The 143,402-nt window shown below is 48.6% G+C and overlaps 3 protein-coding genes and 1 long non-coding RNA gene across 4 annotated transcripts; all 4 read right to left on the bottom strand.

The window, feature by feature from the left end:
• Positions 1-9,318: 9,318 nt before the first annotated feature.
• On the bottom strand, positions 9,319-10,525 carry LOC132317675 (uncharacterized). The gene is made up of 3 exons (XR_009484152.1): positions 10,497-10,525; positions 9,850-9,949; positions 9,319-9,357 (listed from the first exon to the last, which is right to left on the bottom strand). It is a non-coding gene; the product is annotated as an uncharacterized LOC132317675 (long non-coding RNA).
• A 29,073-nt stretch (positions 10,526-39,598) lies between these two features.
• Positions 39,599-84,296, bottom strand: LOC132317674 (hydrocephalus-inducing protein homolog). Its single transcript, XM_059822344.1, has 18 exons — positions 84,193-84,296; positions 82,920-83,045; positions 80,897-81,016; positions 77,347-77,481; positions 70,238-70,437; positions 67,461-67,585; positions 63,788-63,989; positions 61,791-61,974; positions 60,276-60,375; positions 58,262-58,380; positions 56,474-56,697; positions 52,531-52,598; positions 50,298-50,533; positions 49,359-49,459; positions 47,959-48,094; positions 47,316-47,480; positions 45,661-45,813; positions 39,599-39,841 (listed from the first exon to the last, which is right to left on the bottom strand). The coding sequence occupies exons 1-18, from the start codon at positions 84,283-84,285 to the stop codon at positions 39,599-39,601; spliced, it is 2,730 nt and encodes a 909-aa protein (XP_059678327.1). The 5' UTR covers positions 84,286-84,296.
• A 27,213-nt stretch (positions 84,297-111,509) lies between these two features.
• On the bottom strand, positions 111,510-115,129 carry LOC132317756 (exocyst complex component 7-like). Its single transcript, XM_059822922.1, has 5 exons — positions 115,035-115,129; positions 114,145-114,210; positions 112,891-113,075; positions 112,114-112,219; positions 111,510-111,616 (listed from the first exon to the last, which is right to left on the bottom strand). The coding sequence occupies exons 1-5, from the start codon at positions 115,092-115,094 to the stop codon at positions 111,521-111,523; spliced, it is 513 nt and encodes a 170-aa protein (XP_059678905.1). The 5' UTR covers positions 115,095-115,129; the 3' UTR covers positions 111,510-111,520.
• A 4,681-nt stretch (positions 115,130-119,810) lies between these two features.
• On the bottom strand, positions 119,811-123,554 carry LOC132317714 (forkhead box protein J1-like). Its single transcript, XM_059822804.1, has 2 exons — positions 123,051-123,554; positions 119,811-120,608 (listed from the first exon to the last, which is right to left on the bottom strand). Exons 1-2 carry the CDS (start codon positions 123,552-123,554, stop codon positions 119,811-119,813), a joined length of 1,302 nt encoding a protein of 433 aa, XP_059678787.1.
• Between the last annotated feature and the right edge of the window lie 19,848 nt (positions 123,555-143,402).

Genomic DNA, 143,402 nt, shown 5'->3' with positions numbered 1-143,402 from the left:
GGTGAAATAGAATAAGAAAATAATGAAACCATGGAATAATGACATAATGTAACGCTGTAACGCTATAATGAAATAATGAAATGAAATCATGATACAATGAAATACAATACTTTAATTTCATTATAATGAATTCTTTCTTTTAATTTAATTTAATTCAATTAACTTCATTCCATTCCATTCCATTTTGCCATTTCAGGATTTCACGTAATGTTTTCACTTCATGATTTCAGCTCATTTCATTTCATTTCATTTCATTTCATTTCATTTCATTTCATTTCATTTTTTCATTTCATGTGATTTCATGTCATTTCATTCTTTCATTTCATTTCATTTCATTTCATTCTTTAATTTAATGTTTAATTTAATTCGTTCCTTTCATTGCATTTTTCCGTTTAAATTCTTGTAATTCTTTGATATTGTTTTATGTCACTTCATTCCATTCTTTCATTTAATTTCATTTTACATTTCAATCTTTCATCTCATTTAATTGTTTCATTTTTCATGTCTCCATTTCATTGCATTATCTCATTTTAAATTTCATTTTATTATTTCATTTTTTCATTTCATTCTTTCATTTCTTAAATTAATTTCATGTCATTTCATTTAAGAATTTCATTTAATTTCAATTAAATATATAATTTTAATTTGATGTTATTTCATTTCATTCTTTCATTTTGCTTTGTCTAATTTCTTTTGATTTCACTTAATTTCATTTCTTTTCATTTCATATTTTAATTTCATGATTTATTTTCATATTTTCATTTCATGTCTTCATTTCATTATTTCATGTTATTGTTTAATTTAATTTCTTTTCACTCATTCATTTTATCCTTTAATTGAATTTCATTTCATTTTGTGATTTCATTTCATTCTTCAATTCACACTTTCATTTCATTTTTTCATGGGTTCATTGTTTCATTTTTTCATTGTTTCATGTCAGTATTTTTTTTATTTTCATTTTTTCATGGCATTATTTCTTTTCATTCTTTCATTCCTTCATTCTTTTTTTTTACTTTATCACTTCAGTATTACCAATGAAATAAAATAAAAAGACATTAAATGAAATGAAAGAATGAAATTAAGAGAATGAAATAAAAAATTACATGAAAGAGTGACATAAAATGAAATGAAATAAAATTAAATGAAAGACAGACATAAAGTGAAATAATGTAATGAAATGAAATGAAATGGAACCTAAGAATGTATTAGTGACATGAAAAAATGAACTACTGGCAAAACAAAAGAATGAACGACTGACAAAACAAAATAATTAAATAGAATAATACAATAATGAAACCATGAAATAATGACATCATATAATGATATAATGAAATAATGAAATAATTAAATGAAATAATGATACAACGAAAGGAAATAAATTTTTTCAATTCATTCTTTCATTTCATTTCGTTTTGCCTTATTTAATGTCATTTCATATTGTCATTTCATGATTTCACTTCATGATTTCATCTCATTGCATTAAATGCAGTGAATGAAATGAAATTAAATGAAAAGGCGAATGGAAATGAAATTGAATGGAAAAAATAAACTAAATGATATTACATTAAATGAAGGGTGAAATTAAATTAAATTAAATTAAATTAAATTAAATTAAATTAGGAAATGAAAACTCAAATGAAAGAATGAAATGAAATTAAATGACATGAAATTAAATTTTTTTTTAAATGAAAGGCAATGAATAAAAGGAAAATCTGAAAGGAAAGTAATGAGTGTATTAAGTGGAAGGCTAAAAGGAAAGAATGTAATAAAAGAATGAAATTAAATGAAATCATGACATGAAATGTAAGAATTAAAGTATGAAAAGAGATTAAATAAAATGAAAGAAAATTAAATGAAATGAAAAATGAAGTGATTAAATAATGAAAAGAAATCGAATGAAATGATGAAGAGAAGTGAAAGGATGAAATGGAATGAACTGAACTGAACTGAAATTAAAGGAAATTAAAGGAAATAATGCAATGAAATTCAATGAAACAATGAGATGAAATGGTGAAATGAAATGAAATAATGAACTGAAAGGAAATAATGCAGTAAGATTAAGTGAACTAAAATGAAATGAAAGAACAAACAGAAATGAAAGAAATTTAAATGACAGAATAAATAACATTAATAAGATTTAAAAAGAAAGTGAAATTAAAGAATTAAATAAAATAATGTACTATCATGCAGTAAACGAATCAAGGGAAATAAAAAATGAAATGAAATGAAATGAAATGAAATGAAATGAAATGAAAGAATGAAAAGTAAGAATGAAATAATCAAGTCAAATAATAAATGAAGGAATGAAATGCAATGCAATTAAATTATATGAAATAATGAAAAAAACCCAAAAAAATTAATTGAAAGAATGAAAAGAAATTAAATAAAATCATCAAACGAAACTAAATGAAATAATGAATTCATTAAAAAAGGAAATCATGAACTGAAATGAAAAAATGAGTTAATGAAATAAAATGAAATGAAAGGAAAGAATAAAATAAAAAATAAAAAATAAAATAAAATAAAATAAAATAAAATTAGATTACATGGAATGAAATTAAATGAGAAAAAAGAATGAAATCAGATGAAGAAATGAAGGAATTTTTTAAAAATATTGACATTAAACAGAAGACTAAACAAATCAAAGATTGAAATTAAATGGAAGAATAAAAACAATTGAAAGAATGAAACTAAAAAAAGCAATGAAATTAAATGATGAAATGAAATGTAAGATTGAAATGAAATGAAGCAATTAATGGAAATCAAACAAAAGAGTGAAATGCAAGAAAATAATGAAATGACATGAAAGAAAATTAAATGAAATTAATGACAATGAAATGTAAGAATGAAATCAAATTGAAAGACTGACATGAAGTGAAGGCATGAAATGAAATAAAATAAAATTAAATGAAATGAGAGAATCTATTTAAAGATTGAAATAATTAAATGGCATGAGAGAATGGAAGAAAATTATAAAATGAATTTAAATGACTATCATGAAATGAGTAAGTGAAATGAAAGGAAATGAAGGAATTAGTTTAAATGTAATGAAATGTAATGTAATGTAACCGAATTTAATGAAATGAAATGAAATTATTAAAAAAGGGAAATTAAATGAAAGAGGGGAAATTAAAGGAAAGAACGAATTTAAATAAAAGGCATGAAAATAAATGAAAGAATGAAAGAATAAAATGAAAGAATGACTTGAAAAATGACATGAGAGAACAAAATGAAATTAAATGAAAAATGAAAAATTAAATGAAAAATGAAATTGAAGAATGCAATGAAATGAAATGACATTCAATGAAATAAAATTAAATATTTAAATGAAATTGAATGGAAGAATGAAATGAAATCAAATGCAATGAAATTAAATTAAATTAAGGAATGAAAGGCAATGAAATAAAATTAAAAAGCAAAAGAAAGTAATAAGCGTAGTAAATGAAAGACAAAAATGAAAGAATGATAGAATGAAATGAAAGAATGAATTCATGAAATGAAATCATGCACTGAAATGAAATGGAAATATGCACTGAAAGAAAATAATGAAATAATGCACTGAACTGAACTGAAATTAAACACTAAATTAAAGTAAACCAAACCAAAATGAAATTAAATGAAAGAATGATATTGAAGAATGAAGTGAAAGAATGTAGGAATGAAATTGAACAAAATTAAATGTAATTAAATGTATTGTAATGTAATGTAATGAAATACTGAAATGAAATAATTAAAAACTTGAAATGAAGGAATGAAATTGAAAAATGAATACAGATTAAATGAAAAAATCAAATGAAATTGTATTAAATTAAGGATGAAATGAAATGAAATTAAATGACATGAAATGACATTAAATGAAAGGAAAGAAGGTAATGAAAGAATGAAATTAAATAAAAAGACATTAAAATAAATGAAAGAATGAAAATGAAATGTGAAATTACCAGAAATTAAATGAATTTAAATGAAATGTAATTAAATTAAATTAAGTTAAATTAAACATTGAAATTAAATGAAATGATGTTATGAAATGAAATTATGAAATGAGATGAAATCATAAAGTGGAATCATGAAATGACAATATGAAATGAAATGAAATGAAGTGGAATTAAATGAAATGAAAGAATGAATTGAAATGAAAATATTTTATTTCTTTATAGCATTATTTAATTGAGTTATTTAATTATTTCATTATATCTTTACAGTATGTCTTTATTTCATTGTTTCCTTATTTTATTATTCTTTTCATTATTTCTTTTTGTTAGTTATTCATTTTCTCATGTCACTATTTCATTCTTAAGTTTCATTCCATTTCATGCCATGTCATTTCATGTCATTCCTTCATTTAATTTTTCATTTCTTTCATTCATTTGGTTTCTTTCATTTTTTCTTTCACTCTCTCTTTTCATTTTCCATTTTCTTTCATTTTTCATCTCCTTCTTTCATTTCCTTTCTTTTCATTGAATTTCATTTTAATCTTTCATGTAATTTGTCGTTTCATTCTTTAACCAGGGGTTTTACGGCGTCATAGGGGAAGACAGGGAGTCGGACATACGCTACCCCTTCGGCGATTTAGACCGTGCAAGAGAAAAGCACCTTGGAGATGACCAGGAGGCGGCCCTGAGGCCCCTTATAAAGACAGAAATAAATGTCGGGGTGTGGAATTTGGATAAGGAGGTGGGATTCCTGTGCACAAAGAACCGTTAAGACTGACCTTGGCATCTCTTGGCATCTCTTGTGCGACCCGGGGGAGCGGAGACTCGCCTGCAGATAAGGAGGGGGCCCCGTGGAGGCAGGACAGCTCTGCTTGTGGTCAGCAAAGACAGCGAGATAACAGGAACCTGAATGGGTCTTTGTTTCTTCCAAAGGCTTCGTGTCCCATCACTGACCTTTGCCTCATTACCAGTGAAATGCATATTCCAACTAACACCCTGCATATGCTAATGAAGACTACAGAGATCATGCTAAACATGTATGACTATAGCACTCGTCTCTCCACTCAAATCATGCTACATGTCACATATGGGGGGGACCTCGTAGTTTTTGGGGATGAAAGACAGAGAAAATGATTGTTAAAGTGGGAGAGAAGAACCTGACACCTGACGGAGCAGTCGAGGGGCTGCGTTCTCTTCCCCCACCCCAGGCAGGGACGCCTCTCTGGGTACGCGCTGCGCCTCCCACCCTCCGGGTGACAGTTATCCCCGGGTTCGTGTATTACTGTCAAGTTTGCTAGCAAGATTAACCTTAATTAGTAGCACTATTGTAGTTAGTGAATTTATCAACGGCAATCTCGAATCTGGTTCTGTCGCTTTCAATAAAATAACTGATTTCGATTTTTGTGCACCTGCTCAGTGCAAGTCCTTTCTCTGGGGCTCTGATAAACGAATCAGTGAAAGTCCCGGGACTCTGACAGACAAATTTTGAAACCACATTCCTTTTAACGCAACATGAGGCTGATGAGGAACCGGAAATAACAACCCACACCGTTCCTTATTCCCCCACCGATATAGCAAAAATTCAGGAGAAATACTCAAGAGAATCAGGAGAAACAGAGACAGAATATGTGTGGACAGTCTCGCTTATGGGTGAGGATACTATAATGTTGTCCGAGGAGGTGCCCAGAAGTCACTCAATTATGGACAGAGAATGGGGTTTATGAACACAGGAGGGACTAAGTCTCAGGGAAACCTCCGAAGGATAGCGGGACAAGGGGAACGGAAACAGCAGGATCCCACAGCCCCCTGTTCCCAAACCCATCAAAGAAGGATGCCGAACGCTCGGTCGGGATCGTAGGAGATAAGCTCTGTGCGCTGAAGGTATTGCAAAAAGGATTCCGAGGGAGGTCATGGACAAATTGCCCACGCCTAACCTGGAGGCATTAATCAGGACATGGAAAGGACTCCAGGAAAGCCAATGGCTCCCTCCTATCCTGAGAAAGGCCGGAGCCAAACGCCCTCTCCAACCCACCGCATAGGGACTTGATTGATTTAAGGGGCCCTGGTTTGGGAAGCTCCCCTTGACCTGTATGCCTGCACAGCCACCGATGCCCATAGAGGGGAGCATAAAATTGACACTCGGTGCATTATCCCTTCCTTTTAAAACCGGTGCTCGTTGGACTGGGGTTTCTGGGTTTTTTTCTGTTCTCTTTTAGGAGGAAATATCACAGGTGGTTAGAGAAGACCTACAGTCAAGCCTATAATGAACAGTGATTGTGAGCATTTGCAGCCGGCGTAGATCGACAGGCTAGTAACTGCACAAACCATCGCTGCTGGCTCGCTGATCTTTGCAGAATGTATCTATTGGCACCATGAACGTTGGTTTGGGGGATCCTTTTCCTCTCCCTTGCTGACACCAGCAGCTGGGGAGATGAGGCCCCAAACCTTGCCTGGGAAATGATAAAGGGCTTTATGAGAATATGGGGGCAACAGGATCAAGGAGGATATATTACTTTACCCCGAGCAGCTGAAGAGGGGCTGAGATTTTTCATGATGCCGGTGAATTTGAGGTTTATTTTGAACACGACTAATGCCACCTCTCTTACATTTTTGGCAAAGAAGTGGACGACTGTAAACCCTGATAGCCAGGTACGATGGAAGGGTAAGCCACTGATGGGAGGTGACATCTGTGAAACATGGAAGGAGCCTCCTGATTTGTCGAGGAATGCCACGTTAATGAATCTGCTCTGTAATGTTACCAGGCCTTTGTTTAATGTAACGGACCTGTCTCCAATAGAAGGATCAAACCCTTTGTTACGATGTGGCAATTTGTCTAGCGGTAATATTAATTTTGAAAACAGTAATTGTCAGTATCCATGTAGACCTTATCCGTGGGATCCGATGCTCCATCCTCTCCGGAAGCCTGATCCCTTTGAAGCCAACTATACCACAAAGTGGGAACCAAGTTGCCGCATCCAACTCCCCAAGAGAACATAAAGGTCTCCAAAAGACGGAACTAATCTGATCTGGGCCTGGTCTGGATCTACTACAACGCAACCGCCCCAAGACCCTCAATTCAAACCACCCATTGGGGGGGCACCCAGTCCTCTTTTTAACTGTACCAAGGTGATGACATGTGACACTGGACCTGGAGAGCCTCCTGAAACATGGTTGATTAGTAGGCTCAGGACCCTGATCAGAGATACGTGCACCTGTTGGGGATATGCATCAAAAGGGTGGCAAAATCAAGATTCACCTTGTAACACCACCAATACCTCCTACATTCCCTCAGGCGGCATGCCACATACGCATTGTCCTATAAAGGGAACCCCCCGGAGACAGAGCCGCAAATAACTGTCGTAAGGTTTGCTGACCATTATAATTGCAAGGCAGCTGTATACACGGCTCCTCTGGAATTGGCTTGGGGATGTTCCGATGGAAAGTTTTATTCATATTTAACATTGGAACAACGTGCGGGATTGAAGTGTGGTGTTGGAATCCCCTCTTTGTGCCCCTCTAGAGTATTTAGTTTCACATCCCACCGCCACAGAACACACACAGAACACAGTAATAACCCCACAGCACGGCCTGGGTGGGTGATACACAGAGTTGAGATACCTGACTGTTATACCCCAGGGATGGTAATTTCTTTAATGTTGGAAAACATGTTTATCCCGTATCACAGAATCACTAAGGTTGGAAAAGACCTGTAAGATCATCAAGTCCAACCATCAACTAACACCACCACCAGTAAACCATGTCTCGCAGTGCTACGTCCACAAGTTCCTTGAACGCTTCCAGCAATGGTGACTCCACCACCTCCCTGGGCAGCTTATTCCAGTGTCTCACCACTTTCTCAGTATAGAAGTTTTTCCTAATATCCAGCCTAAACCTCCCCTGGCGCAACTTGAGGCCATTTCCTCTTGTCCTGTCACTAGTCACTTGGGAGAAGAGACCAACACCCACCTCACCACAACCCCCTTTCAGGTAGTTGGAGAGAGTGATGAGGTCTCCCCTCAGCCTCCTCTTCTCCAGACTGAACAACCCCAGCTCCCTCAGCCGCTCCTCATCAGACTTGTGCTCCAGACCCCTCACCAGCTCCGTCGCCCTTCTCTGGACACGCTCCAGCACCTCAAGGTCCTTCTTGGAGTGAGGGGCCCAAAACTGAACACAGCATTCGAGGTGCGGCCTCACCAGCGCCAAGTACAGGGGCACAATCACCTCCCCACTCCCGCTGGCCACACCATTTCTGATATAGGCCAGGATGCCTTCTTGGCCACCTGGGCACGTTGCCGGCTCACATTCAGCTGGCTGTCAATCAACACCCAGGGGTCCTCTTCTGCGGGGGAGCTTTCCAGCCACTCGTCCCCAAGCCTGGAGCGTTGCATGGGGTTGTTGTGACCCAAGTGCAGGACCCGGCACTTGGCCTTGTTGAACCTCATACAATTGGCCTGGGCCCATCGATCCAGCCTGTCCAGATCCCTCTGCAGAGCCTTCCGACCCTCCTGCCCAACTTGGTGTGGTGTGCAAACTTGCTGAGGGAGCACTCACCTTACTCTTCCTTCTTCACACTTACTCTTCCTTCTTTATGCTGACTCTTCCTTCTTTTTCCTTTTACCCCTTGTTTGAGAATTATGTAACTATACAGGGAGTTAGGGATATTCTATCACTTTTGTCTGCAACTAATAAAGGATTTCTATTGACTCTCCCGGTCACTTGGTGTTAAGCTCGCCTTTATTTCTCTGCAGGGGATCACAAAACCAAAACAGAACTTGTCCTTTAACCCAGGGCTTTAGGACTCGGCTTGCCATAGAAGGTGCAGGTTTTCCTCTTGCCGTTCATCATGGCACTGAAGTTGATGAGCGAGGCAGGGTAAGTGCTGGACTTGCTAAACAGGGCTTTCGCTGTCACCCTTACTGGGATGATGGCAATGGTCTCACCTCCTTCACAGATGCTGGGCTCAATCACCTGCAACCAGAGGAGGGGCTGGTAAATGCAGCAGAGGACAGCCTCTATCTCTGTCCCCTGATGCCACCCCATCTCTGTCCCCATCAGCTCACCCTCCCTGGTTAAATGCCTCCTCCAGAGCCAGAGCTTCAGCTCTGCTTAGGAAGCATCACAAATGGTTTCTGAAAGACTTTATTGCATATGGATGAGAGAGGATTCCCCAACTAAAGCCTTCCTTCCCGAAGACACAGGTCCTGCTTACACTCCCAAGACACGGTGTGCTAACACCGCCTGGCCCAGGCAGCTCACCTGGCACTGCAGGATGGGTTTGTCCTCAATGTTCATTTCCATCTTGGGGTGGAAGAGCAGCTGGACCTGCACGGGGTGCCCGGAGGCAGTCAGCATGCCCTTCTGCAGCTGGAGAGTGAAATGGGATGCCAAGTCGCGTATGTCGGTATCCATGGTTTCCAGCTTGAAACTGGGGTGAAAGGGAAGGAACAGACCTCTGCAGTTAAAAATACCGGTGCCACCAGCACAGCCGGGACTTTGCATAGGACCATAAAAAGTAATACAAGGTAAAGGGTAGAGCTCTGCTCGGGGAATCCCAGATCTTGACACAGACAGCAGACAATCAGCACTGCTGTAAGCTGACACCAAAGTTCTTCATTCCCTCCTTTCAAGAGTCTCATAAAGAGAAATGAGCTGACCCTCAAAGGCGGCAATGAATCTCAGCAGTGAGGGGCTTACATTTCAGGGTCTCTCCTTCTGGTTCCTGCTGAGCTGTGAAGAACTGCTGGTGCGTGGCTGGATGCTCTATTAAAGTATTTGAGATTAGAGAGCCCAGGTTTTGTATTTACTTGCACCATGAGGTAGCCAGCATGGGAACAGGTTCTAACCATGGACAGAAGGAGAATGCAGGCCTGGGCAGGTGGTGGCACCATGCACTCATGGACCCCGCAGCTGGACCCACCTGCACGCAATCTCGTACTTCCCTTGGTTCTTCAGAGTCAGCACTTGCTTTGCATCATCCAGGACCTTAAGCATCCCAAAATCCACGCTGCCACCTGCACCTGCAGAAAACCTGCAGAGAGAGGTAAGAAATGGTGAGTATTTGTGAGCTGCTGCAGACTACACCAGGTGACAAGATACAGATTTGGAGTTCTCAGGTGGCACAAAACCCTTCTCGGCAAGTTTCCCTTCTGGGAAGTTTTCTCTAGCTACTTTGCTGCCCCTTCCCTTACTCAGAGAATATCTGTAGGGTTTAGCAGCTAAGGAGCTCGCTTTCCATCTCCTTGCTTCCAAGCACAGATCCAACCACTCTATGTGCCATGCCGAGCCTTCAGAAGTTGCCAACTGCTTGTTCACATCACTGTTGTTTCAAAGCCCCCAAATCCATCTGCACATGAAGTTGCACACTTCAAAGCTTGGAGGTGGGAGACTCAAGGCTCTCTCTGTGCCCTGACAGTGCTTCACTCCACGCAGCTTGCAGGATACGTGTGTTACGTATCCGTGCCACGCTTGCATGGTACCCCATCCCGTCCCAAGTGCTTTGGTTGCCCACCTGCCAAGGCAATGCCATGCACCCGGACTACTTGGCTTCGGGGGGCATCCACTCACCTTTAGACATGCTGATGCTCAGAGCAACATCATAGGCCTCCGCAAGGATTTGGATATTTTCAATCTGAACGATCCCCAGCATGTTTTCTGCACCTGAAACCTGAGATGGCATGAAACAAACACTGCTTAGACCATTCTCCTCAATTCTTTTGCTAGACAACATACGAAGAGGCCTTGCCTCTTCCGGCTGCTTCCACCCTGGCCTCCCCTGCTTGACAAGCATCTGTGGACTCCCAAGCTTTCCTAACCTGTTCATCTCATGGGCTGACCCAGCGAGATTCTGACGCAGTAAGAAACCCTGTCAGCCCACCTCGGCACTCCTCTAGCAGCAGTGTTGCTGCTAAAGTGCCCTGGGAAGCAAGGCGATGTTAGAGCAACCACAAGAAGTGTGAGGTGTCCCAGAGCATTGACGACCAACCCTCTCCTCTTCAACCACCCAGCACCCTCACTGAAACACAGCCCCTGAACCATGGGGAACAAAATCCCAGGCTGAGAGTTTGTTGCTCTATGTTAAGAGCCCCAGATGGACTCCAGGATGGCTGCAGGGAGCACGCCCAAGTCTGGACAACCAAACGACAGCATTCAACCATGCACAGCAGCAAATTTATGCACGGGCTCAGGATGAAGCCTTGTAACCCAGACGTAAGCCATGCAGAGGCAGCACCTCTTCCTGAGGTGCTGTACAGCAGTACATCTCTTCCAGACTCCACAGAGTACTTGCCCCATGAAGCTCAGCTACAAGAGCACCCTAGGAGTCACCTAGTTTCCAAAGTGTTATCCTTCAGTGAGAGTCCCTTGCTGCTAAGGGCCTGGCCCTCAGCAATGCAGGTAGAAAGGAATCTCAAGAAGGCTCATCCTTTTGCCCTCTAGGCAGGGTACCCTTCAAGCACAGTCTCCCTCCCTAGGAGCACAGCGATCACTCTGCCCTGCTCTGCCAGGGAGGGCACAGTCCCCCTCACCTCTAGTCGGATCATCTTCTTAATGCTTAGAGCCTTCGTGGCCTTGAAATAGAGATGCACGCCAAACTCCATGCGGGGAGCAACGATGCCCTCATCTTGTGACGCGGAGAATTCCTCGCCGAGGTTTTCCAGCCCACTGACCCGCCAGGCCACGGGCAGTGGGGCGCTGTTTTGCAGCACCAGGGTCTTGCTGTCCCTCCTGTAGAGACAAGAAGACACTCAGCACCGGTTGCTCAATGGTCGTGCTAGCCTTGCAACTGAATGCAACTTGGAGTAGCCCTAGCCATGCGTATGAAACCATATTTTAATGGTTTCTCTATGTCACAAGTCTGAGAGGTGAGGTCCTTGGGGGGCAGCTTGGTGTTACAACTGTATCCAACAGAAGGGACATAAGGAGGAACAACTGGACTGCTCGGCAACCAGCAGACAAGATACAAATGCATCGAGATGCCCATGGCACAGCATTGCTGGGGGGCTATGGAGCTCGTGGCTGTTACAGGATATCGAAGCCAGCGAGGAATGCTTGAGCGAGAGACTGGGAATTGCTGGGAGAAAAAGGGATGCTAGCCCAGCCAGCTGGGCAAAACCTCCCTGGCCTCTCCCTTGTCCCTGCCCCTCCCTTGTCCCTGCCTCTCCCTTGTCCCTGCCCCAGACGCTTCTCAGGATCCTACAGACTTCATATGCAAGAGTGGATTCAGGGCCCACAGGAGCGAAGATGGCACCAGGCTGCAGTGAAGTGATGGAGGTGACACTGAAGTCCTCCTCCTGTTGCCACAACAGACATAAAATAGGTGAAGGGCTTTGCGTTATTACCTGTTCCACGTCTTTCTTCAGCGCCTTCCTCCTCCTCCTCCTCCTCTCCACATTCAACTTTAGAGTCCACCTTGCTGGACTGGCTTTCCTCAAAAATGGAGGAGGGAATGACTGAGTTATGGGATGACATGGTGTGAACAATCCCAGCAGAGTGCTTTCCTCCTTGGTCTGACACAGACTGGACATCTTCAAAGTTTGCTGAGGAGGAAGGACATGGGGAGGGAAGAAGAGGGTGAACATGGCCAAGCAACCTGCTCTTTGCCATTCGCCACTTTGCATGGCCACATGCAAAAGACAGAAAATTTTCCCAAAAAGCAAACTCCCAAGGCAGAGTTTCCCTGCCCAGGGAAGCCTGCCCAGGCTGTCTCTGCCCTCAGGAGAATTTTGAGCTTGTGCTTTTGTTGCCGGGAAGGAGCAAACACAAAAGAGCTAGTGATATTAGACCTGGGTCTACCGGCTGAAGAACTCATCCAGTCCTACTCCTTGTGGATGAGGGACACAAGGGGATAACCTGATTATTTCCCCAGTCCATGCTAGGCAGATACGAGCTTGCTTAGACTGCACTCAGGGCTGGCAGAGAATGCGCTTTCCAAGCCACAGACTTTCACCTGGGAATTCCTCCACCAAGCTGGGCAACAGGTGGCTGCTAAAAGCATGGGCTTTCCATGGAGAACGAGGTCATGGAGAGCTCAGGGGAGGTGGGCTGGACTCCCTGCTGTGTCCACACTCAGGACAGCCAATGCCAAACCCTCACCGTTGTCCTGGCCTGCTGGTTCCCCAGTCTTGTGCTTTGCCTGCTCATCCTGCAGTCTTTTCTGGTCCTGATAGTACTCCAGCACCTCTGGGGGCAGCTTCTCACCCGGGGCATGCGGAGGCAGCAAGAAGGCGTTGTGGCAATCATAGTCCTTGAGCATCCGCAGGATCTGTGTGCGTAGGGAAGAGAAACCATAGATGGGATGTGTTTCTTGACCTGCATCCCATGAACAGACTCCCCAGCCAACCTGTCTTCTCCCTCATTCCTTCCTCCCAACAGCACGGACTATCCAAGCCCCTCCACAGCCTGCCAGCCCAGCTGGCTAACCCTGAAATGCCACCAGGCTTTGCCCTGGGGACTGCCTCCATCTCCCCGGCACAAGCCTGGGAACGCTGGAGCCCTGTGGAGCTACGGGAACATGCACATGCAGACCAGACCTTCCCTCTCACCTGCTCCTCAGCAAGGTACTGCTGGTCGAACTCCAGTGAGTAAAAGTCGATGGGGAACTCGCATGGGTTCTTCACCACCACCGTCCCCTCCGCCCCACAGCTGTACGGCAGCACCGCTCCCAGCTCGAGCACTGCGGGGCTCAACTCCAGCTGTGGCTCCAGCCCCTGCCCTGAGACCTGCAGCTGGAGGGGCTGGGTGCGCTGGCAAATGTTAACCTTCAGCTTGCTTCTGTAGGACTTCTGAAAAGAGAGAAGTGCAGAGAGCTCCTCCATGAAGTCCCAGGTGACAGGGCCTCAAATTCAACCCTTGCCCCAAGGTCAGGGATATTACCAGTACCTCTAAGGTGAATGGAAAACAGATAGTAACTTATAGCAGGGGCTACGGCACCTGCATGCTGGCTCTGAGTAATTGGGATGCATCCTGCTGTGAAGTGGAACTGCATATTTGGGGATCAGATGGATCTAAAACAGACTACCACATGTTTCCACCTAGTCACGAGGGAGCACAATGCTCATAAGAAAGGTCCTCATGGGTGGACTCAGCTCCCACAGGACTCAGGGGCTGCTTCACCTCCTTCTTCAGGGTTATGTTGCCCAGACACAGTCCTGGCAATGCTGCATCAGGGAAACGTCAGCTACATGAAGGAGGCAGAGGAGCTCTCACTGGCTAGAAATAAGGGTCTTCCTCTATGCTCAGGGCTTGGCTCTGGTTAAAGCCAGAGACAAGATGGTTACAGCCTGCAAGCACGCCCATCCAAGGAGGAAGATGAGGGGAAACAGGCAGATTTCCCCCCATGTGCTGAGAGAGAGCCACACCGCAGTGCCCTGATGCTCTCTGTGCCAGCTCCCCATTGGCATTTCAAAGCCCCTCTCAGAAGAGTGCGCTGCAGGGGAAACTGAGGCACCGTGGGTACGGGGCTTGCAGAAAGCTCCATGTGCAGGCAGACCTCATCTCCTCCTCCCTGTGCTGGGCTCTTGTTACCACACTGCCCTGCCACACCTCCTGGGGGTGACAACTGCCGATCTCACCTCTTCTGGGGGTGAAAGCCTGACTTGCACGTTGCAGTGCTGTCCTGGGGCCAGGGCTCCAGCCAAGGGCAGCACCTTGAAAACACAGGGCTTGGCCTTCGACTCCTGCAGCAGCTTCTGATGCACCCTCGCTGGCAAAGGTTTGTCCACCTGAGCACAAAAAACAATTGTGGGAGGTCTCCCTGGTCTGCGAGAACAGACCCTCAGGTCCTGCAGTGCTCCGAGATACTGTCACGGTGCTGAGAGCATCCACATTCAAACCAGCCGCGGCCACCACTGGTCTAGAACTGGAGGGAAGACACATAGGCAGGGCAGGCAGATGGGGAGGCACTGTCCTTGGAGGAGGAATGGGGGAAGATGGCAGACAAGTGAAGCACCAGCTAGTGAACAGGTCCAGGCGAACCCGATTTGCTCGGTACTCTCCAAAGCTTCCTCAACGAGCTGTAGCCCAAGTGCTCAAGCAGCCACAGGGGCAGAAAAGGCAAGAGAGGCAAAGAAAACCCAACCAAGAAGTTAGGCGCTACACATTGTCTGTGCTTTACCTTCTTAACAGGCTCATTCATGGTGATGAACCATTTACAGGGGACCTGGAGCTGATTGTGGAGCTGGGCGGTTTCTTCCTGGCACTGCCCACACTGGACAGCGGAGAACTCCAGTCTGTCCCTGGAGAGGCAGAGGGACGGCACAGTCACGTTGGCACGGAGGTGGACGTGAAACGTGGGGCCTCTTGCTGCCTAGTGAAGGACAGAGCATCCAGCTGAGAGCCCAAGTGACATCTACTGCTGTCCCCAACCTGCTGCCTGCCCCAAAAGGTGGTGCGGGCACAGGGAGGCAAGGGACCGTGAGGTACCTTGATGGGCAGGAGCACGTCCACGGCTCCCAGTGGCAGATTGGCACTTGGTGGGTTGAAGCACACTTCAAATGTCTTGGTCTTGCAGCAGGGCAGGTGCTTCACACGGTCCAGGTCTACGCTGAAACCTTGAACAGATGAAAATAAAGCAGCTGAGACACTCAAGCGACAGGAAATGTGTCACAAGCACGTTAAGGCCATACGGGTGTCCTGGCTGGTAGCTCTGTGAAGAAGAGGGCAGCTCTTTGCCTCTCTGGAGAAGCCTGCCACTCTTTCTCCCTTGCCACCGCTCAAGGAGAAAGGCTTTTCACAGCCAGAATCCAAGGTTCGCATGGTCAAAAGGAAACATAATAGCTGACGAGCACCAGTAATTCCTTTATCAGGCATCCCAGGGAAGGATGCGCAGACCTCTCCAAAGGAGAACTTCCAACTACGATTCCCACAGGCTGTGGTGCTCCCTGGAAAACAACTTAGAGGAGACACCTGACCATCCTTCAGACACAGCTAGTCACTGTCTGATGGCACTGCAGCCTTACCTCAAGGCCTCTTTCGCAAGCCTATTTTAATACACCAGAGGACCTCACAGGCTGTTTGCTCAATAAAGGCTGAACAGAAGTGCTGTGACATTATGAACTCTAAACCAAAGCACTTCCAAACCACCAAGGGGCCATCTGTTTGCAACGCAAACCCACTGCGTGCACAAAAACTCAGATGATGCTCACGGTAGCCAAGAGCAGAAGATGCTCAGAGGTGACCACAGTGATCAGCACATCCAGCCCCTGCAATCACGTGTTAGGGCAGCCACAGGCAGGCCAGGTCTCTGGGCACTGCTGGCCAGGAGAACTCAGGCTCCAAAGCACCAAGCAGGGGGTACTAAGGAGGACAAAGCTATACAAACAAGCACTCAGAAAAACTCCCCATGTCCAGTGGCTTAAGTTAATCTGCCAGAGACAGCTCCTTCAAGCCCACGTGAAGTCTCCCCAGCACTGGTTACCTGTGTCACACAGGACATGTCCGTCGGTGTGAAAGGACACAGGGAACTGCTCGGTGTTGGTGATCTTCACGATGTGTGTGTGGATGTTCCTGAGAATGACATAGCCAAAGTCCAGGACATACTCCTCGGGCAGCTCAGCTCTGAAAGGAGGAGTAAGGAGCGCCCTTAAACCACAGCCTGGCTACGTTTCCAAGTGGATGGAAGATGCAAATAAAGTGGGTATTTCTATATTTACTGCTGTAAAAACTCAACTCTAGCCAGTGAAACCCGAGCCTGACCACCTGGTAATAAGTCTCTGGTAAGTCACGGGGAGTGTAGGTCCAAGGCTTTTTCCGCTACCAGTGGGACCTTAACAAAAAATTCGTTTGTACTGCTCTGCAACCAGATCTGCCCCCAGAGGAGCACCGGTAAATGCAGTAATCCACACCTACAAGATTCATGGGAAGGTCCTTTGCCAGAGTAATCCCACTCACAAAAACACCTAAACAATCTGTTTTGCAGAGCCTCTTCCTCCTGAACTGGAGCCTACGGTGCCCATCCCTCCTCATGAAGGAGAAAAGGAAGGACAAGTTACTTAGGTAAGGCCTGCAGTCCCACCAGCACCCAAGCCACCTGATGTAGGGCTTGTCAAGGCTTTGTCAACCTGTGCCGTTGCCTGCTCTTTTTGCTTAGTGGGATCTGTTAGTTGGAACAAAGACGCCAGCTTTGAGCTGCCTCTTTCAGAGCTGGTCAGCAGGGATGCTGTCTGTGCTGTTTGGATGGGCTTGACGGTCAGCACTGGACCCCCTCAGCTCCAAGAACAGAACCCATCATCGGTGGGGAGCTGAGTCCCCAGCTATTCCCAGCTCTGCAGGCACAAGGAGCTCTCAGGAGCAGGGGTGTGCCAACGGGTGTTACCCTTGGGGTGCCTGGACATAGGGTACGGGAGCCCCCACTAACTTGAGAAGCCTCCGACGAGCACGCTGGTCAAAGGCAGTGTCCTCAGAGGGACCGGAAGCGAGAACTTTCTGCTGCTCCAGGGCGTGTTCCTCCATCAGCATCTGCTCCATTTGCATCTGCAGCCAGGTGTCGAACTGAGGAAAGCAAAGACGGTGGCTGGTTAGCAAAGGCCCTTCCCAAGGGAGAGGCTTGTCTATGAAAGAGGATCCCACCCTGCTTTGTTGAGAGGGGCGATGGGGTCCTCCTGTCTCCCTGCTCAGTCTCTCTGACACCTCCTGCTCTCTTAGACAGGACCTTATCTGGGGGGAAATGAACTCCAGCATCTTTGCCTGTCCGGTCACTGTTATAAAAGCTGATCTGGCCAGACAAACAGACAGACAAGCCAGGAACCTTCCAGCACTCCAAGTATTTGCCTACCCCCAGCCACTGCCAAAGCAGCTTGGACAAAAGCTCTCTCCAAAACGGAACCACGACAAAGCTGGTGCCTCTTGGAGACAAACACTGACAGCACGGTCCCAGGGTGCAGTCAGGCTGCTGCTATGAAGCTCTGTAAACCTGTCAGGGCTTGGCGTGTGAGTCACAAACACCCCAGCGATGACCTGCATCTCCATTCACAGAGTACCATAAATTCAATCACATGAGCATGGTCTTCAGGATCTCTCCCTGGGGTAGTCCGGAAGCTGGTGCATCTACAGGAGGGACAACTGCCAGAGGTGGGCAGCCCCCGGGGCAACGCTGAGCTGATGCGTGATCATGGCCAGATGCGGGCAGGGAGGTCCCAAGTGCCAGCAGGGCCCCGGGAAGCCTGCTGCAGGGTGCAAGGGGCCCAAGTGACACGGCGGGAGGGTGGCACGTGACAAACGGGGCAGCAGCCTTTCTCACCACGGTGCCCGAGTCGTTCGTGGGTGGCTCCACGGCCACAGCCTCCCCCAGAACCACTGCTTCGACCCTCTGGCTGTCTTCTTCCATCTTTGCTTTTGCCTCTGAGGATCCTCTCATACTGTTTGTTTCCTGAAGGAAGAAAACATCCACAAATAGAAGTGTGGGTGCAGCACCATGCCCACTTAAGCTGGGAAGTCCCACTCCCCCCATACTGGCCTCTCCCAGAAACAAACTCCTCGAGCAATCTATGCAAAATGGATGCTGCTACTCCTCTCTGAATCCTGATGTTCACTCCCACCCATCTTCCGCCCCACAGAGGAGCATCTCATCCCCTGCAATGCGATGCAAAGCCAACCCTGACAAAATCCCTGCCAGCCCGCATTGCAGCTTTCCCAAGCTTTTCTGTCTAAGCATCATCTTTGCAGGCCACCAACAGATACGCTGGCAAGCTCTGCAGGATGGTTCCCGAGGCAAAGCCCACATGGGCTCGTCTGCTAGACACTCAGGAAGCAACCAGAGGGTTGAGTGTTGGTCTGACAGCCCTGAAACCTCCAGGCTTGCGGGAGATGGGTGGGAGCTGCCCTATGGCCATATGATACGACATGGGGGAAAAAGCCGGGGACCTACCTGGGGAGCAGACAGGCAGTGCTCACCTTTGGTGTTCCTGGGCAGGTCCAAGTAGGTCCTGGGAAAGATCCCCTCTCCTTTGAGGGAGATTTCTTTCGGCTCCAGGTGACCCACTTGGACCTGGAAAGTCCTGCAAAAGACTCCCGGCACTCCTGGCAGGTAGTAGACCTTCAGCACTTGCTCCTTGCCTGGTCCAATGTAACCCTGCAGGGCATGAGAGAAGAGGGAGGAAATGTAAACCAAAGAGGGTTTGGTGGAGGGATGGCTCAGACGATAGACACGCTGAGAAGAGAAGGCAGGTTCTCAAAGAGAAGAAAGCATCAGACAACATCGCCTTCTAGCTCTCTTCTACCCAAAAGCTCAAGTCTCCTACACCAGGATGCACTGTATCCTTCAGAGGGCCTGTAGGGATGCATTCTCACAGCACAGACTGCCCTGCACTCAGCATGAGCACACCTCTGCTAGCAAGAGCCAGACCAAATAAATAAAAGCTCTTTTACCAGCCGCTGTGGAAGATGAGTGAACTGCCTGCACTCTCAGCAGACCCAGCAGCTCCTCTCACAGCATGTCAGTGGTTCCCAGGCTGCTGTCGAAGGGCCTCACCCCTTATTAACGACCCCAACCAAACATCTCCTGCCTGTGCGGTTACACCGAGGGTGCACGAGCCTATCTGGACTCACAATGACCTGCAAACATACATCTCTGGAAACGCAGGAGCAGAGACTAGGATGAGATCTAGGGAAGAAGGTGTTGCCAGGAAGGTCACCTCCTCTCCAGGCTTCCAGAAGGACTGTCCGATCCCCGGGCTGGGCTCACGCCAGCCAGGTCGAGAGCAAACTCAAGCAGATGGCAACATGGCTCGGGGTGACAGGACACAGCCGCAGCTTTCCTTGGCTCGCCCTCTGCACGCGGGGCTGAACCCTCGGCTCCCCGCTCCCCTCCACGCTGCAGGGACAAGCTCCTGAGCGGGACACATCCTGCCACTTGGTCCCCCGAGCCCTTATCCAGCGCACAACACAGCTGCAGCGAAAGCGAGCCCTGTCAAGCTGCCAGGGCCGACAATGCTGCTTACGGCAACAACTGCGCAGGTCTGAGCAGAGCTGTGTGTTGGGAAGCTCGCAGGAAGAGGGCATCTACAACCCTCTCCTAGGCAGCCTGACAAAGGGCCAGGGTTAATCGCTTGTGCTACCTCCGTACTCACCGTGCTGGGCACGACCAGGGGCACGCCGGGCAGAGGGCTGTTGGCAGTGGCCGCGCTGGGGCTGAGCACCGCGAAGGTGAATCCCACCTTGCCGCTGTTCTGCAGGGTGACCTCTGCTTCGATGACTTTGTTAAACAGCTGAAGAGAGGACAGAGGAGCGGGAAGTTACAGACACAGGCCTGATGCTGGGAATCTCCTTCCTCTTTCATTGGCTTGAAAGGAAATGAACACAGCACAGCAGCAGGGACCGCAGAGGACATATGGGCACTTGACTCTCCCGGGTTAACCTGGGGAGCCCACAGCCACAGAGTATCTCTTAGCCCTACACAGGAACAGATATTTACGGCAGCACGCAGAGGTGCAATAACAACCATGTAAAGACCAGTAACAAAGAAACCAGGGGATACAAGCCCTCTGCCCTTTAAGGTGTCATCCAACATCTAGCTGAAACAAAGAAGGAGGCATCGAGGCATTTCAGAGGAAAAGCCACCTGCATACAAGTACTTGCAAGCAAAACACCAGCAAAAAGGGAGACAGACGGTGCAACACATGCAGGGCCAACAGCTGGAAATATCTGTGGGGTTTTTAACCAAAAAGAAGTAAAGTGGGGATTATTCTGGGACATTCTCTCCAGCTTCAGTGACAGGAAGCCCAAGTTAGCTCCCTCCCTGGTTTATTTTGTTGATTAATCGAGAGCACTGAAAAAGAGCATCTCCTTGCACCTCAGGCTTTAGGAGCGGATCAGTGGATGGATGTCTCAAGGCACGTCCCTCTGGAGATCACTGCTGGGATCCTGCCTGCCCCAGGAGGCAGCGTTAGGAACCTTGAAGAGGAGCAATTCCCAGCTTTGGGGGGGGATGGAGATGGCCATTAAAAACCACCTTGGATGCAGGACCTATCACTCAAAGGTTGTACAGCTGACAAAGTAGCTGGGAAGGGGAGAGACCCCTAGACCAAGGTCAGCAGCAACCCGCCGGTGATGGTTTTAAAGACCGCTGCCAAGAGAAGCGCATGGTACCTTCAGCCCGCAGTCGATCTCCGTGGTGTCTAGGACGTAGTCAATGAGCGAAGCCTCCCCACTCAGCGCGATCTCATAGGTCGGGCCTCCCTCCACCTTGCACAGTGCCGTGACGCTGGCCACGATGTTTGCGTGGCCAAAGAAGGTGAATGTGACCCGCTGGCTCTCGCCCGGCTGCAGCACACCGTACAGCGGCAGGATGTCAAAAACCTGGAGGGAGGGGAGGAGAGATCAAGATGTCAAGCATCCAAATTGATGCAGAAGAAGAGCCATGGCTTGAAGCAAAGGACAGACATGACTGGAGGGGCCTGTTCCTCAAACACAGGCAAAATCATCCTAATGTCATCCTGCATCCATTACGCTTTCCAGTGGAGAAACCATGGGAAAAATCTCCCATACTCACCAACTAATACATTCATTAATACAGTACATCAAAGTAACTTGGGACGTCTCCTCTCTCTCTCTCTGATTTGCATGCTGCTCTCTCAAGATGCTGCAGCAAAATCTACTGCAAAAATTTCCTATCGACCACTTGATTAGTAAGAGCAGGACGAATAATGCCCTCCATAGGTGCCACACAGGTAACGTCCTTGGCCAACCCTACGACATGTCCTGCACGGCCTCTCCAATGACCGGTTGATTCAGCAGTGCTGTGCGACGTGCTGGGAGGGCTGTGACGCCACTCTGCGAGCAGCGCCGAGGGCCACCAGTGGGAGCAGGGGCTACATAAGCAAGTCAGATTCCCACTTACCTCCTCCACTCCCAAGGTGAGGGGCTCTGCCTCCGTGAACGGCATCAACTCCTTGATCTTCACCTGGCTCTGAGTCTCCGCAGCACCCTCCATCTCTGCAGCACCTTCCAGCTCCGCAGCAGTGGATGACAGCAACTGGAAAACAAGCACCATGAGCTGCAGAAAGCAGCTGCCTGGTCTGGGTGAGACCACTCTGCTGCAGGCTCCACCACCTCACCAAGCCAGGAGCAGCTGAGATGGGACCTGGGCACAAATCAAGCAGGGGTATGTCTATCGCATCAGTTGAGCGTGGGTCCGAGCCCACCCACAGATGAGACACGGGCTCCATCTGCACTTCCTACACGCAAGCTTGCACGAGGAAGCTGCGTGCGCCCAGCACTGAGTCCTGGCAGAGACCTCAAGGGTACTTTGCACCCTCGTGCCAGCCTGGCTTTGCTCACTCCTGCCCAAGGAACACACCGAGAACCCCATGCCTTGACAGGTTAGGTTTTCTGTGACAAAAAGAGGAACACAGCTGCAAGTGAGATGTATTAAAAACAGGAAAATAAGGACTTAGAAAGTGCTCAGCACAACTATCCCGTTTCAGATGGTGCTTAGGCTTCATCTCATGCACTCATAGGTGCTGGAGAGCTGAGGATCTCTGCTCGGTCATTCTTCTCCAACAGCACCTTCCTGAAGAAGGCAGCTGAGATGTTTTTCTGTCTTGCAGCAGCCAAGAGCTGGTATTGAACCTCAAAGGCACCATGTCTCAAGAGGAAACTCATCCCTGGACTTCTGACCCCTATTTATAAAAGAGGGCTTTGCGACTGCTCTTGACATTTAAGAACACCCCCTTGTTCACTAATGTCAAGAAGTGCTTTGTGCTGTGGCCGTGACTTCAGCAGAATCTGCAAGAATATTTACAGGACATCCTTAGACCTAATCAGAGGCTCCATCTCCCCAGTAGATAAAGCACTGGGGAGGGAAGAGTTTTCTCTCATCTCAATGCTCTTTCTGTTGTCTCTACGTTTTCAAGCTTAGCAAAGCTTTGTCAAGTGTATATTCCCAAAGATGCTAACCCACATCTTTCCTAGGCCTGTGGTCTCCCACCTCCCCAGGGAGGTTATATGGCGATTGCCTTGAGAGAGTGACACAAGCAGAAGACCAAACTGCAATCTAGAAGCATCCTTTGAATCCAGAAGAATCCTTTGAAGCAATTTTGGATCCTACTTAGCCACGTCCACTTGTATTTCCCTGGTTTACTTCCCATGCATACATGTCAACAGAGCACGAAATAAAGATCTTTTCATGCTTCTATCCAAAAAACATTCAGCCACACTATTCTTTACGTCTACAGGGTATCATTTCTCCTGATTCAGAAAAAATGTGCAGTTACAACATTAAAACTGCTGATATTTGGATGTAAGCACGTGCAGGTCCCCTCCTTGAACTTAATGTCAACGCTGGCACTTTCAGAGCCTCTCGGGCTCTCTTACATCCTTTTCTATGGCCCTAGGAGCAGCCTCTGTCCCACACGATGCACAACAAGGTGCCAGCTCCCACTAGTACCAAGGTCAAGCTCCAAAGCAGCGAGGTTCACCAGGAAGGTCAGCAGATCAAAGGCAACTTTGTCTGCAAAGCCTTCTTTTATAAAAAGTCATCTCTGTGGCCATCACTGCAACACAGGCTCTTGGGGGAAGGCAGAAGCGTGAAAGCGGGTGGCTCCAGCTGGGCTTGAGAAGGTGCTACATGCAGATCAGTACTTGGCACAGCTTGAGACAGAAAGGAAACTGGAAGCCCTCACATCATGATGCAGATACAAGCCTCCTTTGATGTTGTAAACAAAAAAAACCCAAAACCAAACAAAAACAAAAACAAACAAAAAAAAAAACCCAAACCCAACGTGAGTCAGGAGAATCTGAGTGGCCTTCTCCAAGCAAAACTGTCCTATTTCTCCCTCCCCAGAAGCCCCGCGTCCAGCCGCTGGCCCTGCTGCCCAGCCCGCTCTCAGGGCATGTGGCAGCAGGGCAGCAAAAAGGGAGGTTGGCACGAGCACGGCTTTTCAGTGAAAAGCTGGGGGAGGCAACACAGGTGGTAGGCAGAGAAGAAAATCTACCTTTGCTTCCAGGGAGTCATCTGCAACTGCTGGCTCTTGGGCAGGATCCCCCACTGCTGCCAGGGCTTTGGCCGGCTCCTCCGCACCCCCGTCCCTGGAGCTGCTCTCTGCAGATGCTGAGCACGCCGACCGGCCTCCCTCCTTCTTAGGTGGTTGGGCTTTGATGAAAAATTTAGGTGCTGGAGGGCTGAACCTGGAAAAGAACGTAACCTTGGTCACGGACCTGCAGTGGGAGGGAGGGGAGCCTGCACGAGCAGCCCCTTGGCAGGATGCGGCCCCTGGCTGGGCACTGGTGGTGTGAGCTCAGTGATGGGTCTGACCCAGCAGCTCCGAAACCAGGATGGAGCAGGACAACGCTTGGGGCTGCCCAGGGACGATGCTGCTATAGCAGCTGTGCAGGCAGCTGGCAACTGGCTGCAAGGAGAAATGGAAGAGGACAGAGGGGAATGGCTTGTAGGGAAGTAAAAAGCGCAGCAGGAAAGGAAGAGACACAAACTGTGCAAAAAGGTGAGGCTGAGATGCAAAGAGGCAGATCCAGCCAGCGATGAGCCAGTACAGACCCACTGGTGCCCTCTTGAAAGCACCCACCACCACGGACCATGCCTTCCTCACCCAGAGGGCCAAAGCAAGACATTTTGCAGCTCTACTACACCTTCATCCTGAATATTTCCCCTGATAATTACCCGCAGCCGTAGGTCACTACGAGCAAGCAGGGATGCTGGTGGCTTTCTCAAAGCGCCATCAAGCAGGAGCAGGGGTGGAGCCCGCAGCCTGCTGTGCCCTGACCGGACAGAGCCCAGCACCGCTCAGGGCACCCACGGAGCCCAGCGTGGGACACCCTCGCACGCGCAAGGCAACACGGAAAGACACGTCAAACAATTCCAAGCAGAGGCTCGCAATTAAACAGCCCATTGATCCCTGATGAGTGCCAAAGCAGCAGCGATTAGTGCTTTGGGGAAGGAAGCTCTGGCCATTTTTAATCAATATACAGCAAACGACAATGACATCATTCAGCTCCCTGCTGTGCCACAGGTATTCCCCGATCCCAGAACAACGGCTCCAACAGCACCTCGCGCTAAAAGGGCAGCAGCTCTGCTGAAAGAAGGTTGGAACCGACGTGGCATTTACCGATGGCGTGGTTACCTCCCCAGCAGTTTCTAAACGCAAACCGGTTGAGGACCAATTTGGCAAATGATTCACAAAGCAGTTCTACGGCTCGTTTTACAAACAGAGCTGAGTTTATGGTTTGACCAACATCTCTCAGGAAAAAGTACATGGTATAACTTTTTCAAATGTTCCCAGGTGACTCAGATTATGTTCCCTGTTTCAAATCGCACAGTAACTCTGCTCCTATTTCAAATGCCACGCACTCGAACCATGCCTGCCTGTCACCGTGCCTATTTGCAAGTGTTCCCCATAGGCAAACAAGGCAGATTTTTTTACAGCAGCCTGGGTGCTTCATTCCCAGCTGGGAATTTGGTGCCTTTAATGACACGCTCCCAAATGAATATTTCTCCTTAGCTTTGTAGCTTGTTATTTAAGGCTGGTTTTCTTTTCTGGATTAGAGGCTCTGCTCTTCACAACCCCCAGGAGGTCTCACCTGACTTGGCCTTCCTGCAACCACATGCAAGAACAAGGCTTGGCCCAGGCAAGCTTCCCCAAGCAGGGACCGATGAGCAGCGGTGCTATCACCCCTCCCCAGCCCTCCCTCTGCCTCCTGCTGGGACCCCATGGGGGACCCCAAAGACAACCGCGGCACTGTCTGCGTGGAAGAACAAACCAGGACTGGAGGGGACGAAGGCGTTCGCTTGCCCCTGCAGAACATCACCCATCTCCAAGCCCATCTGCACAACCTTCACTCCTCTCATCCGAGGCACCTTAATATGTGTTGGGGTGCACCGATGGGCGACCAAACTGCTCAACACCTCCAGCAGCCACGATCTTGGGCATCTACATAAGGATGAAATAAATTGAGCTCAGCTGCAACAGCAGTGCCTCTGGGCAGCCTGCAACTGAACACTACTTCTCCTGGGTGGTAAGGGAGATGCCTGCAGCATGGGAGTACAAATATCCAGGGCCAGGAGCACCTTGAAGCCCTCCAGCTACGCACCAGGCCACGCACCAGTTCGGCGCATGAGCCTGGCCATCATCACAGTGGCTGTCCCAAAACTGCTACCTGTGATCCACCCTAGCAAGGAAATGAAACTGCGGCTCTTAGAGCGCTTCTGATGAATACTGTGGGTTAATATCAACTCCTGAGAGTTGTTAATAACAACTCCAGCTCCTTTGCAGAGCCCCATGAAATCTCCCTGTGAGCTGAAGTCCTCCCCAAGCTGCTCTGCTGTAGAGAGCTGAAGGATTCCCCTCTCTTTGCCCCTGCCTGCCTCCCTCTCCGAGTCAGGAGATGTAGATTTATGGTGATACCTCCTCAACATCCCAAAGTCCTCACCCGAGCTGTTTGAATACAGGGGCCATACTCTCTTAACACAATTGCTACTTGTTTTTTGAGTGGGCAAAGACAGTCCACCTGCTTCTGCGAGCAGCACGGCAATCTGTCAGAGTTCAAGGATCGTCTGGGCAATGTTCTTAGGCATATGGTTTAGTTTTAGGTAGTCCTGCGAGGAGCAGGGAGTTGGACTCAATGGTCCTTACAGGTCCCTTCCAACTTGAGATATTCTATGATTCTGTGAATCAATGCTCCTGTGCAGCTACGAGGGCAGAAGGAATGGCAGTTCTTCACACTGTGGCTATTTTCAGGGATAAAGAGATGGGCCAGCTGGATGAGAGATTATTTTTTTTTTTTTCACAGGGACCTTTAACAGAGTCTATCGCAGCACAGAGTGGCTCCTCACCTACAGCACATGGAGCTGGTGGCTGTGGCCAAAGAAATCATTGGCAAAGAAACCACTGAGGACCAAAACACCGGCTTTGGCCACCTGACTTTGAGAGGAACAGCACGCATTGCTGCTACTCCACGCTGGGACAACCTCCTGCCTCCTCAGTGATACAACAGGAAAACAGAGCACTGGCACATGCCAGACAGATCCCGCCCTTTCTGAAAAAGAAATGTGTGATGACGTCTTGGGAAACGATCTCCCTGACTGGTACTCTCCTCATCTGCCTTAAAAAAATAAATTAAAAAAAAAAAATCAACATTTTGTTTCATAAACAGTAAAGCTCTGCGGAGACGGGGCCTTGAGCAGCAGCCCAGGGGCAATTAAAGCATGAGCCATCCCGGCAGCACAGGCGTAATGGCATTTATAGGGAGAGGGATGCCGTTTGCAGTGCAAACGTACCTTGGGTTCCCACTGTGAGCCTTGGGTAATGAAGACGTTCAGAAAGCAAAGAGAGAAGTTGGCTGCTCCCCAGGTTCCCTAGCTGAACATTGCTGGCACAGCAAGAAGTCACCTTCCAACCAGTGTTTGCTGGCCAGCTGTAAAACCAGAAGGCAACCCCCGTCCAACCGCAGCCCACTCAGGGCGTGGATGACACATGGACATCTCCCACGTTTTGTCCTGATGGCACAGGACAAAGCCAAGGAGAGAGTCAAATACTTGACAGCACCTCGGGGGGGACGTGCAGCACTTTTCACCCAAACAACGGTTTCTCCTTCGCCTCCCCTGCCTTAAATCCACTCCTCCAACTCCCTGGGGCTGCTCCCCAGTCTGCCGGGGCAAAGGAAAGCTCTCGGGGTCTGTCACCCTCATGCAAAGGAGGAGGCTGAGCCTCAGAAAACACAAGCATAATACTTGAAGTGATTCCCACGCAGCCGTTCTGGGCTCCAACCTCCATCGCGATGGCCCAGGTAAAAGTCCTCCAGGTGTGCAACAGTGAAACCGTTGGTCAGAAGCCCCGGGGCAGCAGAAGCTGTCTCAAACCTGCAGCATCCCAGCAAATGAGCTGGGAAAAAGCAGTGTCGTGCTGGAAGGCACAGAGCTGGAGGGTACGTGGTGAGGGTCACCATGCTGAAGGTGAACGCAGAGAAGCAGCAAGTTTACAGACACATTTCAAATAGGAAATCATCACCCTCCAACCTTTGTTCTGATAAAGCATCACTGTACACACCTAGTATATGGGTTTATGTCTCTAATACAGACTTGGTAACAACATATGCTCACTTACTCCTGGCTCCAAACCCCTCCTTGGCACTCACTGTATTTACTTTTTATCCTTTCTGGAGGGGAACAGGTCGCAAATTTCCCCAAGTCTCCCTTGCTTCAGCTCCCCAGTGCCTCTGTCCATGAGTACAGAGCCTCTCCGTAAGCTGCTCACGGCAGCCGGACTGCCACCCCAGAAGTGAAGCCTGCGCGGCATCCAGCCCTTGCTCCAAGAGACTTCGTCTCCAAGAAAGAAGAGGCCACTTCTCTGTTACACTGAGCAAACCGCTTCTCGGCTGCTGCCAAACCACACGCAGCTGAAGGACTCCTTCAGCAGCACGCTTCCATCACGACTCAGTCCTCCTTTTCTGAGTTACCCATGAGACTGAAGCAGGAGAAAGACCACCAATAGGGCTACCAAAGCCCAAAATGTACTGCCCCAAGGAGCTGATAGCATTGGGGGGTGAGAAGGGGGTATGCTCTACTGTCACTCATCCCAGACTCCCCAGCAGCAGGGGCACGGTGGATGTATGCATTTTGGATGTATATTCTTGCTGCTCATGTTGCTACCTCTCCCCTCTGGTTACTGACAGAGCACTGCTCTCAGATTTTTGCCTTGCCCGGTTTCTCACTCTCTACATTTTCCATCTTCCTTGTTATAGAAACATCAGCAAAGCAAAAAACTCATCAAATATAACACAGACTTGGGGTTGTGGGGTTTTTTTGTCACTACCAAGGCTGGGATCTGGCTCGCAGGGTCCCTGCAGGGCAACCTGCCAAGGGACATGCACAGAGATGGCAGCGACATGAGGAATTCCTAATGCTATAGGAAGATCCACTTGGGAGGAGAAAGGCTGCTGGTTTGTTCAAAACAAATTGGCTGAAAAAATCCTGGATGGAAAGGGAAGAGTCATCTTCTACATGTTTAGCCCAACAATCCCTTTCCCCAAAGAATCTACTGGCAATTCATTACGCTGGATTTGTAGCCAAGACACTCCCACTCTCCAGAGACGTCGGATCAACACACGGAGGGGACCTGACAGGTGCCACGGAGGTGCACAGCTCCTGCTGATCCACCCTGGCACATGGACCGCATGGCGTGTGTTAGCTCTATCCCAGGGAGGGAACATGTCTCGCGTGAAGGGGATGAAGAGGTGATGCAGGAACAGCAATGCTCAAAGGAAATGACAAGGCATGGATCCTTAATGAAGGATGGAAACTCCAGAGAACAGCTAAGTTTGGGGAGGAGCCTTTGGCAGCCTTTGTCACAGGTCTCTAAGAAAAGCCTTGTATAGCCCTTGGATTTAATGTCTTCCTTTTGATGGGAATCCCAAATAAAGCTGAGGAGCTGGGTACTGCCCTTAGAAAGGGGAACAAATCTGCATTTCAGGAAGAAACCTTTAAGATAAGAAAGATGATGGAATGTTTGAAATTGACTCCAGATCTATTATCTCCTGCTGGGCCATTCTAGAGGTCCTTTCCAACACTGCAGAAAACATCTTGGTGCAAAGGCTTAACTTGGCTTTGAGCTAGCAAAGGTCCAAGAGGTAAGGAGAGCCTATTCCTACTCTGTCTCTAACCACATAGAAGAAGAGTAACCAGGAGAGAGTTATGGCTCAGCCGTGTCAGAGAAGGGGCATGGGTTGGCATGAGTTCGGCAAGTCCAACCACACAGCAACGGTTGGACTGTGTTGCTTCTATGATTGCTCTGCTCAAAGTAGCAGCAGTGACTGAAGAGTAAGGAGGAAAAAATGGGTTGAACAATTAGAAGAAAAAAAAAAAAGATCTAAGCACACAGCATCCCTTCCAGGCAGAGAAACAACACTCTTCTCTCCTGGACAAAATAAACATGTGTGTCTGATTGATGCTGCTGGGAGTCTCTGATGATTGGCTCCAGCAAGGTTAGATGTATGGACGGTTAAATTCCATTGATCTCACCTTCGTGAGACCTGATGTTTGATTCCCTCAGTGTCAGACTGAGTGACCTTGATCTGACAATCTAGAATACCAACAGTGCTTAATGTGGACCAGAAATACTATCTGACATGTTGCCCTTCTGCAGGGCTCTTCATGAGCAATTTGAGGTGTGAATAGCTTGGAGACAGTCTTCATTTCCAGCTCTGCCACAGAGGATCACATGGCGTCTGCTGAGGGACCCGGAGAGAGTACATTACTGCATAACCAACATGCAGAACAGAAAAGGGAGCTGTCGTAACGTCCACAGCGCTAATGAGCCAGCAAAGGGGCTATGCCCAACACTGTGGAGCCAAGGCTGCTATCCTGCCAGATGCTTTGGACCCTCAACTGCTACCAACTCAGCAGAGCTGGGTGACTCTGCATCCACTGGAAGAACGAGCACCTGCAGGCTCAGGTCCAGCAAAGCCCATTTAGGTGGAGACCGGGGTTATCAAAAGCTGAAAACTGAGTCAGCATTCACATTTCCAAAAACCTAAACTGGTTCTAAAAAAAGAAGAGGCAAGATAAACAGGCAATCGGCCAACAAGTGGCCCTAGAGGAAATTAATTCCACACAGCTTCACTCTGTTTGTTTCTCTTATTATAAAACACATGCATTGTTCTATCATCAAAATTAGATTTCCCCTTTAGCTGGTAATTAAACCCTAATCTAATTTACCAGGGGATGACAGGGGCCTCCAAGCTGAGCTTACAGCCCTGCTCCTCTTCCCCTGCCCATCTCCCTCCACCTGCTTTTGCAGACTTTCCTCTGCATTTTAGGGTCTGTTCTTGAAGGTGCCGTGCATCAAGAAGGGCCACACTAAAGACTTCTTGTTGTTGCTTGGCAAGAGCCAGCTGTGAATGGGCTACCCCAATGCCCAGGTCTTCTCCCCCAAGCCCTCCTCATAGCCATAGCTAATTTCCACTTCCCAATAGGTCGTCTCCTCTGAGACAGATCCCAATGCCCTAAACAAAACTGTTTATTGATGATCTCTAGTATTTCTAATAGCAGCACTTCAATGCACAATGGCTGACTTTGCTCGGTTTCCTAGGGCATTATGGAAAAACCATTTGCTACTGTAATCAAAACTGCCCAGACTAGACTTTTGTACTATGCAGAGAGGCCACAGCAGGAGGAACTGCTAGAAACGTGTTTATAGACGTGCTCCGGCATGACTGCCAGATTGGCTTGGAAACCACAGACCAGCGCTGGGTGGCCCTGCTCCCAGGGGATGTTCAGACAAGTCCTCCCACCAACACCTACAGCTGTACCCAAAGCTGCAGCAGAACCTGCCATTTCGCTGTAAAACACTGAAGAGCTGTTTGGCGAATGTAACGTGCCATTGAACAGATGGAAACTCACTTCACCAAGGTGGTAATTGCCTCAGGCCACGAAGGTCTGAGAAAGCAGCTTTCCACACCAGCTTTCCTGGAGAATGCTGCCTCTTTCCCAGCATCAAACTGGTGGAGATCACCTATTCCCTGTGCATCTAGCCTGACCACAGCTGGTAGGTGTTCTTTCCGCAAGGGAAAGTTGAAAGCAATTTGTCGGATGCCAGGCAAACAGCTTGGTCTTTGCAAAGTACAAACAGGACACCGGGAAGAAGAGCTTCAAGGAGAGGGTGGAGGCGCACATACCTCATCTGGTTCACGTGGCTGTCCATCAGGAAGGACCAGTGGTACCGGACAGGAAGTGGGCTGCAGTTTGTCATCCTGACATAACGCACAGCTTCGGTGTCATTCAAGAGGCACCCAAAGTCCACGGCCATGGTCGGGAAATGGAGGTTGGGGAAGTAGACTTCTCCCCGAACGGTGACCTGCTCCTCCTGAGGGTGCTCGAGAAAGCGTATCTTCAGAGCCTTCTCTGCCACCCAGGTATTCAAACCCTCTTCATAAGCAGGGTTAAAGCTGATGGAGAGATGAAGTTCCTCTCCTATCTCCAGCTTCATGGGCTGCAAGGAGATGAAGAGTATTAACCGCCAGTGTGATGAAGTCCCAAGGTCTTACGGCATGAAAATGTAAATATTCAACATGTGACCCCAACGTGGCCACCTCAGTTCATCCTTCCTTTTCTTTATAGTGTGCGCCTGCCCGCAAGCACCACAACACTCTGGTCTGAGACTATCTCACACTCATGCCTCTGGGCTCTGCATCCATACAAGAGGGAAAGAAATATTGTCCTCCTGAATTCTGGACCCACAGAAGCTATATGCTAAATACATAACCAAACCAGCACTCTGGCAAGCCAGGGCCTTTTGCCCTGACTCCAGAGGAACATCTTTTTCCTCACAGCACAAGCGCAATGGCATTGCAGCCTCACCCTTGCAGGTGCTAGTCACTGGCACGGCACAGAAATGGTGGCCGTGCCTACTACAACACGTTTAGCAGAGTCCATACCCAACACCTTCCACCAACAACGGGGCAGGTGCCAGGGAGCAGCTGGAGGAGCATCCTCAGCCTTCCTGAAAGCAGGGCTGCCCTTGAAGGGAGCAAGCTGCTCTTGAGGTTATCCAAGGATGGCTGCTGGAGAGCTAGGATGGTTTCCAGGAGACACCTTTACTACATGGCGTGCCCAGACCTAGTTGCACGCTCCCCTCTCCTCATGGCTTAAAGCCAGGACGCATTTCCCCAATTCAGATGATATTTCGTTTCCTTCAGCAACTCGTTTCAAATCTAATTTAGTTCAGGCCAGTCTACTGCTGATTCTAAAGAATAAACCTCTCTATCAGAGGACCTCCCAACAGAAATGCACCACCACACTCCTCCCTCTTCAAACCCCACCAGCACCAAGGTCCACGGCTGCTCACCTGAACATCTGCGGGGAGGGGCTGCCGGTCCGCATCGCAGATCACGAAGGGTTGCTCCAAGGCCAGGACAACGCTGAGTGGCAGGGAGGACATGTTTTTTAATGAAAGAGGCTGGTACTGAAGAGTTAGGACATCACTGGGTTGCTACAGAAACAGGAGACAAGGAAAAAAAACAACCTGAAGCGGCCACAGACCTCCTTCCCTTTTCTGATGCATTTCAAGGTTTTCAACCCCAGAAGAGCATACATCTCTATTTACTATTTTTATTCACTTCTACCCTTCTAGAAAGGTTTCCTTGAAGTAGATCAGATGCTTTTCATCTTTAGAAACTACAGCATCCCCCGGGGGACAGGGAAACAGTCTCACGTACAGATGGGGGGATAGGACCCCGAGAGGAGGCAGCTGCTTGAACAAGATCAAAAGAGAACGTGAAGCCAGAGCTTTTGTCTCTGCGTGGTTTATAGAAACTAGACAGGGTTTGGGAAACTACTTCTGGGTGTATTGACATCAATCAGCTGCAGCTTCGTAGTACTCAATAAATCAGAGCGTGTGGCATCAAGCAGACCACAGGCAGACATCAGGCAGAGCTGAAAAGCTTCTAATTAAATCTGAACTCCCTGCTCACAGGATTTTGTGCTTCTCTGGAAGCCTGGGAACCAGAGGAGAGACCTGAAAACACAGAAACTAAATAATGAAGTATCTTCTCTTTTTCAGACACCTCACGGGAGAGAGAAAGATGATGCAGGAGTCAGGATCCAGAGACTAGAGGGCTCCTGCTTTGTGTTGATATTACCATCACTGCAGCTGAAGGACATCTGCGGGTCCTTTGAAGAAAGTGAGGCTTGGGGAAATGCAAAGAGCATACCAAGAGCAGAGAAGGCAAAGAGAGACAAGAGATGACAGTTTTCCCTCATCAGCCTGAGGAGCTGACAGCTTTCTCAGTTTTTCTCAGCTCCCCTACAGGATCAGTGTTCAGACTTCACTGTGCCTTGAAGGAGGATCCTCAAAAACCTCCCTTTATACTGAGTACAGAAACTGGTGTCTCTCTAGAAGTGGCCACGATCCCCCTCAGCAGAGCAGCTGTAATCTCAGTTTTACTTCGGTGAAGTTAAAAACCAGTCCATCCCTAGAAACATCCTCACTTACTTTACAAAGCACCTCAGGAGGGGTGAGGAGCAGGTTTAGCATCGCTCAGCTGCAGCTCTCTGCTCTCCCACCTGCAGCCCCAGCACACGAGGGGGCTGCGCAAAGCCCACGCTGTTCTCGTGGGTCCCACACATCTCACCCTGTGCCCTTGGCTCAGCAGCTCAATTCTGTATCCACATCAAGAAAGGCCGAATACGGCTGGTGAGACTGTCCCCAAGCCCAGAGGAGCGAAATAATGATCTTGGTGTTAATGGCAAAAACTTGGTCCTGCTCAAATCAATAGTCAAAGCCCTGAGGACTCGGACAAGATATTTAACTTCCCCCTTTGAACACAAGCACACACACCCCACGGGCTCTCAGTCATCAGCCAAGCTATTCAATGCCAGCATGCAATCTGCAGACTTACCTTCTCCACCCGGAAAGTGATTTCTCTGGAGGATATTTGCAGAATGGGAGCAACAAACTCACAGGTGACGTCCACTTGCATGATCTGTGCCTTCCCTGCCTTGCTCCCCACCATGGCGTGACACAGCAGCCGCTCCTTCACTACCTGCATGCAAGAGTCACACGTCACCCGGCGGGTGCTAGCAGGGTGTCCAGAAAACACCCCGCATTTGCTAGCCACCCGACTGTGGACATAAAGGATTTTGATAGCCTGGATAAAAACTGTGCCATGGGATCTTGGCCATCAACCATCAACAGGTATTACTGCCCTAAAGTGACAGTCACTCGTCTCCTCAACAGCCCTCTCTCTTTCTATGCTACACCCTATTTATGCTGCACTCAAACATCCATACCGCTACACCCCAACATCCACAAAAGGCACTTGAGTCACGTGCTGTCTACAATCGTAATAATCCCTGCCCCAAATGATGCTTGTTTTGATGTACCCCATCGCTAAGCATAATGCTTACAGAAAGCTGTAGGAACTGATTAAAAAAATATATAACTATACTAAGGGAAACAAGTGGTAGAAGGGCCAACGCCAGCAAACCCTCCCTTGGAAGCTTAGTAGAAAGGATACATGGCAAAAACCCAAATAGCCAGCCTGCCTTCAGGTAAAGAGGGGATCACTCATTCCTAGGATGTACTGTGCCCTCCTAGAGCTGCTTTGAAAAGAAATCTCCCTAGGAAAGAGATGTCTTGCACTCCACATGAAAACCCTCTGCTGAAGCTGGATGCTCTTATGTTCAAGACTTTTTCCTGATTTCTCATGGTTTCACTTTCCCAAATTCCTCCCGTCATTTCTCATTCTTCCCTCTGGTACAACACCACAACCCAACAACTCCTCGGAGTCTACAGCCTCCAAAATCATCTGTGCTGCACGTGCAGTGCAGGCAGTTGGGCTTCTGGCCAACCTGAAGAGAATTAAGTTCCCAAGACCCCAAGTAAGGTGGAAAACCCACTCCCAGGGTCTGGGCTTTGACTGCATGAACCAGGCAGCCACAGCTGAGCTCACAGATCCCCTTTGGCCTTTCCGGGCAAGACACCCTCACCAATACCCTGATCATTTTCCTTCCTTTCTAGTACCTTTTTCCCTCTTCAGCAAAACCTTTGGGCTCAGAACTGCACAGGGACAATCCCATCACAGTCAACTGAGTGAGTAATCAAGTCTTCCTCAAGCTGCCACTCAGGCAACCCTTTAAAAAACCTTTCAAAGCACTGGTATCAGCAGGAGCTTAATGCAGATTTAGTCCATAGTTGCTTAAACATCTGTGCCCAGTGGTCCTGGAGCCAGGGAATGCACACCAGGGTTAGCTGGCAGTTTCTCTGCAGAGTTGGATTTCCCCTGGAAAGAAGGGTCCAGGGAGAACACCCAGTGACCCTGCTGAAATCCCTCCCCTCTCAGCTGCCATCCAAGGGTGCTGCAAGACCTGGCTGCCCTTGGGACACCGGGGCTGGCTGAGAGACTGGGGCGAGCTGTTCTGGAAATATTGACAAAAGTCAAGCTGTCAATTATAATGATCCCTGGGAAGAGACTCCCACATGGGGAATGATCATTAGAGCTGACACACCCTGTTCGTTTTTTCTCCTCCAGGACTCAGTGCTAGACAAGCCCTCTGCTTACATTTGTCTACAGAGGAAAAATGATGCTGCTCCCAGACACTCCCGCCCTTCACAGGTGGTTTGTTTTGCTCACTGCTTCCCCCAGACAGATGACCTTGCATTTTTTAATCTACTTTCTGCCTGTGCCCCTAGTGTAAGTAGAACTTATTTGCCCTGCCCTTCCTTTCTGCCTCAGCACATGACACCTTATAACCTGCCCTTGGCCCCTGAAGTAGCAATACTTCCTTCAGCCCACATTTTGGTGTCAGCAAGTTGGGTTTATGGTAGCTCTAGAAACACAAAAAAAAGCCTTAGCAACTGATGGTGGCCAGCAAGAAAAGCAACTGGTGCTCCCATCGTAACTTGTGGCATTAAAACAGTTTCTGGAAAGTTCTTGCTCATTTTCGCAGGCAAATGTCAAGGGGCTGCAAAAGAACTCCCAGTGGACGTGATCCGATGGGAAAGGCTCAGCCCTCATGGGGGACCTCACCTGTGGAGTGCTGGAGAAGCCTTCCAGGGTCATCTCCACAGTCTTGCCCGGCATCAGCTCCATCCTCAGAGGCTGAAGCTTAAACACGGGGCAGGCAGGTTTGGGGTTCTGGGCGGAATCTTTGCCCTTGGTGGTACCAATGGCAGGGAGACGATGATGCCGGTGAAATGGGCTGAAACCTTCTGTTGTCCAATACAGGTACTGGGTGCGTCGCCCTTTATTCGTCATCTTGAAGTGGTAGCAGCAGGGGTCCAGGCTAGAAGAGAAGCAGAGATGGAAAATGTCACAGGAGCTGCCATTTCCCAGCGATCACCCAGCTTCAGCACCCTGAAGGCATTATCCAACTGCACACTCAGCAATAAAGGCACCTCCAAAAAGGCTGACCTAGCTCAAAGCTACAGCAAGAGCCAGACCTTGCCTGCCCCGAAGTTTATCACCATCCAGCAGCTGCTCTGGTTGTGCACAGCAAGGAAAAGCTTCGTGAAGAACATTGTGGTGGGTTGACCTCGGCTGGATGCCGGGTGCCCACCAAGCCACTCAATCACTCCCCTCCTCAGCAGGACAGGGCGGGGAGAAAATAAGATGGAAAAAAACTCGTGGGTCACGAGAAAGGCAGTTTAATACGGCAAAAGCAAAGGCCGCGCACAGAAGCAAAGGAAAAGAAAAGATTTATTCTCTACTTCCCATCAGCAGGTGATGTCTAGCCACTTCCCGGGAAGAAGAGCTTCAGTACGCTTAGCGGTTGCTCCACAAGACAAATGTTGTAATAACAAATGCCCCCCCTTCCTCATTCTTCTCTTAGCTTTTATTGCTGAGCAGGCGTCGTATGGGATGGAACATCCCTTTGGGCAGTTTGGGTCAGCTGTCCTGGCTATGACCCCTCCCAAGATCTTGCCCACCCCCAGCCTAGCGGTGAGGGGGGAATGTTGGAGAGACAGCCCTGGTGCTGTGCGAGCACTGCTCAGCAGTACCCAAAACACCGGTGCCTTATCAGCACCCTTCTAGCTACCAATACAAAGCACAGCACTATGAGGGCTGCTATGGGGAAAATGAACTCCATCTCAGCCAGACCCAACACAAACATCATCTCAGTTGCTGCAGACAGAGCATCACCAGCCTTTGGGGCTTAATAATCAGAGTATTTTTCCAAGGGGCTTCCTGCAGGTCTCGCTGCATCAGACACTGAGCTGGCCTGGCCTGGCTGCAAGTGGAGGGAGGAACAGCTTCGCTGCCATTTCACCTTCCCCTTGGGAGCTGCTGCCTCAGGTGGCTTCCTCCAAAGATGCTACTGGGGAGGCTGCAGGGTATATAGACTCATCTGGTGATCCGGGCACCACCTGCCTCACTGGTGGGATCCCCCTCATCCCCCCATCCCTTAGGGAGCAGCCAACCCTCATCGCCCCCAACATATCGCCCTTTGCCTCAACAGTGCAGCTGGGTTTGTGTTTTAGGGAGACAAATGCACTCTGAGAACACAGGATCAACAGAGGTTTTCCCAATACGAACACAGCAGCAAGACCAGCTCTAGCTGCTGAGGGAACGGAGCGACAATCAGAGATGAAGAACTAGAGCTAGATATAAAGCCAGATGAATATTCAATGGGAATTGATTCCTTCAGGTAAAGAAACACTAACCGCAGGCTAGTCTGGAGTCATTATTTTACCCTCTATAAAGCTGAGCATGACCAGGAAATGAAGAGTTCCTGGAACAGTTATTGTCTTTTTGAAAGGTACAGAACATGTGGCTTACAAAATGCATGTCTGCCATAAGCAGCTAAATACAAACACACAAGCATGTACTATAGAACAAACAAGTCTGTGAAACAGACTGTTAAAAAAAATAACGAGGTTTACAAGTTTAATATGAAATGGTGTGTGTTGTGGAGAGCAACGGATGAAAGCTCGGAGCAGCTCTGGGGAGATGCAGAATTTGTGGCTCTGGGAAAGCCCAACTCATCGGAGATGTTACCGGGGTCCCACCACAGCTCACTCGGTGGCAGTTCTGCAGCCGACACCAACGGCAACAACTCCAAACAGAGCCTGCGGGTGAAGGGGGGCAGAGCACAATGACATGAGCCACCCCAACATTGTCCCCTGTGTTGTGTAGCCAATCTGCGGCTGCACAGAGCACAGGACACGCTGGACAAGCACCAACCTCCCTGCAACGTCCCTGCTGATGTGGATGGCTTGTGGATGCATATTTAAGTTGCTGAAAATCTATCCTAAATGCTTAAGGTAGGATTAACCTGCTCTTTCTAACCAAAAATGTAGGTATCAGAGCACTGTGGACCCTCTTTGCAGCCAGGGAAAGGAACAGGCACCTCGAGATGATGATGCCTCTCGCCCCAAAAGGTCTCCAACACAAGGCAAGCAGCACTTTGCAAAGGCTTATTTTCCTCCCCTGTTTAGAAGGACGTGCCTGGTTTCAGACACACACGGAAGCATCAACAAATCCCCTCCTCCGAGCCAAGCTCTTTCAATAAATACTCTCAATTTATCCCACCCAACCTCTCCTCCTCTCCCTTTCAGAGCTGGGCCTGCAGCCACCCTCACTTGCCCGTGCCCCGGGCTGCTGCTGCGGTCTTGACCTAGGAGACAGGGAGGAAAGCAGGCAGGAGTGACGAGGAAAGAGCAACTACGTCTCATAAAGAGCAGCCTGGCAGGGGAGCCGGGGATGACGAGTGAACTAAGGCATGATACAGGGCAAAGACAAATTCTGCTGCTCCTCCAGGACTCCCAGGCAGAGGGGAAATAAAGCAGCACCATTACTTTACTCGAGGAGTTGCTAACAAGCTACCTCCACAGTTTTCCGCTGCTGCAAGATGATACTCCACAGTGAGTGAAAAAGCAAGCCATGTTATTCCAAAGGGAAATATGTTTATACACGTGATGTAGTGTTTTCCAGCAGGAGGCTTCGGGGACCTACTGTTCTTCCTCCGTATCTTTATTTGATAAAGTGAGGAAATAAAGGTATTATAAGTAAGGGCAATTCAGTGACAATTTAGCAACTGGTGTCCATTTTGGTGGCTTTTGATGGCATCTAACATCTTTCAAATGGCCATAAAATGCTTCTAAAGGAATTCTTGTGGCTTCAGTGAAACGGAGCCAGGACCTTGAGCACGGAAGGAGAACTAGCCTGAAGGACTACAGCAAAACTCCTCCTGGCTGAGCCCACGGCAGAAGCGGGAGCTGAGAGGTAGCCTACCTGAAGTGGCGTCCCAAGTTGAGCTCCGGACCAAAGGGTTTGTCGGTGACAATGGTGGTGCCAATGCCGACAGCCCGGACGGGGATGACATAGGAACGGCTGTTCTCTATGAACAGGTTCACCTCGTCCCTGAATTTCTCCGTGTCATCCAAGTTTGCGATGATGGTCACAGACACCTCGGTCTCGGGGGGGATCATTCCTTTACTGGGTTCAATCCTCCAGCGCGAGCGTTTGCCAGCCTGCAAGACAAGCCAAACACTAACTTAGCATGGAAGCCACGGACCCTGGTCTCTTGTGGGGTGCAGGAAAAGGAAGGACTAAAAGATATGAGGGTAAAAACCAGAAAGGCTTCATTTCCCTAAATCTAAGCTACGGTGTCTGCAAACAGCAACTATGCAGGAGCTTATACAACCTGTAGTTTACCCTCCTTTAACAGACTCACTTCATTAACCCCGTTTTGCCTGACCCAAGAGATGCTCATCCTCAGGAGAAGGTTATTCCCCCTCCTCTTTTGGTCTCTCTTTTGGAGTGCGCACCAAGGGAAGCTACTTTCTCTCTCCTGGCTTCCCAACAACGGTGGCCGGGTTTGCATGAAGGCTCAAGGCCAGAGGAAGCCAGGACTGCTCAAATCCCACCGTGGCAGCCACGTGCATGGGGGATACTGCTGAGAGCCTGAAGAATAACTCTGCAAAACCAGTTGATCAAAACCCCAACACCAAAGTCGTCTCTCCCAAGAGTTAGGCAGTGCTTCTCAACAGCCCCTGAAGGACTGAAGCACTCGGTCCCCACTGATCATCAGCTGCAGCGAGGTGTCCCACTGTCCTTGGCTTTGAAACATTCAGCTCTAAGTGTTGACAGCAGGGCAGTAAAGAACTAAGCAGAAAGAAAGGGCAAGACATGCCCTGTGGGCATGGCCGGGGCTTCCCAAGCATTCTCTTCCTCTCCTTTCTCATGCACCTTTGGCTAGGAATGGGGCAATAAGGGGGCTGGACCCCCGGTCCATTTAAAACCACAGTCGGTCCATTTAAAACCACAGTCGCAGGGAGCAAGCTTGCAGCAGACAAAGAGAAACGCATGCAATGTTCCCCAGCCAGCATGAAATGCACTGGGATGTAGATGTACGGCTTCAAAGTGTCCATCACGGTGTTAGTGGCACACGCACCCCACAGTTCAGTGCTCTGTTTGGGACGACAGGCACTACTCACCCAAAACACCTCAGTATTGTAAGAGAAAAGGGTTTTTTCCTTCTGTTTTTAATGAAAAGCAATGATGAGCTTGGAGGCCTGACATGATCCAAGTGCCTGATCCAGGTGAAGTCAGCTTGAGTTTCCATCTGTCAGCCTGGTGGCACTGAGCTCTAACAGGACACCAGCCAGCCCAAGGGAGAAGAACACCAGAAAACCAAGCAGCACTTCAAAGTCATGGAAAGCATTTTAAATAACCCCGCCAAAACGACCTCTGCTAACGAGGGTAAGACTAGCGGGAGGACAGGGAAGCAGTAACTTGCTGAGCATTCAGGGTCCCGGCAGCATGGGGAGGTGCCCCAGCTATGAAAACTCCTTAGGCTGACTGCAGGTCAGGTCTGCATGCCTGCATCCCAGGATGGAGCATGCCAAAGGCATCAAAATTATTCCAGGCACTGGCAAAACTAATAAACTCAGTTCCAGGCTCTTCAAAGCCTTCCCTCCCCGCAGCCCGCACAAATTGCTCAGATAACAACAAAATCGCGCATCAGCCAGAACAAGAAACATAATCACTAAAGCAGCATCCCTTTATCGGCACTCGTTTGAAGTTTATCTCCCTGTTTTGCTGTCTCTCCATATGACCATTTCTTTAATAAAGGGAATGTCATCAAAAGCTTGAGATAATATGCAATGAAATCAGGAAATGAAACAAAACCTGCACTAAATGGGGAGAGAAGCAAATATGGGAATGGGAACTGCATGTTCTCTCCTTGCTTACACCGAGTTTGACCAAAACTCTTTATATGCTGCCTGAAAATCACTTGATTCTCTCCAGGGAATCCCAGTGAGAAGATAAACAGGTGCAGCTTCTTTTTTTTTTTTAAATAAACAAAACATGGTCTCTTCTGCAACATCAGCTCCAGTTGAATCTGAGGGCAGCTCATCCCTGGGAAGGTGGAAGGGGATCTGTTCCCCAGGCACTCTCCTGAAGACAAGACCACATCTGGCTGGACGACCACTGCTGGAAACCAGGCAGCAGTGAGCTCCATCAGGAGCACAGGGCTCTGGATTAGGGAGGTCAAGGATCCTGTCAAAGGAGACAGGAGCCCAAAATCAGGAAACAGAGCACCGTCACTACAAGGGGAAGTCCCAAGAAAGGTTTCCTCTCTCCTCCCTCATTACAAGGCACCAGGAAAACAGCGTTTGCCTCCCTGTAGTAGCACATAACACACCCAGCACGGTGGTCATGCAGGCAGAAGAAAGCTGCCGCTGATGGACAAAAATTGCACCCTAGGCCTTGTCTTTTCCTTCCTGATCACACAGGTGTGATACGCAGCTGCCTTCTGTGATGCTGAGACATGTCATTCTTGGTAGCCAAATAAAAGATGCCTGAGGAGACAAAGTGACAACAAACAAGTACGAAATGATCAAAGAAAGATGCTTTTTTCTCTCTGCCTTTCTGCAGGGAAAGCAAACACTTCCATTAATCAATACAACTCTTTTGCACTTGTCAATACAGCAAAAATCAGACACTTAGGGAAACAGGAAAAGAAGATGACAGCGACAGCAAGGAGGAGAAACGGCCACTTTTTTCAGCAGGTCGCATCAGCCCCCAGCTAAGCTGCAGCAGCTCCTTCATGTTGACCTATTCCTCCAGTCTTTTTTACCACAAAAAAGGCAAACCCTCCCCTTGCGGGATCCACAGGATGCTCTAACAGGGCTGCCTGGCAGCTGGGAAAGCAATCTGACAAGGAAAGGTACGTCAGACAGACACAGGATTCAGTGGGTGAGCACGGGATGACACGCTGGCCCCAAGGGTCACAGCCCTGCAGCTACCCCGGCAAGCAAGGATAAGCCAACCAAGGACATGGGTATGAAGTCCCTACACTCCACTACAAACCCAAAAAGCCCCATCTCAGTGGAGGGTTTGGAGGGTTTTTTTATTTCCTTCCTTCTGGTGGCAGAGATGCTCAGTGCTGCTCCCCGCAACTCATCCGACAGACACAAGAGGGGCACGGGGAAGCCTGTGCACGATGAGGAGTACTCCAGGTAAGTCTTGAAGTTGCTATCCCGAAGTGAAGTTTGCCACAAAAAACATCTCAGCTTGCTCAGATAATGCTCTTTTCTCCCATAAAGCAAGAAGAAAGCTCGACTTGACAGGAACAGCAATTTGCATGTGGTGGTTAAGGATACCACCATGGCCATCTGCATTACAGCATCTTCCTTTTCTGTTCTGAACAAGACACCAGCCTTTGATTTGCCTTGTTGCTGCCCCTTAATCTAATCTCATTCAGGTTGTTGAGCTGCCAGTCAGCATGCTGTAATGTTGCTGATCCAACACTGCTCTGAAAATTTCAATCAAGAGCTCTTTCTTTCGAGTGGGGACCATGATCCAGAAGCCTAAATGCAAAGAGCCAGGGTTTTGAGATTAGCCATCAAATGGGAAACAGGGAAATCCCAGCTCACTGTCCTGCAGCAGTCTCCAAGCAGGAAATCAAAGCAGCAGCTTTGGCATCTTTGAGAACACAAGACTTGGGTTCAGGGGCGCAAATGAATGAAGGATGCCCAGGTCACCCACCAGCTAGGCTAAGGGACGGCCAGAGCCAGTTCTGCTCTCAGATCTACATGTGCAGGTCACCCTGACACCCGACTGCATCTCAAATTTTATCTCCAAAATTATTCAGTCCCCTCTTCTTCCCATCAATAAACTGCCAGGCAGCCTAAGGCAGCAGCAAAGGGCAAAACTTCAACTGAGGCAACAAAACAGCACCAAAGTAGGCAGTTGCTGAGGGCAAGGGAGTAGCTCGAGCACATCTCGCCTGCCACGGTGCTGCTCCCATCAGGCAGGCTCAGCATCACCGTCTTGAAGAGTCTGAAGAGCCCTTGCTGAAACGGCTGATCCAGCAGGTTCCCAGCACCTGCCTCCTTGAACATCTCCAGGATAGCAGCAGCTATCCTGAGAAGCTGAGATGCTCACCACGGGGTAACTCCATGCTGGGGAGTCAGCAGAGGGGCTATGGAACAGCAGAGGCCATCTTTACTGCAGGGAAAGAAGCCATCCCTGAACCACCTCATATTACAGTTCGAGTTATTGATTAGCACAATATTTGCAGAGATCGCCGGGAAGCAGGATGGGATTTATTGCCCAGTCCCATAAGTTAGGGCACTGAGGCAATGGAGAGGCAGATATACCCCTGCAAGCCCCCTGGGTGCACTGCAAGCTGCCCAGGGGAGGGAGGGAAGGCATCACACCCCGATGGCAGGACCTAAACGGAGCTCTGAAGGTCAGTCTTGGGTACAAGCATGCAAACCCCATCATTTACACACCAGTACCACCCATCCGAGGTGGCTTGCTCTCTGCAGAGATGGAAAGCAGATTTTCTTTGTGGAGCCAAAGAAAGCTGCCCTGGGAATCCCCCACTTTGAGGTTATGTTTATGCTCCTGGGCACAGAAACTGGAGCAAACAAGCTGCAAAAGCAGCAAGAGGGAAATTCAGCCTGGGTTAACCAGCCCCAGAACTCCAACCCACCACAGACAAGCACAAACCCCCTCCAAACCCTGTTTTCCTGCCTCGATCCCCCCTCCAGTGGGGAGCACATCCCACCCAGCCTCCGCACCCGAGCCCTTCCCGCCTGCATCAGCCCCGCTCCCCCTGCCAGGGAAGCAGCCAAGCTCTCCTCCTGCTAGGCAGCTTGTCACACTAGGCAGCCTCCATGAATTAAATAACCTTCTTCTGCAGCTACTCTCCAGAGATGCTCTGCAATGCTACGGAGTCCACAGACTCCGTCGCTACACCACCCTTACAAGCATATCTTTGGGCAACAACCCAGCTGGGGTGACCCCCAGTAGGGGTGAAACTCACCTCACCATGAGCAGTTGGAGGACAGACCTCACACCCTAGTCTCTATCGTCAGCTGGAGGTTGAGGCAAAGGAGATGCAGACGGAACAGAGAAACCACAGGGAAACCCATGCCCTTTCAGGAGCAAAGGGCCACAGGGTTCCCTTCATTGCATAGAGCTCCAAAAGCATGACTCTCAGAGCTAAATACCTTTGTGCTGGTTTTGGCTGGGATAGAGTTAATTTTCTTCATAGTAGCTAGTATAGGGCTGTGTTTTGGATTTGTACTAAAAACAGTATTGATACACAGGGATGTTTTAGTTACTGCTGAGCAGTGCTTACACAGAGTCAAGGCCTTTTCTGCTTCTCACACCGCCCCGCCAGCAAGTAGGCTGGGGGTGCACAAGAAGTTGGGAGGGGATACAGCCGGGACAGCTGACCACAACTGACCAAAGGGATATTCCATACCATATGATGTCATGCTCAGTATATAAACTAGGGGGAAGGCTGGCCGGGGGACCGCTGCTTGGGCTGGGCATCGGTCGGAGGGTGGTGAGCAATTGTTTTCATTTGCATCACTTGCCTTTCTTGTTTGTTGTTGTTTTCATTACAATTTTTATTATCATTATTATTATTATTATTTTACTTCATTTCATTTATTAAACTGTTTTTATCTCAACCCACGAGTTTTCTCGCTTTTACTTTTCCTATTCTCTCCCCCATCCCACTGGGGCAGGGGGGGAGTGGTGCTTAGTTGCCAGCTGGGCTTAAACCACGACAACCTTCCACAAAACAAAGGGACAACTTGTAAAAGTGATCCAGACTCATTCCTGCTCAAACATCTACGCAAACTTTCTATTTTACTGAGGGGTTCCCCAGAGAAAACCGCCCCCAGAGCCAGGCTCCTCTTCCCGCGTTGTGATGGAATATCTCCCTTTCTCCCTCGGGGAGCAATATGGAAATGTTGCATAGAAAGGTCAAGTCACAGGCTGCTATGGACCATTTTTGCTGGAAAAGAGCCCCACAGATACTTACCATCTCTGCCCAGAAGGATGCAGGGATGACAGTCTGATTGCAGAGGCGGAGAGTTTGGGAAGCATCTTGTAAAACTTGGATACGGCCAAAATTTATTTTACTCGGGTGCACGGAGACAACTGGTCCTTCTCCAACGCTCACTAAATGGATTTTCTGCTCCAGGAAGCAGGTAGGAAAGATCAAGAAGAACAGGGAAAGTTGAAAAAGATTAGACTGCTCTAAGGGTACTCCGAGACTGAGGGATAATTAGGGTGGTTTGAAGTTTTCAGTGTGGTAAGACTGAAACAGAAGGCCTGGAGCACGTGTGGGATCTGGAGCCATCCCATCTGAAAGCCACAAGCTCCCGGTATCAGGGGGTAAAGAAACCCAGTTTCCCATGCTTGCTTTTTCACACCTCTTCCACACTGTTAGCTCTCTTCCCTGTACCCTGTACCTGCTCCCACCCCTTTTCCTGCTCAGTCTTGCTCCAAGCCACCCTCCCTGACTTCTGCTGCTGCACAGCCCCACTTGGAGACTAACTTCGTTAACACTCCCAAAGCGACGCCTGTGACAACCAGCACAAGTCAGAAGCAAAGCAGGCTCTTCAGAGTACAGATCATGCAAGTTAGTTGCCTCTGATTTGTGCTTGTGTGTATTCCTGGTATTATATGAATAACAGACATAAATTCTAGTGGGGGGAAACCCTTCTTTTGAAGGGAAGCATGCCTTATATTTACGAGCAACTCTTTTGTCAAACTTCACGCTTCCCTGCAAAGCCTGCGTTGCCTGGCCTTCCCGTTGACTGCTTTACATTGCACACCCACAAGGGCCTGGGTTGAGAGGTTCAGTGGCATCCAGGGGATTTAGCAGCATCATTTCCACTCCTTTTAATGGACGTTTAAATCCCTCAACTACTTTCAAAATGTCAGCCTTCCTTTCTGTTACAGAAAGCTTAAGGTTCCCAGCAATCCTCTGACATCCTCCTTCATGCTCAGACAGATGACAAGACATTTTAAAACAGCTGCTTCAAAAGTTAGTATCATTTTCATTTCAAGTGTAACTAAATTTCATCTAGATTTCAGCTAGATGAAGCCAGGACACTACATACAACGGTCTCTTGACTACATTTTGTTGTCGCTGCTGCTGTTGTGTATGCAGATGGTGTGGAGACTCACATGTCTTTGGCTGGGACTTTCGGCAAAGAGATTTGATGGATATTTCTCAAACATGATCGGCCTTGACTTCAGAAAAGCTTAAATCCAGCTTTGCACAAAACATCACTTCAGCATGTTTTCTTACGTGCTTGCTTTAGCAGGATTCAGGGAGGTCCCTGTGTGCTCCTGAGCAAAAGTCCTAATGAAGCAGCGGTTGCTGCTCATCTAATAATACAGCAGAGTAGGAGAGGCAGGGATCGTGCTGCGTTTTAGACTGGGCTTGTTATCCCACCTCACATATCCATAATGAAATGCTGCGTCAGACACTTGGATTACCACCTAAGAGAATACCATCCCTCCTCTTCTCTGGGCATGAGCCATTGCTCATGCCACGGATCCCTTCTTTCCTTGTCCACGCCAGCCATATATTACAAGTTCTTGTTTTCCCAGGAAGAATCCCTGTACACTTTATGCCCCACCAAGATGAGTCGCACAAAGGCACACATCTCCCCTAGCACTCACCAGCGGGGATCCTTCGCTCCCAAACACTGCAACATGAGCCACTGTGTCCTGCTCTCCCGTCACCTGGGCTTCCAGTGTAACCGGGACCTCCACCAAGCTGCGAGGCTGGATAATCCCGCATGGCGTGGGGCTGGAGTACCACACAGGAGCATCCTTCTTGTGTTCCTATAAGGCACACAATCAAAACCAACTTTAAAGCTTCCTCAAAGGTCACTCTGAACTCCTTGACATCTGCCACAATGACAATTCACGCACATTTTTAAAAATCCCTAGGAGAAAGCAGAAAGGCACAAAACCAGATGCAAGACTAGTATGGGCTTAGCATCCTGAGGGGGTCCGAGAGCTGCTGCATGCACAAACACCTGCTCCTGTGCTGGCAGCCTCCTTGCAGCAGCCTTTCATGACCTTCTAAGTTCTCCTACGGGAAAGCACCCCAAAGACTAGACTATAAACTGCTTCCTAAAGTTTATATTCACGCAGGTTCCTATTAAACTGCTTTCTAAAGTTTCTATTCAGGTAGGTTCCTGTTCTCAGCAAACCTTTAGGTTTGACTATAAACCAGCAAGGTCTTCTCCAAAACTCCTTTTTTCCTAATATACCCCTTGACAACATTGGAGGAAAGGAGGTGGATGCGATGCCAAACCTGAGGAAGAACTGCGTAGCAGCCTGGGAGATTGCTGTCGTTCTCAAGCGTCAGCATCTGCCGATACGGGTACTTTAGAAAGCACCGTCCAAATGTCACGACCGGGTTGAGCACTCGCAGCCGAGGAACGACGCATCTAGGCAAAGAGATGACCAAAAGGGAATTGGAGGTACTGAGAGAATGTAGAATTTGTTTACTCCCCAAATAGCATGAAATGACGCATAACACGTGTCACTGTCAAATGGACGTTTAAGAACCCTACAGCAATCAATTGCCTTTAATTTCTTTTTATACAACAACCTCTTAAAGGAGGAGCAAACCCTGAGTCTCAGCATTGTAGAGGCTGCCAAGTGCCCAGGCAGAGCACTGTGCCCTGTCCCAGAGCTGTCTGATGGGCACCTTCGCCCCAGGAGGCTTGCAAAGACACCTTGCGCCCTCCTGATGCTCCCAGCAAGGCATGAGCCCCAGGGGAGCCTTCCCACCCATGACCAGGGCTCACCAAGCCTCAGGGAACACAAGACCCCAGAATCTCAGTAAAAATTACTCCCTCCTCTCCCATACCTCTCTTGCCCTGCCTGAAAACTCAGCCATTTACCCCAGCAGCAGAGGGCACAAGCCACCACCTGCCTCACGCAGTGGCTGGCCACCCCTTCCCCACTTCTGTAGCCACCTTGCTCCTTGACCCTCACGGGTCCATACACTGTCTGCTCCCATTTGCACTTCTTTTACGGAATTGCAGCCCAGGCACTGACTGGACGACTCTGCCTCTTGCAATTAAACTGACACCCATTGCAGCACGACAGCATCGAATCTGGCTGCAGCAAGAACAGCTTTTGGCTTAAATCTGAGAACAGTACGTCTCAGAAGAACCAGAGGAAAGCAGAGAAACCTGAGCTCACCTTCCACATCAAGGACTATTTTCCCTGTCCTAAGATCTTGCCTCTACTTCCCCTCACCAGTCCTGACACAAGCCCCTTCCCCATTTGCACATGCCTTCGTTAACTGAACCAGACACCAGCTTTCAGCAGGCTGATCGCTGCGTCCCAAACGAATGTTGCATTTTGGTCGCAACCCAGCACAAGTCCACCACTTGCAGGAAGAAGGAGGGGCAGCCCTTTGGAAGTTTCTTATACCTCAAGCACCAAAAGCCAGGCCAAACATGAATATAATTACTGTTCCCTTTAGAAAAAGGCTCAGCCCCATGCCTGTCCGTTGAGCACAGGTGCTTCTCAAGGTGGGCTGCTTGCAAAGCACTGCTGTTCTCCTAGCTAGCTGGGTAGAACTAGCTCATTAAGCAACGCTTCTCATTTGGAGATGGAGCCAGAAAACCGCGTGCAAGGCAGTGTGCTGGTGGGGGGTGCACGAGGAGAGACGATGAGCTGCAAGGGAAGCAGTGATACCTGGCTGTGAGAGGCAATGCCAACACCTCCTTGCCAACACCGTCCACGTCCACCACCAGTGCCAGCTCGTATCTCTTCACGGTGTTGGAACACAGGGTGACCTGGGGGAAGAGAAGACCATCAAATACTTCATCGCTCCCAAAAGCCATCGTCCATGTGTGGTGTCCTCCGGTTCTCCTTCCACGGTAAGGAAAGGGAGGATTTTGCCCTAATTCTTCTGCTGGTCCATGTACAGAGCACAGGCTCTGCAAGTAATAGAAGTCTTCTGACAAGATCTGCTCTGTTAAATACACCGTGCAGTTATCAGGGTATATGCAAGCTAAATTAAAGCACAATTAGACTAATGCTCTACTCACCACTGCATTAAAATTAAGGGACCAGTTTGTAATCTCGACTAGAATAGCATAAATCCAGAGGAAATCTGTTGCCTTGAACAGAATGAGTTCAGCTTTACAGGGGGAAGCTGAGAGCAAAACGTGGCCCAGCAGATGCTGTGCAGTTCACGGCTGCCAGAGCTTTTGCAGTCCCCCTTGGGGATCGCTGCAGTGAATACAGCTCCTCCTGCTCAACAGGACAGGAGAAATTAGACTGGGAAGAAAGGCAAACTGCTTTATCCAATGACATCTCTCTTTTTAACAGCCACCTTCTGTCCTCATCCTTCCTCTGCCCACTTTAAATCCAAGAGATCGCTCTAAGCAGCTCTCAAAAACACAGGAGTGGCTTCTGTACCTGACTATACGGTACAAGACCTTCCGCTTAGGATTTTGGAAACAAAACGGTGCTCCTTCTGAAATGTCCCAGAGTAACCCAGCCAACAAAAGCCTAACACTAATGCATATATCTTACTCGCGTTATGCTGGCAGCACTAAAGCCCTCTCATGCATCAGTGAAGCTTCAGCTCCACCTGCTGAAGCACGTATGGCCAGACTCTTTCCATACCTGGATATCCACGACCCCCTGGGAGCGGATGGTCCCTCTGCACGGCGTGATGGTAAATTCGGTTGGCTTCACAAGACCTTGGGCTCCCCTTCTCCAGTATGAGTGAGTGTTGTCCGACAAAGGAACAAAACTGGTAACACTGGGCTCTCCCGAGCCGTCCCCAGGAATGCGAAGGGTGAAGGTCATGGGCACCAAGGAGGTGTTAGTGAGGCGACACGACAAGGTGCGAGGAAAGCCTAGGAAATGACACAAATATGAATTTACGCCCCAATTATCCCCCTGAGTCCTGGTGTGAATATCCTGTTAGGATAAAACTGTGCCTGGAGTTTAGCTCTTTTCAATCTGAACCACAGCTAGTTGAGAAGCTAAGCAAGGAATTCATCATCACTTAAGCTCTCTTTTATGCTGATCACAGAGATTGCTTCCTTGGCAATGCCCACTCTTAGCGATGCCGAACACCAGAATTTTGTCTCTCTTTACCTGAGGAGCGCTCTCACATGCCCCAAAACCAGCATCAGTTATTTCTCGCTTATGAGCGTACATCCAGACAGACCATTTTTTCTGAAAATTCAGTCCGTAACATTCCCTGTTAACTCCACGAACACTCCCACAGTTTTCAATATATAAAAGCAGTGTATTGTCATCGAGGAGAAGCTCCAGTAAAAGAAAGAATGGATGCAATTGGCTACTACAGCACGATGCAAAGCACTCTAATGCAGTTTCTCTAGGCAGCATCCTCAAGGCATCTCCTGTTTGGGGGCAATCAGACTCAGCTCGTGACAACCTGCAGCCCACTTCACAGGAGGCAAGCCTGATGCTTGCTTAGAAATTAGCAGGAACCGTGTCTCACCTTACCTAACAAACGGGGACATCACATCCATGCTGCACACTGGCTTTGGTTACTGCCCGCAAGGGTTTACATCACTTTAGCTTGGATACTTGCTTTCCATAATGGAAAAGCAGTGATACAACCACACCTGGTGGGGATGTGCTGCAGAGACAGGACATCAGCCCACAAATTGCTCTGGAGTGGACATCTGCCTTGGACGGCCAGCTCTGTGAGAAGGAGACATCTCCCATGGCCTGCTTACCAAGCGTTACTTGAATACAGATGGGGAGGAAAACCAGCTGCAGACACAGCAGGTAGTTCATCCATGCCCATCGACAGTGACCACTGCCCACCTCCAGCAACTACTCCAGCAGGGAGGCAGGAGGCACACAGAAAGGACAAACACAGACTTCACAGTCCCAAAGGAGACCGAAGTCTCCAGGGGCAGACAACAGTCAGCAGCAGAGCTAAAAGAAGCAAAAATGCAGTAGCTGCCTTCAGCTCAAAAGGCCTCATTAACGAAATCAGATTAAGTAGGATGAAGCTCCTATTACATAACCATATTTCTGCCTGGTGCATTTCTGGTTTTATTTATTCAAAAGGAAATAAAGAAATGGCAGAGTGGTGATGTAGGGAGGGGAGGAAGCAGCTCAGGAAAGGTAATGAGCTTTCTTAGAAAGTCCATGAGCAGCATGAAAACACAGAGGCATCCTGGGTGCAGAATGATAATGGCCCTTCAATCACAATTGATTTCACAATTCAACTTTAGAACATCTCAGTAAAAAGCCTTTTGTGAGACGGAGGTGGAGAACGAGAATCTGCACTTTAATGGAGATGCTCTGGACGCTCAGCCACTGGCTCCATCAGCAGACCTGGGCTTTTGGCAGGGAAGGAGAAGGAGCCCAGATCTCGGAGGACATCAGTGCCCGATGCCGAGCTATTGCTTGAGCATATTACCTGGGAGGTGAGAATGAGGTGCCCTCACAGCACTAATCAACAGCTCACACTGAAGGTCAGGTGGGGAAATGGTGTCCTCCCCTTGCAACACGCACATTCACCCAGAGCAGCTACAGGCTAGCATGTGGCTTCAACTCCCTTCTCCTGCAGTACCATCCCCTGGGCCCTTCTGGCACAAGGACTTTCACAGCCATTCTGCTGCCAAGCATTGGGAGGTTGGGGCTGAACAGACTATGAGGGACACCAGAAAACACTGACTTTCTGTTCCTTTGGTCCTATCTGACCTCATGATGGCACAACACTGCCTAAGCCACCAGCAGCCCTGGTTTTAACACCTCGAAGGCTGCTACGGAGGAACACAAGTGACAGGTGCTCTTCTGTTCAGGTGCTCTGTTTTGGTGATGCACAGACCTCTCAACCTATGCTCCAAGCCCAGGGAATACTCACCGAAGGAGACGTCACCGAAGCGGAGGGAAGGTACGTTGAAATGAAAAGTCGGTCCGATGACACAGCCCCTGTGAGGACAAAGACAGGCAGAGGAGGCATTGGTTTGGTTAAAGAGAAATGCAAAGTGTTCGGCTTTCGTTACTGCTCGGAGGGATAAAAGCTGGTCTCAGAACCACAGCGGGTTTCAAATCAACCCGTCGCCTTTCTGCTCAGCACAGCATCCATGTGGACAGGAGACAGCCAAAGCAAAGTGGTCAGCAGCTGATAGCTGCTGATGTGCCTTAGGGCACCATGTCAGGCAGGGTATGCCCCCAAGTTGCTGCTGGCCTGATGAAGGACCCTGAACAAGGGATGGCTCCGTGCCTCAGTTTCCCCATCTGTAACGTGATGACCCAGAGGTCTCCACACAAAAGTGGACCCATTGTACTAGCTTTGCCAGCTGCAGGTTCTCTGCTTTGGTATTTCTTTGCTGGAACTGGTATTCCCATGGAGTAGATGAACATCTTGTCCTCAGATCATCTTGATCCATGCAATCATGAGGCATGCAGGATTTGGAGGCATGATGCCAGGGGAGCGCCCAGACACCCACTGGCCACAACAAAAGCAGCAACAGTTCTACACAGCGGACAGCTGAATCTTGGGGAAAAGGATCAGCTTGTCACCAGTGCACCAGCTGACACATCCAAGAGCAACACACGTCTCCAACCACCGAACACGGGTGTCCTGAACCCACCACACCTCCTCACCTGCCCTTAAATTCAGCAGCCAGGCTCCAAACTCCAAAACTCACCAAAATCCCCTGAAATCAGCACTTGGAGCTGCACAACAGCCATTAATTTATTTCATGGCTGATGCCAAGCAATGCCAGCTCTGCCTCTTAGTTAAAAATCAAGGACCACAGTGAACGCTGCCTTCTAGTTTTAGTCACAGGACTGCCACTGACTGTTTGGCACATGACCAGACTCAAGCATCCCGCAGGAGGGACCTGCGTTCATCCGTGGTGTCCCATTTCCAGCATCCCTGTCTAAACACCAAAGAAACAAGCATTCAGGACCTTGTAAGGTTGGGTTCCTTCCCAAGAAGAATCACCTATGGTTTGGGCATCTTCTGATTGCATAGTTAAAAAGCACTCAAAAACTGACTTTCAGGAGTTTCAATCCAATACTAATTCTCGATTCTTGGAGCTGAAGCAGTTCCTGAGACTAAGTCAGGGAGCAAATCCCTGATGATGATGAAGTTCCCTCTCCAAGGACCTCACATAACCAGACCTAACCGCCCAAGCCCTAACACCTTGCTTTGGACACAGCAAAGGGAGCAGGCATGCTTTCCGTCACAGCACTTGCCACGAGACGATGGAAAACTACCTCCAAACCAACCATGACTGGGGATCACACTGGGAAACTGTCAAGGATGAGCCTTGCCAGGCAAGCGGAGAAATGACTGCCATTTCTGCTGAGTGCGCCGTATCTGTGCTCAGGGAAGTTAAACCTGAATGACTGCCCAGAAGGCTCGAGCAAGGAGCCAACCCAGAGCCCTGTGCACCACAGCTCACAACAGTACAGCTCGCAAAAAGATGGGGGAAAAGGCAGTGGTTTTGGCAACTACCGCGTTTTACAGTAGCATTAAATAATGCACTTGTGAAGGGAGATCAGGGTCCTTGCAGAGCACGAAGGATAACACAAGGTGGGAGAGGAACCGCTTCAACACTCATCCCCATTCCTTCCTTCCTTTGCAGCCCAGTCTCCCACCAGCCAGCTCGCCTCCATTCAAAAGAGCTGGGAGTTTTTCTCCATGGAGGACTAAATCCAGTGCTTAAAACTTCCCAACGAGGGAGGCTCAGCTTCACCTGGTGGGTGGACATCTCAAAGGCCTTTGAAAACAAACAGCTTGAGCTGCGGGGCTGGAGAATGAGAGATAAGGACTGGATAGGGATCCTTGAAACTAAGGCAAGGCAGAAGTCAAGGAGGCAGATGACATCTCAGAGCAGAGCGGACTGCAATGAGAATTACTGCTGAGGGACAGCTGTACCGGAGCAGGTGGGCATGCTGGGGTACCCTCAGATGGGCTGCATAGGAGCCACCACCTAGAAAGGAGGAATACAAGGATGGGGAAGAAATAAATAAAAAAGGACCAGCAGTCCTCTTTCACTGAGACATAAGGTCTGCACCGAGCTCAGGGCTGTGCTGGCAGAACAGGGCAGAGCGGCCACAGAGAAGGGGAGGACATGCTGGGCACTGGCAGCCAGGGCACCAGTGGGGAAAAAAGGACCACTTCAGCCAGCCCCAAAGCTCCAGAGCACCCAGCATCAGCTTCCCTGCCTACACCACATGAGCCCAGCAGCTCATGGTTAAGACTTGCTGGGACAAGTTTGCATGCTGCTGTGGTCCTGAGAAATGAGCTTTGCCTCTCCTTTCATCAGCTTTTTTTTTCCCCCTTCTCCCCTCTTGCTCGGTCAGGATTCTCTTTTGCAATGGCACCAGCCCAGGGGATGATGCCCGAGTCCTTGTGACAGTCCTTGCTGCAGAGCTTCCTGTCTCCTGCATCAGCACGTTTCTGGTTGCAGAAAGGAGGTACCGTAGCACTCGCTGCACAAGAGCCGGGAGGACAGCTTGTCCCAACGCATTAGCATGAGAGATGATGTTGAGGCTGCTGCTACCCATTTTGTATGGAATGTTAACAGAGGATTTTAAAAACACTGCTTCTGGCTGCAGAATCACCCAGGCTGGCCCCTCTCCAAAGCCCTCTTGGCCCTGCTGGGTGTTCAGGGGGACATCCCAGACCATCTACTGCCCAAAGCTGATACCATCACACTGTCTGCCATGGCCCAAGGGGGAATGAGCTACCTGTAGCAAGGAGTCACTTCAGCTCCTGGGTACCGGAACAGGGCAGCAGGCATCTCCACACCTTTCCCGTACGGCCTCCAGTCAAACTTTTTTCCAGCACGGGTAGTCACTTAAAGCCCCACGGTCCTCACACAGAGATGTCAAAGGGTCACAAAAGGAATCTGCTGCTGCCAAATTCTGGGCAAGCAGTGTCCTAGAAAGTCACAGAGCCACCCTGGCTCAACCATGAAGGCAAAGCTGCTTCCTAGAGGAACCCAAGACTTTGAAAGTTAAACTGCATATTGAGAGCAGAGGAGGCATGGTCACAGGTGGCCAGCAGCTCAAGGGAGGTGATCCTGCCCCTCTACTCGGCTCTGGTGAGACCCCACCTGCAGGACTGGGTCCAGCTCTGGAGTCCTCAGCACAGGAAAGACACGGACCTGTTGAGGCAGGTCCAGAGGAGGGACACGAAAACTATCAGAGCGATGCAACACCTCTCCTATGAAGAAAGGCTGAGAGAGTTGGGGTTGTTCAGCCTGGAGAAGAGAAGGCTCCGGGGAGACCTTCTTGTGGCCTTTCAATACTTAAAGGGGGCTTATAAGAAAGACGGGGACAGACTTTTTAGCAGGGCCTGTAGCGATAGGACAAGGGGTAATGGCTTTAAACTGAAAGAGGGTAGATTTAGACTAGATAGAAGGAAGAAATATTTTACGATGAGGGTGGTGAGGCACTGGCACAGGTTGCCCAGAGAGGTGGTAGATGGAAACATTCAAGGTCAGGCTGGACGGGGCTCTGAACAACCTGGTCTACTTGAAGATGTCCCTGCTCACTGCAGGGGGGTTGGACTAGATGACCTTTAAAGGTCCCTTCCAACCCAAACCATTCTATGATTTCCTCTCGCAGGCAATTACGCTTTCTTGGCTGCTGCAATTGCAAGGTTCAAACTGGAGTCAAGGTTAAAAAGCCTTGGCTCTTAGTGGGGGGGTGCTAGGATCTGAGCCAAGACAAAGACCTTAGACAACCCCTTTTTTCTCTGCTCCATCATAAAATGAGGTAGGGGGGAGCTGATTACCCAGAGAGAGCTACAGATGTGCCCACCAAGCTCCTATTACCCTCCTCACCTGATAGTCAAGGTCACAGGCTCAGGGGATCCATTCACACTGAACTTGAACTCTTCTGTGAACTGCCCCAGGATGGTGGAACTGAAGGAGATCCGGATCACCTGGAGCCCGTCTGGCAAAATGGTGCCCTCCCGGGGCAGAAAGGTGAAGCAGGAGCCCAGAGCTGTAGCTGGAGGGACCAACTGGAAGAAAGCATCGATGGCTCCTTTGTTAAACAGGACCGCCTGCAGCAGCAAGAAAGCGAAATGGAAATACATAAGGAATCCTCCTTTCTTACACAAGGCTGACTTGTTTTCCCATTAAACAAGTAACATCTGTACAAAGACAGAAGACGCCGTGTGCTGCTGCTTGGCAGAAGCCAAAGAATATGCAACAGGACAAGTTCTGCCTTTGGGTTTTTACATGCAAAGCAGTGATAACTTCATCTAAACAGAGTCAAGCCATATTTTGTTGAATGCTCGAGAGATCTACTGCCTCGAACAAGTAATACAATCCCGCAGCGTTTGTTGAAATTCAGCTCTTTTCATGTTGGGCGAGAAATGCCCACATCTGCCTGTGAGTACCAGCATGCTGTCCATCACCAACAAACCTACCCAAAGCAAAGCTGTAGTTTCTGATTGCTGCAGGGTGAAATCCTGCCATTTCCGTGGACTTAGCTATCTGCTTTCAATTTCTTTTCCCTAATTTTTGTCCTTGCAAAACCTGTCAGAAAAACTGAGACAGAAGCATAGAAACATCCTTTGTTTTTCAACTTTGCAGCTGCTGCTGAAAATATGCATGTATTCAAACTCCACAATGGTAACTTGAACACTACTCTCGCCTCTTGTGTGTTTTACACCTTCGTTACAAATTGCACTTAGGGATCCGACGCTGAGCTGAGGTTTACCTCCAGTCTAGCTGCTTAGCAAAGCACTAACAGCTTCATCTACTTCATCACATTTTCTCAAGTAATGAAAATCATAAATTGATAGAGAGAGAATCAATAAAGTATCAGCATTAAAAATGCACAGAGCACACAATATTTCCGTAAGAAAACACCTTAATCTGTCCTTCCCTGCCACAGTCAAGGTTTTGAAAGTGTCTGGCATGATGTATTGCCTCGTCTTCTACCTCTTTCACTTGCTCCATCTGTTTTTTTGCAGAAGACTTGACACCATTGGGGGGAGGCAAATATATAGAAAATGCCTTTGCTTCCTTTCCAGAAATGCTTTGCTCTTCATAGAGCCAGAGATGCACCAAGCCCGAAGCGTGGTGAGGGGCTCGTCAGCGAGGGGAAGCACTCCCAATTTCTTTCCTAGGGATAGCTCGGAGCCAGGAGGCTGGATGGCTTTCCTCTGACTCCCAGGAATCGGTAGGATGCACTTAACTGAAAACTCTTTGCAAGGGACTTGAGTTCAAACACAGTAACTTTGTTCCAGCTGCTTTTTAAGAGCCAGAGTACAAAGGTGCTTTGCATCTAGGGCTGAAACAAAAGCCTCTGAATACTTATCTTTTTGACCCAGTGCTGCTTTCATGTGTCAAGGGGGTTTTTTTTGCATGAAGCCTCCCAGCTGACCTCAAATGGAGGTTGCCAAAAAGCAGGGACTAGGGCTTCACGAAAATATACACCTTTCAGACCCCACCAAAAGTATCCAGATTCTGTGAAACCCCCCAAACTTGACTAGTATGTCAAATATTCCCTGCTCACAACTGCCTCAGTTGCCAGGAATCCCCCAGGTCCTCAAGGCTCAGCATTGCCCCGGGAGCCGTGAGGATCCAGCCCAACCCCTGCGAACCCCTCCTGCTCACCTCATAGCTGTGGGCTGATCCAATGAAAACCTTCCCGATGTCCAGCTGGTCAAAGTTGAAGCGGAGCCGGGGCCCTATGCCTTCCCCCTTGATGCGCAGGGGCAGCCTGGCCTCTCGGCCTGGGGAGAGATTGCCGTTTCAGTACAGTAATTCCCTCTGTTGCCCTGGATTTTCCAGCCTGCCTCAATGCTAGTCCCTGACTCCGCGATGGATGGGACCAGCTCTAGATGCTCCAGGGAGAAGATACGGGACCCTTCTCCTCCCTCAGGACATATGCCCTTGGGCTGGTTTCTAATTTAGTGATCAGTTTGCACCCTGAAAACGGGATGCTGAGTTTAAAACACGATCTCTGAATTTCTTCCCACACACTTAGATGAGCTTTGAAATCCATTCAGTGAAGGCACAAAGCTCACAAAACAGAACTGAAGATAAAAATCTGCCATCTGTACTGATGCAATCAGAGACAACAGCACAGGAGCCGAGAAGTACGAGCCCAAGCAAGGCGAAGCTCCCTGCTAACGGCCATACGCACATCAACAGTAACCTCTCCCAGAAGAAGACTTGACAGCACTTCCGTAAGACAGGTTGGGCATAAAGCTTGTCTAGCGGACTGCTCGGATTCCGATTCCCAGGGAGGACGTTCACCCTGCTCAGTACAGCAAGGCCTGTGCAACGCTACCCGTATGCACCATAGACGCCGAGCCACGAGGTGACAATTCCCACACAGGGACAGAAGCACTGGCTGGGGTGTTGTTCGACACCTGGCTGAATATGAGCCAGCAGTGTGCCCAGGTGGCCAAGAAGGCCAACGGCATCCTGGCCTGTATCAGAAATGGTGTGGCCAGCAGGAGCAGGGAGGTGATCATGCCTCTGTACTCGGCGCTGGTGAGGCCGCACCTCGAATACTGTGTTCAGTTTTGGGCCCCTCACTACAAGACAGACATTGAGGTGCTGGAGCGTGTCCAGAGAAGGGCGACGAAGCTGGTGAGGGGTCTGGAACACAAGTCTTGTGAGGAGCGGCTGAGGGAGCTGGGGTTGTTTAGCCTGGAGAAGAGGAGGCTGAGGGGAGACCTTATCGCTCTCTACAACTACCTGAAGGGGGGTTGCAGAGAGGTGGGTGTTGGTCTCTTCTCCCAAGTGACTAGTGACAGGACTAGAGGAAATGGCCTCAAGTTGCGCCAGGGGAGGTTCAGGCTAGATATTAGGAAAAAGTTCTTTACTGAGAGAGTAGTGAAACACTGGAATAGGCTGCCCAGGGAGGTGGTAGAGTCACCCTCCCTGGAGGTATTCAAGGAGCGTGTGGATGTGGCATTGTGGCATGTAGCTTGATGGGCATGGTGCTGTGTGGTGTTGGGTGGGTTGGTTTTTGGTGTGTTGTGGCTTGTTGTTGTTGTGTGGTGGTTGGCTTTTTTTTTTTTTTTTTTTCAGGTTGGACTTGATGATCTTACAGGTCTTTTCCAACCATAGTGATTCTGTGATTCTGGCCAGAAGTGGTCTTTTCGCAGACACCCCGCACTCAGCGGGGCTCAGTCACCTGAGGTCTGACAGCATCTGGGGAGCGGGAGGTGATCCAGGATCTGGGAGCACATTTGTAACTCAGCTCCTGCTGCCTCAGGCGTCTGATGATGCATCCGTGTAATAAAGATTCATCTTGGAAGTATATGGTCTATAGGGGCTTAGTGCTCGTCCACGAAAGCTGTTCTGCTGTGTCATTCTTTGGCCTTTCCAGGCACCTTGCAGCAGAGCAAATGCTGGCAAACCCATGGCATGAAAGCTTATCCCTTCACTGCCTTGGTTGGTCTGGGATCAGTGATCCAAGCTTGTAGCCAGGCATCACGAGGGCTGGCCTTGGACAGGAGATCACCTGGAAACCGCAGGGACAGCGGGCATGTGCCAGCCCTGACCTGCTGACCACCCACCCTTCCCAGCAACTACCTGAGAACCGAGGGGGCTGGAAGACTATTTGTGCCTCGCCTTCACCATGGGTAACAGAAGCAGGAGAAAGGAGCTGTACCTGAGATTTCACAGTAGACCGCTTGTTGATACACTCTGGCTTCTCGGGGTTTAAAGACCACCTTGATTTCAGCCGAAGAATTTGGCCAGACATCTCCCTCCTAAAACAGAAGCAGACAGAAAACCATTTATCTTTAAACGTTACATGTCTTGTTTTCAACCACAGCCCTGTAGCCTATATTTAGAGCATCAGTGAAGAGCAAGGAGCAAGCAACACTTGCCAACAAAATTTATAAGAGAGTCTGGAAGCAGTTGCAAAAAACTGTCCCAAGTCCCTTACCTTTACTGGCACCCGGGAGAGGCATTTTGTTAAATTAGGGCTACAACGAAGCAACCCAACTGGCAACCAAATTCCAGCAAATCAGGCAGGATTTCTTCAGAGGTACCAGCCAGTCTAAGGAAAAGGGACCTGGCTACACTTCATGTCTGTACATCATTACATGGAGTACCAGCACGCAGTACTGTGGGCAGCCAGACTTCTGGACCTCACCTTAATGCACTTCAGGAGCTCAAGGCGGGGTTGAGCTAGTTCTGGAGTCATACTCTAACTGTAACGAAGCAGGAGCCCTGGGACACACTCCAAAATCAACTCTAATGCATCGCACGATGCCCTTCATGCTCAGCTTATCAGCTCCCACTCTACAATACTCCTACTGCTCTGACACAGTCTCTTGGTCACACCATGCTGCTGTCAGCTACAGTGGTGTGAAACTGCAGTTGTGCTGACATTGCTGGCTCTCAGCCTTCAATGGGCTAAAGGAGTAACCAAGAAGAGAACACAATCCCCTTCCTTGGTTAAAAAAAAAAATTAGTTTCACCTATTTTAAAAAAAGAAGAAGTTGGGCTTATTCTAGGCTTCACTCCAAGATGAGAAGGGATTTTGCACTGCTCAGGCAGCAGGCATTCTTAGTCTCAGACCATGCAAATACTCAGAATCAGAGCTCTGGTTGATTGAAGGACATGGGGTTTTGCTTGCAGAAACAGAAAAGCAAAGATTTTTCTGTACCTATGTGCCATACAACTCAAAAAAAGCCTGCCAGTCTTGTGTCCAGGCTCACAGATGCCATTGGAAGGGAGATTCAGACATGGTGTAAGTCCAGCTTATACAAAGGGATTGGTGTTTCCATGACTAAACTTGGGCTGAATTTGGCCTCCTTTCCACAGAGGACCATTTCATTCTTCAGGTCAACATGTGAACTGACAATGCTCTAATACCCTTTGTTACTGCCCATACAGTATGCGTCAGGTGTGCCCTGACATATAATAATCAATACCCCTGAGCACTCTAAGAACACTTATTTATAGCCCTTGCAGTAGCTCAGCTTTAGGCAGGCTCTCGCTGCCTGTCAGGAGCCCGCAGTTCAGAAGTGGTTTTTGCAACAAGCTCTCCCAGCCTCACCAGAAACCTGACCTTTTCTCTCGGCACGTCAAGGCAGCTGATGCAGGGATCTGCCAAGTGACCTCATTCAAGGAGGAGCAGGAGGAGGAGGAGGGGAGGTTCTCAGCTACAGCTTACCATCGGCTCAATGGTGAAGATATCATCGGAGAAAAGCATGGAGTCTCCTTGCACCTTTGCCCTCTGGTTCCGGAAGGTGCGGGAGAGAAGGGAAAGGCGGTCTCGGAGAGTGGGGTCCACCGTGCACTCCTTGAGGAAGCAATCCGTCTTCTGCTCTTCCTGCCTCTGCAGCCTGCGACACAGCCTGCGGCCACGGGGAGAGACAAACCAAACAGATAATTCAATAAGCAACATATTTGCAGAGACTGCCGGGTAAGTGCAGGGGCAGCAACGCACTCGGGGAGGAACAGCAGCACCAGCAGCAGCTCAGCAAGGGGCTGACCCCGAGCCATGGGGTCCCAAATGGATCAGATGATCACTTCTTGCTCCCTGGCGTGGCAGGTAGTTTTACTCCACACTACAAGTTAAGAAGAGGTTTTGGAAAGCTAGCAGCCCTCAAGAGAGCCTCCTGGCTCAAAGCCACTGCCACAACTGATGGAGAATCCACCAACCTCAACTGCCTTTTCCCACCATAGAGCTGCTCGGGGGGAGGCAGATAAAGATCAAGGAGCACCCACTGCAGGGCTTCACTGGCAAGGGGAGAAGCACCTGGGGTTCAGCTGCAGGTTACGAGCATCACTCTTTTTCCTTCCTTTTTGGACCAGTGGGGATAAGCAAACAATGCCTGCTCCCAGTTCCCTATACTGCCTTCCACCAGGGGATCCCTGCTTCTCTGACAGCAGGACAGTGGCCTTAGAGCTATGACCATCCCTAAGACTTCCAAGTAAGGAAGAACAAAACGTCCTGCTCAGACTCTAAGACACAAACTGGCACGAGATCAAATGTAATTGGAAAAAAAGAAAAAAAAAAGTCCGGTTGAAGTCTACTGTGGGGAAACCTGGTTACTTCTGAGGGGAAAGAGGAACACTCAGGGTCCAGGCTGAGACAGGCAGCTGGGAAGAGATGGTCAAGGAATGGGCCAGGGAAGTACCAAGAGAAGGTCAGGAGGTTTCCCTTCAACACACTGAGCTTGCACAGAAGTCACACACTGTGTCATTAAAAAGAGAGAACAGTGGAAAACTAGTTTTGGCCTTCAAGGCATTTCTGACCTAATTACGTTGCACTTTATTTGCTCAGAGGCCCTCAGAAAGTGCTCTACTTTAAGGCAGTTTCCTGATCAGCTATGGGTTCACACTAACTCCTATATACCTACATCCATCCAAGTCTGAAAAGTCACACAAGGATTCCCTAAATCACCCAAGCTTTGAAGTGTCATTTCCAATTCACCCCCCCAGGCTGCAAGTGTTTCTCTGCTGCCTGAAATGGGAATTTCAAAGCTTGAGCAAAGACACACTTTCAAGAACCTGCCCCATCTCTCACCACCATGAAGACATGGGTGGCTGAAGCCCAAATGCACTTCCAGGTCCTGTGCTGCCCTACCTTCCCTGCAGAACCCTCCACCTCCAAACTCTCCCCAGCCTCGAAGGAAGGGCACAAATACCTCCTTGTGCTGGAAACCAGGGCAGCGTGAGGCAATTAACACCCGACAGCAGGGTGGCCTCAACTTTCACCCTACCCTGCACATTGCTGGAAAAGGAGCCTGCCACCTTATCAAAGCTGGAGGGGAAGAAACTGCAGTGACTATCGTAATAGTTATGGTATCTGCAGCTACATTACGTCCCAGGTAACGAGTGCTGACACTTTCCTCAGCCTCATGGACCCTCTGTAGCCCAGGGATGTCTGGACCTCAGTGGTTTGTGCTCCCACAAACCACCAATTTGCTATCCAGGCATTGCAACCAACCTTTCCTCTCCAAAACATCTTCCTCAGCTGGTGTATGGGTGGAACTGGAATGGGAAGTGCTGAGCTCCAGTACCCTGAAACTCAGTGACACGCACCCTGACACTGGGGATGGTTTACTTGTCCTAAACCGTTCAAAAGCACCAACACCCCTGGGGCCACACGTCAGTTTTACCCTTGGGCAGCGTATCTTATGGAAGCGAATCTTTCAAACGAACCTCAGCTTCCGCTGATCCTCCTCTTCCTGTGTAGCAAAAGCCTTCCACTGGAAGTGGGCTATGATTTCACTCCGATTGTGGATGACCACGGATCCGTGGTTTGACAGCGAGAGGTAAGTCTTCTCAACTGCCAAGGAGTTCCTGTCTAGCCTGATGTTGACATCTCCAGCTGCTCCATAAAGGCTCGTGTGGGTATCTTCACCTGCAACAAAGCAAAGGGCAGTCTTTGCTCACCTCACTTGCTGATGGAAGTACCAGGAACAGAGCAAACCACAGGTAACAGAAGAAAGCGTTACAGCTTTTAGCTGTATTAGCAGTTCCACAGATCAGCACATTTATCTCATCCTGATAGCTGCCTGTGTACAGCACAAGGATGTCCTGGACACCATCTAAACCACCTTATTTCTGGGTGTGTTTGTAGAGGTTTATCCCCAAGGTGACAGCATTTACAGTGAGATTTTTCAGACGTGCCCAGGTGGCCTTTGGGTTGCCATCCCACTCAGGTCACAGGGAATTCTGCATCAAAGTCATTCAGGTGACTCTGAGGAATCCCACCACAGTCATAGCTTGACCAGGGTCTCCTGCAGGCACACCACCAGTGGTGGGTCTCTCCTGAGGATCCCTTGTTGCTGGCAAGCAAAGATGCCTGGGGGCATGTGGGCAGAAAAGGGAGGTTCAGAGGAACAAGTGACGTGACAGCCCACCGCAGGATGGCACGCAGAAGAGAACTTCACTGTGTTGTAGAAGCAGTACTCTCAACTTGCTGTTTGTGAAGATATGTCAAAATGAGACTGGTAGGGCATGGTCCACACCAGCCCGCCCATTACAGTCCTGCAAGCCCATTTCTTCAGCCTGGATCCTGTTGCTTATGCCTGAGGGTGCAAGTCTACGCTGCATATTCCCAAGCTATTCAACGACCAGAGTGAGGACATCTTTGCTTTCCACCTCAGACCAAGCTGAAGAGGAGAGAGCCTTGCCTATGCACATCAACTGATTAATGGCTGGAGTCTTGCTGGGGTACCTGCCAGCATTTCACCCTCCAGAACAGACTCCCACCAAAGGCTCCCTCATTCACAGAGCTTTCAAACCTTCATTCTTCCCAACCAAGGAACTCCTGGGAGTCAACCGAGCTCAAACGTCACTACCAAGCCCACTCTTCCTGTTGTGGGTGAGTGTTTCCCAGGTGAGATGCAAACAGCAAACATCAGACATGCTCTCCAGAAATGGCATTTCTAGGGAGTGGTGATTAAAGCCTCCGAGCCAGCCCCAACTGACAAGCGCAGCAACCCGGCCATGGCCTGGAGGGCATCCCTCTGTAAAGGCAGAGCCTTCTCCTCACTGCAGGACTTACAGCAAGGCAGCCAGTGGATGGACCTGCCTTTAAAAGGCTGCCATGCAACAACACAAGGGGAGAGCTGGACGGACTCCTTAAATCCTAAGCCAGGCAACGCAGCAGAATCCCATTCATTCTGGGAGCCAGGTTGGGGAATGAGGCAAGACTCGCCCTTAAAACAGTAGATCTCTACGGTCAGTCATTCATGTCTGCACATGGAGAATTCAGCCTTCATGCCTGTACAATCCTCAATTTCTTTGCTCTTAAGGGAGTCTGGAGTGGCAGGGATTTGTGGCCAGAGCTGAGTTATGTTGGGAGAACACCAGCAATGTTTCCAAGGACTGGACAATCTGCCTCCTAGAATGGACAATTTAGCATATAAAAATCACTGAACTTCAGAAGAGTTACAGAGACGGCCATGCTTTATAAGCATTACCTTTCCCCTGCGCTGAATCCTCGGCATACATTGGCAAGCAGATGAGCCAGGACCCAAGAAATGGGAGACAGGCACAGTGCTTCGAGCATGCACAACTCAGGTTTATGGAAACACAAGCTAATCCTCCACAACGATCAAGACAAACTACTACAAAATAAACACCGTGAAAACTGTCACCTCACTGTCTAAACCCATGGCCACGTGGGTCTTGAAGTATTGGGTATAGTTCTGATCTCAAAAAAACTAGCTGAAGCATTTGAAATTAATAGAGAAGGGCAGAAAGTACAATTAAAAGTATGGAGCAGCTTCTATATGAAGACTGAACAGATTTCTCGGTTGAGGAATCTGTATGGGAGATAGATGGGAGAGGTTTGTAAAAGCACAAATGGCCCGGGAAATGTGAATAAGGAAAGATTTGTCATGATTTGTCACAAAACAGGAACCTGAGGGCCTGAAATAATCTTATTAGTCAGAAATTACACAAAAGTACTAGTACTTTTCCAGGGAAAAAGTAGTACTTTTCCAGTACTCTTTGTCAGTAAGAACAAGAGTCAAAGAAAGATCTAGCCCTCGGAATTTTATCCTATAGATTCTCTAGATGCATACAAATGAGGCACTTTTTTGTGCTTCTCTACCCGAAATTTCAGTAGTTCTTTCAAGAAAGCGCTACCCATCCCATGAGCTTCTCAGAGTGAGCATAAACCATTCTCTGGGAATATGTCATTAACTGACAAATATTGAACAAAGCTGTGACAACTCATAAAGCCACAAGAGCATTTGGAAGATACAGGAGCATTTTTGTAACTCCTACAAACTTGAGACAACTAAAATGTTCACTGCTGGGCTAAAGCATCACACTATCACCTGGATTAGGACATCATGCTCCCCAGGACCAACAGTCAGGAATAGGGACAAAACAAACCTCTCTTTCAAGCAAGAGAAAACGCACACCAAATGCATACATGCAACCGAGAAAGCGTCTCGTTCAGCATCACGAGATACCTCTGCTGAACCAAGGCCGACAGAAGCATTTTAACATGTCGCACCTTTTTCTTGAGTTTTCCCCACCTACTCTTAAAGTGACTTACAAAGCTGACGGTATTTCTGTGGCCTGATCTTGGCTTCTCGTACCCTAGCATACATTTCACACCTATCTCGGGAGGCACTGAGCACTTCCTGCCAAATCCCAAGAGCCCTCAACTCCTGGCTACTTTAGTCCTGATGTTGGGAAGCATGGGCTGTAGATGGGTAGAGGGCAACATGGAAAAAAAGGTCTGTGGCAAGACGATGGAGAAGCAGTACATGGGACAGAGGTGTGTAAGAGACAGCAGGCACTGGAGAGAGTCTGACAGAGACATGTGTTCCCCACATTATGCTTCAAACATAGCGTTGTCATGGACTAAAACTTCATGTGTGCATACGCATGCTGCAATGGAGAGTCGAGGTTTCTCTCTCCTCCACTCAGCAACTCCCAGAAAAACAACATTCCAAAATCTCATGCCCATTTGAGGGGATCTACTTTAACAACCCCCTCAACACCAACTACTCTTCACTTTTATCCAAGGTAAAGCTGGGGCAGGGCAGGTACACCTGGAGAGGGAATTGAGGTGGCTGGGACAACGGGGAAGGATGGCAGAAGACTGTCACGAGAAGGTGCTGGGTGCAGAACACCATGCTGACACCAGGCTCCCCCAGCGAGGGACCAGTGCACAGGACATACAGAACAAGGACAGGCTCAGCCTCTGCCCCTTATCTGTTCACTTCTAAGCACTGAAACATGCAGAGGTTTTGGAAGAAAATGTTTTAGGAGTTGCCCACAAAGCAAATTTAACATCATTCTGCTTAGAAAGGGCTCTGCTTTGAAGGACGCAGAGAGCGTGCACCACGCAGCGCCCAGCACTTACCTGTGTCGTAGTGAACTACCAAGGACCTGGAATGGTGCCCCGTCTTCAGCGGGTGAAACTCCACTGTCACTTGCATGGCATCACCAATCCCAAGAGTCCCGACGGAGGGATCGACAGAGAAAGGGCTGCAAGGCAAAGAGAGCTATCAGGACTATTGCGGGAGATTTGGGGACTGTGTTCCTTTGGCAGTCTAGTTCCCTTCAGCTCACTTGCGCAAGCAAGGAGCAAACAAACCACAGCCAGCAGAAGACAAACACAACATACAGGATCAGAAACAGAGCGACTGACTCCCGCTTCTGCAGAGATCCAGCCCTCAGATGATCCCATGGCATAAAATGACCTCATCTCCCCCATGCTCTGCGTCCGATTCTCTGCAGCCTCAGGAGTCCAACTGCTAGCAATACCATCAGAAAACGGCTTGTGAAGAGCACAGAAATGGTAACAGCTATTCGCATGCACAACCTGATGCTGATTTCCTCAGGAATCTGTCTTTTCCTGCCACCCAGAAACCTCACCTCAAGAGATGCAAATGTCAAGGCAATACCTGTTGCAATGAGATCACAGCCTAGAAATCAGACAGAGAATAAAAGTCTTTTTGAAGACCCGGGACTAGTTATGGTTCAATTTGCAGAATCCTTTTTTTTTTTACCTTGAAAGCATCCTGGTTTAGCCTAAGAAAGGGCAAGTTTTATCGGCATTTCAATGAAAGCTGCTCTAAGAAGAAAAGAACAACAGGAAATATCTGAATGCAAATGCAGACTGGAGTGATACCACAGCATGGAAACAAAACACAAAAGGAGTATCCCATTTACAGCCTGAACAATTAAATCCCTAGCGAAATGAAGCACCATTAACAGGAGCATAGCAAGGCGAGTTTAACAGGAGGTCTTCTCTCTGTTCACAAGCAATGCAATCTGGGACTCCGGGTTGTACTCCAAGCTCGGTAACTGTTTGCCTGGCCCACCAGACAGTCTGTGCAATGTCTTGGAAATAATTATGAAAATGTGTTGGCATACTGTGGATTTAAGATGAGCAGTTATGATTTGTCACCAGGTAAACAGCTCTTGGCTGATAGAAACAAAACTCGATGCTTCAATGCTTAGGGCTAAGTCAGATAAAACATGCTTCTGCACAACGGCAGCTGCGCTTCATGGCTCTTGTACAGCCACACTTAGAAAACAAAAGTTACTGGGTTTAGTGCTTTGCTGGTGGTCAATTTGTCACCTTAAAACCACGTTCTGGAGAGTTTTACCATGATTAGAGGACACAATGCACACACCAAAATAATGAGAACAACTGGAGCCATGCGCCAGCTGAACTTTGCTCACCTAAGTAGTGACAGCTGATGAAATTGCACTCAATAGAGCAGTTGGCAAGGACACTGCAAAAACATGCCTGACTTTACTGGGTATTTAGTTTGGTGGTGACAACTAGATCTGGACAGCCCCGAGGAAAACTGTACACCGATTTGCAAGTTCCTGCCTATGTATTCTCCACAGCGATAAGCAGCAGCCTGCTGAAATAGCATCCTGGAGGCCTGCTTAAATAGCTTTGCCAGGCTTTGGTGGAAGCTCCTCTTGGACCCTCACGTTTCACAGGACAAAAGTAAGAAGTCTTCTTTCGAGCCCTGCTTTCCTGGGGAAGAAATTGAGGCTACTCAGGTGCACCAAGTCAGACAGTGGGTCTTTGCTGCATTCTTGACCTCGGCTCCTACACCAAGACCTCTGGGACCAAACGACTCTCAGCTCATTATCAACCAACTGAACTGGTTTCCTTGCAGATGCGGTGTCAAAAACGCATTACCCTCTCCAATTCAGCAAACCCCAAAACGGGTGACTGCCTTCTGAGACCAAAAGGAACAGCACAGGCTGACTGCAACACCATTCACATCAGGCATTTGATAGGGGACCACCGGAATACCCTGTGCTTGTGGCCTCCCAGAGCACGGGTGTATTTGGCTGACAGTGGTATGCAACCATTTCAGAAGGTACTTACCACCAGCAGGTTGCAAGCTAGCTACTAACATTCTAGCACTCTCCAGGAAGCCTAGGAGAGATAAAGCTCTAGGAGAAAATGCCCCCAACCCCTGCACCACAGAGTTGCTGCATTTTTTGCCTGTGCCCTCAGTAGCATTCTGCTTGGGGGCTGTAGTGCAGTCTTGAAGCCCGTGTCTGCTCGTCTCCACTTAAGAGCTCATTCTACATAAGAATATTTGCTCCCAGGGACCAGACCAAACCTACCGGAAAACAAAGTTCCTGGACCACACAGTGTTACTGTCAGGACCTCAGTACCCTCAGCTCTGATCGACTGATCTCCAATTGCTCAGAATTACTTGCCAATAGAGACATAGCTGCTGATCAACTCTTAAATGTCTCTTCCACCAGCTCATAGCTGGTCATTTCCTAACACTGCATTTGGTCTACATGAACTGAGCTCCTAGAGCTCCTGTCATCTGCCACGCACTATCCCATACAGCCCAAGGGCGGTCAGGTTGCCTTCCTTTACTTGTTCTTTCAAACTAACACAATTGGTCTTGTGAGATGCTGTGCTGGAGACACCACTGCAGTATGAAACTTCCCTGCAGCTTGCCGAGTTTCACTGAAGGTTGTATCATGCTTAAAACACTGTAAGCAACTGCCAGACCCACATGTCCTGCCCAGTTCCAGCTACGCCTGCAATACAGCAGCTCAGATGCTCTGGTTCTTTTTTGTTACTGCTTACCAAATCTATTATCACGCAACAGTATTTTGCACAAGCAAGATGTTGAGTTCCTTTACCTCTGAGTGCTCATGCGGTAGCGGGCCTCCCGGTTCCCGATGTTGCGAACCAGCAGTGTTTTCTGGGTGCTGTACTTGACGGGACAGACACCAAAGTTCAGCTGGTCAGGGAAGTCCAGGATGGCTCGGGCACCTATAGCTCGGATCGGCACAACGAACTTTTCCCTTTCCGTGATGCAGGTGAGCTGGTGGAAGTAATCCTGCAGGGAAAGAAGCAATCTCAGCACAGTCCATTTAGTACCATCCCCACGGCAGAAGGAAAGCTGCTGTTTTCCAGGACTCTAACAGAGGCATTCAATAATATAATAGTCCTTTTTGCCTGAATGACCTTTCAGTCCAGTAGCACGACTTGAACAGGGCTGCTAACTCGCAAAGAAGGAACAATCCCCTTGAGTCACCTGCTTTCCCAGCAAGCTGGCAGATCCAGACAAAATCATCTGACACTTGGATTCTGAGGCACCAAAATAGACTCATTTCATGTACGGGATTACAGCAGTAACAAGAACCTGCCTTGATCGCCACTGCAGACTATTAAAGGCACCACTAAGAACCCAGTTGTGCCACAGGGCCAACTCCAATCCCAGCAATGCAGTGACCTCCTTGAAGCTTGGCAGGAGATGCTCAGGTACATTTTCAGAAGGACTTTGCCACATGCACAATCAAGAGTCAGTCTGGTGAAATACTTAACAAGTTGGACACAATAATTGGTTTATATCAGCTGAGTGTAGGGTACAGGTGTATTTCCCACCCCTTCCCATAGCATTATGGAGACAAAGCTGGGGACACACACCCTTAAAAGGTTATCTGATCCACCTCCCCACCCCAGAACTGGCTCAGCTCTGTACCCACACTACTCAAGAGATGTTTGACAAGTACTTGAAAGCACTAACAACTCCACCCCTGCCCTCAGCAGCCTGTTCCAGCTCTGCCCTAGGCTTAAAGAGAGCTCTTCCTCTGTGTAACCTCAATTTCCCTTTACATCTCCTCCTAGCCTCAGCGGAGGCAGCAAACAGCTTTGCTTCCTCTCCGCTGCATGACTGATGTCTTCATCACCTCTCTTTTGTACAGTCTCCAGAATAAGCGACTTGCTGCCTTGCTAGCATGCCTACCTGAGGAAGGTCCTACATCCCGACCAGAGCAAACTCAGCTCTGCTATTCCCAGTCATTGGCTTGCTCAGAAAAGAGACAGACACACACACCCCCCTCAAGCTGTCTGGCATTTAGCAGTAGGGAGGTGAATCCAATCACCAAAATCATTCTGCTGTAGGGTTGAGCAGATCAATCTCCAGATCTACAGTGTGGCATAGCTGGGCTGGAAGTATCACCTTGCCCCCCGCTGAAAGCAGTGGTAAAACTGTTTCGTAGGGCCAGGAGCCATTACCTCCAGCAGCTCTTATTGACAAGTTGATAAAAGCTCTGCCTCTGATCACTCACTTGCTGTCCTGATCTTTTTTCCACTCAGTGCTTTTATCTCGTTTGGTATTTTTATAATTGTTGAAGCAGCAAGCAGACAATTTAGGATTTGCACACAGCAGCAAACCCCCTCAACCAGACAAGATTCAGATTCCTCTGCCCTTGGGATTTCCTGCTCCCATACCCATCCTCTCCAAGCCTGCAAGGGACCTACAGCAGCCAGACGAGGCACAGACACAGAGCTACAGCTTTAGCACAAAAGTTAACACCCAGCGCTTACCAACCGCCTGTTTGGCTGGGGTTTAAGGTTGCAGTAACAGACGCTGTCACATCCAAGGTGGAAAAAGAATAAAGAAGGATCTTTTATTCTGGGTATCTCAAATATTCACACTGGATATTGCAGAAGGGCTTTTGCTTCTCATATTTGGAAGGCAAAATACCAGGAAAGGAACTGCAGCAAATGACCTACAGACTGGAAGATCACATTTCAGGAATGCGTTTCATCCTCAGCAAGTCCTTCTGAATTAGCAATTTTGTACTGAACCTTGCAGCCTAAGCCCTCTAAAATAAAAGCTATGGGCAGTCCATGTGAATTTAAAGCACCTATTAGCTGGGTACTTCACATCCTGGACTGTTTAGATCCTCCGAAACTGCATTAGCAAATAAAGAATCCTATTTACTTTTTTTGTTGTTATTTTGGCCACACTACTGTAACAAAGGCATTGTAAATCGAATTGAAATCTGCGTGCCTTATTAAGTCTTGGCATGCCATATTTACTTATCTCTCCCTTCCAGATGCCAGGTAGACAGAGGAGGACACAAGGAGTTCAGATCAGCAGGGGGATAAAGAAAAAAGAAAACTTCAACAGTTGGAGGCATTTGAGGGAATTAAAAGGAAATAATTTTCAAGTCATTGTCATCGCTAAGGAGCAGATCAGCAGCAATGTAAATAAGAGCCCAAGGAATCAATCCCCCCAAAAGCAAGCACAGGCAGCCTTCCCAGCTCCGCTGCCAGTGAGGGGCACTGGGACTGCCTCCACAGCAGCACCTGGGGAAGAGACTTCTCCAGGTGTGCGAAGACAAGGCTAAAGCAACAAGGATTTGGCCTCGCAGAGACAACCGCGACCTCTGAGAGAGAAAGCTGCCTCTTGCCATTCACATACACGCATGTTGTGTGCTGAGCCCCTTCTCCAGGGACACCCTGGGACGCTGCATCCTCTACAAATCTTGACTCAAAGCACTTCAGCACGTGCTGACCCTTCAACCGCGCTCTAGGACCCCAAAGTGGGACCTCGCAGCAAAGCTGAATGCAGTGTCAGGCCAAACGGGGTGGGGGGGGGGGAAACCAAGGAAAGAGGGGTGCCAGGCAGAAGCTGGCTGCTCACACTGCTGTGAATCCATGGTCCTGTAAGCTTTTGAAAGCTGAATCGCCCTCCCCTGGAAAATCAAGGCTGCAATTCTCCACAGCAGCACTGCCCTGTCTTACCAACTCTGCTATGCACTTACCCACAGTCTAGGGGTACAGTCGAAGCCAGTTTAAAATCTTGTTTGACTTTGCAACTGCAAACCCTTAGCAGGCTGTTTAAAACCAGGTCTCTAAGTAAACATGCCTGGGTGAGGGAGGGGTTGCATCACTTCCATGCTTTAAAGACCATTGTGTTTAGATGCAGCTTCAGGCTATAGATTTTCATGAAAATACGACTCCATGCTTCATACAGCTCCGCTCTCAATTTCAGGGAAAATGCAGTTCATTGTATGATGGTTCCTCTTCTCTTACTCCCCTTTGATAAGCAGTAAGTTACAAGCTCTGGCCTGCAAAGTATCACCGATGGCATTTGAATTAGCACCCGCTGAAATTAAAGCAACTGCTTGTATCAAAGGTGTCACTTCAAGCTCTTTGCAAACTCAGGCTAACATCCATTACTGTCACAGAGATAGCAGCCTTAACTGCCCAGTATGCCAGCAAACTCGGATGTCAGTTTTACTGTAGAACCGATCCTAAACACCTCACTGGGTTTCTTGCAGCAGGCAACTGCAAAGAAGAGATCCTTGTAGCAGGAGGTAGCATAGTAAGTCAAACAGGGCAAGCTCCCTGCTGAAACCATGATACCATCAAGGCTGGAAAATAAGGGCTGTTAAAAGAGAGGAGGGAGGCTGGAGGATGAAGATGGCTTCAGACGAGAAGGGGTACCCCTCCTCCTGCCTCCCTCAGCCACCAAGTCACAGGATGCTTTGAAATCAGTCCCTTCGCTCCAGGTTCATTTTGTGCAGGGCCATTTGCCTTGATCTTCTGCCCCTTTCCTCCTCCCAGGAGTGTTCTTAAAATTATACTTGGAATAGCTTCCGTGTGCTACAAAACATCTAACACGGCTGGACTGAATTTTAAAGGAGTTCATTTCAGTAATGGAACAGCTCATCGTCCTGTCATATTTCATATTAATCAATGAGCATTAATTCAGCCTCCACTGAGCATCGGTAATGAATTTTGCAAACCTTACAGACTGAACTTGGATTGCCTGAAAATATTGTATTGCTACAGTGAAAAGAGCAAGAAGACAAAACAGAATAGGCTGTGCTGTGGTTCTATAGTCGTCTTCCTTCCTTCTTCCTTTAAGATAATCTATTGATAAGCCTAAAGGACACACAAATGTCAGTATTTCTGGCTGTTGCTTATTTGCCAGTCAGTTCCACGATGGTTTCCAGTTAGGCAGAGACTGTCAGACCATCGCGCAAGGACACCCGGGAACACAGGCGGCACGAGAACACCCCCGCTGTACAACCGGAGCCATAAAACAGAAATGCGTCAATCAGAAGCAGCAAGAACAACTAATTGCACATGTTGCCCAACAGAAGAATTAGCATTTCATATTTGTAACACAAGTGCCAATAAAGAGACATGTCAGCTATTTATACACTTTCTGACAGTCCAATCACGTGGCACATTCCCAAATGACTGCGAGACAATAGGAAACGGCTCATTTTTCAAGAAAGGCCTGCATGGCACATGGCATTTCAGCCACTAACAACTCCCATGGTCCTTTTAGTTAGGGCTTAGCTGCAATTTTACTCCCCTGAATCGTGAGCGACTTCACTGAAGTCAGACGTACCCTGGGGAAGAACAGATTCAAATCAAGAGAATTATAGAAAGCAGCTCCACACCAGGAAGACTTGCCAACCTTGACAGAGGGGTTTGTACCTGCATCCCGATTCACTGGGTTGTCCACAATCCCAGTGGATCATGGAGCAGCAGAGAGGCAGAGGTTGTGCCAAGGGAGCACTCATAAGCCTTCCACAGCTAAACCACAGATATTCTGCATGCCAGCAACTGCAAGCCCAACGCAGGTGGCTTTACAGAACCATTTCCCAGAGCCTGCCTCTTCACTAAGGGGTTTTCAAGGTGCTGTACACCTCCTGACCATGCTACTGATGCATTTGTAGCTGAGCTACAGCACTTGGGTACTTCGCTGACTCACGCTCCGCCAAGGACGAGACAAAATGTTCGATTTGTACAAAATTCTGATTCGGCTGTATAAACCCCCACGTGCTCCTCACCGAGCAGCACGCACCCCTCTCCCAATGCCCTGCACAACCCCTGCACGGGGCACAAAACCCAGTTCAGAACCCTGCCAGGGTGTCGCCGAAGCTGTGAGGAGGACCTCTCGCTGGCAGAGTTCCCTACTCCAGATGCTCACCTGTTCAAGGGCAAGACAAGGGACAAAGTATTGAACATCAGTGCTCTTGGCAGTTATCTCACCCTACTTCTACTTGTGGTGATGTTCACGTGTTGCTCTGCTGCCTCTCGAAACTTGAAGAGCAGCACTTTGCCGCCCTTCATGGGTGCCCGTTTACCTCTTCCACCCCAAAAATGAACACTAATTTATACTAATAAATCACATTTTAAAGGCACCAGTGTACTTTGCAAAGCCTACCTCAGTGACATTAAGCTCTCGTGTCACTTGGGTAGCATGGAGAACTGCCCGAGGCCAACATAATTTTTACCCTAAATATTAATGATGTTAAATAATTTCTCAGTCCCTCCAAAGGAACAGATTATTTCACAAGCATGGGGAGCCAGGCACCACAGGGCATTTCCTCTTCAGTTTTCTATATCCATACTGTTTGAGGACAGGACAAAGTGTTAAACTGAATCTCAGCTGCAAATAGAAGATGAGAAAACAGCTATGCCCAAAGAGATCTTGCACCTCTGGCCTGCTGCAGAAACACCAGCTGGCTCAGAGCTATCCCCTAACCTTGCCTCTCCAACAAAGTCATGCGAAAAACAGTGCTAAGGGGTGGCGGGGGGCTGGCGGAAGGAGTCAGCCTGCCTGTCTTTGTTTGCCTGCAATGCTTCCTCCCTTCCGTGCCATGGACTAAATCCTCTGTATTAACAAGCCTCCAGGTAACAGCACCGACCCTTCGCATCACAGCACTGAGAATCAGACTTGCCAGGGCCACAGCACTGGTGTTCAAACCTCCAAGCAAATGCATGTGTGGCACGGAATAGGTGCCAGGTGACACAGCAACCACAATAACACGCATGAAGACACAGCCACACCGGTATTACTGCCCACAGGCTCTGAGGTAAGGGGTCTGCCTGCAGACTGTACCTGCCCCTTTATTCCTATACGTGCTCTGCCAGGCAGATGTCTCACTGTCATCTGCAGCACATCAACCTCCCGCTGAGTTAAGGACATCTAGAGCTCAGTGGCTCTGCACTAGCCTGGCTCCCTGCCACGGGCACAGCACTCCCTCTCCCCTACACTCGCAGCTGGATCGCAGACAGGCAAGTATCCTCAGAAACAGCACGGCTGCAAGGCTTGGAAACACAGGGGATGAAAAAGCATCATCTTTGCTCCAGTCCAGAGCCAGGCGGGGAACTGGCTGCCAAGTGGGAAAGAGAAAAGCTCTCTGGATCTACTCATGCCTCTAGGATTTTCCATAAGAATTACACCCCTGCCATTGAGATGGCTAAACATCTTCTCAACACCCCTCCCTGCCACTTTCCTACTGTTCCACGTGCACCTTCCCTCACGAACGCTCAAGAAAGCACAGGGAGGGAAAGCACAGCCTGCGAGTCCCTGTGCAGCGCCTAGCAGCACCCTGCAATGCCAAGATGTGACCAGCTGCAGCCTGGAGCAGACCTCACAGCAAGGGGTGGACTAGAACCGGCATGCAAAAAAAGAGATTACTTTAGACACAACGTTCAGCTGTGTCACTACTGTGTCCAACGTGATATACATTAAGGTGACTGCAGTTTTCAGAGCTGGTGGTCCTCACTCTGATCAGGCTTACTTCGGGTCCCCCAAATAACAGGTCACTTTTAAACAGACCTTTGTATCTATAATTAGTGGAGCAAACCCATAATTATGCAGCAACGGACAGATATTACAAACCGACACCTTGAGAGGCTGCCCCACCACAGACAGTAGACTCTCTTATCCCTGAAGCCAATAGACATTATGTTAAATGTGCCAGCGCTGAAGGATAAAAACAGTCTGGAACACGGAAGAGCCTCCAGCCTGTGAGAGCATAATCTTCACCATGGGGAAAGAGTTTCCCCCAGTTCTAGATCCAGTGCAACCCCACCAAAACCAGGACAGTTCCACAAAACCCACACCAGATGCCCTGGTCTGAATCCGGCCCTGCAGGTGCAGCTTCCTCTGAAGGCACCAACCTCTTGGCACCTCCACTCTCACCTTGTTCTCCTCAGGGGTGAAAAGGATGCGGAAAGTGGAACGCATGCCAGGTGCTACCTTACGGCACATATCCTTCGGGCTGATCAACTTGAAATAAGGCGAGCTCTCCAAGACGACCTTCACCAGCCGAGGAACCTGCAGGAAAGACACGAAACTATGACTTTGCCAGTTGTGGAAACACGAGGAGAAGAGACTTAGCCATGCCCTGGTGACATCCTGCCTCAACCACCTTTCCAAAGCACTTTTAGCTCTCGAGGTACATACACATAATACACAAGGGTGGACCTGAATCCCTTCGGCTGGGGGAAAATAGCTCCAGGCCAGAGGCAGTAGGGCAATGCCCTGCTGTGAAGGAAGTGCCAAGCAGATAAGACACCAGCAGCATGGCGACACGATACCAGAATCAAGTCATCCACATAGTCAACAAACCCCGAGAACCTGCTTGCTTCTGCCTGCGCACATCCATGCCATCACACCTCTAAAGGGGGAATGTATCATCTGAAGGCAAAACAGGACGTGTTATACTGGGGCAAGGAAGAAATTCACTTCTAACATACCGGGTTTGAGCAGGGCAGTCAAGCTGCAATGCTACAGAGTCATGCAGGCAGACCAACAAGAGAAGGAGACCACAGACATTGTGGCCTTGCTGGGAATAAAAGCAAGCTGAGGAGCAAAAGGAGGAACATAGGAAAACAAAGGGACAACCCCACAAACAAGGAGATGGCTAAGAGAATTTAAAGGGGGCTGTAGAGAAGCAAGGAAGAAGCATGATACTCTACAAGGAAAGGCTGATGCAGAAGATCAGAGCAGTCAACTTACCACAATAATGGCAAGCCAGACGACCCCCCAGGCTGTGCCTATCAATTATGGGCTTCAAAGGCATTTTCTGCCCTGAGATACACGACCAGCACTGACTCACAGTGTAGTTTCATTATTAAAAGCCAATCTCAGCTCTCCGGAGGCTCTCGCTGCCTGCTGATTGTAGCCAGGCAGCTGCCAGTGCAGGCAAGGCAGATCTCTGGGCATTCCTCCCCACACCCGGGAGTCCCTGCAGGCACCCTGCTGCAGGTTTCTGCCCTCTGGGATGCCACAAACACAGAGACTGCACACAGGCATTTTCTAGCACACGGATATCAACCCCTGAGCACCAAATCTCATCTCAGAAAGTCTAAAACAGGTGATTTTGACTGACAGGCAGCTTCACTGAGAAACAACGAACCCACATGAGGCTTGGCAAAAGTGGACATTCATTCTGCACCACCACCCGAGCCTGATAACCCACGGCCGAGGCAGTCCTGAACTCTCCAAACACCCTTTGCTCCCAGCAACCCCCTGGGGCAGCGAGTTCCCAGAGCCAATTTCACACTGCAGACAAACATTTTGGTCACCAAATCCCTTGGGAGATGAGTTAAGACCTTCAGCAAAAGCCACCCAGAAGACGTGAGGAGCAGCCTGAAGACAGAAAAGCACTTGTACAACACACAGGTACAAACAGGAAGTATGTAGCAAAGCGCTTCTGTATTTGAATGATTACAGAGCCTCTCTTTGGAATACACTTTGCTGTCAGCTGGATTTTGATGGAGCAAACAGCACCAGGCTCCCATGCAGTATAAGTCAGTATGATTCAGAAGAATCTGGGAAACTGCTGAGAAAACTGAGACAGAGCACATGTTGCTTTTCTCTAGGACATTATCGAAAGCCAACAAAAGTAAAATACAATAACCTCTCTTAGGACTATCATCTCTAACTTTGTGTACTTAAATATGCCAAGGATTTTCCTTAGAGCCGATCTTACTTTCACACCAGCACTATCCAATGGTTGAGGTCTTACTAGCTTCAAAACTAATTCATTTTGGAAAAAAAATCAACAGTTCACACATTGCCTCCTCTTTACAGGGCATACAAATCCCAAGGTGCAGCTGTACAAGTTTAGGATTTTTTACTGGGAATGGCAGAAATGTTGATGCAGATCTTTTCCACTTGAGGGAGCAGGAATAGAGCAAATTAACTGTTTGCCTGTTGGCTGGTACTTGGCAAAGACAAACATTTTGAAGTGCCACATGGATAACGGAGCAACTGAAGCCAAAAGACTTAGTGGGAATGAAGCAGAGCCATAGGGAAAGAGAAACGGAGGCACACTTTAATCAGGAAAGGATACCTACAGCAAAGAGTGCCCAGAATCACTGTGGACCACACAAGTGGTATCCCTGGGGCATGGGCATCCACGCTGCATCTTTCCAATATCCCCGAGCTGAACGCCAGACCAGGAATGGCGCAGCACTCTCCAGGAATAACTGAGGGGCCATGCCTGCATCCTCCCTTGCCAAAGGGGCTTCTTTTCAACCGTGTCCCTGTCAAAACCTGTCATCTCACAATATACTTTGACTTCTCTTGCTGTTCCTCCACCTGCCACATCCCCCAACAGCGCTTTTTTGTCCACCTGTTTGTTTCCCCCAACAGGGAGATTTGGAGAGGGGGTTAATTCACCCGCTCTCCTGCACACTTCCATCTTCCCATCCTGCCGCCCTCCTCTCATGGATACATCTTACTCTTCAGTACACAAGACTGTCTTCAATTACACCTTTCTTTTTCTGACCCTTCTCTGCTGCCAGCACACTTACTGCTAGGTGTCAAGAGAAACCCTTGCCTGTACAAAGTTCTCTCCCAGAGCACCTTCTAACTCAGCTCCTTTCCTCGCTCCTCTCTTTTCCCACCAGCTTGCTCTTGGCACATGCCTCACTCCAGCAAGTATTTCCCCTGCTGAAATTCAGAAGGTCTCAATTCTCCTCTTTACAGTGGAACAAAATTGCTGACGTTTTCAACTTTTCCCTTCTCAACTTCCTTGGGAAATCTCAAAACGATCACAATTTTTTCAAGTAAAGGTGGAGACCTTCAAGAGCATGTTACTGTGGATGGGCTGTGGTTTTCCAAAGGGAAAGCAGAGAGCCACGTTGCCTTAGAAAAACCTGGGCAGAACTGAATTAAACTTAGCAGGAGCCTAAAGTGGCCCCTAAAGGCCTCCCACTGCTCCTGCTAAATCAGTCCGCTTCCACTGCTGTTTCAAAACACCCTTTCTGGAGTGCTAACACCACTAATTGTAACTTATTCCAACATAAAACGGAGAGACTCAACCCCTGTGCTCTGACAGTGAGCTGCAGAGGCAGCTAAACAGGTTGTGAGAGGCAGAGATGCCCTGCCAGAAACCAAGATTAACCAAGGAGCCACCAGAACGTGATACACACTCGAGGTAAAGCATGAGGGCAGATACGGACTGTACAGCCCTCGACATTCCCCTCAGTCCGGGGATTTCGAGAGGAAGGATGCTGACTAGAAAAGCTCCTTTGGGCTAGATACCACCAACGCATGGCCAAAATCAGGGGGAGAATCTCCAGCATGGGAAGATTTCCACCAGCTTGCAAAATAAAGGTGGTGAGACATTTTATTCTGACGTGCTGCGCTGCAGCAGATAACTTGCTATGCTGTATACCACGTGAATTACACTGCTCTCCTCTTCCAGCACAGCGTTAAACCTCCACGTCCCAGCACTTACCTTGTCGGTGTTCCTCAGAATCAGCGGCGCTTCATAGACCTCGCAGGGGACGTAGCTCTGAAACACCACCTCTGATGGAAAAGGCTGAAACAAGCTCTGGTCCAGGTCAACTGAGGAGAACTGGAGATGCAAGAGAGAGCAGTGAGAGGTTCAGCTGCTGGGAAGAAGATTCATGAATGAGATTCCTACATTGATCTCCCAGGAAGTACAGTCTCTTGGTGACTATGTCTGCCCAGCTCACACTAGGGAAACAGGAGCTCACCCACCTGTGTTCTGAGCTCAGCAAAAGTTTCTGGGCCACGCTGAGCGGGCTCAAGCTAAGAAGCTCCTTTGGGAGGTGTTTCTCCAGGTTTCCTTCTCCAAAATACAAGGCAGCGCTTACCTCCAGCAGAGCCCTGTGCTAACGGGGTCACACAGCTCCGGAGCACTTACTGAAAGAGCCATGAGCGCTCATGGAGAAAGCGAAACCCAAGAATTTACGTGAGACTCTGTGGGAAACCATTTCGGTATGATCTTTACTCTGAGACAGAGAGACCAAGTCCCACACATCCCCAGATATCATTTTTTGATATAGAGCCTAGAAATCAGTAAGAAGAGAACAGTACCAGAGGAGGTAAGGCCAACAAGAAAGTAGCAGTAGTTAGGAAAAAGACATGTGAGGGGAACATTGGATGGTGATAAGGTTCAGCTCTTTTCTCAGCATTACTGGGCAACTTGAGTAAGACTGGACTTGAGATCTCCTTTTGCCATGAGCTTTAAAAGGGATGCTTTACTGTATTCTATTATTGCTCTTAATTAACACCACTGCAGAAGCATGGCTGAAAACATACACAAACAGCAAATGCTTACAGAGCAGAGGCATTACTTTGAGGAAATTCCTCCCTGCTTTGTCTCCCCTCTTCCAGCTGCACTGTTCCCCCTCGAAAGACATGGGCAGGTCTCCATGTGTGGCTGCGGCACACTGCCAGTTAGTTGTGCACTCGTCTGACGCATTCCCAACCACCCGTGCTGTCTAGGGCAATCCTTAACCAATTCGTTACAGGTCTCTGGCTGGCAATTTTCCACTCAACAGCCTACCTCAGCAATCTACCCATTTGGACTGCGTGTTGTACTGAGCAGTCCTGTAAGAAAAGCAGCTTTAAAGTAAACGTTGATCCAGATAAAGCACCTCCACATCGCCTCTGCCCGGCGTGATTCCCCTGTATATCTGGCAGCCTGCAAATTCTAACACCCTGCAAGGGTCCCACACATTGTTCCAAACCAAAGCATTAATGCAATTGGTTTTGTTAAATCTTGAATAATTACCGTAGGCCCTCAGCTTTCAAAGGCCAATGCTGCCACCATTGAGGGAGTCCTATGGCCCCAAGCATTTGCCAGCAACTGCACTGAAGCGAGATGTGACTATTTCAGCAGGAGGATGGAAAATGGCAAGCTCACACCCTGGTGTCCTGCCCCAGCCTTCCCCCAGTATCGGGCTTTAGCACTGGTAGCTAAATTCCAGCAAAACCCACCAAGTTCAGCAGAGGTTATTCGTATTGGCTACTAAGCATATCAGGACTTCAATGTCTCATGGGGGAAAAATGTTTTACTTTTCCCCCAGCAGAAGGAACTCCACCACCACCAGCAGTTCACAGAATCACTAAGGTTGGAAAAGACCTGTAAGATCATCAAGTCCAACCACCAACCCAACCCCACCATGCCCACTAAACCATGTCCCGCAGTGCCACGTCCACTCGTTCCTTGAACACCTCCAGGGATGGTGACTCCACCACCTCCCTGGGCAGCCTGTTCCAATGCTTCATTGCTCTCTCCGGAAAGACATTTTTCCTAACAACCAACCTAAACCTCCCCTGGCGCAACTTGAGGTCATTTCTTCTTGTCCTATCGCTAGTCACTCGGGAGTTGGAAAGGACAACAGGACCTAGTCACCGAGGTATTCAGAGAAGCTGGAGGCAGGCCTGTCACAAGCACGCACCCTCTTCAAATGTCACCAACAGCAAGGAAAAGGGCAGGAAAAGGCTACCTTTTGATGGGAGGTTTCACTCATGTCTAGAAGCTGGATAATCCGGGGCCGCCTCATCTCCCGAGTGCTGGCCAGCCTCTGCTCCGTGGTGAGAGACATCTCCTTCAGGAAGGCCGAGGGAGTCAGCTGAAATGCAAAACACCAGCAAGAGTTACACAGATGCCTTTGGTCAGAAAGACTTTTCTTGTTCAACTGCCACTGATGAATAATTTGTGATCACAGCCACTAGGATACTCCTGGAAGTCCCCTAAGTTACCTGCTGAAATATTTAACATCAGTAAATTAATGATATAGAGCCAAACACACACACTCTAACCAAGTGGCTCTGCCCCGCCATTAGCTTCTCCTTCGTGATTTGATGTGACATGTTTGGGGATTTCTGCTCTTCGGGCAATTGTTTTCTTTTTAGTTTTGCTGGATTGAGCCAGTGACCTTTGAAGACAGTGGGGAGGAGTTATCAGAAATCCCCAAACTCTATCCTTGCACAATGCTCACAACCAACACGTGTGTGGATGTCACTGGCTGGGTGAGTCAGAGGAGAGCAGAAAAGCAGCGTTGTGCCAAGGCTGACGTGGAGAGGAATGGGTCCAAGTTTTAGTTATTTCTTCTTAATTAGCACTTGTTTTCTCTCTGTTCTGGCCTCACAGACCCCTCTGCAGAAGTACACGGAGATATCTCATTCACAGACCTTGAGCACGAGGTCATCTCCAGTCAAGTGAGCTCCAGTCAGCAAAGGGGACATCTCTGGATGGGAAGGAGGAATCGCCCTGACTCCACTGCTGTTTGCAGGGCTGGATCTGTGCTCCACACGGGACATGAGATACAATAACTGTTTTGCAACCTGTTCTGTCTGGGACCAGCCACGTCTTCAGGCAGAGCTCGAGCAGCCCACCACATGCCCGGCTGCCTGGAGGGCAGGTACGGTCAGAGCAGCACTGGCAAGTATGCCTACGTGACAGAAGATATTACTGCCCACACAAAGAGGATGGAACCGAAGCACACACTCACGCTCCAGCTATGCCAGTGCAATGCCCAGGACATTCATTTAACTTGGCCTCCAGGCAAGACTCTGGACTTTCCCCGAAGCAGCACGCACTCCATCCCCCACTGCACCATGACAGCCACCTCCAGCAGAAGCCGAACAGCAAAGCGATGGGGAGGTGGGGTCCAGCTTCACAGTGCTGCTAGACAACACGAGGGGAAGGCGCAGGAGGGACACAGGGGGAGTTTCCAGCCTTAACACAGGTCCTGCCCAGCCACAGCAGGTACTTACAGTTACAGACTCCTCTGTCTCTCTGACTAGCTTTGGAAAACGAGGTGCTACCACTTTGCTCTGGAATCCATCAGCCATTTTGGAGGACCCCATGGACAGATGCATCTTGCCAGTGGCCATCTCTCAGCTCACCTGGAAGGAGCAACAATAGAACTTTGAAACTCTAGAATCCCATTCACGGCAGAACCAGAGGACACACCAACGTCTCCAGGCTGCGGCATCCTTCCGAAGTGGAGAACTTAAGGCCTCCCCACCCTGTTCCGTGATTAGACCATATTTAAGTGGCACAGTCAAAATTCATAGCAGTAAAACCCCAGAACAAACATTCCCTGAGCCAAAACAGCCTCTTGCTGTGGGTGCAGTCCCACGAGCCACAAACACACACCAGGGCCTGCTGGCATTTCTCACCTTCCCCCGCTTCCATTACTTTTGGAATCCCATTTACTGGCATTATTAACCCAATCTCTATTAGTAGCCAAACTGTCCTTTATTCCTCTTCACAAGTTTTCCGGTGGGAACAGAAGGAAGGTAAATGTCACTTAGCTGCTTCATTTTGCCAGGGCAGCTGACCTGATGGGACTGTGTGCCTGACCCTACTAAGTGCTCAGAGTACTATGAACAACCTTAAACCCAGGGATCGCTGCTGCCCCCAGCGTTAATAAAATCAGACTACTTGCCGACTTTGCAAACCCGATGTCCACCCTTTGTGCAAGGAGCCTGGTGATGCTTCCAACTAAAGGAGCGTAGAGTTCAATACTCTCATTAAGAACTATAGTTTCTCAAGGCTAATATGGTTGGTTGAAGTTACAAAAATTATCCAGCAAATATGACTCCTTCCAGGCATGAAATTACCACAGTGCCCAAGAACGTTTCTCCGTGGCGAACGAGGGCCCTCATTTTCACTTATTAACACCCAAACTTAAGGCTCTGGTGAGCAAGCAGAAGGGGACCGGTGCTCTCTGCAAAAAGCAGCTTTCTTGGATTCTCTCGGCTTTTGCACACAAAGCCCTCGGGGGGCTCCAGCGTTTCCCAAAACACACACGGTCTGCCAAAGCTGCTTAATTTCCAATGGCAGAGAAGGTGAACACTACAGATTATTACTTTTTCGAGCTAACGGGGACTTTGAGGGGTAGGAATACACTGCATTCCCAGAGAGCACAGTGGGGAGGTGTCGCTGCAGCTGTACGCTACCAGCCAGAGTGCTGGCAGCTGAGCAGGGGGAGGCCACAGCCAGCTTGTCCAGTAGCTTCTTCACCATAACCATGGCTCTTGATGGATACAGACACCAGGCAGCCCTGCCAAGCTGCCATTTTTGAACAGCAACGGACCCAAAATTAAAATCAACATGGGTGTACATACTTTGCAAGCCTACACACACGGTTCAGGACGTCCTGCAGGATGTAGAAGACTGCAGCCACCGCTTTCTGACCCAGTCTTGGGCTTCACCATGCTTGGAGGTGGAAAGATCATCCCTCTCACAGAGCTTGCTGCCAGAGACACAGGTGTAGCTGAGACAGGGAAGACCAAGTCCCTTCCAGGCTTCTTCCTCAGGACAGGGCTTATCAGTTCCAAGAACACTTGCAAGCTAGCCACAAAGTGAAGCATCAGCCATCTTCCTGAGGGGAGACCCATGCTTTCAAAAGGAGAGCCCAGAAGCTGAAATTCACACCACCACGGATGCTCAGGACCACCAACTCAGAGGAGGTACAGGGTTTACATCACTGCTCCTTCTCCATTCCTGGGGCTGTACATACAACCCCACAGGGACCAACAAGCCCCTCTTCCCTTGCCAACACCCTCTCTGCCCCATGAGCTCACCTCTGTTTTCCTTCACAATATCCAACTCTCACCATCAGGTTCACCTTGGAGCCACCATTCCCAATTCACACTTGGCTCTCAGTTGGCTGCCTGCGTTTCTGGCTCAAAGGACACATTTCAAGCAGCACAGACTGCAGCTAGTCCCAAGCAAGCAGAGAGGGGGGATCACACTTGCACACAGCCCAGCGCAGAAGCAAGCCACCCACCTCAGCACTTCAGACAAGCCACCCTTCTCCACCCTAGCAGGGTCTGACCAAACCAGGCTCTTGGCCCTGGTCTCCTTAGAGGCACAGGTAACAGTCCATGCAGGGAGCTGCTCTACAGGGCTCAAAATCCTCCCCCCCATCCCCTGAGAAGCGTTGTTTACATCGCTCTTACCCTCCTGCAGAAACAAAAGAGCATACAGCCAAGGGCAACAGGCAGCCATGTTGCATTAGTAACCTCTCCTTTGCTGCAGTGCTAGAGGGACACAGAGCACTATCAGCCGGCATCCCCAAAAGCCCTGCTGCAGGCTCTGAGATGAGACCTGACAGCACAGGCACTGTCTAGCTTCCGAACACCAACACCAGAGCCCCTGGCGGGGGTTGAAACAGGCACATCAGAAACATAGCTGTCCTGTCACCAGTGCTGCACTCACCAGATCAAACCCACAGAATAATTGGACACATCTGGTGTCTTGCAGAGGACAGAGCCACAGCAAAGGCAAAGACCAGAGCTGCAATGAGGATCCAGGGAGAGCAGGGAAGTGCTGGCGCAGACAGCTTACACCATCACAGGGATGCAGATGGGAGCATCCACTACCCCCACTTCAACCCATAAAGGTAAAACTCCAGCACTTGGTTAAAGAAAGGAATACGACTGCAACACTCAGTCATTTTAGATGCTATCAAAACTTTTCCTCCCAAATAACTGCAGTGACATCACTTACCTAACTGCAACCTCGTGAAGTGCCAATCATGAAGTCCCAAACAGGCAGCCCATAATCCTCTTTCTCCAGGCAGGGTTCATACTTGTCTTCTTCTGAAAAAAGAAGGACAATAGAGTTGGCCCCTTTCCCTTTCAGCCATTTTCCCCCCTGCCTTCCTCTGAGCAATGCAATCCCACATTGCAGGGGAGAACATCGGGTTTTTTGGTAGCACAGACCTCAAGGCACAGCCCTGGATTTGCTTTCTCCCTTTTTATTCCCATGCTGGGAATCCATTTTGTTTCCTCACTTTTTGCTCAGTTTACATCTCACTTCCAAACCCTGAACTGCTTCTCTACTCCTGTTCTGAATCAAGACAAGATTTCAAACGCCTACATTTTGGAGACCCTGCCATTTGCCATACAGCCATGAAACCCCCCCCAAAATAAATTGTTTTTTCCCCACTGCTTTTTAAAACAAAGTCCTTGGCCCCAACAAGTGTAATGCCTCCTAGGTTTTCTTTTTCCTTAATACTATGAAACCATTTAATCCAGCCAGCTGTCTTTGCACAAATGCAGAAGAACATTTATAAGCCTCAAGAAGTTAATCCCATTTCAAGGGGAATGTCTGACATAGAGGTTAGCAAGGCAGTAACGGGGGCTGTGATTGCCCGGAGACAATGCACAAGAAGATGGGTAGGCTCTGGATGGAGGTTCAGGCCTGACTCAGCAAGGTACTGCCACAGCATCTCAGCCTGAACAAGGAAACGCAAAGATGTCAAGGGCACTGCTCACCCACGCAGTTACAGGACGGTTCGATAGCTGTTCCTGGGACTGACACTACCTTAATCCTTAGTCTTGGCCTCATGTTTCCTCTGGAAGCTAAAAGCCACCTAAGTCCCCGTGATATTGAGGACAGAAACATGCTGCGGTACCACCACGCTGTAGCACCAGGGCTCAGTGGTCCTTCACGGTCACAGAGGCAGAGCAGGGGTCAGTCTCCCCTCCCGCACACCCAGCCCTTCTCCTCAGCTGGCAGGGTCCCGCCAGGGCATTCTCCATCCCACCCAGTGCCACCGGGCACCACAGGCTGGGGAGTACCGGGCTCTGGTGGTGCATTCCTTTCCCCCCCACACTTTTTTCCTGGGCTGCTCTATGATCTCAGGAATTCCAGCTGGGCCTCGGCCTTTGCGCAAGGAGTTGGACGGTTAAGCGTCCCTTGACTGTACCAGGAACTCTTGCATGGCTAAGGTGGGGAGCAGCACTGACTGTACCAAGCACTCCTGTTACCCAACTCAAGGTGGGTAACGAGAGCGGGAATAACCAGCCATCCCCTGACAGCCTTGGAACATCCCTTACCTGGGCCATAGCCCGAGTGAAACAGTACCAGTGTTGCTGGAACTCCAGTAACTTTCCAGTAACTTGCTGATGACTAAAGCCAATCATCTTACAAACCTACAAACAGCCGTCCCAAGTGAGCTCTCCTGGACCGCAGCAGGCTGCCACCAGCATCCTCCTCGCAGTGGGACGCCTCTCAGAGTTTCATGAACTCTCCAGTTTGTGAAATGTGGAGGACTGCCGCCAAAAGCTGGCGACGTGACCTGGGCTGAAACCTTCTCCTCCTTGAGGCTCAACTTGCAATGGAGGGGTCTGCTCCATTGCTGCCCCCAGAGCATCCCCCTTGGGCTCCACCACAGAGACAGCCTTGCAACTTCCCCTTATAAAGCAGCACGGGGACTCCCAGGACAACCGGGCCACAGAGAAGAAACCTTCCCCATTTTCTTAACCAACCCAAAACCTTTTCCTCTTTCCCACAGATAGAAAAAATCCCTCCCGTGCCACAGGCAGCACAGAAGACGCACCAAGGATGACACTGACGGTCACAGATTCGCACTCATCTAATGACAGCTCTGCCAGGGACCAGGCAAGGTGTTTGATCTCACAGGGACTCAGCTTTCCTACCTGCGAGGCAAGTCCAGCAATACTTATTTGGGAAAAGGACAGTCACAAGAGCTAGCAAACAACTCACATTCAACACAGTGCTGTTGCTACTATGGAGAGACTTATCTAGCCTCTCTCTCTGTAATTAGCCCCTTTCTCTAATGTCTGAGCAGCCCAATGTTTTTAGCAACATATACAATCAGCTTTCTTAGAAGAAAATGGTATCTTTTACCAGTCCAACTTGGTGGGAAGAAAAAGTATCACTGAGAAACCTGATCTTATCCATACCCTTACAGCATGCTGGCTAGATCAACATATCTTTAAAACACGTGCCTGCAGCAATCCTGAAAGGCAGGGGAAAAAGCGTCTCGGCTTTGTGGATAGAACTGCGATGCAGACGATACTGCACAGGAAAATGAAGGTATAAGTTTAACACGCATCAGCTGTTCTCCAGCAACTGCCTACAAGCAGGGTCTTGTCCCATAGCAGACAAAAGGTCTCATACTCCACATTTGCTGTGGGGTTAGATGTCCGGCATATCTGCAGTCAGGTACAGCCGCCTGCCTGGAGAGTTTCACGAACTCTCCAGTTTGTGAAAAGTGGAGGACTGCCGCCAAAAGATGGTCCTTCCATGTCTCTCTTTTTTAATGCTTACCTAGCTTTACCGTGCTCAGAGACAGAAGATGAAGCCTCATTCAGCCACGTGGCAACATGGGCTAGAATGAAATAGCACCCATTCATTCACAGATGACTTGCAGCTCAATTACTAACAGACCGAGAAGCAGCAAGGTGGAGAAAGGCACTTCTGAACACACACAGACACAGAGACACACACACACAGACACACGCACACACACAGACACAGAGGTAGGAGGGCTGCTGCACTTGGGCAGCTCTTTCCATCCAGTTCTTTTCTGAGCAGAGCAGCCCCAAGTGAAAACTGCCCTTCTTCAGCCATTTCAGGAGAAAAAGGGGGTCCATTTGCTCACCATTAGAATGCAATGTGCATGACTCAACATTGCCTTATTCTTACTGACTACAGCCTTCAGGGCATTTTCATTAACTAATGGCCCTGAAAGCAGCAGTCACCAATTTAGGATCTCAGGGGAGGTTTTGAGTACACATTGCAAATCTGACCTAACTCCTATTTACTTCAGACACAAGCAGGAGCAACTGACACAATTTCAATCAGAATTGGGCAGTCTGGATCAGGTCTTGATGTTACAGAACATCTTGAAAAACAAGGTCAAAAACAAGTGTTAAAAACAAGCAAGAAGAATCAGAAGAATGTAAAGAAGATACTTCATAACAACTGCACCTGGCACTTAGACATACTACAGATAAAGACTGTCTTCACCAACTCTCTACTAACTAGCAATAACGATTAACACAAGGACGAATCTTAGAAAAATAGAATGGACTGCCAAAATAGTGCCCTAGAGTTAACCTGTCTCACTATAATCTCATTCTAACGCTAAAGAACACACCTCCTAGCTAGAAAAGACCCCAACCCAATTAAGCCCCCTACTCTCTCAGCAGGTGTGGTGAACTAAAAGAGAACTGTAACTTGAAGATGAAGTAAGAAAAGTATTAACCAAGAGTTAATTAAGGGGTAGAACCAGTAGGAATAACTAACTTTGTTAACTGTTTTAAATACCTGTCATGATTTTAACCTGGTGTGCATGTTAGGAGGAGAAATCCCCCATGCACCCGCCGCTGCAATAAACCAATGTCGGCTTTCTAAACTATCATTTGGTTTGGAGAGTTTTCTTCGTTACGATTTTCGGTAACAGAATTTGGCGACCCAGATGGGACCTGCTCTCCAGAATCTTGATGGACCAGACGAATTGTGAGGACTCCTGAGCGCACTGGAGCATTTTCGCGGAGGCCCTCCGATTCCCTGGTCGGGTGAGTTTCTGTGACAGCTCTCTGGGAGACTAACGACATTGGTATTTGATATTAATATTGATATTGGTATTGGTTGCTTGCAAATAAGTCGTATCTGGATTCAGTACGTGTTGTTAAGTTGCTGGTATTGATATCGGGAGTACACTACTGTATAATTTTGTGTAATCCGTATGCTACTACAGGGACGCCCTGAATCTGGATTTTTATTTGGACACATCTACGTGGTTATTTTACATCATGGGTGCTGGACAATCTACTGAAGGGGGGATTCTTAAGTGTTCCCCTTTGGGGTGTATACTAAACCACTGGAGCAAGTTTGGGGGTGATCCCCTTACTCGGAAAAAACGGATAGAATATTGCAATCACTGGTGGCCTCTGTACACTCTGGATGATCAGGAGAAATGGCCTAAGAACGAAGTATAAATTACAACATTGTGTTACAGTTAGTGCTGTTCTGTAGGCGCGAAGGAAAATGGGATGACGTACCATACGTGAATTTGTTCTTTGCTTTGCGGGATCATTATAACATACGTAAGGAGTGTGGCTTGATTGCACGTGAAAGTGGTGTATTAGCCCTAGAGGCAGAGAAAAAGAAAGCGCCTAAGTGGTGTTGTTCAGCGTGCGGCATCAGCAAGCGATGCAATAAATATAAAGGAAGTGGTGAAGAAGAGCAACAGGAGGAGGTAGAGATGTTGGTTGTACCAAGGAGGGGTAGGAACAGAAGGAGAGAAGAGTGAGACAATGATTCTGACAGTTCCAGCGAAGAGGATTTTAGTCTGGTGGCGGGGAGAACTAGGAGGGGAAATGCTTGGAATGTACAGGCCAATGTACAAGCCCCCCTCAGACAAGCCGTAGGACCAGACGGAGCACCAGTTTGGGTAAAAGTGCCGTTTTCGGTATCGGATTTAAAGGCATGGAAGGAGATGGCAGGTGTATATAGGGAGGACCCCGAGCGGGTGGCAAAGGTTATGGAGACTATAATCAAAAATCAGGATCCGGACTGGAAAGATCTGCAAGTTGTCTTGAATAATTTAGTTTCCTATGATGAGAAAAGATTGATTTTTGGCTAAGGAGGAGGCAGAGTGCGTGCATGTTCAAGCTGCAATAGCAGGATGGATATAGGATCATTTCCCTTCCAATAATCCCAACTAGGATCCTAACATCCAGGCTCAAAGGTTATTATTATCTGAGTACCGAGTGATTCTGTATGGCGTCTGGAATGCAATTCCAAAATCAAAGAATTGGTCTAAATTGTATCAGGTCATTCAGGGAAATAATGAGGACCCCTCTTCCTTCTTTGAAAGACTAATGGAGGCTGCAAGAAAATACACTGATTTGAATCCAGACAATGAAGCAGACGCTGTCTCGTTGGGCCACATCTTTATGGGACAGTCTACATAAAACGGAAATTACAGAAACTAGAGGGGGCAGATGCCCGCTCATTGGACAAAGTGTTAGAGCGTGCCTGGAAAGTGTACAACAACAGGGAAAAGGTGGAGGAAGTAAAGCAGAGAAAGGAGAGGCTTAAAGATAGTAAGATGCTGGCAGTAGCCATAGCCCAAGAAACTAGCAAGTTCAGAGTTCCCATAAAGCGAAAAAGATTTCCTGGTGGAGTACGGAGGGTCGGAATGCTGCTGGAGATAAATCCGTGTGCTTACTGCAAACAGAAAGGACACTGGAAAAGGGAGCGCCCGCAGTTAAGAAGACAAGGTCGTGAGAAGATGCCAAATCAGGCTGCTAACATGATGACAATAGATTCAGACTGAGGGAGACCGGGGGAAGAATCGGAACCCTCCCCAACAGAACCCCTGGTTAGAGTAAAGTTGGGGGATGAAAAAGTACAATTTTTAGTAGATACGGGGGCCACTTATTTGGTATTGAATACATGCAAGACTAATTTGAGTAATCAGAGTACATCAGTTATTGGTGCCACGGGGCAGAAAGAAAATCAGCCATTTTTCCAGCCTTTGAAGTTTACAATTGGGAAAAGGGTGTTAACCCATCGATTTCTCTGATTGCCCTGTGCCGCTAATTAGGACGAGACATATGAAGTCAATTGAATGCACAAATTACTTTTGAAAAAGGAAAAGCCCAAATCCATATTCCTGACAATAAAGCTTTGGATGCTCAAGTTTTTATGTTACAGAAGGAAGCCAAGTTACAGGAAACACCAGAAGCAGCTGAAAATCCTGTAACCCCTCTAGTATGGGCTTCAGGAGCACCAGGACGATCCCGAGCGGCAGAACCGGTAATCATTCAGTTGAAACCAGACACCAGACCGGTAAGACAAAAAGAGTATCCAATTAAATTAGAGGCAAGAAAAGGATTAGAACCATTAATAGAACGATTCATAAATTTTGGATTACTAAAAGAATGTCAACCAGAATACAACACCCTGATCTTGCCAATTAAAAAATCGCATTCAGAAGAGTATAGATTGGTCCAGGACTTAAGGGCTAGAAATGAAATTGTACAGGATGTTCACCCAGTAGTGGCAAACCCGTATACTCTCTTGACCACCCTGAAGGAAACAGACCAATGTTTTACTGTACTGGACTTGAAAGATGCTTTCTTTTGCCTTCCGCTAGCAGCCAGAAGTCAAGAACTGTTTGCTTTTGAGTGGGAAAGCCCTAAGACAGGTAGAAAAACTCAATTGTGTTGGACAGTATTACCACAAGGATTTAAAAATAGTCTTACCATCTTTGGACATCAATTAGCCAGAGAATTAGAAGACTGGCAAAAGAGGCATAAAAATACCACCTTACTGCAATATGTAGATGGCACACTGCTAGCAACAAATGACAAGAAGGATTCCATACAAATGACAACAGAACTCCTAAACTTTTTGGGGACGGCAGGGTACAAAGTATCCCGGAAAAAGGCACAGATCGCTCAGCAGGAGGTAATATATTTGGGGTACACAATTTCCCAGGGCCAGTGTAGTCTTGGAACTGAAAGAAAAGAGGCCATTGGCCAGATCCCCGAACCTAAATCGAAACAAGAGCTCAGACCACTTCCCGGAATGGCTGGATGGTGTCGCCTGTGGATAATAAATTTTGGACTCACTCCCAAACCCCTATATGAAGCTGTACAAGGGGAAGGAAATCTCCTGTTCTGGACTCAGGAGTGCAGAGATGCATTTATGAAATTGAAACAAGCTTTAATGAATGCTCCAGCTCTAGGCCTTCCGAATTTGGAAAAAACATCTGAATTATTTGTGCATGAAAGACTGCATATTGCCTCAGGGGTACTGGCCCAGAAGCTGGGATCCTGGAAAAGACCCCTGGGGTATTTTTCAGAACAACTAGACAATGTTAGCAAAGGATGGCCAGCATGTCTCCAAGCAGTGGCAGCTACAGTATTACTGATCCAAGAGGCCTGAGAATTGACGCTCGGGTAAAAATTAACTGTATTTGTACCCCATGCAGTTACAGCAGTGCTGGAACAAAAAGGAGGACACTGGTTGTCACCAAGCTGGATGCTGAAATATCAAGCCATTCTTCTGGAACAAGACAATGTGGAGCTGAAAGTAACCACGATCCTGAATCCAGCAACCTTCCTAACTACTGATCCTGCTGGAGAAGAATTAGCACACGACTGTTTGCAAACTGTAGAACAGATGCGCTCCAGCAGACCAGACCTGAAAGACCTACCAATAGAAAATGCAGACTGGGACCTGTTCATAGACGGTAGCAGCTTTATGCGGAATGGAACACGAAAACCAGGTTATGCAGTAGTAACTGGTAAGGAAGTGACTGAGGCCAAAGCTCTGCCATCCAACGCTTTGGCCCAGAAAGCAGAACTCATAGCCTTACTGAGAGCATTAGAACTGTCAAAAGGTGAAATTGTTAATATATGGACAGATTCAAAATTTGCCTTTGGAGTGGTGCATGCTCATGGAGCCATTTGGAAAGAAAGGGGACTCCTCACATCTCAGGGATCCCCAATCAAATACGGGCCAACGATCCAACAATTACTACCGGCAATTAATCTACCCCGATTAGTGGCAATTATGCATTGCAAGGCACATCAAACTGGAAATAGCCCAATGCATATAGGGAACCACGTTGCAGATAGAGCTGCGAGAGAAGCAGCTGAAGGTCAAATATTGCTAGTTTTGCCAGAAAGGGTTCAGAGGTTGGGACCTGAGAATCCGCAGTATACACCAGAAGACAATCCATTGGCTAACCTACTGAAAGCAAACAAAAATTAAGAAGGATGGTGGGTAACTCCTTCACACCAAGTAATAGTTACACAAGAAATCATGCGTGAAATAGCCAATAGGCAACACCAAGAAACTCACTGGGGAATTCAAACAATGGTGGAAGCATTAAAAACACAAGCGCTAAGTGTACGAATGACTGGAATAATTAAGAGCATAGTGAAGAAATGTGAGCTATGCCTGAAGAATAATCCTCGCCTACCCTGAAGACCTTTACCAGGGGTGACAAAGAGAGGAAACAGGAGACTACTGGCAAATAGACTTTTCCGAATTACCACGGCAAAATGGATACCGAGATCTTTTAGTAACGTTAGATACTTTCTCAGGCTGGCCAGAAGCTTTCCCTTGTCGCACCAACAAGGCAAAAGAAGTAGCAAAAGTGCTACTTAAGGAAGTAATACCGAGATTTGGGGTACCCATTGGACTATCTTTGGATAGGGGCCCACACTTCATAGCAGAAGCTGTTCAAAGTTTGACGAAAGCGTTAGGGATAAAATGGGATCTCCATACCCCACGGAGACCTCAATCAAGTGGAAAAGTAGAAAGAATGAACCAAAGCCTAAAAAGACAGAGAAGTAAAATTTGCCAGGAGGCTCAGATAAAGTGGCTGGATGCTTTACCCTTAGCTTTGCTACGGATACGCATCCAGCCTAGAACCAAAGACAAGGTTAGTCCTTTTGAGATCATATATGGTAAACCTTATCAGATGACTGAAACAGGAGTTAATCCTGAAATTGCAGGAAGACATTACCTAAAAGAATATGTTATCTCTCTGGGAAAGTTTTGTCCTCTCTCCACAGGTACATCACTGTGAGCACGCCACTATCTTTGGACGTGCCTGTGCATCACTACCAACCAGGGGACCGGGTGTATCTGAAGACATGGTCAGATGAGCTGTTGAAAGAGAAGTGGAAAGGACCTCTTCAAGTTTTACTCACCACCCATACTGCTTTCAAGCTGGAGGGAGTCGCTCCGTGGATACATCGCAGCAGCATCAAGCCAGCCGCGTCACCACAATGGACTGTCAAACAAGAGGGACCTTTACGTTTAAAATTAACGTGGGAATCATGAAGTTCTGGGTTATATCTCTTGCAGCGATGTCAGGAAGTGCGGAAGTTGATACAGATGGAGAGGTCAATACAGATTTGGATGAAACCCTAATTCTAACTTTGATACAAGGGTTTGGCAAAATGCATAGTCTTACCAGCGTTACAGCATGCGTCCCAGTCCCTCACTCGGCCAGTCAGTCCATCCCATGGGGCACTATACAGGTAAATTTATCTTTACTAGAGGAACACGACAACATCACAGGAGCCTTTAAGCAGGCCAATGTCTCTTACTATTTAGACAAAGACAATAAATGTAGACAGAGAGGAAGCGATGTTTTACAAGATGCTACTTTTTGGAGATCAGGGGACAACAGAACAGGATTTGGGAGAGGCTCAGAAAAACAATTGCCCAAGGGATCACATCCCTTACATGCCCAGTTTCTGCAAATAGCATTGGCAGCCTCCGGCGGACAGGCCGCAGGATTACTGAAACTCTGTGTCACTAATAATACAGTACCTAACGTAACCACCGCTCCAGAATGTACTAACCTTAGAACAAAACTCAGAATTTGGACCAGACCTTTGGAAGGACATTGGAAATATATAGGGAATGTGGACTGGGGCTTTAATTGGGGAACGAAGGCTACTTATGTTAGCCAAACCAATTGGATGTGCCCCAGTGTTCTAAATTATAGTGAAATATCAATCCTAAATTCTACCTTGACAATGATAGAATGTTGTAAAACCCAAAATTTTTCAACTAATGATTGTAAACAAGACGTTTCATCCCCAGGCTACACAACCTGGGTTACCTCAGATGGGTATTGGACTACCCGACTACGACTTAGTACAATAACTAGACAAGCAACTTCAGGGTTACTGACCTTATGTCCTATATGGAAAAAGAGTCCAATCAAAGCTCAATATTGGGGATGAATTAAAAGAGATACCGAGACAGAAAAAGACCCCGATATTTGGACGGAGCCTTCCGCAGCAGTACAATTTGAGTGGGGACTCCAAAGTTTCCCATTACCAGGGCTGATGCCTTTAGAAAATCGAATGTTAATAGAAAATCTGACTTGGCAGGTGGAAGCCTTATCGAGAGCCACTCAGAAAGGATTCCAAATTATCAACAAACAAATCCAAGCTAACACTAAAATGACTTTACAAATTAGGCTGGCCTTAGACTTGCTATTAGTCAAAGAACAAGGAGTGTGTGGCTATCTTAAGTTAGACAAAGAGCACTGCTGTATCCACATCCCAAATATCACTGATCACCTGCAAGAACAATTAGACAAAATGAGAAAAGTAGCAAAAGACAATAGAGAGATAAAAGAGGCGGCGGAAAATAATCGGTTCAACAAAAATCTCCAAGAATTAGGTGGGCGGTCTCTAAAAGGATGGTTAGCTACATTGTTGGAGGGAGTAATTTACGTGATCGTGATTGTGATTATTATAGGAATCTGCATAGGCTGTACTAAAAGAACCATTGAAAGAAACATATGGAAGTAATAAAAATCTAACTACTTCAAAAGGGAGGATTGATACCAAAGAATTAAGAAAAAAAACAAAGTTGCCAAACCTAAACCGTGATCATATACGAGCAATTAATGACCCTAACTGTGAATGAAGGGTTAAATCACTGATGGTCCCTGGCTGAGACACTACTGTGATACATAAAAGCTTTACTTGCATAGTTTTAGTTATTCCTTGAGCAGAACTGATAATAGGATGTTTCAAGATATGTAACTCCCTTCCTGATAAGATCAAATGGGCCTTGAGGTAGCTCGATAACATTCCGAGGCCAAAGGATGGATAAGCCAATCCCATGACTATGTATGGACAAAGGAAGCCCGAAGTTCAACTAGCAGACAGTGTGAAGAAGACTATGAATGACCACCGGAGGGTGAAAAGACCCTAATCCTAATTTCACTGCGCATGCTTGGACTATGCAAATGAATTCCAGGAACTCATCTACTTAAGACCAGATAAGACCAGTCTTTGTAGAAATCTGATGAATATGTATGATTTTTCTGTATATGAACTGAGGTGCTTTGCTAACCTGTTGGAGCACTCGTGGTGGACAAATCCCCAGTGCTGCCCAGCGCTGTATTAAAGAATGCCTGCTTAATAACAAACTAGTTGTTATTGAGTTATTCATCTCGGAAAACCGTCCCGATCGCGGGCTCGGTACCGACTTTGTTGTTTCAACTGCATCGCTGAACTGATATAATGATAATCCCAGAACTTCAGACTGCACTAATATCCAAACCACTGAGAAGACTTGGTATCGACTATGCATAAGATAACTGATTTTTCCACAGAATTGCTTCAATAAGGCTCTTAGAAATTATTATTATTAATATTGATACTATTATAGTATTAATAGTATTATTGCGTGCATAATCAGGTTAGAATTGAAATATTTTATATTCTATTTCTTTTTCCAGGTTGTAAGAGGACAGGTAGATTTGAGAATGTGTGACAAGGTTAATCACCTTCTGCTTAGTTGGTGAAATCCAGGTAAGAAGGATTGAGACTTATGGAAATTATAAAATATATCCATAAGTTTCAAAGGGGGGAAATGTTACAGAACATCTTGAAAAACAAGGTCAAAAACAAGTGTTAAAAACAAGCAAGAAGAATCAGAAGAATGTAAAGAAGATAGTTCATAACAACTGCACCTGGTACTTAGACATATTAGAGATAAAGACTGTCTTCACCAGCTCTCTGCTAACTAGCAATAACGATTAGCACAAGGACGAATCGTAGAAAAATAGAATGGACTGCCAAAACAGTGCCCTAGAGTTAACTTGTCTCATTATAATCTCATTATAATGGTAAGGAACACACCTCCTAGCTAGAAAAGCCCCAACCCAATTAAGCCCCCTACTCTCTGAGCATGTGTGGTGAATTGAAAGAGAACTGTAACTTTAAAGATGAAGTAAGAAAAGTATTAACCAAGAGTTAATTAAGGGGTAGAACCAGTAGGAATAACTAATATTGTTAACTGTTTTAAATACCTGTCATGATTTTAACCCGGTGTGCAAGCCTTGAGGAGAAATCCCCTTGCACCCGGTGCCGCAATAAACACGCCTGCTTTATAACTCTGTGTGAGTTGTGAAGTTTGTTTCCGCGTGTCAATACCTCTTTCCCAGGCTCTCAATTTTATTATTTCCATTCTCAACCATTGTCAATACAAGCACAAGGGAGAGGAACATTTGAATATGCACAGGCATTCTACCATTAAAAAAATAACTCTATAAATAAGGGGAATGATATACTTGGCAATGAGGTATAAAGCATAGAGGAAACCCACAAGACCAAGGGCTGTTGCTTAGCACATACATCACACCTGGCAGAGCCCACAAATCAGGGGTCTTGCTGCATATACTGCAATGGCACCAAAAGATCCAGGACCAATATGGCACTTGTCAGAAAAATCACTACCAACTTCAGTAGCGCTAAGGAGGTATGCTACACACCTTGGACTTCTCCTCCTCCACAGACATTTGCAGGGAATAATGTGCAGAGCATAGCCCATGCTGCTTGTAACTCACAAACTCACCATGTGGCTCCGTCTCTTTCCTCAAGGGTGCATCAAATTTTACTTGACCAACTAAAGAGGAGAAAAGGAAAACAAGAATCTAAGCTGGACTGCAATGAGACCCAATTCAGCTCCAAAGGCTAACAAAAAAGACAAATCCCGTTTAATGAGTGCATCATAGCCCCACTGATGCAAACTTCTGGCACAGGCACACCCCCAACTTGTGCCTGCTGGAAACTAAGGGGCACAGAAAGTACTCTTCCATCACAAAGGCAGCACGATCGCCACTTGCCCCACCTAGTCATTAGAAAGAGGAGGAAAACCATTCAGCAAACAGGCCGTCAAGTGCCCTCTTTAGAGCAGCAATACAGATGTAATTTAGATAAAACACACAGCCATTGTGGGAATTCCCTCCTGGACCTGCTCTTCGGGGAGATCACTAGCACTAAAGAGCCGTGAATGGAGTTTGGAGAGAGCTTATCGCATCTTCCAGGAAAGCTCTTTGGCAGACGCTCATTAACACTCCTCCCCTCAATTTTAGCTTCAGGAAAGACAACTAAAGCGCCAAGGATTGCTCTGATTTAGTTCAAACAAAAGAATGACTACAGCTTGGGGGATGGAGTCTGCTTGTAATGGTCAGCGATCAAGCACCTCCTTTCCTGATTTCTACAGGACTGTTTCAGTTCAAACTACAACAAGAGACTAAATTAAGGCAGAAAAATCTTCCTCTGCCATTCTGCTACCTAGCACAATCTGGCATCACTCCGAATATCCCTGCTGCAGTGGCATATGAAGCAATACCAGCCAGCTCTCAGAAGAGCTCAGGTTGCGTCCTGTTCAGATGAAGCAATAGTGAGATTTGCTGAAGAGCTGACAAAAGGTGTATTCCAATGTTTTACACTAATGTTTCTTTGGCATAGTCATCCAGAACCTATATCCATAAGTGAAACAGCATAAGTTTTTCTTTTCCTCTGTATCACTAAAAATGTTTCTATATGCGTCAGCTATGCAGAATACTAGTTGAAATATGTGAATATCAATGATTATTTTAAGAATATTTAATGTTGTCATATTACACATGCTTACAGTTTATTTCAGAGCGTGTCTTTTCTCTTCTCCCATTTCTACTTCTCAAGTGTATCCTATGAGGCACTACCAGAGGCTAGAGGTGAACAATAAAAGACTTCAATTCCAAAATATATTCACTTGAAACCCAGTATTGTGTACCTGGTTTTTAGCAGGTTTCTTTAGCATAATAGCAACAAAGAAAGACAGAAATCAAACAGAAGCTAAAAATAAAGATTGCACGTACGTTTTCGCACACTAAAGTTAGAATTATTTGGAGACATTTTATCTGTAGAGTGTCCTCACCTTCAAGACAAGGGTTTTTAAAACACTGGATTTGAGCAAGTAAAGACAATGCTGGCCAGCATTTGTCTTTGCTCAGATAACATTTCCTTTTTGGCCTCTCAGTTTAACCGTATTGATAGTTGGAAAGTCTTCACTAACATACACTTAAGTATGAAGACAGGATGCAGCAACAGAATATCTGCTTTCTCTTGTTTACAAAACACTTCAGTCCCACGCTGCTTATCACCTTACATAAGCGTGCTATTTTTTTCCCAGCTGTTAAAGCACAAAATCAGAAACTTTGTCTTTGACAAAACCGTAGGTGAAATGGAGTTTCAGAGTATTCCAAGATAGAAAATAGAATCTGCAAGAAACACATACCAAAACGCTTGACAAAAACAACTACAGGATCATTCTCTTCTTCTCATAAGAAAGCAAATTAGGAACAAAAGAACAAGTTCTACAGAGGTAGAAAATGATTTTTACGAATGCTTGCTTTGCAGATGAATGGAAACATAATTCCACAGAGAAACAGAAAGCAGAATGCACGACAGAACTCGGGACTGCAGAAGCAGTCCACACGTACTGCTGCAAAATTGTTGAAGGACAACCACAAACAAAACTTTAAAGTGTTTTCATCTCTTTCTCTTTGAGCGTCTCTCCCCCAAATATAATGAATTTTGCTAAGGGCCTGGACATGTGACAGAGCAGCACAACCAAAAGTAAAAGCAACCCTTCAGCCTGTTCCCAGATCACAAAACATTCTGTGCCTCAATGAACCATAAGCATTTAGTTTTGTCGGCAAATGAAAACTTAATCTGAGTCTGTGATTAAAACATATTCCTACCTCAGGATCATCGTCATCAAAATCACGGTAAGTGGAATGATCAGGATTATTAATTTTATCCAAAAGTTCACTAGCAAGACTTGGATTTAATGGCTGGGTAACAAAAAGGATGCTGAAAGACAGAAGGAAAAACACAGATTAAAATTCCAACCACCCATATTAAGCACATTTTAATTTTAGAACTTAAAAAAAATCCCATACATAAATTTATACCTGTAGTAACTTTTCAGCTGTCGGTCTTTCTTCAGGATTTTTTTCTACGTACCGTTTTCACAGAATGATGGAAACTATTGGACCTGTAAAAGGAAGTGGTAAACATGAGAATCAATTGCCCAGTGAAATACATGATCATTATCTACTGAAACAGAAAAGTACTTGCCATTTCATTTTGTCCTTTAATTCAGGAGGCTGGCAGTTGCTTTTCATCATTAGCAAAAGCGCTCTAAAAAAAACAACAGTATTTCTGTGGGTGACATGGCAGTACATACCTGACATGAATTTTGAATACATTGTTTAGTTGGCAGGAAGAAGTCCATCCGTTTAAGAGACGCTACCAGGACAACATGACGCATTTATGCAGCAAAAGGAGTTGTCACAATTTCTATCACGTACATCCAGAACACTTACAACCCAACACCCTTGCAGTACCCCCAAACACCACAAGCACCCATGTAGCCACTACTCCAAATGGATGATTTGGGAAGCTGTACTTACACACCGCGCTTTAACCCTTTGCTCACCTCACGGGATGTAGGTCAAACATTGGAGGCTGAAGCTCAGCGAGCTCTGTAGCAGTTATTCCAGCTGCCCACAGATCACAGAGGTGCTTATAGCCACCTTTTCTTCCTACTGCAGCAACTTCTGGCGCCATCCTAAAGGGTAAAACACATTTTTAGATAAACTTCTCGCCACAAATCAAACATTCTTCTGTATGCAGTGGTTTACTACTCTTTTTCCTAAAGCTCTCAATCTATAAGCTCACCGCATATACACTTCCACATGTGGATACATACACAGGCGTGCGTGTGTGCGCGCACATGTGTGTGCAAAAAGTTACGCAATGTATACATGAAGTTCTCCTCAATCACCTTCTAGTGACTAACAGGCAGTTTCCAAAACAGCTATTTCGCTGTTGTCAGTGGATGAAACCAATCTGCCTCAGACTGTTCTGCAGGCACACAACAAACTGCCCCTCCACAGCCAAAGAGCCTGAGGGGTCATTATTCAGCTACAGTAAAACCCAAATACTATCCACATTCACACACTGCCCCAGAAAGTGATCAACTGACCTTGAAGAGAAGAATTCCAACCAGAAAGAACTCACAAAATGTCAGCGGGGCTCCTGTCATTCCGGCTCGGCTGCTCCGGGCTCGGCTCGGCCCGGCGGGACTCGGCTCGGCTCGGGTCGTTTCGGCTCGGCTGCTCTGGGCTCGGCTCGACTCCGCTCGGCGGGACTCGGCACGGCTCGGGTGATTTCGGCTCCGCTCCGATCCCCTCGGCCCGGCGGGACTCAGCGGGACTCGGCGGGACTCGGCGGGGCGGGTCCGGGCCGGGCCCGGTGCCGGTGCCGCAGCCCCCGCCCAGGCGAACCGGCCCGGGCGCTGCCCACGCAGGAGCTCTCCTCGGGCGGGTCCCGGGACACCCCTGCCGAGCTCCGCCGAACCCCCCTCGCTGGGCGGCAGCCGGCGGGACCGAGAGACCCCGGCGGGCGCAGGGCAGAGGCGCGGCGGTCCCGCCCCGCCCCTCCCCGCCCCTCCCGGGACAGAGGGGTCCGCAGCGGCTGTCCCGGGGCTGCTGCCCCACGCCCACCCGTGCGGCGGCACCGGAGCGGGTGGAAGAGGCCCCCGGCTGCCGACCCCAAACGCGCCCCCCCGCAGGAGCTCCCGGAGCGAGGGGGCCCTGGCCGGGGACGCCCGGCGGGCTCCAGCACCCTTCCCTGTACCGAGTTTATTTAAGCCGGTCCTCTGAACCCGAGCGTGGAAGGTTTGCTGCTTTTCCTCAGCTGTGGACGCAGGGCTTCGCAGGACGGACCATTCCTGTCCGGTAATGTTACCGAAAATCGTAACCAAGAAAACTCTCCAACCCAAATGATAGTTTAGAAAGCCGACATTGGTTTATTGCAGCGCTGGGTGCATGGGGGATCCTTCCTCCCAGCATGCACACCCGGTTGAAATCATGACAGCTGTTTAAACAGTTAACAAAGTTAGTTACGCCTCCTGGTCCCACCCTTCAGCTAACTATTGGTTAGGATCTTTCTTACTGCATCTTAAAGATACAGTTCTCTTTTAATTCACTACACATGCCCAGAGAGTAGGGGGCTTATTTGGGTTGGGGGCTTTTCTAGCTCGGAGGTGTGGTTTTTAACAGTATAATGAGGTAGGTCAGCCTTAGGGCACCCATTTGGGGCATTTCACTGACTTGGCTGTTTGGCCAAGTCTCAAGTTTGCATATCGGCCATCATCAGGAGACCCAGAGGCTATATCAGGTGCTAGGTCTGCTTTTGTCTCCAGGTAGACAACATTAACATAACCCAATAGAGCTAATCGCCACAGCCAGCCTGTTTCCGGGAAAACTAATGCATATTTCAGTTTGTGTGACACAGTATCATCTTAACTCATCTGTACAAAGGTTGCACAAAGGGATCTGGGTTTTTTGTATGCTAACTAATTTGTTTAAGTCTTTGGTATCAGTAACACGTTGCCTGCTCCCCAGAGCCACAATCGCAGCCACTGGGTTAGACCTGCAGAAAGAGGTGCCTTTCCGAGGGGTATTTTCTGAGCACGCTCAACATAGACCCATCAGGAGCCCCACAGCCAAGACAAGGAATGATCTCTGGCGTTACAGGAAGCAATAAAAGGGTGACAACCTCTGGGCTCAAGAGAGCAATTGCAGCAGCAATTCCCATCACAGGCATCATAGAATAATGGATGCTGCCCACCCATGTCTAACTCGCATTAAGTCACCCTAATCCCCAAGACACTTCTCTTCTAAGGAACTGCAAATCAATTAAAACCATGGAAAAAAAAAATAACACTGGGTTAAAAAGATTTATACTTAACACACACAAAAAACAGACAGAACTGAACAAAAGCCAATGCTGGATATACAGCTAGAAAGCACAAAACAAAGCATTAATGTGACAACTGAAGACTAAGCACTGCTTCCACATTAAAAGGTTAGTCGTCATGCAACAAGCTACAATTATCACAAGCACATGGACACCCTCTCACAGCAGAGCTTTGCTGTTGCCTGCACAACAGGGAACAAAGTTTTGGGAAGGTAGAAGGAGTTTCTATAGGAGACCTGAGTAAATGCAGAAGGATCCAAGAAATAAAAATGCTGCTGCCAAAATTAAGAATTGTTCTTCCGCTTCAAAGTAATAAACACTTCCAACATGCAAAAAATCCCTACTTCCACCAGTAACTGTAAGCCACAGTGCAGCTTGGAAATGAGTGTTGGCTGCCCAAGTGCTGAGGGCCGCTATCCTGAGGGGAAGCCCAAGTACACACTGCTGCAGAACAGTATCCTGGGGCACAGGACAGCTCGATCCCATGAAGGGATACGCTGCAGGGGGAAGGAAACTTCAAGTCCCCCAGACAGTGCATCTCTAATGGGGGAGAACAGGAGAGAGGTGTTCCCACTGAATTACCAAGCTGCCTTAACCTGGGGCACTTACTAAATAACAGAACTTGTTGCCAGTGAAACATTACATTTTAGGAACCATTTTTCTTCTACCAGTTCAGAGTGTTCTCAACCACTCAGTAAAGTAAAAATCATATCCATAAAACACATTCTTCCAGTAGGAAACTTCTCCCCTCTAACCGCACACCAGGGAGGTGGCAAGACTTACACCCTCGCTGTGCTGATGCATTTGCTCCTAGCCTCTGCCATACGATCAAGTGAGAGGGCTGGGCCTCTTCTTCCAAGCTTCCTGAGGCCCTTCGTACCCAACACTTCCACTTTATTCTTGGCTGCTTTCAGAAACCTTAACGGCTTGGGCACAACAGCAAGTTCCTCTGAGCAAGCAGGGCTGTGGCAAACTCTGGAGATATGCACTAAGCTCTTTCTTACTGCTGTTACCAGGGCCCAGCTGATGCAGAGCAGCTCAACCCAGGTACTGTTCTTCTACCAGTTTTTTCATCTTCCCCCACTTTCAAGCATCCAGGGGGAGGGGGGGGAAAAAAAAAAAGAATAAAAAAGAGGGTAAATTGGTGTGAGAACCAAGCAGACAGTACAACTGCTGCTGCTGTCAATAGGATCTCACTTCACAGGTATGCAGCGCACGTCTCCACAGCCCACCCCTGACAGTTTCTTCTCAGATGAGCTGAAACATCACTGCTGCATTTTATTTGCATAAGCACAATTACCTGTGTTTACGCTGACACACACTGAGTGTTCAGTGTTCAGGGGCATCACTTCAGTGCTGCTGTATCCCTCTTACTTAGTATTTTAATTAGGCTTTAATGGATTCTAGTGGAAGCCAAATGCTTTTGTTCCACAATTGTTTTCCCCTATTAGGCAGCTCGCAAACCAAACGGGACTGCCTTTCAGCTACTAATGAAAACATCACATTCAAGCTAGGCAGCAATCAATATGGGAAGCAGGAACAGGCTCTTTGTTCTGCCACACAAAGACTCCACAGCCTGCCTTCCAGGTAGTACCTCACCGCTAGGTAAACTGGAGCATTAAGTAAACTGAAAAAGGGCTCCCCTATAGCTCGAAAAGAGCCCCCAAAACCCCCAAGAGTCAAAAAACACCTGAAACTTCTGCTCCTGTGGCCCAACTGTTAAATAAAATGGCTTTGGGGCATGCATGAGGCACAGTTTTCCAATTGCACATTGTTTCTCTCTTCCATTAAGCAGTTTCCTAACCAAGCAGAAGGGCAACGCATCCTCTTTTTTTAAGCACCAGCTGCAGGAGTCTGTATAAAACCAGCTAAAGTTCTCTGGCTTTTGCTTGTAGTTAGCCAAGATGGGTGCCCCTACCAGCACCTTCTGGCCCTATCCTTCCCTGGCAATGCAGAGCTTCTGAGCTACCTGCTGCTCTAAAGCCAAAAAAAAAAAAAGCACTGGGTCTACCGGAATCACAAAGAAGAGGTATTTTATGTGCATATGTTTGCAGCAGGATGATTTGGGAATCTGAATACATCTGCCCTCTGAGACAGACTGCTGACATTTCAAACAGCAAACTACAAAAAAAAAAAGCCCACAGATTGCTTCATCAGCTCAACTTGACTTGGCAAGTTTCATTTAAAGAGGAGACAACTTTACTTTAGAAGCACCTCCAGCAGTCAGATTTTCTACTGCATGCTGTAACAATGGGAGACGGTACAGGGTACATCAACAAATAAAACAGTAACGCAGAGATTAAGACCCTCTGAAACAACACATGGATATGGAGCATGTTCTCCAGAATCCAACATAGTACCTGGGGGAGACGCGGGGTCCTCTGCTTTGTTACCCTGTCCCTAACACCTCACCTTCCCTTTAGCTGTAGCCTCTCTTGCTCTTTGCTTTGTGGGTAAACAAGTTATAGCACATCAGATTTAGTTTGTTATTTATCCCTTGCAACAGGTTTAAGTGTGCATTGGGGTGTGCACTGGGATATTCTTCCTTAAGGACATCAAATTGGAACTGTGAGAAAACCCCCTTGTCTGAAACCCAAATTGGCAGAACTTGACTTTACTTACTGAAGCAGTAGCACAGAAAAAAAATTCTTTGTCCATAATTGAAAAAAGGCTAAAACCAGGGGAATCAAACACCACCAGATGAATATTGCTATGGAGAGGGCCACTGTGCCAGTGCGAAGAGGGTGTAAGACCTCCACTTCAAGAGCTGTCCTTGAAAGCTGATGGAACTGCAGAAAAACCAGTGAATCTCTGCTCAAAGACTATTTTTTTCCTCCGTTTTTAATTTCACTTAAGTAGAATTTAGTAGCCAGAAGAGATGGCTAATGTATGAGGTTTAACCACCCGTGTCCTTCAAGAGCTACAGTCTGGTTCTCTGTCCTTGTTCACAGAAGATTGGAGACAAATTAGCCACTGTCTTTTCTTGAGATTAACAATACCCCAATAGATCATTTGAAATGCACTTTCCTTCATACACTGTCAGCTCTTTAAGTGCATTCACACCAATGCTCTGGGCCTTCTAGCTGGCCATCTCACAAACTCCAATTAAACTGGGCAAAAAGATGTGAAAATCTCCTGGCAAACCTACAGCCGAGACATTCATCATGACAAGTAATTCTGGATGGCCAAATGCATCCATTTTGGAGGAACCCTGTTGGTAGAGAACAAATGCTTGTGCTCTCAAACATGTGGGCTCCTTTCTGTACTCTCTGTGTGAGCATCCAAGATCTGAGACCCATTAAAAAATCCTAGTGATTTTCTTTTCATCTGCTCAAAAAAAATCTCATCCATCTATTTACCTAGGGCATAGGGGAGATGTTACCATTTGGCAGGCTGCTCAGAAATGTTTGCTGACCCTGCTAACTTCACAGCAATCAAAACCCAGGGATCTTTTCAGTATCAGGTGATAACCAAGAACTGTGGACCAAACCTGAAGCACCTGCAACCCGAGGTCCCCATGGCTCAACTACAGATCCCCATCTGGCATCTTTCCAGTACAGTGCTACTGAACCACACAAAAATAATTTTTACCTATTGGAATCATGTTGTTGGGCAGGAGAGACTGCTCAGGAGCTGAACACAAATGTCTGCCATCGTGCTTAGGAACCATTTAAAACACTGATTTTCTGCCACCTGCAGCATAGCTAGTTCTCCTCAGCAGGAGGATATTGTCCTCTACAGGCCTCCTAACACTGAGGGCAAATTCTTAGGCACATAACTACCTGTCAAACTCCAGAGGAAAGCCAAGTGTGGGGTAAGACATACCCTTGTCAGATGGTGCTCTGCTGACAGGGCAAAATCCACTGAAATTCGCAGACTATCTGCATTCACCAACTGCAACTCACACACCAGCTTTCAGGAACAGCTCCAGGACACAGCAGCAATGGCACAGATTGATTTTAAAAGACCAGAGGGGTTATCTCTGGATGTCACAGCCTTCCCCAGCCAGCCCCCCTTCTCCAAATATCCAAGGCACACCCTCTGCTTTAGCAAGAAGAGGCCCAGCAAAGCCTCTCCACACACAGAAGCGAAGAGAGCGAGCACCAGGGCCAGCACACGCGCACATAGACGCACATTACCTGGGATGAGGACTGCATTCACATCAGGATTATAAAAATAAACACAGCACAATTAAAATGGACATTTCTTTTCCTCCCTTTCCCCATCCCATCCATTCCCAGTCCCTAGCCACATTTCTTACTAAGTTTTTGAACCCAATAAGAGTATTTTGACAACACAGGAAAAAAATATTAGGGTGGGAGAGTATTGGCCAGGTAAACCCACAGAAATATGAACTTCTCTGACTTTGATCACTATTGCAGAGGGTGCTGTGACACACAGCGGGACAATATCACTGTGCTGCTGCGGGAGGTATGTGCTAGCTTTTGCTGGCCCTCCTGGTTGTGCTCCCACTAGATGGCACGTTTCAGAGATGGGAATTCCAGCTCTGCGCTCCGGTACACCGGAGCGAGCGGCCTCACCAGCTGCAGAAAATGCAGCAAAACTCCATTATGAGGAGAGGTGGAGTAAGCCACCAACCACATTCCTAGTTCCTCCAAAGACAAGCCAAGGCAAAAGCTTAACAGCCCTTCCAAAACTGAGACAACTTTGGATCTCATGTCAGTAGGCACCTACCTAGTCCCCATCTCAAGTCCTGATGAGTTCTTGGTTTCCTAGCATAGTAATAATTTATTCATAACTAATGATTATTAAAGTGATGTGTTTTATCAGAGTTTTCTATTTTGCTGTGGCACAGTCTGTATTCCATATTCCAAGGCTGAGGACAGGTGCTCTCTGATCATATCCTTTTATAGCCCTTTTATAACAGAGACAGAAAACGCCTGTAGCCTCAATGCTGAATCCAGGGCAGAGAAGAGGCGCTTATCTCCAAAGTCTCACCCCTGCTTCTGTCCTAAACGCACATTTTCGACACAGAGGCTACCTCAGCAGTGAGAAGGCCTACAGATAGGTGTTTGATAGCCAGGCAAGAGGATACACAGTACAGCAATCCCCCCCACCCCTTCAAGAACTCACCTGGTCTCTTGAGTGGCTTTTTGGTGGGGGTGTCCCTCCTTTTGTTCTGAATGGCAGGGGAATATGGCACTCCAGTGGAGGAGCTGTTCTTATGGAAATGGTCTTCCAGCCCCTTGATGGAGCGGTCAAGCTGGACAGAGCGGATTTGGAAGTAAACAGGCATAAAATCTAGGGAGACAAGGTAGAAACAAGATTATAGGCAAACAGGGAACACTATATGATAAAACAAACCTTTCCTGAAACACTCTGTGCCCCTAAGGGGCCCTAGTAGCATTGATGTGGGACCCGAGGTGGTTTTCCCTCCCAGAGCCTCTCCTATTTTCTTCAAAAACTGCTACTTCTTCTTCCTTCCCCCACAGTATTCATTCCAGCCCTCCCACCACACACAACAAGTCTGTGCACCAAGAGCACATCAGTTGTGGAACTGATGGGAGACATTTGCGCAAGACATTGTCAATTCAAGTGCTCAGTTTCTAACATGAGAGACTTTACACACTTCTCAGGATTCAGGGCATTCAGGAACTAAACGAGGCGTTCATCATTTGAAAGCAGAATACAAACTGACTAACAAAATATGCTATATATGCTTCAGTCGCCTTTGATCATGGAAAAGTTCTTAAGAAGCTTTTAAAAGATGTTTGTCATACTTGGTAAGCACAGTAATCCCCACTCAGAAGCAAATCATTGAGGTGGGGGGTGATTCTAGTAGCTATATGTATGTGAAAGTACAGGTTTCCTGTAACAAGTCCACAAAATTGTTCACTCCCAAAGAAAAAGTTAATAAAGGAGTATAAAGCTGTAGGCAGATTTTGATGCTGCAGAACAGGAAAGAAGAGACATGTACTGACTGAAGAAAGTCGTCTGTGCTGCTTCCCCCCCCGCCCTTGGTCACATTTACTACAAAAAGTTCTGTTCATAAATAGTTCCCAAATGGGAATAAGTGACCAGTGTCTCACACATTTATAACACTTACAATGATGGAGCACTAGACAGTTGCAGCTCCATCAGAAGGCATCACAGATGCAAGTTAAATGGATTTCTGCTATAGGACAGGCTATGCTTTAAGACAATTTATGCTTTATTTACACAGCTCGCTCTCTCATCATATTCACCAGATCATTCTGTTCAACTGACAAACCATCACTCACTACAAATGCTGTAAAAAAAAAAAAGGAGGATCTTAAGAAGGTGACTGAAAGGAGACTGAACTACTCACCTAAAAGGTGCCACTAAGGCAGTCACTAGTTTTGCTAGCGCTGCTAGCTACCAACGGCAGTGTGAGTCATGGTTTGTTAGCCACAGCAGCACCTGAGCAGAGGCTTCAAGGCTGAAGGTGTGTGATCTACAATCAAAGCTGTACAGTGCTACACACAACCCTCAACACCCTACTTTTGGTCTCAGCCACATGCGGTAAGTAGTTGGAGAGTGCTCACCTGATACAGAACTACAAGGGAACAACACACAACACTACCAACCTTGATTCCTGCCGTTTTCCACCAGCCAGCCAGAAATGCAGATGATATCGTGCAGGACGCTCTCCGGGAGGTGCTCCAGAGACATCTCCTCCTGCATCTCCATTTCATCATCCCCGCTGATCAGGTCCAGGATGAGGATGGGTGGGACCGGCTTGGTGTGTCGTGTCATCAAGCTGCGGCTTGCCCCTCTCAAAGAGGGATTTCTGGCACACAACAGCAGAAGGACAGAAGCAGCACAGGGCTTCTGTAATCAGTGACTCACAAGTATTCCTGTATAAGAACGTACTTTCTGCAGCGTTTCTAACCACATGCTTCAAACTCCAACACCTGTAACTAAGAAACTTTTAAAGCAAATTAAATAAAAAAGGCTTGGGAGTTGCTCAGTTTTCAAGTGGGATTTAAACAGATCTCCCATTCCGTTCAAGCAGTTGAAGGACTGACAAGAGCTGCTCAGGAAGAGGTTCAATCAACTCCACCACACGTGCAAGATGCACTTTCAGAAGTCCTATGGCACAATGCGTAGAGAAAGCAAAATGCCACAAGCAGAAACGCTGCCGAGTGCAGACTTAAACAGAAGCCAAAACAACTGTTTCTTTAGCTGTGCCCAAACACCTTCTTTACAAGGCAGCAAGCAAGAGGGCAAGCAGCAGGGCTACATCTGTCCCTCTTACCCATGCCAGGTTCCAGACCCATGACCTACCATGCGGTTCAGCTCTGGGCTGTCTGGATTGTTGTCCTGGAAGTATTCCACCACCTTCTGGATTTTGTCCATGCAATTCAAGTACTCCTCCAGCCTCCCAGTGGGGCTGAAAATAAAACCAAAAAGAAACAGAAGCAGCAAAGAAAGAAGGTATCAAGAAAGCACCAGACCAAACTCGGGATAAAAATAACAAGGAACATTTAAATTGCCTTTTCTGCAACTAGGAGGAGGTCATGGGATTCCCTTTTGCCTCCACTCAATAGCACCGCAGAATACCCAATCCATGCAGCAAGTGCAGAAGTACTGATGATGGAGCAGCACACAACTCTCAGCCTTGCCATCCTTTCCCAGTCAGGCCCTGATGGGAAGGTAGAGGAAGCTGCACATCCCACCCCAGAGAAGGGCCATCACAGCACCTTCCCAGAGACTGAAAGCAGGCTCCAGAACAGTTCCGATTCATCCTGGATGCAGCGACAACATCAACAGGGCAGGAAGAACCTTTGGGAAAAGGGTGGAGGAAAGAAGAGAAGCCACCAATGCTCATCAGATTCATATGGCAGCATGTCTGCAAATCCTGGAAGAGACACCAGGGTCTGAGCAGACTTTGCCCTCTGGGGATTGCTGAAGGTCAAGTCAGGCAGCTTCATTGTGGACTGACAGTGGGAAAAGAGTGTGGGAAGGGTACAAGGAACATTACAATGAGTGTGTGGAGTCAGGTCCCCTACCAGAAGTTCAATAGGATGAAGCACCCCAGTAAGATCTAGCTGCTCAACTCACCCTTCCTTTATGATCTTCTCTGTGTCCTTAGCCACATGGGAGTAACTGATGACGTGATCCAAGCAGGACAGGGTCTTCTCCACGTTCTCCTGCAAGCGCTGCAGGTTCTCTGTCTGTTTATGGACAGGGATGATCGAGTTCTCCAGCTTCATCAAACGACTTTCAAAGGAGGAAAGAATAGAAACCTACACGCCAAGAGAGAAACAGAGAGCTGAGGACATCCTTCCACCTGGACCCATACAGTTGGACAGCAGTTAGAGCAGGGCAATCAGGGACCTTCAAGTCCCAGCTTCACTTTTTGGGCTCTGCTACTAATTTGCCATGGCTCCTAAAGCAGGCTGTTTAATCCCTCTATGTCCGAATTTGTATTAATAATCACAAAATAGATCACCTGCCATACGGAGACGGGCCAAGCTTGAATTAGATGTTTGTAAAGTGTGAAGCTAATGTTTCAAGACAGTACTAAGGAGGAGCAAAATTTTATTTGACAGCAGAAAACAAAACCACAGGAACTGCCTAGAGGTGCCCTAGGTAAAAAGAACAAAAACATAAACCGGCTGCCACTTTGCTCCATACCACTAAGACCCAAATATGAGATGCACAACACGACGACACAGGACCAGTATAGCGAGAACCTTCTTTTCCATCATAGACATTCAGTTTTTAAAAGGGACTGCGATATTGCTTCTGAAAGGTGGAAAACCTCTTAGTAAGCTCATAAATGGAGCCTTAATGTCATCTTTTCCAGGCAAAAATGTAATTCTTTCAAGACTCACTCCTACATTATGTTTTCCACACTTCTCTGGCAGTGCCTCTATGACCTTCTTGAAGCACTAAGCCCAAAACGGGACATAGTATACTAGCTGAGGGCTTAGGAGCAATTAGAGCGTGGGAATTACTTTCTACCTCCTAAGCAGAACACTCCCAAAATAAAACTCCAAACGAGACCTGACTTTATGAAGCAACAACATGATGCTGTTGCACAAACTAGTCTGGGGTCTATTAATACCAATTCCCAAGAGAGAGGACAGACTCATTTGAGCCCTCGTCTCCTCAGGAGAGAAGCTTAGGATTTAAACATTCATCAGTTTCCCACTTCGCCCAGCCACTGAAGTGTCAAACACAGATGCAGAGCAAGTGGTTCATTACTCTGCATTCCTCAGATAGGCACAATGACAGCCTTGAAAACAGATTGTCCTAAGAAAAAGTAAACCGAGGCCCAACATTAGGGCTGAACTTCAAGGACCTCCTTACCATGTTCTTTGTAAGCTGGTCACTCTTCTCAAGGCTCTCTTTGATAAAGGACAGGGTTTCTTCTTCCTGTCAGCAGGATGAAAAACTAGTCTTCAATTCTGAACATGGAGCATTTAAATCACTACATGCTACACGTACGTTTTTACAAGTCCTGGTAAACACTGCAGCAAACAATGTTTGACCTGATGCTGACACCACATTTTAATATGCCACCTCTTCGCAGAAATCACAACAACTGACCCGAGGCGAGAGACGCATAACAGAAGTGAGGGGTTTATGGATTACTCATTTCCCTCTAATATCCCAAGCCCATGAGCCTTAGCACACTGAAGTCACAGCACAATATAACATTAACACCTTTACCACAGAGGCACACTGGCACAAGACCACATTTGCCTGCCACAGCACAACACAGGTGTTGCACAGGCACCATCCAAATCCCCCACACAGCCGTGAACTCAAGCAGCCAACGCAAAGCAACCACCAAGGGCTGTTTTCAAGTCACCAAAGCCCAGAGATGGGGTGGGGGGGACGGACGGGACACAGCAACCTGCAAGGGCTGGCCCCACAGGCTGCACCTGAGGACCTGAAGGGAGAGCCCCCAGAAGCTACCAGGCCCTAAGAGCAGGGCCCCAGCCCCAAAGCGGGGGGCAGAAATACCTCCTGACCCTGAAAACTAAGGGCCCTCGGCCCTGAAGGGGACCTGGGGATGCTGACAGCCCGGAGCGGGGTGACCAGGCCCTTAGGGGGCCGCGGGACGCTCCCAGGCCCGGAGGGGGCCTCCGTGCCAGCTCCCAGGCCCATCTCCTAGGCAACGCGCTGGGGCTGCGGGCCCGGGACCAGGCCCCGGCCCCGGCAGGGCCCGCAGCACGGCCCTAGCCCAGCCCTACCTGCTTGAGCTTGCCCTCGATCGCCCTCCTGCGGGCCGACACCTCCTCGGCGGGGATCATCCTGCCGCGGAGCGCCGGGGCCGCGCTCCACCGTTCAGTCCCACTGCAGACACCCTCTTCCGCCCTCCCGTCACTGCCGCGGCGCCATCTTGGGAGCGGCAAGACACATTGAGCATGCGCAGCACGACCAAGGGCCCCCTGGAGAGTGGTCTCCATTTAAGTAGGGGCCGGAAAGGCACCAGCCCTGAACGCGCATGCGCTGTTGTCCCAGAGGGGAAGAGGCGCATGCGCACTGCCCCTCGTGACGGGCAGTTTGGGAGTAGTGGGCAGCGGCGCCGCCATGTTGGAAGTGGTGTGGCGGGTGCCAGGGTGGCACCCCATTTCTGTCAGGGCAGGACTGGCTCCCCAGGCCCGCCATCCCCACTGCGGCCTGGCCGAGTCGAGCTCCTCCAACCCCAGTATCACCGACGTCCCCACAGGACACGACGTCCTGACGGGGGTCCAAAGCCACCCAGCCTTCCCCCCTGCCGAGCTGTTGGGGCGGCCAGGCCCAGGGCCACTCTGCCACACACCGTGAGGGGGAAACGAGGTGTGGAGGAAGATTACAGGGGTTTGAGCCCAGGGAAATTAAATTGTAGAGATTTGAGTATGAATTATGGAAATGTAGACATTTGCAGGAGTGCAGGTCACTCCACTCCCATCCAGCATCCATTTTCCAGAAGGAAAGGCTACCACCACAGGGAAGGTGCTGCCTTCTCCTGCGGCATAGGTGGGGATGGCCGGGTTTATCACACGCTGAGGCAGTTACGGGGCTCTGCAACCTCACAAACCACATCCAGCCTGGCACAGGGAGCTGCTTTTATCAGTACAGCTTGCCGTCTCATGGTGCACCGAGGCAAGGCCCCTGCTGCGTGAAGGGACTGGTGTGTTCTCATCCATCTTCCCCTTGTCAAACCACCCCGGGCTCTGGAAAGGAGCTGAAACAGCCCGACTGGTCTCTTTTGTTCAACAACTTCGGTGTGTTTCATAACCCACCTTATCATGCTGCAAGCAGCTGTGACCGGGCTCTGGCTGCTGTGAGGGCCGATGCACAGCCAGGGCACTGTGTTTTCTCTGTGTGACATTGCCCAGCTATGACTGCCTGCCCGTGTTTTATGGGGACACCTGCTAGAGGGGATCTTGTCCTGTGGGTACAAGAGAGAAGAGCCCTGTCCAGGGTCAGCGCTCAGCATGTCTTGTGCTTTTCCCCGCTGGGCTGGTGTGATTGGGAAGGTTTCTTTTTCTCCGTGTACAGCAGAGCCATCTCTTTTTTTTATAGCAATCCATGCTTTTTCTGCTAACACTCATCCCCTCATTCAAAGAGCAACCAGGGCCAAAATGAAATCTCCCCTCTCTGAGCCTGGGGAACAATTGTGTGTGCTCCCCTGAATAGTGCTGTATATCTCCTGAAAACCCAGCAAAAATGTTCCCTCACCCCTTCATGGGGTGACTGAGCCCTCAGAGCAAAGAAGGGGAGCTGGGATAGAGGCACCCAACCCATGTCGCCGCTGCCAGCTAGGGTGCAAAGGGTGAATAAATATACAGAAAGTCAGTCTGCCAATAAATAGTGTAAAAACTACCAGAGTCTGTGCAAACGTGAGGTGCAACGCCACATCCAAGGGGAGGCAGCAGAAAAAACCTGGCTTGCTGGTCAAATGAAAAAAGTCAAAGCAGCAGAGGTTATTTCTGGTAAAATGAAAAAGAAAGGGTAGAAACACTGCAGTTTGAACATGTTAAAATGCAGTGCAAAAGGGCGCAAAGCACACCTGGGATCTTTGGGTTGTAAATACCCCCCCAGCTCATTGCTGGCAGTTTCTCCAGAGTCCCTTTCCAGCCCCTTCTCCCACCATCCCAAGTGGCAGCACTGCCCCACAGCTGTGGGCACAGAGAGGTACCCGCAGCCTGGCCCTGGCCAGCCTCGCACCCAGCCCCACATCCCTGAGCCAACCTGCCCTCCCCATGGGGCTCCCCGAACCTGCTGCCCCCAGACCCGCCACCCCTCACCCTGCCTGCGCCGGCCGGGCTGGCAGCTGAGCGTGCGCTGCTTTTCTTCCCTGCCTTGGCAGAGCCCAACCGCTCCTCGGCGTAATTGGCCTCGCGAGGGCTTGGCTATTCCTGCGGTTTCTGTGCGGCTCCTCTCACCGCCCTGTACCCAAGAGGGCTCTGAAGCCACTTGTGTTTCTCAGGGCATCTACAGGGCCAGGTGGGGACATGGCACAAGCAGAGGGATAGCCCCAGGCACTGACACCATGTCACCCTCAAGAGCTCCCCGCAGGGGCAGGGAAGGATGCTCCTGGGGTTGGGAGCAGCTCCCAGGATGTGGGACCCCGGGGCACAGCCACCCTTAAGTCCCACAGGCGGGGTGTAACCATTGTCACGCATGTGGTGGTTTGTGCCTCAGTTTCTCCGCGGGGCATTGCTGTGCTACCGCAGAGAGGGGTGATAGCACCCATGTAGCAAGGGTGGGTGTGCAGCCAGGGCTGGGCTGGTGAGATGTCCCCTACCTCCAGGGGAGAGGATCAGGCAGAGCCAGGCTGTGCTGGAGGGAAACAAAGAGGCAAAAGGGTTTTTTCTTCTCCATTTTTTTCTTTTATTTATTTATTTATTTATTTATTTATTTATTTATTTTGATAAATAACTTTCCATGGAAAAGGTTAAATTGCACACATATCGCTGCAGTTCTTCAGCATCGAGGCCCCGAAACAGGAAAATATAACAAAACCAACAAATAAAAAGGAGCATTGCCAATACAGATATAAACACCTACACTGACCCCCAAAGCCCCCCAAAGACATGGCCTTCACTCCCCAGCCCCGGGACACCATCCCCAGCTGTGCGGTGGCATCCCAGGGCACTTCAGGTGCCGGCACCTGGGCAAAGCAGTGGCCCAGTCCCAGCTCTGCTGCTTGCGTGAGCTGAAGATGTTGGTTCTTAGCCTGTCCCACGCTTTACCGGGGGGATGCGGGACCTGCACTCCCACCTCCACGGCTCCAACCCTCTCCCCAAATTTGGGTGCAAATTACTCCAAGGGTAATTTATATAGTTTTTTAAAGGCTTGTTTATTGATTCTTACACTACAGCTATACTCTCAATAAATTATATTGCTCACATTAAAGGTCCTAAGTGCTTTTGTAACCAAAAAAGAAATTCTTTACAGTCTTCCATTTTTCAGTAAGTCTAAGACATACAACTAAAACTACAGCTTCTACTTACTCCTACCTAATAGCTACTCTAACTCTAACAACCTACAGCGAAGGAGAGGCAAAGGAGAGGCGAAGGATCCCGTTCTTGAGAGCTTCAAGTCAAGTTTCAGCAGAGTTTGGCTCCACTCCCGAAATGTTTCTGAGCTGCTTTGCAGAGACCTTGCCACACTCTCGCTGTGCTCCGAGCCAAAGGGCCAAAGCTTTGGTTTGTGTCAATCCCGGCGGCTCTCCCGGATGATGAGCTGCTCCCGGCTGGATGGAACTTCATCTCCGCTGCCATCCCCAGAGCCCGTGACCCTCACAGTCTTTGGCCTGAGCTCCTGGATGGAGCCTGAATGTGGATTTCCTTCCTCCTTGGTCTCAGCTGGGAGCATTTGATGTGGAGCGACCCCATTGCCACCAGCTGATGGCCATGCCACAGTGTTTTCCTTACAGCTCCCCCAAAAACGCATTCTTAATCGGGGTCCTGCGTTGCCCTGGCAGCCACTCGTAACCTGATGGATGAGCAAAAGAAGTGGAGAGCAACAGTCTCAGACCAAAAAAACAGAGAGGGGCTATGTCAGCTGGTGAAAGACAGAGAGGGTTTATGGTGGCCTAGACCCTTCAGCAACTGCAGCGAGAATTTTGGTTATAAAAAATACGAAAGCTCGTTCTGGGAGCACCTCGGTCCCTACTGCTCCTCTCCTGCCAGGGCCAGTTCCTGGATCTTTAACGAAACCTGTTGCTGCTGCTCCAGGAATCCTCCCTCGCCTGGTCTTGGTTTACAGAGCAATGAACACAAGCCTTTAAAAACAGTGAAAATATAAAACAACTCTCAAACTGTATTTCCCCTATCCCCCCCACTATTAAGAAATTCTAGTGCTAAAAATATAGGTTTCTTTGAATAGATAATATATAATAGATTATATAAAAACATCTAAAGAGGCAGACTTGCTGAATTTATAAACCTTTTCTTCTTCCCTAGGCACAAGTCAGGAGGGAGGTTGAACTCGGAGAATCCAGAAGGGACCTCTATTTGCTTGCTAGCTAATTATCACACTATATCTACTAACTACCCTAGATAGAGAAAGGAAAGAGAGACAGAAATGGAGAGACGAAAGGGTGAGGAAATTGCACTTAATCTATAGAGTCCTAAGCCGCCAGGAATCACATGTCTTGGATGGAATTTAGCAGGTGCTCTCCTTTAGCCCTGAAGGAACAGATGTTGTGTCCATTTTCACGGAAAAAAAAAAAAAAAAAAAAAAAAGGATAATTCACATTTCTTCCTTTAAAAGTAAAAAAAAAAGTAGTGTTCTATTTCTTCTCTCATGGACTAGAGACTTCTGATGTGTCCTTTAAAGATCTATCAAGCAGTTCCTGTGGTGGTGTTTTTTTCTCCCCCCGGTGTTTCTGTGAATAATCTTATGATGAAGCTGGTAAAAATCACTGTGGATGTCTCTGTCTCTAGAAAATCTTGTCCCTTGTAAGTCCCAGCAGCATGGGGGGAGCATCCTACTAAAGTCTGGGTGGGCTTGGAATGGCGACTGGCCTCTTATCAAAGGGCCGTGAGGCTGCTCCAGTCGCTCACATCCACTGGCAAAGAGGTATCGTTGAGGTCAAACAACTGATCTATGTTGATGCAGTTGGAGAGGAGATCGTCTGTCTCTTCATCCCAGGGATGCTGCAGGAAAGACGTGGCCATCAAAGTTTCGTCAAAGTCCAGGTTGTTCAGGCTGGGTTCAGTGAGGACCTGCTCCTGCCCCTGAGGACAGTCGACGTGGTGCCCTTGTACCGTCAAGTCCGGGTTGCGTGTTGCGGGGCTTAGTGGAGGTGTGAACTCCAGATCCCCGAAAATGGAGAGGTCCCCACTCAGGTTGGTGTCTAAGATGGCCTCCCAGTCAAAGTCACCTTTCAGCGATCCCAGCTCGGTCTGCTCTTCCTGGGTCAGCAAGGCAGAGCTGGAAAGCCGCGACGCCTTGGCCGTTCGCTTGGGCAAGGGCTGCCTGCGCTTCTGGCCTGCTTTGCCATCCTCTGGATTCCGGTTCTCGTTGCCAGTGACTTTTTCAAATTCTTTCAGCAGCTGCTGCGACTCCGTGTTGACGTAGAGGATGCTATCGGTGGTGCAAGTTGAAGTGGCCGAGTTGGTGACGCACCGTACTTCTTGCTGGGCTCTTCCGGTGAAGGACGGGGGGATCTGCACTGGGGGCATCCTCCGCTTTTTGAAGGCACCGTTCTTGAGCCGGTCAGCATGTTGGGGGTCCAGCTTCCAAAACCCGCCTTTCCCCGGCTCGCCCTTCTCCCGGGGGACCTTGATGAAGCACTTGTTCAAGGAGAGGCTGTGCCGGATGGAGTTCTAGACCCAAAAGAGAAAAAAAAAACAAGGCTGAATGCTTGTCTGCTACTGCAGCACCTACCTGTGTGGGAAGGCTGGTGGAAAAGCATGTTTTCAGCAAGGACCTTTGGGAAAAAGAAAGCAGAAATGGCAACGTCAAGACATCCCGGGCTTCTGCCCAGCAGAAGCTCCTCCGCCCCGCAGAAACTCCCCTGCCCCGCGTCACCAGCAGAGTTTTCTTGCCTCCTGTCTAATCCAGCCAGAGGTGGCAGGAGCCAAGGGGTTCAAGCTAGGACTTGCCAACCAACGGGAAGCTTTTGGGCAACTCTCCTTGGCTGTAAACGGCGGCCATGGGGCCTTGAATCATGCAGAGCACTGAGAGAAACCAGCCAGACTTGCTCTAGGCCTGGAGCTAAGCTGGAGGAGGTCGGGTCCTCCTTCATGGGTAAGGAGGAAGAGGAGGGTCTTTACACCAATGTGGCCACAGCTTCATTAAAAGTGGCAACACATGGCAGCACCGTGGGGGACGGCATCATCAGGGCCCTCCTTGCATCCCCCAGTTCATCTGCGCCTCTTGCTAGGAAAAATATTTGGCCAAAAACCAGGCAGCATGCCTCCCCACAGCCAGGCTGACACAAACCAGACAGGCAAAACCGCAGAGATACGTGGGCTGTCCCACCTCAGCCCTGTGTGTCCCCAGTGGTGCCTCCTGGCCCAGGGAAGCTCGGTGTGAAATCACTGCATCTTCATCAACCACCACTCAAACGAGCCGGGGGGAAAAAAAAAGGAAAAAAAAAAAAAAAAGAGGCGTTTCTGCTCCCGTCGAGCTGTTCTGAAACCCTGAATGTGCCTGGAGTGATGTGAATAATCAGAAAGGAAACTCAGTTATTGGGTAAATAACCCAGCGTTGGACTCCACAAAGCCAAGACTGTATTAAGAGATTGGATATGGTAGAGGGTTTTTTTTTTTAATGTTGCCTGGATATCTTTATGCTTATTCATCCATAATCTGTAGTGCCGAATAGGAAAAACAAGGCTTGAATGCTTAGAGCTGTTGAAAAACACGCATATGCGCGCGCACCCCCCCCCCCCCCAAAACCCTCCTCTGGGCTGAAGCTCCTTGGGTGTGTTGGCTTTTCTCCAAAGCACTCAGCTCCCACAGGAATATATCCATCTCCCCCTGGAGTATGGGTGGCATGACCTTTCCAGGCTGTCTTCACGTACGGGAATCGGGATAGGGGATGAGAACACAGCCTCGAAAAGAAAGAAAGAAAGAGGAAGAAAAAAGGAAAGAAAAAAGGAAAGAAAGAAAGAAAGAGGAAGAAAAAAGGAAAGAAAGAAAGAGGAAGAAAGAAAGAAAGAAAGAAAGAAAGAAAGAAAGAAAGAAAGAAGAAAGAAGAAAGAAAGAAAGAAGAAAGAAAGAAATAGAAAGAAATAAGAAAGAAAGAAATAAGAAATAAATAAGAAAGAAAGAAAGAATGAAATAAGAAAGAAAGAAAGAAGAAAGGAAGAAATAAGAAAGAAAGAAATAAGAAAGAAAGAAGAAAGAAAGAAAGAAATAACAAAGAAAGAAATAAAAAAGTAGCAGGAACACAGATAGCCCTGCAAACAATCCAGGCTGTGGTAACTCTGAATTTACAGTTTAACGAAATTTTACAAGGGTCAGAGACTTGCAAGCTGAATTCTCTGCTCCCCATCTCCCCTCCCCATCCCAAACTTCATTCAGCCTGGGCTGCCCTCTGTTATTACCCGGCCGGTTAACATATTTATCATTCCTGCCTGCAACAATCCTGTAAATCCCCTGCATCTCTGCAGAGAGTGATTGAAAACCTTCTTTCTTTTTTTAATAAATACATTTAATTAAAACCGTGGTGATTACCCAGCCGTGAGTTTGCAGGAGAAAGTCAACGGACTGGCACACAGCTCCTCCTCCCGCATTGCTCCCATAGGTCCCCCCAGCACAGGGGAGGCTGGGGGACCCAGGTGGCCCTGGAGAGGGACCGGAGGGTTTCCTTCCCCGTGATGGGCTTCAAGAGCCGCTGAAGACCCACCTGCCTGGGGAGAAGGTGGGCAACGCCTGGGCAGGGGCTTTGCAGAGGTTTTGCCTGGGTGAGCACCGCCGCCGGGATCACTGGCACACTGCGGATTTGGGCTGGGAATAACCCGAGCGGAGGGACGAGCCACCCAGGTCCCTCCTGCCCTGCCACATCCTAGAAAGCCTCACGTGCCAGAGGTCCCTTCGCGTGATGGAGGAGGGCGGCGAGCCAAGGTGGCTGTGAAAAGCCCCTGTGCTTCAGGTTGTCCCCAAAGCTGGTGAGCCTGGGGGCTGTCCCCTACCCCCTGGGGACATGCTTGTGCTAGCTGGGGACAGCAGCTCTATTTGACCTCACAGTGGAGGCTGTGGAAAGCCCTCCCCAGCCCTGTGGGGAGAGGGGACAAGACAAGAGGGCTCCAAATTGCCTACCTGCCAGGTGGGATCAGCATGTCGGAAGTAGCAGAAGTTGTCAGTAATCCACTGGTAGATGGCAGAAAGGGTGACTTTGGGCTTATTGCTGGCCTCCATCGCCATGCAGATGAGGGTGGCGTAGGAGTAGGGCGGCTTGACGTGCGGGTTGGTCTTGTAGTCGATGTCGTCCATGAGCTGAGGGTTCACGGCCATGGTGTTGTGCGCCGTCCTCGAGGTGCAGGAGGAGATGGGATTGCAGGGAGTGTGGGGGATGCCCATGCACGCTGGGTCGGCGGCCAGGGGCGAGCATGGGGCAGCAAAGCTGGGGATCCTCTGACAGTTGTGGGGGTCCTGGCCGCTGGGGCAGCAGGAGGACTTGCCCATGCTGGGGTTGGCAATTGAGAAGTCCTGCAGCCACATGAGGCTGGTCAGGCTGTCATCCAGGTCGTCCGCGTCCCCCATGCTGCCCTTCTGCCCTCTGCTCTTTCCAGCTGGCAGGCGGCTCAGCCACCCCTCAGCCATGCCTTGGCACGTCAGCAGCTCTTGGTTCACGGGATACATGTGAAGAGGAGGGAGGGGACGGGGCAGATCCTGCAATAAAAACAGGGAGAGGGTTGAGGGTCTCTGAGGCGCAGCCGCTCTGTAGCACCCTGGCAGGGTTGGACCTGGGTGGTCCCGGTGCCGCTGGGTGAGACCCATCCCCGGGGTGCTGTGCACCAGAGCCGCAGTGCCCCACTCCCCCAGGGTGCAAAATATCTTCCAGTTCCCCTCTGGCTATCGACTGCCCTGGCTTTCATCCTATTTCTGCTCCTCCCTTCACCTGCCACCCCGAAAACAAGCCGGCGGGGGCGAGCGCGGAGCCTCCCCAACACACCCTCGCTCAGAGCGAGCCGGGAGATTCAAGCTCCCGTTATCCCCAGGCTGGGGAGGCGGCGTCTGGCTTCGCTGCCGGGCTGTGATCCCGAAATCACCTTTCTCTGGGCGAGCAGAGCGCTCTCCAAGAGCGGCCGAGCGACGCGGAGCGCTGCGCCGACTGCGCCGGGGCGGTTCGGGCCGGGTGTTCCACGGGTGGAATGACGCCGAACTCAACAGTCGGCGCGGGGGGAGTGGGAGTAGAACGTTCTCTCTCGCTCCAGCGAAAGAAACTTTTCCCGCAAAAAGAAGGCTCGGGGCAGCCGCAGCTTGTTCAGACGCCTGAGCCCCAGTGCCACCACCCCCCGGCCCCTGCCCGCAGTGAGGGAGAGCCCAGAAACGCTGGGGCGGGCGGGGGGGGGGGGTAACAATGACAAGAACAATGACAAGAACAATGACAAGAACAATGACAATAAACGTCCTCCTCTGCAAACCCACCGCCCCTGACGGCGGCTTCGCCCGCACAGCCCGGCTGAGCCCTCGGCACTGCTAAAAGGGGCCAAAAAAAAAAAACCCCAACCCCAAAGCCCTGGGGGTGGCGGGGGGATTGGTGCTTTCCCCCCACCCCGGTGAGCGGTGGCCCCGCGCGGTGCCAGGCCCTGCCCGCCCGGCCGCCGTGATTTGCCGGCCATAAAAGCATTCAAACGGTGAGTTGCAGTTGTGCATTCACAGGTTTTCTCTTAGGTAAAGTAGTTTACAGCTGTCAGAAATATTTTGTGCGTGATCTATAATTCTATGACGACAGCTTTAGTTGTACCTTGGGCGGGACTCGAACTTCAGCCTCCCGCACTCCGGCGGAGTGACGGTCACTTTGTCCTGCGGTGTCTTTGCTCTGCCCCTTGCTCACTCGCTGGGCCCTGTTGTACCTTCTCTAGTCTTCGGACGAATGGTTCTCCTCGGGATAAAGAGAGACTCTTTCTTTCCCCAGGTATTTATAAGGACTGTGCAGTCAAGGCTGTGATCTGTAGTTTTGTTAATTCTGCTCTTCTTACTGCCTGTGACTGTTCTTCCCCCGTGCAGGCTATGGGAAGAGCCGTTGGCATAGCGCTTATGAAGCGCTTTGGGTGGCGGGCTTGTTGTAAATATTCTGATTTTTTTTAAATCAAAATATGATTTTATATATATATAAAAAAGGTTAAATTTAATTAATAAATAAATAAGTTAGGATTGTTAAGTTAGAAACAATAACCATAGGAACCTCACCAGGGAGTCGCCGTTCCATACTGAGGAACTGACAGTAACGAGATGGAACGATGAAGAACTGAATAGAAAAGTTTTGTTTGAGTCCTATGGCAGTGTGACCTGATATGCACCAGTGATGCTGCTTGAAAAATCCCCTTACCCTCCCATCTTGATATGAATATCAAGAATGCCAATCGATAGATATTAATAGAAATAAACATTGATTATTCATAGGCATGGAAATTGACAGAAAATTATAAGCTAGAAAGTGATTATTAAAAGATTAAAGATTATATATATATATTCTGTATAAGGGTAACTAGGTATGGGCTATCCCTGATTTAATCATAAACTAGCATTTAACAATGTAGCATTGTGAAGAGGTAGAATTTGCTTGTCAAGACAATGATAAGTTGTAGGCCTGGTCAGTAAACCGGGGAAAACTTAAGAAGATTCCAAGAATGGGATTTTGCAACCAAGCTGAGCATGCGCAAAGATGGGATTCAACTAGAGGACACCGTGAGGAAGACTATGGACGACCACCAGAGGACCTTAGACGACCACCTGTGTACCTGGAGGCGAATGTGTCACGAGCATTTACATACATTAATGAGTTCTCGGAAATTGTATGAGTATGTTAATTGTTTCTTGGAAATGTGATGAATATGTATACCGATTGTATATAACTTCTGTAGCGGAGAAACTAAGTACGCACACGAGGTGGAGCGATCCCCTGTGCGTCCAGCGCTGCAGTAAAGAAGTGCCTGCTCACCTACGTACATTGTGTAGGTGACTTTTTCTGTTAGAGATTTGTAACATGTTTAACAGTCATGTAACCCAAATGCATCTTAAATAGACAAGTTTTGCTCTTCTTCCTGATCTGTCTGGAAGATAATTCTCAGGAGGTCATAAACGGTATGTTCTGCTGTGCTTTAAAATAACCTGTTGCCAGAAATGTCTTCCTTAGTGCCTGCGCAGAGTGAGAACCTCCAGAAGCGAGGGTGTGCTGACCCTCGGGCAGCTTCAAAGCAACGAATACTTGTAAAGAGGTTAAAAATCCAGTCCCCTGGTAGCAGCGTGCATGTCTAAATCCACCTGACTCCACATCACTCAGCACTCAATCAAAAGTTTTTGTGGGTAGGGGTGGATGAAATCAATCTACTCTAGAGGCAGGTGCTAAAACTGGCCAGGCAGTTTATCTAAATAAATCAAAATTTACCTTTGAATGGAGTGGCATGCCTTTAGATGTAGGGGGGTGTATTGCTTTTTCCTTCCTTGGTCTGAGCACAGCGCAGTGAGAGGTGTTTCCACCTGGGGGAGGGAAACTCATCCAACAGCCATCATCAGCCTCAGGGCTTGTGGTCCTTGATGGAGGCCTAAGTGCTTGGGATAGCTTTAGCTGTGTGGTGCTTCTCATTCTGCTCCCAGCTTTTCCCATTAACGTTTGCTCTTTGGTTAATTTGTCTGTGCAGTGTTTAGTAAACAGTCTCCATTCATAGCTCTGAGTCCCCCCTTTTTTTTTTTTTTCCAAGGCAGGTAAACTACATGTGCCTTTCTTTGAAACCCCATGAATAGCTCTGGAGTTTACCTTGGGAGCAGAGAAAATAGGGACCCTTTAGAGCAGAGAAGAGAATTTAATACGAGAAGCACTGCAATGATATGCTGCTTGTGAGGAGTAAAGTACCTGCTTCAACTTCTTTTGGTAGCTTCTGCATTGTTTAGCAGTAACTACTTAAAAGACTGATTACTTCTGTTAGAGGACATCTTGAAAAACAAGGGTTAAAAGTAAGAAAGAAGAATGTAAAGAAGATAGTTCATAACAACTGCGCCTGGCACTTAGACATATTAGAGATAAAGACTGTCTTCACTAACTCTCTGCTAACTAGCAATAACGATTAGCACAAGGACGAATCGTAGAAAAATAGAATGGAATGCCAAAATAGTGCCCTAGAGTTAACCTGTCTCATTATAATCTCATTATAATGCTAAGGCACACACCTCCTAGCTAGAAAAGCCCCAACCCAATTAACCCCCTACTCTCTGAGCATGTGTGGTGAGTTAAAAGAGAACTGTACCTTTAAGATGAAGTAAGAAAAGTATTAACCAAGAGTTAATTAAGGGGTAGAACCAGGAGGCGTAACTAACTTTGTTAACTGTTTTAAGTACCTTTTCATGATTTTAACCCGGTGTGCATGTCAGGAGGAGAAATCCCCTTGCACCCGGCGCCGCAATAAACACTCCTGCTTTATAACTGAGTGTGAGTTGTGAAGTTTGTTTCCGCGTGTCAATACTGGAATACTGTCAGTACTGTCAATACCCCAATACAGCCCGAGGGGTCCCGTCCCGCGGGCAGAGCCCGGCGGAGACCTGCGCGGGGGACGGGCGGGAGCGGCGGCAGCAGGAACACGCTCCCGAGCCGGTCCCCTCCCGGGGCCGGCCCGGGCCGGGCTTCCCGAGCGGGGCGCGCCCCCGGGAGCGGGGCGAGCCCGGGCGCGGCTGGCTACCGAGCCCGGCTGGCTACCGAGCCCGGCGGCGGGGCCGGGCCGGCCGGCAGCGCCGAGCACCGGGCGCAGTCTGCCGCGGGTGCGGCCGAGGGCCGGCGCGGGCTTCGTCCCGGCCGGCACCGTGCGCCTCCGGGGAGCGCCGGGACGGCCCCTCGGCCTCGGTGTCCTCGTCGCCGCCCGGGACACGGGGACGCCCGGGGCGCTCCCCGGCAGCGTCCCGCCCCCCCACCCCCGCCGGAGCGGGGCAGGACGCGGAGCTGCAGCGCCCGGCGCGCGGTGCCGAGGGGCCGGTTCCTGCCCGACATCGCCATCGGCGGGAGGAACGGCATCGCGCCCGCGGGCAGCGCTGCCCGCCGCGCCCGCCCTGCCGCTGCGCCCCGACCGGCCGGGGGGGCTCGGCTGTGCCCGGTTCGGCTCGGATGGGCTCGTTCCGGCTCGGCTCAGCTCGGGTCGTTTCGGCTCCGCTCCCATCCGCTGGACTGCGCTGAGCTGGGCTCGGCTCGGCTCGGCGGGACTCGGCTGGACCCGGCGGGGCGGGTCTGGGCCGGGCCCGGTGCCGGTGCCGCAGCCCCCGCCCAGGCGAACCGGCCCGGGCGCTGCCCACGCAGGAGCTCTCCTCGGGCGGGTCCCGGGACACCCCTGCCGAGCTCCGCCGAACCCCCCTCGCTGGGCGGCAGCCGGCGGGACCGAGAGACCCCGGCGGGCGCAGGGCAGAGGCGCGGCGGTCCCGCCCCTCCCCTCCCCTCCCCTCCCGGGACAGAGGGGTCCGCAGCGGCTGTCCCGGGGCTGCTGCCCCACGCCCACCCGTGCGGCGGCACCGAAGCGGGTGGAAGAGGCCCCCGGCTGCCGACCCCAAACGCGCCCCCCCGCAGGAGCTCCCGGAGCGAGGGGGCCCTGGCCGGGGACGCCCGGCGGGCTCCAGCCCCGGGACGCGGAGCATCTCCCCCGGGAGACGGTGCCGCCGCCGCCGCCGAGCCCCGCTGCGGGGAGCGGGGTGGGGAGCGTCCCGCCGGCGACCCCCCCACGTCCCGGGTGGGCAGCGCGCGCCGCACCCGCGTGTGCATTTGCTTTTCCCCGCGGCCGTTTCGCTGCAGTTTGTAATAACGGGGCCGCGGGCGGGGACGGGGGGCGGAGCCGGAGCGAATGGGCAGAGCCGGAGCGAAGGGGCGGAGCCGGGGCGGGGGACGGAGCCAGAGCGAATGGGCGGAGCCGGAGCGAAGGGGCGGAGCCGGAGCGAAGGGGCGGGGCCCGTCCGGCGGGTTCTCTGCCGGGGAAGGGGCGGAGGGGGTGGTCCGCTCCCGGGGCCTGAGCGCTGCCCGGGAGCAGAGGCGGGACGGCGGGGAGGAGGAAGGGGGCGGCCGGGGTGCGGGACCCGGCGGGCGGAGGGCGAGCGGAGCGCAGGGCTCGTGTCGGCCACGTCCCGCGGCGAGAACCGGGCTCCCGCGGGGCGGCGGGTGGGTCACGGCCGGAGCGGGGAGCTGCCGGGGGGACTCGCTCCGGGGGAGCGGGGGGCTGCGGAGGCAGCGGCGGGGCCCGAGGGGGAGAAGCTCTCGCAGCGCGACCGGGAGAGAGGAGACACAGACGGCAACTGCGGCAGAGGAGACCGACGCTCCGCTTTTATTGCGCGCACGGCCGGGCAGCGAGCGGAGGCTCCGTCCCGGCGGAGCAGCGCGCCCGCAGCCTTTCCGAGCGGGACACGTCCGGCACAGGGCAGGAGACCCCCGGGGACCTGTGCCAGTCCGCCCCAACAGCCAAAACGGTGATGCACTCCTCCAGGGCAGCGCTGTGAAGGCCTCCGGAAAACCTGTGTTTTGGAATACCAAAAAAAAAGTGGAAAAGCCCTAAAGGGCTCCCAAAAAACTAAATGGTGACGCGCTCCAAACAAGCCCCAGAGTACAGAGCTACAAAAAAGTGCTGGGTTGGAGGGATCCAAAAAAGCCCCAGGGTACAGGACTACCTCCAAAAATTACTCCAAACTGTGCAGGGCTCCTACCAAAAAATTACTCCAAACGGTGCAGGGATCCTGCCAAAAAATTACTCCGAACGGTGCAGGACTGCCCAAAAATCCTCCAGGGCAGTGCTGTTAAGGCCTCTGGAAAAAACGGGTTTGGTAATATTCCAAAAAGGACCAAAGGCATAAAGTGCTCCCAAAAAACTAAATGGTGACACACTCCAAAGAAGCCCAAGGGTACAGAGGTACAAAAAAGAACCGGTTTGGAGAGCTCCCACAAAAACGAAACGGTGCAGGACCATCCAAAAAAATTAAAGGGGAACAGCTCCCAAAAAACTAAAAGGTGATGCATTCCTCTGGGAGGTCGGCGTGGCGATACAATCCAGAAATCACGGGTTTTGTAATATTCCAAAAAATAGCAAAACCAGAAAGGGCATCCAAAACCCCCCAAAAAAACGGTGACCCTTGCAAAACAAGGCCAAGGGTACAGAGCTCAAAAAAAGCCCCAGGGTGCAGGACTCCTTCCAAAAAATACACCAAAGGGTGCAGGACTCCCTCCAAAAATTACTCCAAACCGTTGAGGACTCCCCAAGAAAAACTTGAAAACAGGGGAAGGATCCCCCGAAATACTCCAAACAGTGCAGGCCTCCCTCCAAAAATTACTCCAAATGGTGCAGGACTCCCAAAAAAATATTCCAAATGGTGCAGGACTCCCCAAAAAAATATTCCAAATGGAGCAGGACTCCCAAAAAAATATTCCATGTGGTGCAGGACTCCCAAAAAATTACTCCAAACCGGGCAGGACTCCGAAAGAGATACTCCAAATGATGCAAGACTCCACAAAAACCCAAATGGTGATGCTCCCCTCCGGGGCGGGGCGGTGATACTCACCTCTGGCGGGGCGGCTCTGCGATGCTCTCCTCTGGGTGGGGGGCCGGCGCGGCGATGCTCTCCACGAGATGGGGGGTCGTCGTGGCGATGCACTCCAGAAATAACGGGCTTTGTAATATTCCAAAAACCAGCAAAACCAGAAAGGGCACCCAAAAAACAAAACGGTCACCCTTGCAAAACAAGACCAAGTGTACAGAGCTCAAAAAAAGCCCCAGGGTGCATGACTCCTTCCAAAAAAACCACCAAACGGTGCAGGGTTCCCTCCAAAAATTACTCAAATGGTGCAGGACTCCCAAATAATATTCCATATGGTGCAGTACTCCCCAAAAAATATTACATATGGTGCAGGACTCCCAAAAAAATATTCCATAAGATGCAGGACTCCCCCAAAAATTGCTTCAAACCATGCAGGACTCCCAAAAAATTACTCTAAACGGTGCAGGACTCCCCAAGAAAAACTCCAAACGGGGGAAGGCACCGTCCAAAATACTCCAAACGATGCAGGGCTCCCTCCAGAAATTACTCCAAATGGAGCAGGACTCCCAAAAAAATATTCCATATGGTGCAGGACTCCCAAAAATATATTCCATATGGTGCAGGACTCCCCAAGAGGTACTCCAAATGATGCAAGACTCCCACAAAACCCAAATGGTGATGCTCCCCTCCGGGGAGGGGCAGCGCGGTGATACTCACCTCTGGCGGGGCGGCTCTGCGATGCTCTCCTCTGGGTGGGGGTCCGGCACGGCGAAGCTCTCCATGACATGGGGGGTCGTCGTGGCGATGCACTCCAGAAATAACGGGCTTTGTAATATTCCAAACAATAGCAAATCCAGAAAGGGCACCCAAAAAACAAAACGGTGACCCTTGCAAAACAAGACCAAGGGTACAGAGCTCAAAAAAAGCCCCAGGGTGCAGGACTCCTTCCAAAAAAGTCTCCAAAAGTTGCAGGACTTCCTCCAAAAATACTCCAAACGTGGTAGGGCTCCCTCCAAAAATTGCTCCAAACTGTGCAGGAGTCCCCCAAAAATTACTCCAAATGGTGCAGGACTCCCCCCAAAATTACTCCAAATGGTGCAGGACTCCCCAAAAAATTACTCCAAACCGTGCAGGACTCCCCAAAAAATTAGTCCAAACTGTGTAGGGCTCCCCAAGAAATACTCCGAAGGGTGCAGGACTCCCCCAGAAATATTCCAAATGGTGCAGGACTCCCAAAAAACTCCAAATGGTGATGCTCTCCTCCGGGGGGTGCAGGTGGCACGGTGATACTCTCCTCCGGGGCATGGCGGGGCGGCGCGGCGATGCTCTCCTCTGGGGTGGGGGGGCCGGCGTGGTGATCCTCTCCACGGGATGGGGGGGGGCGGCGCGGTGATGCACTCCAGAAATCACAGGTTTTGTAATATTCCAAAAACCAGCAAAACCAGAAAGGGCACCCAACAAACAAAACAGTGACCCTTGCAAAACAAGACCAAGGGTACAGAGCTCAAAAAAAGCCCCAGGGTGCAGGACGCCTTCCAAAAAATACACGAAAGGGTGCAGGGCTCCCTCCAAAAATTACTCCAAATGGAGCAGGGCTCCCAAAAAAATATTCCATAGGGTGCAGGGCTCCCCCGAAATACTCCAAACGGTGCAGGCCTCCCTCCAAAATTTACTCCAAATGGTGCAGGACTCCCAAAAAAATATTCCATATGGTGCAGGACTCCCCAAAAAAATATTACATACGGTGCAGGACTCCCAGAAAAAATATTCCATATGGTGCAATACTCCCCCCAGAAATTGCTCCAAACCGTGCAGGACTCCCAAAAAATTACTCTAAACGGTGCAGGACCCCCCAAGAGGTACTCCAAATGATGCAAGACTCCCAAAAAACCCATATGGTGATGCTCCCCTCCGGGGAGGGTCGGTGCAGTGATACTCACCTCTGGCAGGGCAGCTCTCCGATGCTCTCCTCCGCGTGGCGGGGCTGGCGTGGCGATACTCTCCACGACACAGGGGGTCGTCGTGGCGATGCACTCCAGAAATAACGGGCTTTGTAATATTCCAAAAAATAGCAAAACCAGAAAGGGCACCCAAAAAACAAAATGGTGACCCTTGCAAAACGAGGCCAAGGGTACAGAGCTCAAAAAAAGCCCCAGGGTGCAGGACACCTTCCAAAAAAGTCTCGAAAAGTTGCAGGACTTCCTCCAAAAATACTCCAAACATGGTAGGGCTCCCTCCAAAAATTGCTCCAAACCGTGCAGGACTCCCCCAAAATTTACTCCAAACGGTGCAGGACTCCCTCCAAAATTACTCCAAACCGTGCAGGACTCCCCAAAAAATTAGTCCAAACTGTGTAGGGCTCCCCAAGAAATACTCCAAAGGGTGCAGGACTCCCCCAGAAATATTCCAAATGGTGCAGGACTCCCAAAAAACCCAAATGGTGATGCTCTCCTCCGGGGGGTGCAGGTGGCATGGTGATACTCTCCTCCGGGGCATGGCGGGGCGGCGCGGCGATGCTCTCCTCTGGGTGGGGGGGCCAGCGCGGTGATGCACTCCAGAAATCACAGATTTTGTAATATTCCAAAAACCAGCAAAACCAGAAAGGGCACCCAAAAAACAAAACAGTCACCCTTGCAAAACAAGGCCAAGGGTACAGAGCTCAAAAAAAGCCCCAGCGTTCAGGACTCCTTCCAAAAAATACACGAAAGGGTGCAGGGCTCCCTCCAAAAATTACTCCAAAGCATGTAGGACTCCCCAAGAAAAACTTCAAATAGGGGAAGGATCCCCCGAAATACTCCAAACGGTGCAGGCCTCCCTCCAAAATTTACTCCAAATAGTGTAGGACTCCCAAAAAAATATTCCATATGGTGCAGGACTTCCAAAAAAAATTTTACATACACTGCAGGACTCCCCAAAAAATATTCCATATGGTGCAGGACTTCCAAAAAAAATGTTACATACGGTGCAGGACTCCCCAAAAAATATTCCATATGGTGCAGGACTCCCCAAAAAAATATTACATACGGTGCAGGACTCCCAGAAAAAATATTCCATATGGTGCAGGACTCCCCCCAGAAATTGCTCCAAACCGTGCAGGACTCCCAAAAAATTACTCTAAATGGTGCAGGACTCCCCAAGAGGTACTCCAAATGATGCAAGACTCCCAAAAAACCCAAATGGTGATGCTCCCCTCCGGGGAGGGTCGGCGCAGTGATACTCACCTCTGGCAGGGCAGCTCTCCGATGCTCTCCTCCGCGTGTCGGGGCTGGCGAGGCGATGCTCTCCATGACATGGGGGGTCGTCGTGGCGATGCACTCCAGAAATAACGGGCTTTGTAATATTCCAAACAATAGCAAATCCAGAAAGAGTACCCAAAAACCAAAACGGTGACCCTTGCAAAACAAGGCCAAGGGTACAGAGCTCAAAAAAAGCCCCAGGGTGCAGGACACCTTCCAAAAAAGTCTCCAAAAGCTGCAGGACTTCCTCCAAAAATACTCCAAACGTGGTAGGGCTCCCTCCAAAAATTGCTCCAAACCGTGCAGGACTCCCCAAAAAAACAGTCCAAACCATGCAGGACTCCCCAAAAAATTAGTCCAAATTGTGTAGGGCTCCCCAAGAAATACTCCAAAGGGTGCAGGACTCCCCCAAAAATATTTCAAATGGTGCAGGACTCCTAAAATACCCCAAATGGTGATACTCTCCTCCGGGGCATGGCGGGGCGGCGCGGCGATGCTCTCCTCTGGGTGCAGGGGCCGGTGAGGTGATCCTCTCCACGGGATGGGGGTGCTGGCGTGGTGATGCACTCCAGAAATCACAGGTATTGTAATATTCCAAAAACCAGCAAAACCAGAAAGGGCACCCAAAAAACAAAACAGTGACCCTTGCAAAACAAGACCAAGGGTACAGAGCTCAAAAAAAGCCCCACGGTGCAGGACTCCTTCCAAAAAATACTCCAAAGGGTGCAGGGCTCCCTCCAAATATTACTCCAAACCGTTGAGGACACCCCAAGAAAAACTCCAAATGGGGGAAGGCTCCCTCCAAAATACTCCAAACGATGCATGGGTCCCTCCAGAAATTACTCCAAATGGTGCAGGAGTCCCAAAAATATATTCCATATGGTGCAGGACTCCCAAAAATTACTCCAAACTGTGCGGTACTCCCCAAGAGTTACTCGAAATGATGCAAGACTCCCCAAAAACCCAAATGGTGATGCTCCCCTCCGGGGAGGGGCGGCGCATTGATACTCACCTCTGGCGGGGCAGCTCTCCAATGCTCACCTCTGGGTGGGGGGGCCGGCGCGGCGATGCTCTCCACGACATGGGGGGTCGTCGTGGCGATGCACTCCAGAAATAACGGGCTTTGTAATATTCCAAACAATAGCAAATCCAGAAAGAGTACCCAAAAACCAAAACGGTGGCCCTTGCAAAACAAGGCCAAGGGTACAGAGCTCAAAAAAAGCCCCAGGGTGCAGGACACCTTCCAAAAAAGTCTCCAAAAGTTGCAGGACTTCCTCCAAAAATACTCCAAACGTGGTAGGGCTCCCTCCAAAAATTGCTCCAAACTGTGCAGGAGTCCCCCAAAAATTACTCCAAATGGTGCAGGACTCCCCCCAAAATTACTCCAAATGGTGCAGGACTCCCCAAAAAATTACTCCAAACCGTGCAGGACTCCCCAAAAAATTAGTCCAAACTGTGTAGGGCTCCCCAAGAAATACTCCGAAGGGTGCAGGACTCCCCCAGAAATATTCCAAATGGTGCAGGACTCCCAAAAAACCCCAAATGGTGATGCTCTCCTCCGGGGGGTGCAGGTGGCACGGTGATACTCTCCTCCGGGGCATGGCAGGGAGGCGCGGCGATGCTCTCCTCTGGGTGGGGGGGCCGGCGTGGTGATCCTCTCCACGGGATGGTGGGGGCGGCGCGGTGATGCACTCCAGAAATCACAGGTTTTGTAATATTCCAAAAACCAGCAAAACCAGAAAGGGCACCCAACAAACAAAACAGTGACCCTTGCAAAACAAGACCAATGGTACAGAGCTCCAAAAAAAGCCCCAGGGTGCAGGACGCCTTCCAAAAAATACACGAAAGGGTGCAGGGCTCCCTCCAAAAATTACTCCAAATGGAGCAGGGCTCCCAAAAAAATATTCCATATGGTGCAGGGCTCCCAAAAAAATATTCCATGTGGTGCAGAGCTCCCATAAAAATATTCCATGTGGTGCAGGACTCCCAAAAAGATACTCCATGTGGTGCAGGACTCCCAAAAAGATACTCCATGTGGTGCAGGACTCCCAAAAAATTACTCCAAACCATGTAGGACTCCCCAAGAGGTACTCCAAATGATGCAAGACTCCCACAAAACCCAAATGGTGATGCTCCCCTCCGGGGCGGGGCGGGGCGGTGATACTCACCTCTGGCGGGGTGGCTCTCCGATTCTCTCCTCTGGGTGGGGGGCCGGCGCGGCGATGCTCTCCACGAGATGGGGGGTCGTCGTGGCGATGCACTCCAGAAATAACGGGCTTTGTAATATTCCAAAAACCAGCAAAACCAGAAAGGGCACCCAAAAAACAAAACGGTGACCCTTGCAAAACAAGACCAAGGGTACAGAGCTCAAAGAAAGCCCCAGGGTGCAGGACTCCTTCCAAAAAATACTCCAAACTGTGCAGGACTCCCCAAAAAATACTCCAAACTGTGCCAGGACTCCCTCCAAAAATTGCTCCAAAGCGTGCAGGGCTCCCCAAGAAAAACTCCAAACGGTGCAGGGCTCCCCCGAAATACTCCAAACGGTGCAGGGCTCTGCCCAAAAATTACTCCAAATGGTGCAGGACTCCCTAAAAATTACTCCAAACCGTGCAGGGCTCCCCAAGAAATACTCCAAAGGGTGCAAGACTCCCAAAAACCCCTACTGGTGATGCTCTCCTCTGTGGGGTGCAGGTGGAATGGTGATGCTCTCCTCCAGGGCGGGGCAGTGCGGCGATGCTCTGCATGGGATGGGGGGGGCAGCGCAGTGATGCACTCCAGATATAACGGGTTTTGTTATATTCGAAAAAATAGCAAAACCAGAAAGGGCACCCCAAAAAAAAGAAAAGCCGGTCACCCTTGCAAAACAAGACCAAGGGTACAGAGCTCCAGAAAAGCCCCAGGGTGCAGGACTCCCTCCAAAAGTTACTCCAAACGGTGCAGGACTCCCTCCAAAAGTTACTCCAAACGGTGCAGGACTCCCTCCTTGTCTCGTCGGTACACAGTTTTATGGGACAATCTAATGCAGACATAAAACGGAAGTTACAAAAGTTAGAGGGGGCAGATGCCCGCTCATTGGATTATATTTTAGAAAATGCCTGGAAAGTGTCTAACAACAGAGAAAAGGTAGAAGAAGAAAAGCAGACAAAGGAGAAGTTTAAGGATAACAGGATGCTGGCAGTAGCCATAGCCCAGGAAACTAGTACGTTCAGAGGACAGGGCTATCGAGGTCCAAAGGGGAGGAGGTTTCCCGGTGGAGCACAAAGGGCCGGAATACCGTTGGAGAAAAATCAGTGTGCTTACTGCAAACAGAAATGACACTGGAAAAGGGAGTGCCCGCAGTTAAGAAGACAAGGTCGTGAGAAGATGCCAAATCAGGCTGCTAACATGATGACAATAGATTCAGACTGAGGGAGACCGGGGGAGGAATCGGAACCCTCCCCAACAGAACCCCTGGTTAGAGTAAAGTTGGGGGATGAAAAAGTACAATTTTTAGTAGATACGGGGGCCACTTATTTGGTATTGAATACATGCAAGGCTAATTTGAGTAATCAGAGTACATCAGTTATTGGTACCACGGGGCAGAAAGAAAATCGGCCACTTTTACAGCCTTTGAAGTTTACAATTGGGAAAAGGGTGTTAACCCATCGATTTCTCTGATTGCCCTGTGCCGCTAATTAGGATGAGACATATGAAGTCAATTGAATGCACAAATTACTTTTGAAAAAGGAAAAACCCAAATCCATATTCCTGACAATAAAGCTTTGGATGCTCAAGTTTTTATGTTACAGAAGGAAGCCAAGTTACAGGAAATACCAGAAGAAGCTGAAAAGGCTGTAACACCTCCAGTATGGGCTTCAAGGAGCACCAGGACGATCCTGAGCGGCAGAAACGGTAATCACCCAGCTGAAACCGGATGCCAGACCGGTAAGATGGAAACAGTACCCGATTAAATCAGAAGCAAGAAAAGGATTAGAACCATTAATAGAACAATTTGTAAATTTTGGATTATTAACAGAATGTCCATCAGAATACAACACTCCGAGATCTTGCCAATTAAAAAGCCGCACTCAGAAGAGCATAGGTTGGTCCAGGACTTAAGGGCTATAAATCAAATCGTGCAGGACGTTCACCTGGCAAACCCGTATACTCTCTTGACCACCCTGAAGGAAACGCACAAACGGTTTACTGTATTGGACTTCAAAGATGCGTTCTTTTGCCTTCCGCTAGCAGCTGAGAGTCAGGAACTGTTCGCTTTTGAGTGGGAAAGCCCTAAGACCGGAAGAAAAACTCACTTGTGCTGGACAGTATTACCACAAGGATTTAAGAATAGCCCCATGATCTTTGGACATCAATTAGCCAAAGAATTAGAAGACTGGCAAAAGAGGCATAAAAATACCACCTTGCCAGAGTACGTAGATGACATAGTGTTAGCAACAAGTGACAAGAAAGATTCCATATAAATGACAATAGACCTCCTCAACTTTTTGGCGTTGGCAGGGTACAAGGTGTCCCCGAAAAAGACACGGATCGCCCAGCAGGAAGTAACAGATTTGGGGTACACAATTTCCCAGGGCCGGCGTAGTCTTGGAACCGAGAGAAAAAGAGGCCATTTGCCAGATTCCCGAACCGAAATCGAAACAAGAGCTCAGAGCATTTCCCGGAATGGCCGGATGGCGTCGCCTGTGGATAATAAATTTTGGACTCACTGTCGAACCCCTATACAAAGCTGTACAAGGGGAGGGAAACCTCCTTGCCTGGACTCAGGAGTGCAGAAATGCATTTATGAAATTGAAACAAGCTTTATGAATGCTCCAGTCCTAGGCCTTCCGAATTTGGAAAAACCATTTAAATTATTTGTGCATGAAAGATTGCATATTGCCCTAGGGGTACTGGCCCAGAAGCTGGGATCCTGGAAAAGACCCGTGGGTTATTTTTCAAAACTAGGACCTGTTCGGACATGGTAGCAGCTTTATGCGGAACGGAACACGGAAAACAGGTTACGCAGTGGTAACCATTAAGGAAGTAACTGAGGCAAAAGCTCTGCCATCCAACACTGGCCCAGAAAGCAGAGCTCGTAGCCTTGCTGAGAGCACTACAACTTTCAAAAGCCCAAACTGTTAATATATGGACAGATTCAAAATTTGCCTTCGGAGTGGTCCACGCTCATGGAGCTTGGGGATCATGCCTGGGGATCTCAAGGATCTCCCATCAAATACGGGCCAACAATCCAACAACTATTGCATACAATTAATCTACCCCGATTAGTGGCAATTATGCATTGCAAGGCACACCAAACTGGAAATAGCCCAAAGCATAGAGGAAACCGCATGGCAGATAGAGCTGCGAGAGAAGCAGCTGAAGGTCAAATATTGTAGTTTTGCTGGAAAAGGTTGAGAGGTTGGGACCTGAGAATCCGCAGTATACACCAGAAGACAATTCATTGGCTAACCTACTGAAAGCGATTAAAAACCACGAGGGGTGGCGGGTGACTCCTTCACATCAAGTAATAGTTACACAGGAAATTACGCGTGAATTGGCTAATAAGCAACACCAAGAAACTCACTGGGGAATTCAAACAATGGTGGAAGCATTAAAAACACAAGTGCTAAGTGTACGAATGACTGGAATAATTAAAAACATAGTGAAGAAATGTGAGTTATGCCTGAAGAACAATCCTCACTTACCCCAAAGACCTTTACCAGGGGTGACAAAGAGAGGAAACAGTCCAGGAGACTACTGGCAAATAGACTTTTCCGAATTACCACGGCAAAATGGATACCGAGATCTTTTAATAACATTAGATACTTCCTCAGGCTGGCCAGAAGCTTTCCCTTGTCGCATCAACAAGGCAAAAGAAGTAGCAACAGTGTTACTTAAGGAAATAATACCACGATTTGGGGTACCCATTGGACTATCTTTGGATAGGGGCCCACTCTTTATAGCAGAAGCTGTTCAAAGTTTGACGAAAGCGTTAGGGGTAAAATGGGATCTCCATACCCCACGGAGACCTCAATCAAGTGGAAAAGTAGAAAGAATGAACCAAAGCCTAAAAAGACAGAGAAGTAAAATTTGCCAGGAAAATTTGCTCAGATAAAGTGGATGGATGCTTTACCCTTAGCTTTGCTACAGAGATGTATCCAGCCTAGAACTAAAGAAAAGGTTTGTCCTTTTGAGATCAGATACAGTAAACCTTATCAGGTGACAGAAACTGGAGCCACTCCTGAAACTGTAGGAAAACATTACCTGAAAGAATATGTTATCTCTCTGGGAAAGGTTCTGTCCTCTCTCCACAGGTATGTCTCTGTGAGCGCATCGCTATCCCTGGACGTGCCTGTGCATCAATACCAACCCAGAGACCGGGTGTATCTGAAGACATGGTCAGACAAACCGTTGAAAGAGAAGTGGAAAGGACCTCTCCAGATTTTACTCACCACCTATACTGCTGTCAAGCTTGAAGGAATCACTCCATGGATACATCGCAGCAGGATCAAGCCAGCCACATCACCACAATGGACTGTCAAGCAAGAGAGACCTTTACATTTAAAATTAACTTGGGAATCATGACGTTCTGGGTTATATCTCTTGCAGCGATGCCAGGAAGTGCAGAGGTCAATACACATGAAGAGGTCAACATAGATTCAGATGAAAACCTAATTCTAACTTTGATACAAGGGTTTGGCAAAATGCATAATCTCACCAGTGTTACAGCATGTGTCCCAGTGCCTCATTCGGCTGCTCAGCCCATCCCATCGGGTATTACACCAATAAATTCATCTTTACGAGAGGAAGATGATAACATCACAGAAGCCTTTAAACAGGCCAATGTTTCCTATTATTGGGACAAAGACAACCAGTGTAGACAAAGAGGTAATGATGTCTTACAGGGTGCTACTTTTTGGAGATCAGGAGATAACAGGACAGTATTTGGGAGGGGCTCAGAGGAACAATGTCCTAGAGGATCACAACCCTTAATGGCCCAGTTTCTGCAAATCGCATTGGCAGCCTCTGGTGGACAGGCGGCAGGATTACCGAAACTCTGTGTTATTAACAACACAGTTCTTAATGTAACCACCGCTCCAGAATGTACGAACCTTAGGACGAAACTCAAAACCTGGGCTAGACCTTTGGAAGGACATTGGAAATAGATAGGAAATGTGGACTGGTGCTTCAATTGGGGAAAAAAGGCTACTTATCATATCGGCCAAACCAACGGGAGGTGCCCCAATGTCCTAAATTATAGTGAGATATCAATCCTAAACTCCACTTTGATGATGACGGAACATGGTAACAAACAAAATTTTTCGACTGACGATTGTAAACAAGACATTCCGTCCCCAGGTTACACGACATGCGTTACATCAGATGGATATTGGACTGCCCGACTACGACTTAGTACAATAACTAGACAAGTACCTTTAGGATTATGGACCCTATGTCCTACATGGAAGAAGAGTCCAATCAAAGCTCAATATTGGGGACGAATTAACAGAGATGCTGAGACAGAAAAAGACCCTGATGTTTGGACGGAGCCTTCCGCAGCAGTACAACTTGAGTGGGGATTCCAAAGTTTCCTATTGCCAGGATTGATGGCTTTAGAAAATCACCTATTACTAGAAAATCTGACTTGGCAGGTGGAAGCCTTGTCAAGAGCCACTCAAAAAGGATTCCAGATTATCAACAAACAAATCCAGGCTAATACTAAAATGACTTTACAAAACAGGCTGGCCTTAGACTTGCTATTAGTTAAAGAACAAGGGGGGTGTGGCTATCTTAAGGTAGACAAAGAGCACTGCTGTGTCCACATCCCAAATATCACTGATCACCTGCAAGAACAATTAGACAAAATGAGAGAAGTAGCAGAAGACAGCAGAGTGGTCAGGGAGGCAGCAGAAAATAACTGGCTCCACAAAATCCTCCAAGAATTGGGTGGATGGTCTCTAAAAGGACGGTTAGCTGCATTGTTGGAAGGACTAATTTCTGTGGTCGTGATTATTATAGGAATTGGCATAAGTTGTGCTAAGAGAACCATTGAGAAAAATATATGGAAGTAGTAAGAAAACCTAACTACTTCAAAAGGGGGGCTTGATACCAAAGATTTAAACAATTTAACTAAAAGACAAACCCTTTTTGTATAAACCTTATACAGAAACGGAAATTGCCCAATCTAAGCTGTAATCATGTATGAACAATTAACGACCCTAACTACATCGCTGAATTGATATAAGAATAATACCAGAACACAGACTAAACTCATCTCTCAACTAGTGAAAAGGTCCTGCATATACTGTGCATAAGTTAATGTGCTGGTTTTGGCTGGGACAGAGTTAATTTTCTTCACGCTAGCTAGTATGGGGCCGTGTTTTGGATTTGCGCTGAAAACAGTGTTGACAGTACAGAGGTGTTTTCATTACTGCCGAGCAGTGCTTGCACAGCATCAAGGCCTTTTCTGCTTCTCACACCGCCCCACCAGCCAGGAGGCTGGGGGTACGCAAGAAGCTGGGAGGGGACAGAGCCGGGACAGCCGACCCCACCTGACCAAGGGGATATTCCATACCATATGCTGTCATGCTCAGTATATAAACTAGGGGGAAAGCTGGCCGGGGGACCGCTGCTTGGGCTGGGCATCAGTCGGAGGGTGGTGAGCAATTGTTTTCATTTGCATCACTTGCCTCTCTTGTTTGTTGTTGTTGTTGTTATTTTCCTTTTCATTACAATTTTTATTATTATTTTATTTCATTTCACTTATTAAACTGTTCTTATCTCAAGCCATGAGCTTTCTCGCTTTTACTTTTCCGATTCTCTCCCCCATCCCACTGGGGCAGGGGGGGAGTGAGCGAGCGAGCGGCTGTGTGGTGCTTAGTTGCCAGCTGGGGTTAAACCACGACAGTTAACCAACTTCGCCGTAGAAGAGAACCATTTCAACAAGACTCTTAAAGACTGTAGTATTGTGTAATCGGGTTAGAATTGAAATATTTTCTATTTTTATGTCTATTTCTTTTCCAGGTTGTAAGAAGATGGGATAGATTTGAGAATGTGTGAAAAGGCCTAATTAGAAGAGTGACAAGTACCACCACCTTCTGTCTAACTGGTGGAACCTAAGAAAAGAGAGATGGATATATAGTATAATTCTCTACGTCTCAATAAGTGTCCAAAAGGGGAAATGTTACAGAACATCTCGAAACACAAGGCCAAAAACAAGTGGGGACGAACGGAACGAACGGAAAGAACATACTTCATAACAAATGCACCTGGTATTTAGACATATTAAAGATAAAAACTGTCTCCACTAACTCTCCACTAACTAGCAATAATGATTAACGCAAGGACGAATTCTAGAAAAATAGAACAGAGTGCCAAAATAGTGCCCTAAAGTTAACCTGCCTCATTAAAGTCTCAGTATAATGGTAAAAACCACACCTCCTACTTAGAAGAGCCCCCAACCCAAATAAGCCCCCTACTCTCTGAGCACATGTAGGGAATTAATAGAGAACTGTATCTTTAAGATGAAATAAGAAAGGTACTAACCAGGAGTTAATTTAGGGGTAGGATCAGTAGGCGTAACTAACTTTGTTAACTGTTTTAAATACCTGTCATGATTTTAACCCGGTGTGCATGCTAGGAGGAGAAATCCCCCATGCACCTGGCACTACAATAAACCAATGTCGGCTTTCTAAACTATCGTTTGGTTTGGAGAGGTTTCTTCATTATGATTTTCGAT

The sequence above is a fragment of the Gavia stellata genome, chromosome 11 (assembly GCF_030936135.1).
Source record: "Gavia stellata isolate bGavSte3 chromosome 11, bGavSte3.hap2, whole genome shotgun sequence".
Classification (NCBI taxonomy): domain Eukaryota; kingdom Metazoa; phylum Chordata; class Aves; order Gaviiformes; family Gaviidae; genus Gavia; species Gavia stellata.
The sequence above is the reverse complement of the archived record's forward strand: the minus strand, read 5'-3'. Positions and strand labels throughout refer to the sequence as shown.

Excerpts from the sequence above, each read along its gene's own strand:
- LOC132317714 (XM_059822804.1), bottom strand. The coding sequence starts at position 123,554 with ATGGCTGAGGGGTGGCTGAGCCGCCTGCCAGCTGGAAAGAGCAGAGGG. Across the intron at positions 120,609-123,050 it reads ATGCTGATCCCACCTGGCAG|AACTCCATCCGGCACAGCCT; the intron begins GTAGGCAATTTG and ends TTTTGGGTCTAG.
- LOC132317674 (XM_059822344.1), bottom strand. The coding sequence starts at position 84,285 with ATGGGGTCCTCCAAAATGGCTGATGGATTCCAGAGCAAAGTGGTAGCA. Across the intron at positions 61,975-63,787 it reads GAGGATCAGCGGAAGCTGAG|GCTGTGTCGCAGGCTGCAGA; the intron begins GTTCGTTTGAAA and ends CCGTGGCCGCAG. Across the intron at positions 60,376-61,790 it reads TCTTCACCATTGAGCCGATG|GAGGGAGATGTCTGGCCAAA; the intron begins GTAAGCTGTAGC and ends CTTCTGTTTTAG.
- LOC132317756 (XM_059822922.1), bottom strand. The coding sequence starts at position 115,094 with ATGATCCCCGCCGAGGAGGTGTCGGCCCGCAGGAGGGCGATCGAGGGC. Across the intron at positions 114,211-115,034 it reads TCGAGGGCAAGCTCAAGCAG|GAAGAAGAAACCCTGTCCTT; the intron begins GTAGGGCTGGGC and ends TCCTGCTGACAG. Across the intron at positions 112,220-112,890 it reads GAGAAGATCATAAAGGAAGG|CCCCACTGGGAGGCTGGAGG; the intron begins GTGAGTTGAGCA and ends TTTTATTTTCAG.